This window comes from Schistocerca serialis, chromosome 2 (genome assembly GCF_023864345.2).
Source record: "Schistocerca serialis cubense isolate TAMUIC-IGC-003099 chromosome 2, iqSchSeri2.2, whole genome shotgun sequence".
In the NCBI taxonomy this organism is placed as follows: Eukaryota; Metazoa; Arthropoda; class Insecta; order Orthoptera; family Acrididae; genus Schistocerca; species Schistocerca serialis.
Genome location: NC_064639.1, coordinates 261647600 through 261791778, shown reverse-complemented (window position 1 = coordinate 261791778; position 144179 = coordinate 261647600).

Below are 144179 nucleotides of genomic sequence, written 5' to 3'. Positions count from 1 at the left end.
ACCGAAGGAGGCAACGGCAGTGTGAGAGAAAGAGAGAGACACTGTGGCAGTGGATCGTAGCTAACACTGACAGAACAGTGCTAGGAAAGGAGTGAAAGAGAGTTCCAGAGGGGCGGAGCTGGAATAAAGAGAAAGAGAAAGTGGATGAAGGTGAAAGCCAGTGATAATAAGAGAGACAATATATGACAATGACAGCAAGAAAGAGTTAGTAAAAGTGAGGAGAGACAACAGCAGTACGAAGGAAGGAATGAGATGTTAGCTGTAAGAGAGGTCAGGAGAGAGACATTGATAATGAGAGGAGACTGTAGTAGTAGGGCAGAACGGGACTGTGTCTGCGGCACAGGAAACTGTTACAGAGAGACTCAAAGAGATAATGGATGAGCGAAGAAAGATAACTAGGAGTGGACAGATATGAGCGACCTACAGCGATGGACTGGTGCGTGTGATTGAGTTAGAGTGTTAGGGGAGCTTGTGGAATGTTGAGGTGAGTAGAATGTTAAAAAAAAAAAAAAAAAAAAAAAAAAAAAGAAGGAGGAAGAAGTTCGCATGCCAAAATTTTTGGCAAAATATTAAATGTACTGTGGAAAGTAGAGTGAGGCAATTGGTATCATACTTTTCAGTCACAGTCATTTAAATAAACAGAAACATATTCGAATTTTTTATGCTCTGATAGGAGCGTTTTTCCACTGGTAGAAAAATGCTCAGGATTACAGAACTGTACATTCACTTCGACTGTGAGAATTCAGTACTGTGTGAAGCTGCCACGTGCTGTAATAAGAGCCTCTACAACTCTCTCCCTGAAATTATACAGGGGCTTGATTCGGTGCTGGAGTACACAGTGCCATGCTGTTTGTTGCGTGTCTATGAAGATCGAAAGTGGTTGCAGGAATTGCTGGGGGAGCAGAAACAGCAATTAACATACCGACCACATCCGTGAGATGTTCGATGGGGGCATGTCAGGCGAACGTGCAGGTGAGAAAAACACTGAATGTCTGGGCACACAAAAGAGAGAGCTTCTGGGCCTACAACCGTGCCCCCTCGCTGTAAGCTTAATCATTTATTATGTGTACACTGTTCTAAACATACTCCAACTTCAGAGAGGCTGGGATCATTCCTCCTGTCGTAGTTTCGCACATAGTACTGCATTTCTCCAGGTGTTAAATGTGTCATTATATTTCGCTTACTTTGTGACTCTAGTATCTATTAAAGTTGTCATCAGTTCCCGTTTGACATCCATTGGTGACTTACAGACTGCTTTAGATTTTTATGTGCATTACAGATCAGTGACAGGTACGCGTGTTGCTGTTTTACGCTTCATCTGCCAGCGAACTACATTCCACTAAACCGTGGTCATAGTCATTTCTAGTTCATAATTTCTTCACCTTGCTACATACAGGGTGATAGGGGTATAAGTGGAGACATCTCTACTGATGACTAAAGACAGTGTACTGAACAACTTTACAGCAGCGTTTACTTCATTTTCAGACTAATTATTGTAGCTATTACATTCAGTACGATTTTAGGTTGGTTAGTCCCTCTAAGAATGCATGGGACAAGCAAGCCATTAATGTGTATTTTCATTTGGGCAGCAGGTCAGGTATTGAAGTGTGAATGCGTGGACGTAAAACGGATGGTCTATACTGTCAGACGTAGTCCACTCCATGTCGCAGTTACGACCGTGTAAAGAACATCAGACAGTAAATTATGTGATGTGTCTCTGGAAAGACTATTAGACAAAGAGAAAAAACAACAGACAGACATAAGTTGGGTGTATATTAAGGTACCAATATCACAATATCTGTGCCTATATCCCTAACATTCAGTATATTGCAGACATTCATTTCCTGTTCATTATAGTCATAATCACATCTTCCATTTCAGTCTGTTCCTTAATTCTCCTGTTGAATTTCAACGTGCATCTCTTCGTTTTCACTAAGGAGTACTGCCTTCTTGAACAGTTTTCCCTTTAAAATTCAGTGCTTCACTATCATTAGCCAGAAACAGCAAATCCCCGGTTACAAGTTTTGCTTTTCAGACACAACAGAAGTTTAGTATTTAAAACATTACATCGTTGACCAGAAACATTCTACGACTATTTCAATCTTCGGTTTATTTCTTTTTCGCTGTACATCGACGAAAAAATTTCGACCACCGTTAAAAATAAAAAATCGACAACTGGGTCTCCGATTTCTTCTACTTTTTTTTCGAAGGGTTGTTGTACCTCATTTTAGTCTTATCATATCTGAACTTCAATCATATATTGAAATTACTTCTGCTAGTTTCTTCCGTTTACTGCCAGAAAATTAACAATGTAAGGGGCAAACAGTACAAGTCGTCACCGAAACTCAGGAGGTTCAGACATTTTCTATTAACACATATCCCTTCTTCGCTGTCTCACTTTAGTACCGAATAAGGTGACGCTTTATACAAGACACGGTTTTCCTATTTTGGAGGACAATGTCTCAAAGTCTCATCCAGACATATAGAGTAGGACTTCGGTAGTTTCCCTACATACTTCAGTTATAAAAAAACACATCCAATTTCCTTTAGCATCCGCCCCCCTGAATTTGAGCTTCCTCTATGATCTCATCGTCGAGGATGGATAATCGGATAATCCCTAATAACCCTTCTTTCCTACTCATTTTAATTACCTGATTATAACCACTAGGGTTACGTATAATAATTTTGGTGATATCTGGCGTTCCCCAAGGTAGTGTTATAGGCCCTTTGCTGTTCCTTATCTATATAAAGGATTTGGGAGACAATCTGAGCAGCCGTCTTAGGCTGTTTGCAGATGACGCTATCGTTTATCGACTAATAGTCAGAATAGGATCAAAACAAACTGCAAAACCATTTAGAAAAGATACCTGAATGGTGCGAAAAGTGGCATTTGACCCTAAATAACGAAAAGTGTGAGGTCATCCACATGAGAGCTAAAAGGAATTCCTTAAACTTCGGTTACACGACAAATCAGTCTAATCTAAAAGTCGTAAATTCAACTAAACACCTAGGTTTTACAGTTACGAACAACTTAAATTGGAAGGAACACATAGAATATTGTTGTGGGGAAGGCTAACCAAAGACTGCGTTTTATTGGCAGGACACTCAGAAAATGTAAAAGTTGTACTGAGGAGACTGGCTACACTACGCTTGTCCGTCCTCTTCTAGAATACTGCTGCGCTGTGTGGGATCCTTAACAGATAGGATTGACGGAATACATCGAAAAGGTTCCAAGAAGGGCAGCACGTTTTGTATTACCGCGAAATATGGGAGAGAGTGTCACACAAATGATATAGGATTTGGGATGGACATCATTAAAAGAAAGCGTTTTTCGTTGCGACGTAATCTTCTCACGAAATTTCAATCACCAACTTCCTCCTCCGAATGCGAAAATATTTTGTTGACACCGGCAGAAACGATCACCACGATAAAATAAGGGAAATCAGAGCTCGTACGGAAAGATATAGGTGTTCGTTCTTTCCGCGCGCTATACGAGATTGGAATAAAGAGAATGTGAATTTGGTTCGAAGAACCCTCTGCCGGGCACTTAAATGTGATTTGCAGAGTATCCATGTAGGTGTAGATGTAGATGTGGATCTTCATAACAGTCTCAGGCCGGCCGCGGTGGCCGTGCGGTTCTAGGCGCTCCAGTCCGGAGCCGCGCTGTTGCTACGGTCGCAGGCTCGAATCCTGCCTCGGACATGGGTGTATGTGATGTCCTTAGGTTAGTTAGGTTTAAGTAGTTCTAAGTTCTAGTGGACTGATGACCACAGCAGTTGAGTCCCATAGTGCTCAGAGCCATTTGAACCATTTTTTTGAACAGTCTCAGTTTTGAATACTTTACAATCTATACAAAATCTAGTATAAGCTGTTGCATGTGTCCACATACATCAGCATAATATCATTAGCACACCAGAGAGAGTGTTAGCTACGCTTCAGCAGTCACCATGCTGATACCACGTAGCGACACCTCTAGCCTCGTCAATAAACTAATTTCTACAAGGAAGAGAGTCGACAAGTTTCTCCAGGTATACATTTGAAGACCCCAATTACTGTTTGATCCCGTAGAGCTTACCGAATTACAGAGCTGCTGACTGCTGCATTTCAACCGCTGATGTAAATAGTTCCTGACCTTTCCTATGGGATTAAGACTGGGAGATTTAGCGCGGCAATCGAGATGCGATAAAGTCACAAACCAGGAACGTACGTGTTCACGGTTATTTTCATCTCGGAAGACATTCCCGTCTGGAGCATCCTTATTACGAAGGTGTAGAAGAAAAGCGCAACACTTGGTCACTGACAATTTTGAAATAAACATCCTGGTTCATGTTCACGGATACTTGAAAGACTGTGGCTAAGTCATGCTATACAAAAAGTTCCCAAACCACCACTGAACCACGTCGTACCTTAAATGTATTCTACACGAACCAGAAATTAAACGCCTCAGTGGACAATCAGTGCACTGGACGCGTTACACTATTTGGAAAAAAGAAAAAAACCTCACATAATTCTGCCAATCAGATGCATGCTAATTTATGTGTTTGCTTACCTTAGCCGAACGAAGAAGCACGGCTATGTGTAACGCTGTGAGCAATGACCTTTTCATAGGTATCTGGTTCCAAATGCCCATTGCATGCAGTTATTTTATAATTTTCGCTCGAAAATTTAGTGTGATGGACCTGCATTTATTTATAGCAGCGGATTCTGTCGAATTTCAAACAAACAGTCATTTTTGGGGTTGGAAGCTGTCTCCAGTACCTGTCGGTTACGACAATTTTACGACCAGTCATCTTGGGCAGTGTTACACCGCAGCAAGCGGTACCTCATTCCATCTTTACTGATACTCGAACTAATAAGGTAACTTTATTCACAGTGTGGTCACAGGCACGTCCGAACATGGTACTTCCTTTCAGCAATTCTGTCACCTCCGCACGTCGACCCATTTTACTGTGCTTGTTATAGACACCCGACTGGCGCTTGAGCGCTGCTTCACTGCTATGACTTACGTCCACGTGGAGGTTTACTTGGCCACCTGAGCACCTTCTACCAATTCGCCAGTTCTGCTCCATCTACAACGCTGCAGACCGACCAATATTCTCTTTTTAAAGGCGTGAGTAGTGTTTTCTACGGCGGACCTTAGCTTCTGTCAAACTTACATATCGTTACAGCATTTGCTTGTGAAGGTCACGCAGAGGGTCGTTGTTTGTGGTGGTCTTGTATATTGTTCCTATTTCAGCTAGGAACACGGGGTAAAAAGTTTTTGGTTTAGATCGGACCAGTGGCCACTTGTACAGCCATTCAAATATCTGTCTTACTGTAGTTATAGTGTATTCAGCAAGGCAGCTACATTACAGTACATTAATTAAGGTTTGTTTGACGAACTGGAGCTGGTGCCCAGGAAACCTGTGCAAATATATTAACTCCTTCTGCAAAGGATGTTAATTGGGCTGAAATTAATGCTTAGCTAATGTTACCATTCGTATGTGCGTCCTTGGGGTTGTACAAACAAATACATGCAAAAAAAAAAAACTTTGTCCTGGGAGATTTGTGAAGTGCCCTACTTCTGAACTTTAAATCGTTTCAAACCTTGCACTGAGGTAGAGGAATACATAAATTCGAAATTTTTTTTCATGCAATAATCTTTAACTGTTGTTTAAATACGGTGATTTAAAGTCGAGCTAAATGAGCACGGAAAATACATTCTTAGGTGAACTGAATCAGCGCAAAGCGTTAAATGTGTATTAAATACATAGAACGCACCTTCTTATGACAGTTGAAAACTCAGTTTCAAAAATGTAACTTCATTCGGATTTTACGCGCAAAACTTCGTTTTCGTGAGATTTTTACGCACGGCCGTTCTATGTTTCAAATTTGTGCTAATCGGCTCATATTTTGTATGGCGGTAGGCAAACACCTTAAAACTTGGTCTGTTGATACGATATAAGAGATATAGCTCGAAAGTAGTCAACAAAAATCTAGATCGGTTCCCAAGCTACGGCGGTCTAATTTCAAAATGAAGGTGCGCTAAAAGTTGGGAATAAGAATAAAAAAGCTCCTGTTGTAGCACAAAAAAAGAGGAGAATGTATTCTGGGTATAGTGATGTAAAGGAAGGGAACTAGCTTTACGACTTGTCTGCGAGTTTCGAAGACATTTAAATCAAAACATCTTGACATTTTTGTGCTTTTTGACTTGTCGCTCCCATGCACGTAATGTAATGCGTCGTCTCAAGTAAAGTAACATGACACATGGTGTCATTCTCTTCCTCCCCCCCCCCCCCAACCCCCACCCTCCTCACCCCAAGAAAAAATCCATACCTAGACATACTACCGTCCCAGAAAAACTTGTACCTGGTAGATGTATGCCCTTCAGCCGCATGATATTATATATTGGTTATTACGGATGGTGAATCCTCTCTGTTTTAGACACAGGATCCGGGACTTTAGCCTAAAATTGCGAGATGCAGGTGTACCACCATTGGGTTGATCGTAGCCTCCTGGAAGAAGGCGTCCATGGAGTAAGCGTGGGGTGGGCGTGAATTATAAAGTCGAAAGACGATTCAACCGTGGAAACTTTGACATTAGAGCTCGATAATCGGTTGGAGGGTCTCATCGCCTGCACAGCCGTCATATCTAGCATATGTACGTGATATCATCGAATATCGTGACGGACTAACGTCCCTACTCAATCCGTGTCGCTGCAAGCCTGAGACGTACCCGGTCGTCTTCATACTGTACTACTACCTTGACGATTACCAGGCGTCAGACACTCTCTCACTCGTCGGCGAACAGAAATAAAAATCATTAATCAAGGTTCCTTTACAAGTTATGCAATATCATCGGAGTTTAGGTTTCAAAAATGGTTCAAATGGCTCTGAGCACCATGGGACTTAACAGCTGTGGTCATCAGTCCCCTAGAACTTAGAACTACTTAAACTTAACTAACCTAAGGACATCACACACATCCATGCCCGAGGCAGGATTCGAACCTGCGGCCGTAGCAGTCGCACGGCTCCGGACTGCGCGCCTAGAACCGCGAGACCACCGCGGCCGGCGGAGTTTAGGTTTCAACATAAAATCGCACAGGAGGTCTGCGACCATTATGTGAACAATGAGAACGTCTTTTATATGGCTTTATATAGTCGCTAATACCAAAAGTTCGCTTATTGTTAATAATTTACTTACTTGCTTGCTTGTTTGTTCGCCCGTAGCCCATGACATTAATATCAGATAAGTCATCTGGGGTCAATGTAAAGATCGTAATCATGTAACATGATACTCTAAGTCCTTTTATCTGCTGGTCTGCTGATGTGATATGCCTCTAATGCATTAACAAATGAAATCTAAGCATTAACTAGGATTTCCTTATAGACCAAATAATAGGGTTAAACGACGTTATCAGTATTAACAATGTGCAGCTTCAGCGATTTGTAATTTATATACGGATAAAAACCGAGAAATTAAATCACAGTTTCCTTTCCCTGTAATGGTCCGGTGACGGTCACCATAAACATCACACTGAAACGGAGCAACTAAATTCGTTTCGTTAAGTGCTCCAGGCGCCTAAGTAAGCAGGCAGTGCGTAGTCATTCAGCTATTCCACTCTGCCACAGCAACACTAAGCTGAAAGAGCAAACCGCGTTGGGGAAGCAGCGTTGACTTACAAAAAAAGAGAGAATACAGTATGTCAAGATGTTTTGATTTAAATGTCTTTGAAGCTGCCAAGTAACTAGGAAACCTAGTTCCCTTCTTTTACATCCCTAACTTTGTAAAAGGCATATTCGCCTTTTGTGTGCTATAATAGGAGCATTTTTCATTCTCGTTTTACTACAAGTGAGTAACATATCATTCTTAGTATCTATGAATCATTATTTACTAGCGAATTATATTGTACGTTACTTAGTCTGAGCCTTTCATTCCGAGACGGAAATCCGTACTCTTGCGTTATACATTTTCTGGCCTAAGGCGTGCCGTCGGCAGGCCCTCCTGAGAATTTCGTGACCGCCCAGTGCTGACCATTTGTCACAGGTCGCCGCCAGCTGCAGCCTACACGCCGCCCCCTCACGCCCAGGCCTGACAGGCACTTCCACTTATCTGCCCCCCCCGGCTATCTTCCTGACTCACCAGCTGTCAACACAGCGCGTCCCCCTAGAGACGCTTTTCGGTTATGTCCTTATTTTACGCTACGTGTTACTTTTCCCGTAATTTTAAAATTGTCTTCAATACTATCTTTCCCGGCCGTTGTGACCGAGCGGTTCTAGGCGCTTCAGTCTCGAGCCGCGCGACCGCTACGGTCGCAGGTTCGAATCCTGCCTCGGGCATGGATGTGCGTGAGGTCCTTAGGTTAGTTAGGTTTAAGGAGTTCTAAGTTCTAGGGGACTGATGACCTCAGATGTTAAGTCCCATAGTGCTCAGAGCCATTTTTTGAATACTATCTTTATCGCTACACATTATCCCCCCTGGCCACTTCAGAGTAAAGATTCTTGGTGTGGTAACGGAGGACGTCATCGATTGTAGCTTGTCTTGCAGATTCTATTCCAGCCGGAAACCGCAGAAACTTCTCATGGTTCACGCGTCTACGACGACAGCCTCAAGTGTTGCGTCACATTCGAATAAGTGCTGAAAATGGCACGATGGGACTTAACTTCTGAGGTCATCAGTCCCCTAGAACTTAGAGCTACTTAAACCTAACCAACCTAAGGACATCACACACATCCATGCTCGAGGCAGGATTCGAACCTGCTACCGTAGCGGTCGCGCTGTTCCAGACTGTAGCGCCTAGAACCGCTCGACGCTGAAAAAGGGACGGTACGAACTTGTCGTCAGCGATTTGGTTCACAATGACAGAGGTTCAGGGTATGACTAGCACTTGAACATACGTAAGTCGTAACTCTAAATCATTTTCTCGTAAATCTACGTTGATCGTTTTGGGCGTTCATGTATACTTTGTAGTGTGACTAGTTTTCCAATTACGGTTTGAAGGCAAGCCCTTCATTTTAGAAGCGGGAGTTTCTGGATCAATACTCAGTACCGGTATTTTTTCTCATTCATACATTATTCTAACAAAAGGTTTATTATGGATGTGCAATTGATAGACATTCAATTATCCATGTATTATTTCATTATCTTTACCATGAGAAAACTTGAAAAGAATTGTTTTTTGTAAGAAGATCGGAAATAGAAATAAAAGATGCACTAGAACATTCAATCAGATAATCGTAGTCGTTTTATTTATATTCTTTTACCGGCATTTGTACCAACTTCAGCGGGGAACTGTACGATCAGGATGATACTAGTCTTAGGAACATGGAAAACGATAAATATTGCGACATCTAGCACATACAAGTGAACGCCGAGTTCTTGCATGTGCATCATCTATTTCAGTGTGTCTGTTGTAAAACAAACGTGGTTTACAATCATAAACCGTTCTCGAACATGAGACAAGTTCGTGATGTACCATGCATATCCAAGCATACCACCGAAATATTGTTGCAGAGAACTAGTGGTGTACGACTGATTTTTCAGAAGTTATCTTTCTTGTCGTTGAAGTACGCGCCATTTTGAAGCCGTTTCGTAAGGTTCTAAAATGGTTCAAATGGCTCTGAGCACTATGGGACTCAACTGCTGTGGTCATAAGTCCCCTAGGACTTAGAACTACTTAAACCTAACTAACCTAAGGACAGCACACAACACCCAGCCATCACGAGGCAGAGAAAATCCCTGACCCCGCCGGGAATCGAACCCGGGAACCCGGGCGTGGGAAGCGAGAACGCTACCGCACGACCACGAGATGCGGGCCCGTAAGGTTCTCCAACGACCTGTAAAATAGACGTTGGAACGCTGCACCGGCGGAACTCAATTTGGAAGAATTACCTTAATACTGTACGTCGACAGACTCTTGTTTATCCTGGAACGTCTCAACCCACAAACCCGGGTTAGCTTGCCCTCCCTCAGAAACGAGGAACAAAAGAAGTTGTTCTCTCACGTACAGCTTCAAGGCCTCAGTTGCGCGTTTTCTGGGCTTTGGAGCTGTTCTTGTAAAGTCAGTACACATCGAATTATTTTTTTCACCCTTGGTTCAAATGAGGCAGTGGTCGCTTGCAAGCATTTCCTCAAGATAAAGATTACGAAATTAAAAATGAAAAATTAACTGCATGAATTAATCAACAAATTTCTACAGTCATAATAAATATGTTGTTAAAGTTATGTGTGAAAGAAGTAAAAAGTACTCGCAACGAGTTTCGGTTCAAAAAGTTCACGATTATTTAACGGAGCGCTTATTCGCTAGGCTGTGGACTCTTTGAATACATCGACGATGCAGTGTTTAACCACGCCCAAAATTTTCAAACTCAGTTGGGTGCAAAACGCTTGAAAGTTGTTGAAGTGCTAGTCGTCCAACACACATCAAGACAATATGAATGAAATCGCTGCGAGGAAGTTGGCAAGATCCGCTTGTGAGTAAGGAAACGACGGCATGGAATGAGGAAGGGAACTTCAACAGAAGGAAAGTGACGTTCACTGACAGTTAGAGAGTCTGTCGGTAATTCAACAATAGGAACCATTGAAAATACAATCACGAGCCAAGTAATAATGACTACCGCCCACACCGACAGTGAATGCCACCTGGTGATGATGCACGAACGTGCGAGATACGTGAAGTATGAGGTGCATTCAAGTTCTACGGCCTCCGATTTTTTTTCTAATTAACTACTCACCCGAAATCGATGAAACTGGCGTTACTTCTCTACGTAATCGTTCTGCAGATGTACGGATTTTTCACAACGCTGACGCCATGATTCCATGGTAGCGGCCAAATCTTCTTTAGGAGTCTGTTTTGACCACTGGAAAATCGCTGAGGCAATAGCAGCATGGCTGGTGAATGCGTGGCCACGGAGAGTGTCTTTCATTGTTAGAAAAAGCCAAAAGTCACTAGGAGCTAGGTCAGGTGAGTTGGGAGCATGAGGAATCACTTCAAACTTGTTATCACGAAGAAACTGTTGCGTAACGTTAGCTGGATGTGCGGGTGCGTTGTCTTGGTGAAACAGCACACGCGCAGCTCTTCCCGGACGTTTTTGTTGCAGTGCAGGAAGGAATTTGTTCTTCAAAACATTTTTGTAGGATGCACCTGTTACCGTAGTGCCCTTTGGAACGCAATGGGTAAGGAGTACGCCCTCGCTGACCCAGAACATTGACACCATCATTTTTTCAGCACTGGCGGTTACCCGAAATTTTTTTGGTGGCGGTGAATCTGTGTGCTTCCATTGAGCTGACTGGCGCTTTGTTTCTGGATTAAAAAATGGCATCCACGCCTCATCCATTGTCACAACCGACGAAAAGAAAGTCCCATTCATGCTGTCGTTGCGCGTCAACATTGCTTGGCAACATGCCACACGGGCAGCCATGTGGCCGACTGTCAGCATTCGTGGCACCCACCTGCATGACACTTTTCGCATTTTCAGGTCGTCATGCGGGATTGTGTGCACTGAACCCACATAAATGCCAACTCTGGAGGCAATCTGATCAACAGTCATTCGGCGATCCCCCAAAACAATTCTCTCCACTTTCTCGATCATGTCGTCAGACTGGCTTGTGCGAGCCCGAGGTTCTTTCGGTTTGTTGTCACACGATGTTCTCCCTTCATTAAACTGTCGCACACACGAACGCACTTTCGACACATCCATAACTCCATCACCACATGTCTCCTTCAACTGTCGATGAATTTCAATAGGTTTCACACCACGCAAATTCAGAACACGAATGATTGCATGCTGTTCAAGTAAGGAAAACGTCGCCATTTTAAGTATTTAAAACAGCTCTCATTCTCGCCGCTCATGGTAAAATTCCATTTGCCGTGCGGTGCTGCCATCTCTGGGACGTATTTACAATGAACGCGGCCTCATCTTAAAACAATGCGCATGTTTCTATCTCTTTCCAGTCCGGAGAAAAAAAATCGGAGGCCTTAGAACTTGAATGCACCTCCTATATAAGCAGAGCAAAGAGAATGGGAAATCATCTCAGCGGTGTTACGAGCCGGAAACAGGAAAATCTTCTGACATAAGCCGCTTCTGTCAAGGGCATATTGTTGCGACATGATACCTCTGGAAAGATTATCTCGCATGCGATGAAGCTGGTCGGCTGTCATGTACTACTGTCGTGAACATCTATGGAAAGTAACTTAAGAACAGTGTAATCACGAGAAGACGACAAAATGTTGTACGTCCACCTCTCATCACAGAATGTAGAGATCGGAGGTCTGCCGGATCTGTAAAGCAGGGCAGGCGGAGATTTGTGGTGGATCAGACGGCATACAACGCTGATGCTGGAATAAATGTTTCAGAGTACAACGTTCACCGTACATTGGTGAACATCGGGCTCCTAGAAGATGACCTGTTCGTGTTCCCGTGTTGACCCAAAGAAGACGTCAATTACGGTTCCCGTGGGCACACTGTCATCATGGCTGGGCCGCGCATCAATGGAAATGCCTAGTGTAGTCAAATGAATCGCAATTCCTTTTATACCAGACCGATGGTCGTGTCTCCAAACCCCGTCATTCATGAGAACGATTCCTCGGGACACGCACTGCGCCACTGACGCAGGGTCAGTGAAATATGTGTTCCTCCTCCGTACAGACCTCGGAAGGCCCAACGGTAGCGACAGACCGTCGTATCATCCTCTGCCGGCAGCCGTCACTAGATGCGGATATGGAGTGGCATAAGGTCAGCATACGGTTCACTTGGCCGTTGTCAGTTTTCGCCACCCAAGCTGCTACTTCTCAAACAAGTAGCTCCTCAGTTTGCCACACAAGGGCTCAGTGTTCCCGCTTGCCAAAATCGCTCGGCAAATACGGATGGTCACCATCAAAGTGCTAGTCAAGGGTTTATTTTCGGTGATCTGACGGAAACCGGTGCTACCACAGCTTCAAGGCCGTTGGCGATTCAGTATTATGTTGTGAAGGATATTGACCTGGGATCCCATGGGAACTACGGTAGTAACCAAATATATGATAGCTATGCATTGCGTGAACAGTAATGCGTACCACTTCATCCGTTCATCCTAGAACTCTTTCCCCACGGGGATAGTGTCTTCCAGACTAATAGTTCGTGTCACAAGGCCAGAATCGTGGTACAGTGTTTGTGAAGCACGGTAGCAACTCACTATGATCTCTTGGTCACCAAAATCAACTGATCTGACCTCGATGGACAACATCTGGGCCGCTATCTGGCATGAGCTCCACCTCCACAAACCACTGGCCTATTATTCACGGGAACTGCGTGACCTGTTCGTAGACAACTGATGGCACACACATACGGAAACCGACAAAGTACTTGCCAAAACCGTGCTATCCGTAACTACCGTTGTATTGCGTTCTAAAGGTGGACCAAACCGCTATTAAGCGTGGAATCTCAATGTTTTTGCTCATCACTGCATTTTTACAAGTTTTACACCACAGCTCGTGAGTATTTGAAAACCACCTGAGCTGCCGATGAATAAAGCGTTATTTATTACCAATTTTGATTTTATGATAATCTACAGGTGCCATAAAGCTATTTACTTCGTTATTTCCTTGACGTTATATATATATATATATATATATGTGGTGTTACGGCCAAACTTTCAGGAAACATTCCTCACACACAAAGAAAGAAAGTATGTTATGTGGACATGTATCCGGAAACTCTTACTTTCCATGCTAGAGCTCATTTTATTACTGCTCTTCAAATCACATTAATCATGGAATGGAAACACACAGCAACAGAACGTACCAGCGTGACGTCAAACACTTTGTTCCAGAAAATGTTCAAAATGTCCTCCGTTAGCGAGGATAACTTGCATCAACCCTCCGTCGCATGGAGCCCCTGATGCATTGATGCAGCCCTTGGGAATGGCGTATTGTATCACAGCCGTCCATAATACGAGCACGAAGAGTCTCTACGTTTGGTATCGGGGTTGCGTAGACAAGAGCTTTCAAATGCCCCCCATAAATGAAAGTCAAGAGGGTTGAGGTCAGGAGAGCGTGGAGGCCATGGAATTGGTCCGCTTCTACCAATCCATCGATCACTGAATCTGTTGTTGAGAAGCGTACGAACACTTCGACTGAAATGTGCAGGAGCTCCATCGTGCATGAACCACATGTTGAGTCGTACTTGTAAAAGCACATGTTCTAGCAGCACAGGTAGAGTATCCCGTATGAAATCATGATAACGTGCTCCACTGAGCGTAGGTAGAAGAACATGGGGCCCAATCAAGACAACATAGCCTAATCAAACGTTCACAGCAAATCTGTGTTGATGACGTGATTGCACAATTGAGTGCGGATTCTCGTCAGCCCACACATGTTGATTGTGAAAATTTACAATTTGATCACGTTGGAATGAAGCCTCATCCGTAAAGAGAACATTTGCACTGAAATGAGGATTGACACATTGTTGGATGAACCATTCGCAGAAGTGTACCCGTGGAGGCCAATCAGCTGCTGATAGTGCCTGAACACGCTGTACATGGTACGGAAACAACTGGTTCTCCCGTAGCCCTCTCTATACAGTGACGTGGTCAACGTTACCTTGTACAGCAGCAACTTCTCTGACGCTGAAATTAGGGTTATCGTCAACTGCACGAAGAATTGTTGCCTCGTCCGTTGCAGGTGTCCTCGTCGTTCTAGGTCTTCCCCCGTCGCGAGTCATAGGCTGGAATGTTCCGTGCTCCTTAAAACGCCGATCAATTGCTTCGAACGTCTTCCTGTCGGGACACCTTTGTTCTGGAAATCTGTCTCGATACAAACGTACCGTGCCACGGCTATTGCCCCGTGCTAATCCATACATCAAATGGGCATCTGCCAACTCCGCATTTGTAAACATTGCACTGACTGCAAAACCACGTTCGTGATGAACACTAACCTGTTGATGCTACGTACTGATGTGCTTGGTGCTAGTACTGTAGAGCAATGAGTCGCATGTCAACACAAGCACCGAAGTCAACTTTACCTTCCTTCAATTGGGCCAACTGGCGGTGAATCGAAGAAGTACAGTACATACTGACGAAACTAAAATGAGCTCTAACATGGAAATTCAACGTTTCTGGACACATGTCCACATAATATCTTTTCTTTATTTGTGTCTGAGGAATGTTTCGTGCAAGTTTGGCCGTACCTTTTTGTAACACCCTATATATATATATATATATATATATATATATATATATATATATATACACTTCACATACAAATTTGCGAATATATATATATATATATATACATAATTATAATTATCGAAGAAGCACCTCAGCCGACCAGCCACATAACACCCGCCCACCCTTTCACTCTCTAAGTTGGTGTATGGTAGAACTGAAGCTTTTGGGGACAATGCATGTGTCAGTACATGAATAAGTGAATATTCTCGTCCCGTTACCACCACTGCTCTCCCATCCACTGTGCTTGATAGTGATGGACAGTGAGTTCCTAGCACTTCATAAAGAACCATTCACTAAGGGTGTCGATGCATGTTGGAACTATACCAAGAACTTTTGTTATGCTTTGTGACAAATGATAATTCATGATCAGTGTTATCCTACGCTTCATGAATCTTCTGGAAATTTATGGCATACTAATAATACATATAATTTCTCTCACATCCATGCTGTCTGAAATCTGAAAGTAGGCCTTTAATTATTTCTATTTTCCATTGGTTATAACGTCACCTTCTTTCCTCCAAAATGCCTTTCGAGTGTTTGGATTATGTTCATCCTAGGTACACATTGTGCTTTTTTTTCGTTTTTGAGTTATCAGTCTTCTGAATGGTTTAATGTGGTCCGGCAAGAATTTCTCTCCTTTGCCATCCTCTTCATCTCAGAGTAGCACTCCTCATGTATTCGAGCCTCCGTCTTCTTCTACAGTTGTCCCCTCTACTGCACCTCTTGTACCATGTAAGTCATTCTTAACTGGCCCCTTCTTCTTGTCAGTGATTTCTATATATTCCTTTCCTCGTCGATTCTCCGGAGAAATTCCTCAGTGCATTTATGGAAAAAGATGGGGTGCCATTGCACCCCACTATCTGCAAAATCAGGTCATGCTGCCAAAATATTTGACAGCAATACTGTGTCCTTTTTTTATACGTCGAAATGCCCTTATCATATCTGCAATTCTGTGGATTTTGTAAAACGCGTCTAGAACTTCAGGATGAAAGAGATATCCCGGTGAGTTTTTACGTTGTTTCGTTATTCGTCAGGGTGCCCCTGAGAAAGTCACTAGCGCTTGACGAGAAGACCTGACATCCACATATTTTCTGTTTAGTGGAGAGCACTATGAACAAACGTGCGGAGCCGCAATGGGCAGCGTACCCTCGTCTGAGGTCGCAAATTTGTATGTGAAGTACTTTGAGAGAAAGCCCTGGCTTTATCCAAATAGAAGCACAAGTGTTTTTTTCCGTTATGCGCGTGACACGCCAGTCATCTGGCCACATGGAATAGGCTAACTGGTTCACTTCCTTACATATCTGAACTCCATAAACCCCAACAGCAAATTCACTACGCAGACCAAAGCAGAGGTAAGATTACCATTACATTGTCAATGGAAGAGGGGGTTGTGACACCCTGGGGGAAGGTGTGGAACGGTAGAAAACGCGCACTGACCTGTATTTGCATGAAGACAACTACCACAACCCTTCGCAGAATAATGAGGTACTAAAAACTCTAGTACACAGGGCGCGCACTAGTTGAAACAGCTCAGAACTGTATTGCGAAATAACAGTTACGCAGAATAGCGCTCTTCGCTCCAACACAACAGTAAAACCTGTGGAGACGAACGAAGTCATAGAGGAAGAGGAAGCCACTGCCTTTATATCGTACACAGGCGCACTATCAGCAAAATTCGGACGCGTATTGAAGACGCACAGAACAAAACCTTTTTCCTGTCCAATGAAACACAAGAATTACTGGGAAGCGTTGAAGATGATTTCGGTAGCGGAAGGCATACCAGATCCCGCGTCAGTGTGAAAGACTATTGCAGAGAGCAGCAGAGTTAAACTCGACTGACGTATTCCAACAAACTAGTGGTCGCAGAGTACTGTTTGTCCAAGGATCACGCGATGGAACACGAACGTAGCACAATCCTGGCACAGACTTCCAAATAGTGGGACAGCGTCGTTAGGGAGGTCATAGAAATTCGTACCAGGGACGATCTCATTAACCGATATTGCGGCTATAATCTTAGCAAGTCTTGGGAACGAGCAGTGAGTATAGTCAGGAAGGCTATCAGCAAACGAAACGATGTGGCCATCAGGGCAGACAGAGCACTTACATCAACCTACCACAGACACCGACATCTACGCCGGTGGCCTCAGAGACACTAGCGTTCCTAGTGTGAGGCCGCCGTCGTGGACGTCGGTGAGAACTGCTCACAGGTCGACGCGATATAAGTCGGCTACGCGCCCTCAGGAGCTCAGTCCATTAGCGCACCTGATGATGGCGACGTTACTGATCGCCGAATTATTTTGCCCATTGGACATTATGAACCGGCAGTAAGCCCGTGAACTATTCGATCAAGAAATACACCGGAAGAACCTGAAGGATCACGCTTCATTCTAGGTCTTCCAGTCTTATTGTGTCGTCTTATTTCTTGTACGTTTTGTATATTACCCAGCTTTCCCTATAACGTACCTCTATTTTTCTCAGAAGGTCGAACATCTAACGCTATTTTATGTTCTCGAACTTTTTTTTCCAGGTCGACAGACCTAATGAACGTATCTTGATTTTTCTTTTATCTTGCTTTCATTATCAACCGCAACGTTAGAACTAGCTCACAGGTACGTTCACCTTTCCTAAAGACAAACTGATCGTCATCTAACAAATTCTCAATTTTTTTTCCAAACACAGTATATTATTCTTGTCAGCAACCTGCATCCAATTCCTGCACTTGTCGGTTAATGCTGACTTAGGAATTGTGTGAATGACGTTTATCTGAAAGTCTGGTGGTATATCGCCAGTCTCAGACCTTCAACACACCAACATGAGTAGTCGCTGTGTTGCAACTTCACACACAGATTTTAGAAATCCAATGGAATGTTATCTGTGTTTCCTGCCGTAGCTGTTTTAAACTCTGATTCCACTACCGGATCCCCAATCTCTTCCCTCTAGGCTCCTGTTTCTTCTTCCATCGTGACATCCGACAAGTCCACCTCCTCATAGAGGTACTCTTTCCATGTGTCCGTTCTCTCCACTGCATTTAACAGTATAAATATCATTGTTCTCTCAATGTTATCCTCCATCGCTTTTAATTTCACTGAAGTTTGCTTTGGCTTTTCTATATGCGGAGCCAGTCCTTCCGACAATCTTTGTTTACAGTTTCTTCACATTGTTCGTGCAGCCAATTCGATTTAGCTTCCCTGCACGTACTACTTTTTTTCATTGCTAACTGTCTTTTATTTCTGTATTCCTGAATTTTCGTGCACAGTTCTGCACTTCCATTTTCCATCGATAAACTGAAGTATTTATCCTGTTGCCCATGGATTCCTCGATGTTACCTTCCTTGTATTTATGTTTTTCTTTCCAAAAACGAGTACCCATTTTAGAGATATCCATTCCTCTTGAAAGGAACTGCCTACTGAGCTATTCATTATAGCAGCACCTATAGTGTCAGAGAACTTCAAGCGTTTCTCTTCATTCCTAATTATTTCCCTGTCTCACTTCTTTCCGCATGGATTCTAACTGACTAGTTTCTTAAACTTCATCCTACTCTTTATCATTGTAAATTGTGATCTCACCTTACATTTGTCTTGGGTGTATGTTACATTACAGGACCATATTTTGGAATCTCTGCCTGACCGTGATGTAATCTTACTGATATCTTCCCGTACCTCCTGGCCTTTTTCAAGGATACCTAGTCTCTCCCTACATTCATTCCTAGTACCAAACCCATTTTCTCCCGTAACCTTTTCTTCTGCTCCTTCCCCAACAACCGCATTCCAGTCCTCGACGACTTTTAGATTTTCATCTCCTGGTCTGACCAATATCCTCATATACTTTCTCTACATCTTCAGGTTGCGATGTCGGCAGATGTATCTGAACTATTGTTGTCTGTGTTGGTTTGCTATCGATTCTGATGAGAACAACAATATCACTGAACTGTTCGCAATAATTTACTCTCCTATTTACAACGAATCCTAATACCGTTATACATTTTTCCGCTGCTGTTGTTGTCACTATATACTCTAACAACATACTCATCTGACAAGAAACCTTCTTCCCATTTCACTTCGCTAACCTCCATGTAGATAAAGTTTAACATTTCTTTTCAGATTTTCTACCTTCCCTACCAAGTTAAAACTGCTGACATTCAACGCCCCGGCTCGTAGAGCGTTGACCTTTCGTTGATTAACCAATCTTTTTTGGGGGGTCGCCTCCCCTGTTGGCAGTACCCTCAAGGAGATCTAACTGGAGGGAACAGTGTGGAATCTTTTGCTAAGGGAGAGATGATCATGATACTTCATCAACAATCGACCATACGTCCTATGCGTACGCATTATGTGTCTTTAATGCAGGGGGTTCCATTGCCTTCTGCATTTCATTCCATGGAACACTGTGGATTCTTCCTCCCTTTGGGGCAGTTCACAACCCGGAGGGGAAGAGAGTGCCCTGAATCTCAGACCGCTCCTCCCCCTCCTTGACAAGGCCGTCGACAGAATGAGAGGCACATCTTATGCGGGCCGCTGCTGTTGTTGTCACTATATACTCTAACAACATACTCATCTGACAAGAAACCTTCTTCCCATTTCACTTCGCTAACCTCCATGTAGATAAAGTTTAACATTTCTTTTCAGATTTTCTACCTTCCCTACCAAGTTAAAACTGCTGACATTCAACGCCCCGGCTCGTAGAGCGTTGACCTTTCGTTGATTAACCAATCTTTTTTGGGGAGTCGCCTCCCCTGTTGGCAGTACCCTCAAGGAGATCTAACTGGAGGGAACAGTGTGGAATCTTTTGCTAAGGGAGAGATGATCATGATACTTCATCAACAATCGACCATACGTCCTATGCGTACGCATTATGTGTCTTTAATGCAGGGGGTTCCATTGCCTTCTGCATTTCATTCCATGGAACACTGTGGATTCTTCCTCCCTTTGGGGCAGTTCACAACCCGGAGGGGAAGAGAGTGCCCTGAATCTCAGACCGCTCCTCCCCCTCCTTGACAAGGCCGTCGACAGAATGAGAGGCACATCTTATGCGGGCCGCCATTGTTGATGATCTTCAATCAAAATTTAAGCAGTAATAGGATTGGAACCCAGGCCTGAGGACGTCACATTACTCGTCAAAGCCGCAACTCCCAGAGGACGGAGAAGCATAAATTACAATAAATATCATCTTATTTATTGTGCCAATTCTGTGGTTTAAACATAACCTATCCGATGGACATGTAGTGTTTCATACACCTCCTTTCAGTCTGACCAAACTTAATTTGTCCAGACCACATGAAAAGCTCGGACCAGTCATCAGTGAATAGCAAATCACCGGGATCTCCGGTGTTCTGAATACTTCCGTACATAGAGTTTGCCGAGTTCGTATAGCAGGTAGAACCCCTTCTTGAGGAGCAACTTTCTCCACCTAATTTGTGTCACACTGTGCCAAGTAATCCATAAACAGTATACAGCAGACATAAGTATAACATGAATCCGAGTGGAACAACATTTAAGCACCGTTTGGAAGCTCATCAAATGTAGATTCAGCCTTCGGCTGAAATGTTGAGGAAAATTTGTGTCAGGCTTTAGCTGAACGGTTGAAGAGAATTTGTCATTCTTTTTCCGACTCATATCAGCGGAAGTGATAGATACCAGATATTACTGAAAATTTTAATACTGAATTTGAATGTAGACAAGCATTAAGGGATTTAAATGGCTCAAAAATGATAGTGCCCTTCCAATCCCATCAAATACACAATATTTTAATACACTATAATACCTAAAAATATTATCCGGATCTCAGCTCGAATCCTGTGAACAGTTATACACACAGGCAAGAAGAACAAACACTCCTGGAAATTGAAATAAGAACACCGTGAATTCATTGTCCCAGGAAGGGGAAACTTTATTGACACATTCCTGGGGTCAGATACATCACATGATCACACTGACAGAACCACAGGCACATAGACACAGGCAACAGAGCATGCACAATGTCGGCACTAGTACAGTGTATATCCACCTTTCGCAGCAATGCAGGCTGCTATTCTCCCATGGAGACGATCGTAGAGATGCTGGATGTAGTCCTGTGGAACGGCTTGCCATGCCATTTCCACCTGGCGCCTCAGTTGGACCAGCGTTCGTGCTGGACGTGCAGACCGCGTGAGACGACGCTTCATCCAGTCCCAAACATGCTCAATGGGGGACAGATCCCGAGATCTTGCTGGCCAGGGTAGTTGACTTACACCTTCTAGAGCACGTTGGGTGGCACGGGATACATGCGGACGTGCATTGTCCTGTTGGAACAGCAAGTTCCCTTGCCGGTCTAGGAATGGTAGAACGATGGTTCGATGACGGTTTGGATGTACCGTGCACTATTCAGTGTCCCCTCGACGATCACCAGTGGTGTACGGCCAGTGTAGGAGATCGCTCCCCACACCATGATGCCGGGTGTTGGCTCTGTGTGCCTCGGTCGTATGCAGTCCTGATTGTGGCGCTCACCTGCACGGCGCCAAACACGCATACGACCATCATTGGCACCAAGGCAGAAGCGACTCTCATCGCTGAAGACGACACGTCTCAATTCGTCCCTCCATTCACGCCTGTCGCGACACCACTCGAGGCGGGCTGCACGATGTTGGGGCGTGAGCGGAAGACGGCCTAACGGTGTGCGGGACCGTAGCCCAGCTTCATGGAGACGGTTGCGAATGGTCCTCGCCGATACCCCAGGAGCAACAGTGTCCCTAATTTGCTGGGAAGTGGCGGTGCGGTCCCCTACGGCACTGCGTAGGATCCTACGGTCTTGGCGTGCATCCGTGCGTCGCTGCGGTCCGGTCCCAGGTCGACGGGCACGTGCACCTTCCGCCGACCACTGGCGACAACATCGATGTACTGTGGAGACCTCACGCCCCACGTGTTGAGCAATTCGGCGGTACGTCCACCCGGCCTCCCGCATGCCCACTATACGCCCTCGCTCAAAGTCCGTCAACTGCACATACGGTTCACGTCCACGCTGTCGCGGCATGCTACCAGTGTTAAAGACTGCGATGGAGCTCAGTATGCCACGGCAAACTGGCTGACACTGACGGCGGCGGTGCACAAATGCTGCGCAGCTAGCGCCATTCGACGGCCAACACCGCGGTTCCTGGTGTGTCCGCTGTGCCGTGCGTGTGATCATTGCTTGTACAGCCCTCTCGCAGTGTCCGGAGCAAGTATGGTGGGTCTGACACACCGGTGTCAATGTGTTCTTTTTTCCATTTCCAGGAGTGTATTTAATTTAAGAGAACGGAAACTTACGACCAAGTATCGCAACTCCTGCAATCCAGACTTCCCTCTAACAACACAAGCTACGTAGGTCTGCCTAATCGTCGGGCGAAGCGAGTGCTACAGGTAAATCTAGCGGACTGCAGCAGAGGTCTCTACCAAAGCGGAACTGGCTTTCATGTCACGGGTCACGTGAAACAAGCACTACGGAGATTAGTATCACTGCGCAAGACACGATATCACCACGACAGAGCTTACGCCTACTGGGCGTAGCCCCATGCGGGACTGTCACAGGCTATTGATACTGTACAACGATCTCTTGAAGTTACGGTGTGAGGATAAATACTTGTTTTTGGAAATATAAAGTTGAGATTTCAGTAGTTTCTGCTTAGAAGTATATGTGTCGGATACTTGGCTGGGAGTATCACACCTGTTTACACAGACATCAACGGCCTGTCTGTGTTTCTTGATTACTTACTCCATGGCGAAGAAGTGTGCCTACAAGTTTTGAAACGTTTTTAATAGGGAAAGTTATTAAGAAAGGTGTTACATTTTGACTCTCATTTCTGTTGTTGTTCTGATACGAGCTCTCCTATAAAATGAAGAGAAGTTGGTGATGGCAAGTAGTTACGATTTAGACTATTACTTTAATCCATTCTACGGTCCTGCTGATGTTCGTAATGGATGCGTGGAGATCCAGCTTGTTGTCTGGATCGGCACAGCCCTCACAATTGGCTGGAAAAATGGAGCGTGCAGTTCTGCTGCATCGCCCTCAGTGTCCCTAGGAGCCATAATTTGTAGGTAGTGTTCAGCAGCCAGTGTTGTTGACCACAGGCGAATACTATGAGGCGTACCTTTGCTGTTTTGAGCCACACGATAGCGGATGAATTTTCGAAAACGTCGCTAAGGAGTAGTCCAGGTTGGCAGGCAATTTTCAGTAGCGCCGTGACGTGGCAGTATGTGCACAGTCTAAGCTTGAAACGGTTGATAGACTGAACAGGGCACAGAAACTGCACTGTCCTGTTTTCAATTAGAGACGCATCGCTAGGAGCCATAATTTGTAGGTAGTGTTCAGCAGCCAGTGTTGTTGACCACAGGCGAATACTATGAGGCGTACTTTTGCTGTTTTGAGCCACACGATAGCGGATGAATTTTCGAAAACGTCGCAAAGGAGTAGTCCCGGTTGGCAGGCAATTTTCAGTAGCGCCGTGACGTGGCAGTATGTGCACAGTCTAAGCTTGAAACGGTTGATAGACTGAACAGGGCACAGAAACTGCACTGTCCTGTTTTCAATTAGAGACGCATCGCAGTTTACTGAACAACACTGAAAAAGCTGTTACATCGATTTGCTATGGTTAAAGTGCACTAAGGACGCCGTTACCTTCTAAAAGTGCATAAAATTCAAAAGAAGATGGGGTCGAAGTCATCTGAACATAGAAAACAGGACTGAATTCAACATCCAATGAAGAAAGGATCACAAAGACGCAAAAGGCATACGGTATTAGAGGAGTCTTTGCCAATGCTACGTTAAGACACGTTAGCATGACATCCAGATGAAAGGCATTGCACGTCTAAGAAGCAAGAGTAATTAAGGCAAGAACGGAAATCAAAGAGATAAAAAAAACAAGAGAGGAAGATACTGAGAAAGAGCTGTGTACTGATTGCTATGAACTGTTTCAGAAAGAGTGGATCTTCATAATTCCGACAAAAGAACTGCTCTAAAAAACAGAGACGTTTACAGGCAATATCAGGAAAAGCACAGCAGTGTTCTATGGTTACATACATACGATCAACGAAGACGCGTTGACCATAAAAATTTTTAACATAGGGACATTGAAAACAGTGATAACCAACTGTGTGAATGAAACCTCAAGAAACTAAACATCTCCACAGAATTCAGAGAGGAAAAGTATTGAAAGAAAATCAGCAAACAGAAATTTAACTATATATGACGGTAGTATCTGTTCCCGAAAGAACAGTTACCGTGGATGACCATGCAGCTTTGCTAGAAATGAAATGATAATTAAATGGACACCCTAGCTGCAAACAGGCGTTGATATACTTCATTGGGGACATGTTGAAAATGTGTGCCGCGACCGGGACTCGAACCCGGGATGGATAGAGCGTCTGCCATGTAAGCAGGAGATCCCGGGTTCGAGTCCCGGTCGGTGCACACATTTTCAACATGTCCCCAATGAGTTACATCAACGTCTGTTTGCAGCTAGGGTGTCCATATAATTATCATTTCAAAACAGAAATTTCACCAAACGCCAAAGGCGGTAAAAAATGGAAAGCGAAAGAAGTGGACACAAGAGAGGAAGACGAAACAAAGTGGATATATAGAGATTTTTAGTAAGAAAGACGAAACAGAGCAAAAGCCATGAAAATTGTGTGGAATTATCGATAAAGGTGGAATTATCGATAAAGTACGCAGCACTACCGAAATCTTTTCACGTACTCATTCGAACAAAACGACTAACATGAAACGAGAGATATAACAATCAAAAAGGAATTACACCTCTTATTTGTTTTTGATTGCAAGCGTCGTTGACACCATCGTTATCTCCATTTGTAAAATTGCTGGAGTGCAATTATACTTTCCCATTAGCCACTAACGCATATTAAGTGATGCTTCAATAATTCCGTAAGTGCTTCTCTCGGGAGCAGTGTGTACATACACGGCTTCAGTTAAGTGGGTTACAAGATGATATCGGCTAGTTAGTGAATTATTGACAACGTCCGTCCACGTTCGCACTGCCAATCACGGTTGATAGCACCTCCGAACTACGCCACAACGTTCACATCATCGATTCATGGGATATTAATCAAATCATATGTAGTGAAATCTTATCTGGAATCTGCATGTGAAGCGAAGTCACAAAGTGCAGTGTACTTGTACACTTTCAGTAATGTACTCAGTAGTAAAGCCGCTTTATGAAAAGGGAGAAAGGGGTAATGTAGAGAACTTTAGACCTATTTCTACGCCGTCAGTGGTTGCTAAAGTGATTGAAAAGGCAACTGATAATTTCATATCACATAAATTGCTGTCAGATGCACAGTTCAGCTTTAGAAGTGGTTTAACAACTGAAAATGCTATAGTGTCTTTTCTCTGTGAGTTACTGGATGGATTAAACAAAAGGTTTCGAACGTTAGGCATCCTTTTTGATGTAACTAAGGCGTTTGATTGTGTTGAACACAAAATATTGCTCCAGAAGTTGGACCATTGTGGAACACAGGGAGTAGCTCACAATTGGTTCACTTCTTACTTTAACAACAGACAGCAAGACGTCATTATTCGTAATAATGAGAAAGGCTGGGGTGTGGACTGCGAATGGGGCACAGTGAAATAGAGGAAGGGAGGGGGTGCCTCAGGGAGCAATGTTGGGACCATTCCTGTTCCATAAATACATAAATGATATGCCCTCTAGTTTTACAGGTGATTCTAAAATATTGCTGTTTGCTGATGACACTAGCTTGGAAAGAAAGGATGTTGTGTGCAACACTGGCTCTGTTTCAAATAGTGCAAATCATGACATAAATTAATGGCTTGTAGAAAATAAACTCAGACTAAATCACAGTGAGACTCGGTTTTTACCGTTTCTAACATACACTTTAGCAAAACCCGACGTTTTAATTTCGCAGTCTGGGCATGTGATTCATGAAACTAAACAGTTCATATTTGTAGCGGTTCAGATAGATAGTAAACTGTCGTGGAAATCCCACATTCAGGTTCTTGTTGAACGACTTAATACTGCCACTTTTACTACTCGAACGGTATCTGAAGTAAGTGATCGTTCGACATGAAAATTAGTCCATTTTTCTTATTTTCATCCGCTTATGTCTTACGGTATTTTACTTTGGGCTAACTCTTCCCATTCTCGAAGGATATTTTTGGCTCAGAAACGGGCAGTTCGGGCAATAAGGGGCGTGAAGTTCGCGAACCTCTTGTCGACTCCTGTTCACTAGTCTGGGTACTCTGACATTGGCCTCTCAATACATATATTCCTTACTGTCATTTCTTGTGAACAATATTAGCTTATTCCGAAGAATAAGGAGCTTTAGTCAGTTAATACTCGGCAGAAATCCCATCTGCATTTGGATCGCACTTTCTTGACTCTTGTGCAGATAGGTGTGCAGTATCCTGCTGCATTCATTTTCAATAAGCTACCAAAAGAATTTAAAAATCTCAGAAGTAATCCACACGCTTTCAAATCGCAACTGCAGAGTTTATTCATGGGTCACTCCTTCTGTTCGGTCGACTTCTTTGAAAAATTAAGCTGATTCCGTTGTTACGTAGTTAACTGCCTTTGCTTAAACTTGTGGCTTCTCTTTCTTGGGTTCATAAACATTTTATTTTATCTGTTATTACTTTTATATTATGATTTCATGCACTGACACATCAGTGATAAAACCATTGGTAAAATTACATGACCCACGCATCCTGAAAACGGAAGAAGCAAACACACTCTCATAGCCGGTCGCTGTGTCCGAGTGATACTAGGTGCTTAAGTCCGGAACCGCGTGACTGCTACGGTCGCAGGTTCGAATCCTGCCTCGGGCATGGATGTGTGTGATGTCCTTAGGTTAGTAAGATTTAAGTAGTTCAAAGTTCTAGGGGACTGATGACCTCAGAAACATGGAACCTTTCAAAACATATGCCATTCATTTGTGTGTAAAAACCAAACTGGATTTGTCAAACACGCATACAAACTATCTGGTCTGCCTTACGTGAGGATGTCTGCGTGCAAACTGACTAATTTTACAAACCAAAGTGTTAGGTAAAGAAGACTGCTGGATGACGCTACCATACTGTGTTCACCAAACTCTTATGTCTTGTAATACAGAAGTATTGATACAATTCATTAATATTATAGTGTTAACTGTCAAATAATTTTCTATTATATCTGTTACATGAGCCACTTAATTTTTAACAGCTATACATCAGATGCTAGGAGTTTGGTGAATATTATCAACGCAAGGTGGAGTGAATGTATAATGATGTACATGCAGCGTGTGAGAGCTCATTGTACAATAAAACGAATTACAATAGATGCATAATTTGATATACAAAAATGCATAAGAAAAAAGGTCTAATCAGTTTGCAGGAAATCTAAACAAATACATAACGTAAAATCACAACGTTACAGGCAATATGCGAGGACATGTACTTAGATATGTACAAATCTTGCAGGGAAAATACAAGTGCGAAATAAATATAAAAATAAAAAGCATGTGTAACGACAGGAAAAAAAAGAATAGGCACTTAATATACATAATCATTCGAGCTAATGATAGATAGCGAAAAATTGCCATTTGCGCCATATCCTTAACTCCCTCACAAAACTTTTTTTCTAGGTAAATGAGCTAATGTGATTTAAGATGGCGACTATTGATCACCAATAAATTGCTCTCAGAGTAAAGAAATTAAATTTTAGCCTACAGTATTCACCTTAGCACCGAAAAACTACTACAATGTTGTAAGCCGATAAACAGCGTTGTCGGCCGAATACTTCCGACATACGAAGTCACTCTATGTCTTCCATCGGCCTTGTCAAACAGGACGGAAGACCGGAGAAAGGTATCGGAGCACTCTCCTGTCCTAGGGTGGGAAACTGCTCCTAAAGGCACCAACAATGGACAACGACATGAGGATGCATTAAAGACACATAACGTGTACCCACTGGACATGTGGCCTGTTGTTGAAAAACATTCCAGAATAGCCCCCCATTTGGATCTCCGGGCGAGGACTGACAAGGGGAGGTGACCATGAGAAAAAGGTTGAGTAACCAACGAAAGCATAACGTTCTACGAGTCGGAGCATGAAATGTCAGAAGATTGAATGTGGTAGGGAATCTAGAAAATCTGAAAAGGGATATCCAAGGACTCAGTCTAGATATAGTAGGTGCCAGTGGAGTGAAATGGAAAGAAGGCAAGGGTTTCTGCTCGGAAAAGTATAAGAAAATATCAACAGCAGCAGAAAATAGTAAATGGGAATAGGACTCGTTATGAACAGGAAGACTGGACAGTGAGTGTGGTATTGTGAACAGTTCACTGAAAGTGTTGTCCTTATCAGATCAATAGCCACCCAACACCGGCAACGATAGTCCAGGTATATATGCTGACGTCGCAAGACGAAGATGAAGAGATAAAGTATATGAGTATACTGTACTGGTAAATCAATACGTAAAGGGAGATGAAAAGATAATGGTTATAGGGGGTTTGAATGTGGATGTAAGGAAAGACTAAAGAAAAAGGTTACGGGAGATTACTGGATTGGTACTTGGAATAATAGAGGAGAAAGATTAATTAGGTTCTGCAACAAATTTCAGCTATCAATAGCGATTATTCTGTTAACACCCAAAGGAAGAGGTATTCTTGGAAAAGGCCGGTGATACAGCAATATTTAAGTTAGATTACATCATGGTCTAGCAGAGATTCCGAAATCAGATACTGGATTATAACGCGTACCCTGGAGCAGATACAGATTCAGGTCACAATATAGTGGTAATGAAGAGTAGACTGAAGTTTAAGACATTGGTCCGGAAGAATCGATATGCGAAGAAATGGCATACGGAAGTGTTAAGGATTTACGAGTTACGCCAGAAGTTCTCTAAGGCTATAGATACAGCAATAAGAAATATCTCAGGAGGCAGTACAGTGGAAGAGGATTGGACATCTCTAAAAATGTAAGTCAGAGAAATTGGAAAGAAAAAAACACACATACAAGAAGATAACTGCGAAGAAACCATGGGTAACAGAAGAAATACTTCGCCTCATCAATGAAAGAAGGAAGTACAAAAATGTTCCGAGAAATTCAGGAATACAGAAATACAAGTCTCTGAGGAATGCTATAAATAAGAAGTGTAGGAAAGCCTAAACGAATGGCTGCAGGAAAAATGCGAAGAAATCGAAAAAGAAATGGTTGTCGGGAGAACAGCCTTAGCTTATAGGAAAGTCAAAACAACCTTCGGTGAAATTAAAAGCAAGTGGAAAGATTACATTGATGGCCTCTATGAGGGGGAAGATTTGTCTGATGTTATAGAAGAAGAAACAGAAGTCGATTTAGTGGAAACAGGGTATCCAGCATTAGAATTAGAAATTAAAAGAGCTTAGGCAGAAGGGGTAGATAATATTCCATCAGAATTTCTAAAATTGTTGAGGCAAGTGGTACCAAAATGACTATTCACGTTGGTGTGTAGAATATATGAATCTGGAGACATACTATCTAACTTTCGGAATAATATCATCCACACAATTCTGATGACTGCGTGAGCTGAAGAGTGTGAGACTTATCGCAAAATCAGTTTAACAACTCGTGCATCCAAGTTGCTGACAAGGATAATAAACATAAGAATGGAAAAGAAAAATGAAGATGTGGTAGATGACAATCAGTTCGGCTTTAGGAAAGGTAAAGGCACCAGAGATGCAATTCTGACGTTGCGGTTGACAATAGAACATAGACCAAAGGAAAATACAGATACGTTCATAGGATTTGTCGACCTCGAAGAAGCCGTTGAAAATGTAAAATGATTCAAGGTGTCCGAAATTCTGAAAAAAGCACGGGTAAGCCACTGGGAGAGATGTGAAAAGTAGTATATTTACAAGAGCCAAGAGGGAATAATAAGAATGGAAGACCAAGTATGAAGTGCTCGAAATAAAAAGGATGTGAGACAGGTATGTAGTATTTCGCCCTACTGGTCAATGAAGAACGCTACTGAAGCAATAATGGAAATAAAAGAAAGTTTCAGGATTACGATTAAAATACAAGGTGAAAGTATATCAATCATACTATTCGCTGATGGCATTGCTGTCCGGTGTGAAAGTGAAGAAGAATTACATGGTATTCTGAATGGAGTGAACAGTCTAATGAGTACAGAATATGGAATGAGAGTAAATCGAAGAAAGAGGAAAGTAATGAGAAGCAGCTGAAATGTGAACAACGAGAAACATTACACTGGGATTGACGTTCCCGAAGTAGATGATATTAAGGAATTCTACTGCCTAGGGAGCGAAATAACCATTGACAGACACAGAAAGGAGGACATGAAAAGCAAACTAGCACTGGCAAAAGGGGTTTTTCTGACCAAAAGGCATCTACTAGTGTCAAACAGAAGCCTTAATTGAGGAAGAAATCTGTGAAAATTTACGTTTTGAATACAGCACTGTATGGTAGTGAAACATTGACTGTCGGAAAACCGGAACAGAAGAGAATCGAGGCATTTGAGTTGTGGTGCTATAGACGAATGTTGAAAATTAGGCAGACTGGTAAGGTAAGGGATGAGGAGGTTCTGCGCAAAATCAGAGAGCATAGGAATATGAGGAAAACACTGAGAAGCAGAAGGCACAGGATGATAGGACATCTGTTAAGACATCAGGGAATGATTTCCATGGTACCAGAGGGAGCTGTAGAGGGCAAAGCGGCAGAGGAAGACAAAGATTGGAATATACATGCAAGAAGTAACCGAGGCTGGAGGTTGCAGTTGCTACTGTAAGATGAAGACGTTGACACAGGAGAGGAAATCATGGCAGGCCGCACCAGACCAGATAGAGGACTGATGACAAAAAAAAAGTTGTGCAATACTACGATGTAGTAGTACAGCTGAAAATCTTGCAGTGTTATATATCAACATTCAACTTGCGATAGAATCAGTATTGTACAATAAAATCAAGCTATCAGATATCAGCTTTTAGTTAACATGATGTGTACGAATCATATTTTCTTGATTAGTTTGTAAGACAATAACGAGGTTATTAATTACATGAGACAGTACAACACTTATTAAATTAAATTTATTTGGTTTCTTACTTCTTGCAGCTCCTAAGGCATACTATTACTATACCTTCTTGTTGCACAGTACTTTTCTATACTGATAGTTTGCTTTCGTTGTACATTACTGGTAGCATACTAAGTTGAATGTTGTTATATAATACCGCTAGACTTTCAACTGTACTCTCACGTCGTGCTGTGGCATACAACTTTATGAGTATTTCAACATTTGCGCTTGACGTTAGGTGTTAGTATAACGCAATACACTGACTTTTTACTCGTTTATCTATGACAGAAAATTAGTGGCTTTTAAAACTCGTCCTCTTAAACGAAATTAGAACATTTGGCTGAGAAAAACCAACTCAGTGATGAGATCAAGATTTGGCGCAGATGTTAATATTTCACTATTTATCAGGTGTTCGGATGATAATGTACAGGGTGATTCGAAAAGAATACCACAACTTTAGGATTTTAAAACTCTGCAACGACAAAAGGCAGAGCTAAGCACTATCTGTCGGCGAATTAAGGGAGCTACAAAGTTTCATTTAGTTGTACATTTGTTCGCTTGAGGCGCTGTTGACTAGGCGTCAGCGTCAGTTGATGCTAAGATGGCGACCGCTCAACAGAAAGCTTTTTGTGTTATTGAGTTCGGCAGAAGTGAATGTCTGTATATGGGGCACTGACAATCCACGGGAAACAACTCAGTATGAACGTGACTCGTCTAAGGTGAACGTTTACTGTGCCATTTCAGCCAATAAAGTTTTTGGTCCCCTTTTCTTCGAAGGTGCTACTGTAACTGGACTACAGTATCTGGAGATGTTAGAGAATTGGCTGTTCCCTCAGCTCGAACAAGAAGCACAACAATTCATATTTCAGCAGGATGGTGCGCCACCACATTGGCACTTATCTGTCCGTAACTACCTGAACGTCAACTACCCAAGGCGATGGATCGGCCGCCAGGCAGCCCGTGACAGTGCACTTCATCACTGGCCTCCAAGAAGCCCTGATCTTACCCCCTGCGATTTTTTCTTATGGGGGTATGTTAAGGATATGGTGTTTCGGCCACCTCTCCCAGCCACCATTGATGATTTGAAACGAGAAATAACAGCAGCTATCCAAACTGTTACGCCTGATATGCTACAGAAAGTGTGGAACGAGTTGGAGTATCGGGTTGATATTGCTCGAGTGTCTGGAGGGGGCCATATTAAACATCTCTGAACTTGTTTTTGAGTGAAAAAAAAACCTTTTTAAATACTCTTCGTAATGATGTATAACAGAAGGTTATATTATGTTTCTTTCGTTAAATACACATTTTTAAAGTTGTGGTATTCTTTTTGAATCACCCTGTATATTATGTGCACATTCATCTGTTTTATTCTTAATCTTATTACATTTTTGTATTTATTACCACTGATACTTGTTACTGCAAGGCTGTTACATAACTAAATACGCATCTAGAAATTTTAAAAGTAATTTTGTAATTTTACTATATGCAATGGTCTCGATCTCCAGCATACTGATTATATCATTCCTCATATGCACTTGTTGGTACTAAATTCCGCACCTTATGTAATTCTTTTTGTTGTACAACTAAATGTTTACATATTGCATTGACGTCATTATACACTGACGTGTCGTGCACTGATAACATTTACCAAACTCCGGGGATCTCATATATATCTGTCGGTAAGTAACTACGTCATGTAATACATATAATAGAAAATTATTTTCGGTTTAATACTATATTCTGTTAACGAACTGTGTCAATACTTCAATATGACATAACAAATGATTTTCATAACCGCCATGTGATACTGCCATCTAGCTGTCTTCTTTACCTAATACTTCGGTCTGACACCTAGTTTGCCCTCATACTTCATTATATAAGGTAGAACAGATATGTTGTATCCATCTTTGACAAATCCAGTATGGATTTTACACACAAAAGTATTTCGTATATTTTGATGAGTTCTTGCTTTCGCTTTTTCATTTTCAAGTAATTGTACCAATGGTTTTTCACTGAGTGATTCCTTCTTCCTTTTTTACTATGTACATTTTTTGTAACTGCACCAGTATTTCTTAACTGATATTTTTTTCATGTAAGTCTCCTCCAGAGACTTTAAAACTGCGTATACTGGACGCGTAAGGAAGAATAAAATTAAGAAATACCGTGGTTAAGACTAATATAAGGTTCTGAGTGCATTTAAAATGGCTGCAACCCCTTATAGAACACTTCACGCTATTTGCAGTCATCATAACGCAACAAACGATTGTCGATCACTCGACCTTGGTTTAATCGACTTAATACAAAATACACACATCCGCATTTACATCTGTGGATCTTTTTCTCGTTGTTTTTGAAAAGCGCTGCTTCCTAGGCCATAAATAATGGAACGCCTACCTGACGTGGGCGTTTTGATACTAATTGCAATTGAAAGTGGCATGTAAGATTGAAGTAGGGGACTCGTGAAAAATGCAATAAGGAAATATACTTACACATCATGTAACTACAGCCCAGGTAATACAATGTCTCCATGCTTCATTTGGGCAGAAATACTCTGCTCTGGAGTGGGTCTCATGAAGTGAAGAGAAGTCGAGGAACATCCACCCAGTCACAGGTTAAATAGAACAAGTTGGCGGGGGGCTTTTTAGTCTGGATTTCCGAATAAGGTCAGCTACAGGTTGTAATGGGCAGTACACAAGACGTAGTCGCAGGTTAATTACCGGTACTCTTGATCTGATTCAGTTACGTATTTTTGTTAACAGCATTGAATTAACTCTGCACCCGGATCTAGGTGAATTTGTTTGCTGAAACTTGAAGGTGATTTATGTTCTTCTAGTTCATGCCACTTGAAGGAATGTGCCCTCCCATTTTCTTGCTTTCTCTAAAGCACTATATCAAACGACATGTTGCTTCAAAGAAATAACGTTTTTATTTAAAGTTGTTCTCAATACTCATGTGAGTTTGGTAACTGACAGCTTTCTTTGAGCTTGCGCCATATTTGTGTTACATACCAATATGTTTATCAGCGTTTAATGACGATGTAACTGTCACATGGAGATGAGTCCATTGAACAATTTCTTGGTTTAAAATAGTCGGGACAAGTCTCATTCACTCAAATTTTGTCAGGGCATTCAAGGTTTCACCCTTAAGTCATGATTTTGTATTTTCTGTGATGGAACTGATTTACTCAAAAGAGCTGGGACTTGGTGAAACGGTGTTCCCATAGTCACACTGCACAGGACACCCTACGGTTTCTTTCGACTGATTCCAAGCAAAGAAATGAGTCGAAAATTTTGATACCATTTCCAGCATATTGTGGAAATAGAAGGAAGATCTTAGGTTAAGGTCTCGTCTGTGACGATGTATAATTAACTGAGCCATGGTGTCTGCAATGTCTGAAGGTATCTCGAAACCGGCACCCAGCCGTATTACAAGAGGAAGACGTTCGTCAAGCAGGTCTGCTAAAACCCAACCATCCAACAATATCAACGATCAACAACCTCGAGCAAAGATCTTAGTGGCCTCAAACCAGAGAGACATCACACGACATATCGGGTTAGTGGCGCCAGGGATTCGAAAGTCGACGCCAGCAGCCCTGGGATCTAGCCATGACAGTCAGGAAAACCATAGGACAGCGAATTCATTTCAACTAAGTTTCTGTAGTTTTCAAGCTTCACTCTGAAGACTTGCTTGGGTAGTTTTACGATCAGACTGCTTTCAGTTCTGGTCATTGATGAAAACGCATACACATCTATAGGGCTACCTATAAGGGGTGTTCAAAAATAAACTAGTCGGAGGCATAATTACAGAAACCAGTAACTATGTGTTAGAAATATTGACCCTGGCTGAAGAGACACTTGTCGTCCTACGGTACTCAAGGCGGTGAATGGCTGCCTCATAAAATTCGAAGGGCTGCGATGTTAACCAGTTCCGCACGTATAACTGGGCGAGTGCAGGAAAGGTTATGTTGACGTTCTTCTCTGGCCCCTTCTGATTCACTTCCTGCAGCACGGGATAACAGTGAACGCCCAGCGTTACTCGCAAACCTTGAACACCCTTCGCCAAGCGATCAAATCAAAACGACCATGCAGTCTCATCCGTGGGGTCATTCTGCTCCACGACAGTGCAAAGCCTCATACGGCAAACAGTCACGGCACTCCTGCGGAATTTCAAATGGGAGGTTCTCGGCCATCCTCCATACAGTCCGGACCTCTCTCCCTGTGATTATGCCATTTTTGGTCCCCTTAAAAAGGTTCTGAGGGGCAAACGATTCACCTCAGACGACGTCGTCCAGCTGTACGTGCGGAACTAGTTACCATCGCAACCACGGGAATTTTATGAGACAGCCATTCTCCGCCTTGTGTCACAGTGGAAGAAGTGCCTCAACAGCCAGGGTCAATACTTCTAACACGAAGGTACTGGTATCTACATATGTCTCCGGCTCTTTTCTTTTTGAACGCCCCGTATACAAGACACAAAGGAATTACAGATATTAGCTGCCTGTGAGCATTGATTTATATCAGTGGGCAAGGTGTAAATTCATCGCAGATCAGAATCCGAACCCAGGTCTCTGCTTACAAGGCAGAAGGGCTGTCAGATTTACTGTACTTTCTGCAATCAGGGCCTGACGAACATCATTGTTATACACTGCGGCGTAATTAAAAGAATCAGACTGCGACACTTTACACAGAACTGATAAAGTAATTGTTGCAAATTGTCAATGGTTTCAGATATTTCAATGTGCTCTTTTACATAGTAAACTGAATTAACTATAATTCTTGTTTAATTTAGTACTTAACGATTTCTCTATTTTTGGATGGGCTACGATGTCAGATTACAGGCTCAATTGTAATGTCATAAACAAGTACTGTAGCAGAGCCAACGGGAAAGTGAAAGAAGGAACCACTGCGACGAGTGTAGCCCAGGAGCTTCGTACTGCCCACAGCATTCTTTCAAGTGTGTGTGGAGCGTTACAAACTTCAGCCACTGCTGCCAGGAGCAGAGGTGGTGGCCAGCTACGGCCTACTATAGCAGCATGACCACCAGATTGTGCGATAACCATGAAGGGAGACACATCGAACATCGGTCGCATTTGCTACCACGTTCACCAGTACCGCAAGGCACACAACTCGTTTTCCACAGTTACACGGCGACTTCATGAGAGTGAACCCTTGGCCCAACGATTAGAATGTTGTGTTCCGTTGACACCTGCATCTTGAATGCACCGTTTGCAATGATGGCAAGAGCGCTGAGAGCTGACCAAGGATGAGTGCTGGTCGCGTGCTGTTCTCGGATGAGAGCAGATCCAGTCTGAGAAGAGATTCTGGGCTTACACTTCTATGGCGAGAGACGGGAGCAGATAAAGCACCGAGAAACATTGTCGAACGTGACCGTTTTAGTGACCCAGATGTTATGGTTTGGAAAGGCATAATTTTGAATTGGCCTACTGACCTCCAAATCTTTGAACGCGCTACCTGTCAACATTGTTGTGACACAGTACTTCATCACGATGGGCGCCTTTTCTGGAGTGCTTTCGGCTCTGACTTCATTTTTACGAGTGTCAATACCCGACATCATCGAAGAGCGGAGGTGGAGGAGCGGCGTATGGACTGACCTGCCCGTTCCCCCGACTCAAATCGCATCAAGTACATGTGGGATGCGTTGGGATGAGGTATTGCAGGATGTCCACATGTTTCAATCACCGTCCAGGAGTGTCAACCGCGATAGTGGTGGAATGGATCGCCCCACCACGACATCTCGTAACGGTTCTAGTGGCCAGCATGGGTGCAGGTTGCAGAGTATGCATTGCTGACCGTGGTGATTACACACTCTATTAAAAACCATGTTCCGCCTTTTATAATGTCCAGGGAACCATAATGAACCTCGGTGGCTGTATAAAAGTATCAGTCCCTTTCGTGTCTTTGCGTATTTCTTTCAGTTACCTTGTCTAGTAAGGTCATCCGAAGAACAGTATCAGTTGCAAAGCGATTTAGAAAAAATCGCTGTATGGTGTGTCAGGTGGCAGTTGACGCTAAATAACGAAAAGTGTGAGATGATCCACATGAGTTCCAAAAGAAATCCGTTGGAATTCGATTACTCGATAAATAGTACATATCTCAAGACTGTCAATTCAACTAAGTACCTGGGTGTTGAAATCACGAACAACTTCAGTTGGAAACATCACATAGATAATATTGTGGGAAGGGCGAGCCAAAGGTTGCGTTTCATTGGCAGGACACTTAGAAGATGCAACAAGTCCACTAAAGAGACAGCTTACACAACACTCGTTCCTCTTGTTAGAATATTGCTGCGCGGTGTGGGATCCTTACCAGGTGGGACTGACGGAGGACATCGAAGGGGTGCAAAAAAGGGCAGCTCGTTTTGTATTACCACGTAATAGGGGAGAGAGTGTGGCAGATATGATACGTCAGGTTGGGATGGAGGTCATTAAAGCAAAGACGTTTTTCGTCGCGGTGAGATCTATTTACGAAATTTCAGTCACCAACTTTCTCTTTCGAGTGCGAAAATATTTTGTTGAGCCCAACCTACATAGGTAGGAATGATCATCAAAATAAAATAAGAGAAATCAGTGCTCGAACAGAAAGGTTTAGGCGTTCGTTTTTCCCGCGCGCTGTTTGGGAGTGGAATGGTAGAGAGATAGTATGATTGTGGTTCGTTGAACCCTCTGCCAAGCACTTAAATGTGAATTGCAGAGTAGTCATGTAGATGTAGATGTAGATGTATTCTATTGCCGCAATTCTTTATATGTAAGCCCACGTTTCATCAAGCTGTGTCAGTTTGGAGTCACAATGATGAAAGATCTACTTTCGTACTTAAGTTTTAGACACAAGCGTGTAACGAGAAAAATGTAATATCCGCAGCAGGCAAAGAATAACTGTGACACTAAAACCAGACCGCAACGAGATATGAAACAGTCCATTCGTGGCTCTGACGTCGCGTAAATTTGTACTACTAAAATCGGTAAACACTTAGAATATAAACCGTAAAGTTGAAACATAGCTGTGGTGTCTTTTATGTGGCATGGAAGGTGAAATTACTAAACACTGTCTCAAAAGTCAAAAGCGCAAGCTGCTATAAGAGCAGTTACTCACTGAACACAAAGGAACAACACATGCAAAGAATGAAAAATGTTATTATTAATATTTTATGAGGAGTGCTTATAAAGTATGTGCAATAAAGAGAGAGCAAATTGATATTCGAGTAGTTACGTTAGTACACAGCGGGTGCTGGCATTTCACAACGGAATGTAACGGCTCCTGTGGATATAACATTCTGTCCATAGCACCTCTTTCAGAAATGACAGTTAAGAAGCGTTGTAGTTACAAGGAACATTTAATATTCCGAATAGTGGGATGTAGAATTCACAGAATTCATTGACGCATTTCGCTTTTGCAATTTGAAATGATTCTCAGACATATAACGGTGCTTTGTATACTGTGTGCTATTCACGGCTTCCCTGGCTGTCTGACTTCATTAACTCCTCTGGTAGCACAGCGCTTATAAACGCACAACCTTTTAAGGCTTTCGTTGACGGTGGTATGCATTTCTCTCCGTTTCCAGTCGTTTTATCTCTTGGCTCTCTATACATAAAAAGTATACTAGCTGATTACTTCGCGCAAAGCTCTTACACCATAGAAGTAATTACCTTGTACCTCATAAACATGTGAATGCTATAAGAGGATTGGCCGATCTTTCTCCTAACGTAAAACTCTAACCGCCTTTTCACCCTGTTGAGACGCTGAAAAACATAATCACGTATTCATTCAAACAACTTCCTTTGACAATGTCAGTGAGGAAAATTATCTTTCCTTTTCATGAACATTAATTGGGATATTTCTGAACGCTAAGTGAAGTTAATTCGCAGTTACACTTTCACGTATATTCAGCAAGATTTACGATGTATGTTGACGAGCTTCGTAAATTTATTTTGTATTAATGGGACTAGCAAGAAATTTCTAATGGGGGCAATAAATACCCACTCTATCTTCGCTGTTTTACGTAACTAGCCTAACCTCCCAATTACTAATTTGTATGAGCACTATCTAAGCAGACAGAATGTTACTAAAGTGAGTCCTTTCTACTGGCTGCACACTGTTTATAACGACGCCTTTTCCATTTTGTTACAAGCAAGAGAAAGTCAGGCAGTACGCATGCAATCCCGCCAGCGCTTTATTAGCATTCTTTAATTTTTACTGGCGACTTCCTGTTCTACAGAAACAAACTGCTCGTTTATGTGCTAAGCAACGGTCCTCAACTGATCTCACTTTTCGTGTCGTGTCGTGTTTGTATATGCTATAGAAGTAGTATTTGTAATACTGGCCGGAATTATGCAGTCCTTCCGAATATTTTATACTCCTGCTATCTGGCGGAAAAAACATAATATACTGTCATTGCTGCACTTCTCTTAGAGGGATCTGCAACTGTCCGTACACAGAAACGCTACGAACCTCAATACGAACAAATACATAATCGCCACGTGGAAAGCCTTAATAAGAAGTAATGGACTATAAACGCGGAATGAATTCTAAAATTAGGAAAATAGGATATTTCATACAACTTCTGGCTCTAGACAAATTCAAACGTAATATTTATAGAAAACTGAGGCTTACATATACCTGCCGAAAAAAGTGTCACCGATTTCAAATAATCCAGTTGAAAGTTAAAAATTTGTTTAATGTGGGGTTCGTTCACTGTTGTGGGTATCAGTTACGTAGGACACCTTTCAGCCCTTTTAATGATTACGCAGCGTGCAGTGGTATTTGCGGATACCTTTCCCGAAAAATAAAATACAGTACCGTAAAGAACAACGTTCTGAGTACCACTTGTAAAAATATTAATTTTGTCTTCGGACAATAGAAAAGATTGGCAGACTTATGTGACTACAAACTACGACATTTGCACACCAAAATGTCTCGTGAGTAACACGATGATGCTTCCCTTCTAGAGAAAATACAAATCTATCGGCATGTCTGTTTTGAAGAGCGCGCCGCAGCGCGTAGTGTGAAGCCCGCCAGTAGGTCAGTCTGGGTCAGTCTCTCGTACCCAGTTTGCTAGTTTGTCTCACGTTCGCATTTGTTAGGCAGTTAGTGTCTGTCTGTCGTTCGGATCAACCTTTAAGGCCGGCAAAATGAGAGTCTTTCCACTCCGCCAGTAAGAGAACTCAGCGAGTGGTCGCCCGGTCGGGGCTTAGTTCCTGCATCTGAGTCTGCGTTTTAGTCCGGAAGTCTGCTCGAGTTTGCTCAGGCAATGCTCATTGGCGGTTGGATCGATCGGTTGGTCGGTCGCGCAGAGACGCAAGGTGACTTGTCCGTCTTGAGCGTCGGCGCATGTGAGGTCGCCACGTGAGTCCAGTGGGCCGCGGCGTATAGCGAGGGGTAGTGACTTCGTGGTCGACACGGGAGCAACAGGAGTCACCCACGACATCAGTCTGGCCGGTGCGAGCTGCGACGCCGTGAGACGGGAGTTTGGCGTGCCTTCCTGCGTCCGTTGAAGCGGCTGGCAGCGGACGGTTCGGGAGAGCGATTTGGGGGTGCTGCGCCAGGTCTTCTCGAGAAATCGCAGTTTGTTAGAAGTTAAGTGATTAGTGATAGCCGGCCGCGGTGGTCTAGCGGTTCTGGCGCTGCAGTTCGGAACCGCGGGACTGCTACGGTCGCAGGTTCGAATACTGCCTCGGGCATGGGTGTGTGTGATGTCCTTAGGTTAGTTAGGTTTAAGTAGTTCTAAGTTCTGGGGGACTTATGACCTAAGATGTTGAGTCCCATAGTGCTCAGAGCCATTTGAACCATTTTATTAGTGATATGTTGTTTGATTTACTCTTGTTAAATTCTACTTGTTTTCTTGGTGAGGTCACCAGCCGTTTTGCTTTGGGGTCGTCTCACCATTCTTATCCGTTTGCCCACCCGCATAAGGTGGTTGTTTATAAATTGGGTGGTCCGTTTTTCCTTGTGGAGTAGGGGCGGGTTAGAGCAAACCTGCGGATCGGGTTGTTCGGTAATCTCCCTATCAATCTACCGTACGTTAGTAGCTGCCTTTGTCATGTTTGTCGGATTTGGTGTGTTAACGAATCTATTTCTTGGAGTGTAACGGCCTAATACCTAAAATATGTTTTGATCTTTGGAAACTTTGATATTATTGCCTATGATCTTGAGAGGCGGTATCTGTGCTGTAGAGCATCTTAACTATTGTTTGGCCAACCTTGTAGAATTTTATACAAGATTGCATTTCATGGGCTTTTATTTAGATGATCATTTTAGTATATAAAGTTGCCACCCTTTCACCGTAAGACTTTTCTTGGAAGTTAAAATCAAGTTGCATCTCCTGTGGCAAAGTTAATATTTTAATTGTTAGTGTTTTGTACCATTACCATCTCTCCTACGGGGCTGCATAGCTTGTGTGCTTGTGCAAATTGTTAAAACTCTTAATTTAATGTTATCTGATGTGTTGCAGATTTGCACCAGTGTAGTCTTTCAGAGGCTGCTGTGAGCGGTCGTAACTACGGCCGTGTCAAAATGGAGGAGCAAGGTTCTCTGCCCGAAAGCTCATACAGTCAAAACTTGTTTCTTTCTGCCTCTGAATAAATTGTCACTTTTATATTTAGAGGGTGCTTTATAATTATAATTTTAAATCTGTTTCTTTTCAAAACAATGCTTTTAGGCACTACTAAAGTGAATAATATTCCCATTTGCTAAAAGGAATTTGGTTATGATTTCATCAGTTACTTCCTGGTAACTACTTCCCTGCTTACATAGTGTGATTAAATGTGTTAATGATCTTGATGAATCGCTAGTAAATAAAATAAATTCTTAAGAATATTCTCTGAAAATAAATCACGGTTCAGTCTCCTTGTGTGTGATTCACTGTTCAGAACAACCGAGCAACGACAGTACAGAGCGCCTTTGTCATGTTCAGGGTTAATGTAAATGACTGATGAAGTACTCTAGAGGTGGCAGAGACACAGAATCTTTCATATAGCAACGCACAACGTAAACACATCGATAAAACTGTAATGAGAGTGGAGACACCGACGAAATATCTGATCATTGTCTCCAGAGCAACCAGTCCAGTAGTTTGACAGTGTAGTGCCAAAAACTCAAACCTAAATGTCATTATAGAAGGGAGGAGGAAGGACGATTCTGTTACATGACAGGAGACGCTGATGAAAGTCAGCTGACTTGCAATTTGTAAGAGCCTAAAATGACTCGTATTCTGGAAGACTGTAAAATTCCAGAACGTTTCAGTTACACAGTTAACCTCTAAATATTTGTTACAGGTTTTCAGTTTGTTCCTTCTTGCACTAGTTCAGCATATATCGATCTGTAATCGCGTTTCATAGTGAAAATGTGCCTCCCAACCCCCACGTCACTCAAAGCAGAAAACAAAATAGAAAAAAAAAAAGAAAGCCGCGCTGTTAGAGGTGCCATGTCACTGACTACGCGGCTCCTCCCGCCGGAGGTTCGAGTCCTCTCTCGAGCATGGGTGTGAGTGTTGTTCGTAGCACAAGTTATTTTAAGCAGTGTGTAAGTCTAGGGACCGATGACCTGAGCAGTTTGGCCTCTTAGAAATTCACACACATTTGAACATTTTTTTGAAGAAAAGAAACAAATAAAACCGGTAATATTTCCTTAGATCAAGGTACGTTATTGTCGACTTTCACTGTACATCTACATCTACGTGATTACTCTGCAATGCACACTTCAAGTGTCTGGCAGGGGCTTCATAGAACTGCTTTCTATCGCTGTCTCGATCGTTCCACTCTCAAAAAGCACCTGAGAAATGAACACCTAAATCATTCCATGCGGTTTATCTCAATATAGGTGAGAGTCTTAAATATATTTACATTCGGAGAAAAATTTGGTGAAACAGACTACATGAAAAGATTTCACTGCAATGAAAAACTTCTTTGTTTTAATGATAGGTGCCCCAGTTCGCTTATCATATCCGTGATACTCTCACCCGTATTTTGCGATAATACAAAGTGAATACGCTTCTTTGAACTTTCTCGATGCCCTCTGTCAGTACCATCTGGTAACAATCAGAGGAAGAAAAGCGTAGTGTAGATACCCTCTTTAGTACATTTGTTGTGTCTTCTAGGTGTTCTGCTAATAAAAGGTATTCTTTGGTTCCTCTTGTAACCGGACATCCTCCTCTAGCGCTACTTTTCCTCAACATTAGTTGTCGATACCAGTATTGTTCTACGAATTTTGGACATGTCATTATTATCTCATACACTTTTCTGAAAACTCTCATATAATTTTATACACTATGTGTTATATTTCAAGCTACAATTTACGAAAAGGAATTGCTATATTTTCGATGCCGCAATCGGTAAGTACTAACTCTGAATGCAAAGTGCAATTTATTTTCTTAGAAACGTTTGGAATTACAAATTATTTGACACACTTAAAATTTCTGTTATGAATTACACAATATGTTTAATATGTTTATATCTGGATTAATTCACGAAATAATAATCGAAATTAATTAAAAATCATTTGCCAAGAAAAATTGTAAATCCTTTGGAATTGGTTATTACCGCAGAGTGTAGCAGTAGTAACCATGCCTCTGATGTCATAGGACGTATTTTTTGTATTTTGGGCGAACAATGTAATTTCGGCCTTGTTAATGTGAAAATTAAAATACTTTATGATATACTAAAATGTGACAAAATATATTAACTTAAAAACAAAAATTTTGCAACAACAGTCTTCAAATTTATTTATATCAGTTCAAACTTGTGGACCTAAAATATGAGATATTCAGCTTCAAGAATCAGACCCCTAGCCAAAAAGAACTGGAGCCAACTCTACACAAAAGCTAAGTAAACTAGACAGTATATTGTAATCATCACTCCACTCAAATTTTGCGTAAATGACTTCGCTTATTGGGGACGATAGCTTGAATTATGAAGGAGAGGTGTGATTACACTCTTCGGCAGAACGTTTTTGTTGTTTTTATCGTAATCCCTAGGTATTTAGTTGCATTTACTGCATTTTAATTTGTGTTATTCATTGTACAACCGAAATATAACGCTACTTTTTGTATTATTTAGGTGGAGGACCTCACTCTTTCTATTGCTTAGGAATTGTTACTTTTCAACCCATGCGAATATATTGTCTAAATCATTTCGTAATTCATTTTTATTTTCTGAGTGCTTTAATAGTTGATAAACGACAGCATCTTCTGCAAACAGTCTTAGAAGAGCTGCTTCCATTGTCTCAGAAATCATTTATATAAATTCAGACCAGCGGAGGACCTATAACACTTACTTGGAAAACACCAAATACGACATCAGTTTCACGAGATGAGTTCCAGGTAATTATTACTGACTGTGTCGTTTCTCACAGAAGATTGCGTATGCAGTTGCACAGCTGGATGATGCTGCATAGTAACGCAATATGATCAGAAGCCGATTGCCAGAAAACATGTCATAACCCTTCTCGACTTCTAGACGTCATGAACCTGAGATCCCAGTTTAGCTCAATGAAAATGGTATTTTCTAAATCCGTGCTGTTTACACATCATTAGTTTGTTTTCTTCAACATATTTCACCGTGTTGGAAGACAGTAAACATTCAAAAATCCTGCTGCAAATCGATTTCAGTGATAATGTTCTATAATTCAGCTGATTACTTCTATATCCTTTCTTGTACATTGCTTTAACCTGTGCAGGTGCTCATCAGTCTTGTAGCGAGCTGCTGTATATGAATACTAAAATGGAACTATTCTATCAGCTTACTCCAAAGGAAACTGAATTTTTATTCAGTCTCGAACAGAAGACAAACATGTACTTGTGGTGTCTTTGAATGGTGCTTTGCCTAGATCAGTCTTTTCATATTTCTGACACAACCTGTCGTACATCATTCTCCCCATATTTAATATACTATCTTTTACAATTAACAAAAAACTCTAAGCAAACTCAGAGTCATTGCATTCCACAGTAAGACATATCCAAAGTATTTTGCTGAATATCATGTGCTTACACCGAACATTAATTATGAGAAATTCGAAGGGAGACGAGACTCAAGTATTTCTTGGAATTAGCATCACGAGAGCTCTCGATTCTGCTACATTTGCTCATAAAAAGGTTACAAAAAACCTGAATAGTTCACAGAAGAATGCACAACATAATGGTACCGAGCTAGATCGAACGATACTGGAGGCCATGTGTAAATTACTGATGTTCGTTTTCTCAACGACCGATCCTTTAGTTTGGTCGAGTTTCAGAACTCATAGCCATTTGCTGGAAGCGAGGATGGAGCACAATTCTGTTGCGAAGAGCGGCCGCGGTAAGGCACTGGATTCAAATTCAGAAAGAACAAGTCTCATATGCCCGCCCGACTCTCCAGGTGGCTTCCCTCAGCCGCTTAAGGTAATTACTGGACTGGTTCCTTGAAAAATATCGAGGCTGATTTTATTTCCTATCCTTTCATAAGCCAAGGATGTTCTCCATCTGTACTGACCTCATTGTCTGTGATACATTAAAACCTGATCCTCACTCTTGCATGTTGACTGGTGAAATCCACACTGACGATCTCTGTGTAAGGCATGAGACAGTCTTGTAACATACCCCGATATTCAGGCCTTGGAATAGTCTTTTCTATTAACAGAAAGGGGCTCGGTTCGCAACACTGTGTAACTACACATATGACATAGATTTAATTAGTGTTGCTACACGAAAGTCCGGGGATGTTCTTTGAGTCAGGTTCGCAGTCTGAAGCTGAACATTGTCACTTAAATAAAAATGTAGCTACAAGGCTAAACAGCAACTTCTAACGAACAAGAAATTTCATATGCTGTTCCATTCGTGCAGAAAACAGAAATCGAGATACTTTATTCCTCAGCGCAGGCTTTTAGCAATTGCAAACAACAATGTGTTAGCTTTAATTATTTTTGTAGTAGCTTCCAACAGCCGTGATCGGAGGAGGAGCCGTCTATACCAACAAGCCTGCCCTTCGTTATTCGGTTTCGCATTGTCATACGATTCAAATAAGCCTATTTAATCTGTGAAACAGATACAATAGGATCTGTTAATGACGGAGCCGCTACAACCTCGGCGGCGTCTTTATAGCAAGCTGCATTAACCCATGACTCCCAAAGACCTGTGTGTAGCCGGCTGCTGTGGCCTAGCGGTTCTAGGCGCTTCAGTCCGGAACCGCACTGCTGCTACGGTCACAGGTTCGAATGCTGCCTCGGGCATGGTTGTGTGTGATGTTCTTCGGTTAGTTAGGTCTAAGTAGTTCTAAATCTAGGAGACTGATGACCTCAGATGTTAAGTCCCATAGTGCTTAAAGCCATTTTGAACCTGTGTGTAGATTAAACTAGGCGCGGAATGTTCTCTTCAACTGATACCCATGTATGGGCAGCAACACAATGCTGGCTGTTCTTTCTAACTAGCAACTTTGAGGGTATGAGGAATTACAGATGAGCAGAGTGAGCCAAATATTAGTAGGCCAGATACTGAGAATATTGACCAGAAGTTCCTTTTCATTGACCGAAGGATAGCGGCTTCCAGTCTGCTAGACAGGATATGGTTCAAGTGGCTGCACTTATCTGTGGACAAAGTGGCAAAGGCAATAAACCCGAACATCACGTCAGCGTCGATCAATATCTAGTGAATACGTGTGAGGCGACTATATTGTGTTAAAAGCTGACAGCCGGTATCGAGCTGCCATAATAGGAGCACAAACTGACCCTTTTGTTCCTTCATTAGAAGAAGATATCGATACGAAGCACAGATATGGTCTAACGACATTAGTACCCGGGCTGCTCATGAGATTCGCGGTAGGGAAACACACTCGATGGGCTAAGAGAGTCACCCAAATGTAATCGCGAGAGGCGCTCAGTAAGTAATGCAACAAACTCTTTTTATCATTGTTGACTGAGAAAATGCGGAATCTGTAGCTGATATTCTGGAATATTCCCACTTTAGCCCCTATAGTTTCATGGACTTCCGATAGGAAGCATTGCTATACGTAGCCTTCAAAATTGTATTTGTAACGGAGCTGCGTGCGAAGCAGAGAGCTATCACTGAGTTGCATGTCTCTGAAACCCCTCTTAGATATTCAGAGGAACTTGCATAGTGTCTATTGAGAACTGGTGGTGACCAAAACCATGGTGAGTATTTGGTTGAGACGACAACGTCCTGCAGACCTGTCCGATATCTCGTGTATCGGCCGGGCTCACACAGCTGTGTCCCTACATCGTTTGAACGTTCAGACACTTTCTTTCTAGATGATCAACGGATCACAATTAAGCAACTCGCTGCTCAACTGGAAGTCGCTGTTGGTAGTGCTAGATGGGGTACTCGAAGATGCATGCCTGCTGCGTTACTCGCTGCCTAACACAAGACCATAAAGACCATAAAGAGCAACGAAGAACCATGTGTTTGGAATTCCTTGCGCGTTACGGGGCTAATCGTGACAATTTTTGTCGAGCATTAAAGGCGATGAAACGTGGACTAATCACTTCGAAACGAAACCAAACAACAATCCATGGTGTACGGAGTGGAAGAAACGTCGAAGCCACACGTTAAAAACCACACCCTCAGCCGGTAAAGACCTGGCGACGATCGTCTGTGTCTTTGGAGGGTTCGATGTTCTCCTTCATGCTCAAACGGTCTGCTTCGAAGTGCACTGCACTCCCCTCAGAAAATATATGAAACGAATTGCCATATAGACGCAAACGAACTTCTCGTTCTCCATGATAACGCAAGGCCTCACGTAAGACTGCGCACCTGAGAGGAGTTTACAAAACTTCGTTGGACTGTACTTCCTCACCTATCCTGCAGCCCTGGTTCCACATCTTCCGACTTCCATCTGCTTGGCCCAATAAAGAATGCACTCCGCGGTAAGCAGTACGTGGTTGATGTGGAGGTCATTGAGGGAAGAATACTTTGACTGCGACGTCGACCAGTAGAGTGGTACCTTGGGGGCATACAGGCCCCCCTGGTAAGGTGGCGTAAGGCCGTTGCACTGAACGGATATTATGTTGAAAAACAGCATTTTGTAGCCAAAAGCGTGGGGAGTAATTCGGTGTAATGGAATCCTCAATAAAACCAACCTGCTTTCGCGTAAAAAAAGTGTGGCATTTCCTACCGAATGCTCCACGTATATGCTACCGCATTCTAACGGACAGATCTTCCGATTACTCGTATGAAGGTGCTTTTCACGCTCCATGTCTATCGCTTACAAGCTTGCTGTGCTGTTCACATTTGCTTTGTTCACGTTATTACGTATTAAGCAGACTACAGCTTAGTACGTGGTTTCGGACTGCATAAGATTCGCAACTTGGACAACGAAGTTCCTTGTAGATTCCATTAAGTATAGTCCAGGACCTACACATGATTGCAGTTTTTCTGCAGCCAAGAGTGACTTGCACTACAAACTGTTCTTTCATGTATCGAGAAGGACAGTCTTCCATTTACAGGAGATTATTCTCCAAGCCTTAGGCTCACTCTGCACCACTGGTCCTGTTAATAACTGTCCGTTGTCCATCAGCAGTGGTTAGTTCAGGTGTTCTGCACTAAAAGTGTCAACGTCAGGAAGATTCTGTGCTGAAATCAGTTTTGGAATACGTCTTTTCAGTAGTCAAAACAGTCCTGTCCATTGTTCTTCTGCATCCTTTGTTTCAAGCATGCTGGTCCAGCAGCGTCATGAGAGAGATGCTGTGGAATTTCAAGGGTGTTGACATGTGCCGAGCGTCTGTGAGTCCGTCCATGAGGCGCTATCGAATATTGCAGTTCGTGTTACACTCTCCCCGGTGATTTTCTTTCTATTCTCACTTAGGTACTCACTTGTAACTCGTCACAAACGTCCAAAATTTACTGATTTTGTACATTTTACTACACCAATCGTAAAGTAACATTTTGTTATATTTACAGCTTTAAAGGTATTTTAGAATCTGTGAAACTCAACCTGTTGCATACAAACCGAAAATAAGTAAATTTATTTACAAAGCAGAGGCACAGTGGATGTGTAGTCTTTAAAATATACATGATAAACAATGGGCGAAAGCTAAAAATCTTAGCACGAGTGGCGTTGGTGGAAGAAATGGTAGCAGGTCATAAATAAGGAAGCATTAACAGAAATAAATTTCAGAAGACGTAGTCGGAAACGGTGTCCATATATTTCCCATTTACATATAACGCTCATGTCAGCACAAAATATAGGAATAATTCGTCCAGTTGTTAAGTGCTGAATGTAAAACAGCGTTGATTAACTACGTATTACGACGAAGCAGTTGCTAAAAGTAGTAGCAATAATGTAAAATTCAGAAGGTACAAAGAAAAAAAAAGAGCTCTGTCCAAAAGAGTTTTATCTTCCTCTTACAAATCTGAGAAGGTTGCGATGCCTAAAATGGAGTATGTTAAGAATAATTATTATCTAGACTGTAGACTTTATAGTTTGTAGGCTGTCAGGCAAATCCAACACCTTCCATGGATACCCTGACATGACAGCAAATCCGGCAGTATGTCACATAGCTCCGAATAAATCCTGACATTAAATTAACCAAAGTAATACGATCAACGAGTGAGCAAATGGAATACCACAGACTAACACAAGAACGCCTAAATGCATGTCATACCTTCCCACCGTGAAACAGACGCAGTTCCGAGGGGAGAAACAAGAACAGAAGCCGAGCGCTGAACTGTGTTAAGCTAGAAGGTCCTACGATAAGGGACAGACACCCACGTCGCCAGCCGACCGCCAAGACCACCCTCAGACCATGTTAAAAGATAGAGCCCTCCAGAAGAACAGTATAGATCTTACGATAACACTAAAAGGGCCACACCAGCTGCACGTTTTAGCGTGAGACTATACGCGTCTCTGTTACGTAGCAAACATTAAAAACATTGCCCCACCACGTAAAGTATAACGTTTCTCATTGGATAGACAGAATTTTTGTAGGTGGAGCTTAAGGTTAACATTGAGCCCCTGATTGGTCAGCTAAAAACACAGCTAGATAGCTTTTCTTAAACCAACTTCGGTAAATTGCAGTAAGGAGAAGTTAATGAGAGTTGCTTCCGAGACGGCGAGGTGTGTGGAGCTGCGCCGCCCGCCGCCCCCTGACGCTGACTAACCACCGACTAACCACCGACACTCAGAACTGCAGAAGTCTCATCTGTTACACCACCTTTTTACGTAATACTAGTGTTGATCGTCAATTAAAGCCCATTGTATTCACATCTGCTACTTGAAGTTAAAATCTGAAACACGATGATTTTTCTGTTATATAATTATTGAGAAGCCACATCAGCCACTGTAATTTACGACAAGTTAGATAGGTAATTAAAGATAACTAAGGGTCACTGTAGACCATTTTTGATAGTTTTCTCTTTTATGAAATTTAATTTAAACGTAGATTATAGATGTGATATGGCATAGGTCATCCTTCGATCCATTGTAGAACTTGGAAACCCATTCAGGTAATATTCGTTCTCATTTTTGTTGAACGCAGTTGGTTTTTATCATCCTGTATTAAAATATTTCCTTTTATCAATAGTGCAATTTATAAACAATGTTTTGTGAGTAGAATAAAAATTCCAATGGTAAACTTAACTACTTTCTCGACGTTATTTTACCAGCTAACTAAAATAGGAAAGCCTTGAACCCCTTCCGCTAAATTTAGTTAATATTAATATTCTTTTACAGGGAGTGCAGTGGAGCTGACGCTGAAATCATTAAGTATTTGATTATATCATCGCTAGTCTCACTCAACTCTTCTGAACTCTATATGTCATGTGTGGTCTGGCGTCTCCTTACCAGCAACAGGTCCACACTAGTCAATTCCCTAAAAAACCCGCTTAGAGCGTCGTTGCGCGAAAGTGGTAGGGAGACACGACTTAGAACAAACAGACACCACGCAGAATGTTAGAGTCCAAATGGACGTCAAGGTCTCTAGTCTCTAAAGGTCAAAGCTACGTCATTTTATAAAACTACGTTACTTTGCGAACATCAGCTTCTGCTGATATCTTCTCTTGATTCAGTGCCTTTCGGTTGAAAATTTTTTCATCAAACGAACCTTAGGATCAGTTTGTGAATAACAATTTACGACTAAGACGGATAAGGACGGCACCATTGAAGACTGGCATTTTCAATGCTTATGAATGTACATAAAAAATTGTTTTCGGGAAATACGACAAAATTTCATTCTCACTTTTTGCGATAAAAATGAATCCACGTTAAAGAGCAAATAAATAGGAAAAAAGGAAACAAATGGGGAATATAAACAAGTTTATCGCCTGCAGTCTGGTCAATTAAAAAATGAAATTGGAATGCAAAGTAGTTTTTGATGCAGCTGCAGTGAATACAAATGATATTACAGTTGAATTTTTTAGAGACTGAAACTTGTACGTTTGAAATATCATTGAAATTACGTAACTGATAGTAGTCTGAAGCAGAGTTGTTCGAGTGGAAATGGCATGTGAACGTGTATTTTATCTCGTCGCTTATGCGCTTTGCCCTATACTGAACTTTTCTGACTGCGAGAATGTAAATTTAATTTAGTTGCGAGAAAGTAAACTGTCAATAACAATAACCCAAACCAAAACTGCATGAATTTACGTAACAGAAAAACTGGATCTGATGCAACACTATTGATTTATAATTGGTCTGGTGATAAAAAACAAAACTTGATCAATTTGATAAGAATGGTCTCTGTGCTTAATATATGCTATCCTTGAAATAACAAAATTTCTTACCTTTATCTCCGCAATTGTAACGCTGTTCGCATTGCTCTCTGTTAGTACTTTAAACTGTATAGTTAACAAACAACTATTGTGTGAAGATGTTGGCCGGCCGAAGTGGCCGTGCGGTTAAAGGCGCTGCAGTCTGGAACCGCAAGACCGCTACGGTCGCAGGTTCGAATCCTGCCTCGGGCTTAGATGTATGTGATGTCCTTAGGTTAGTTAGGTTTAAGTAGTTCTAAGTTCTAGAGGACTGATGACCTCAGATGTTAAGTCCCACAGTGCTCAGAGCCATTTGAACCATTTGTGAGTGCTATACATCGTCTCAGTCATCACTTTTGAATATGAGCATTGCTTCAGTAACAAAATAACTTTCTTTATGTTAATCATTTCCAACTTCTGTTGAGATTCCTGTTACAGTTATCAAACATCATTGTATGTTGCACATAAAAAAATCATTACAGCCGTAGCGAGTAAGTATATATTCAGTACACATCAGATAACATGTCTGTACGTATGAGTCCTCCATACATCTCTCGATCTAAAGTTACTCTAACACATTACCCATAACACCTTGAATCAGCGATCGCTGTTGAGCAGCGACGCTAATACACAATCGATATTACATTTGATCATCTCTGGTTCAATATAACATTTTCTTACAAAACTTGAATTAATTTGCCCTATGTATACGCATCTCAAGTGAAATGTCTTGGCATCATATAAAACGTAATAGTTCTAGCTGCGCGACACATAATTAAAACTACGTAATCAAACACGCTGTCCAGTGACCTTACTTCACTATCCATATATGCCATAAATCCATTAGGTACACTAATAAAACGGCTATTCAATAGGCACTTGTGATGGAACCAAGCATTTACGATTAGTTAACGTTAGATGTTTATCATAACACTAAGCTATTTCATGGAAAAACGTTTGTACAGATGCTTGCAACCGAGAAATGTATTAAAAAAATTAACATAGTAATGGCATCCTAGTCTATAAATATCTGGCAGACGATATTTACTACAGATTTCAATAGTGGAGATTTTTTCTTTTGAGACTGATCAAATTCATCTTCCGTTCAAACATTAATAATCATAAATCTAACCAGTATATTATGACAACGAAAGGTGTCACTCAATATGTCAGTTATAGATCGGTAAAATCCTTGTCGCAGATCCATTATAAAACCTGTCACTGACAACTCGATACACACAATAAATCAGGCTCTAAAGGAGAGTTTATGCGGGCAGTCACAATGGAAGCTAATATACTGGAATACTCCTACGCCCATAAAACATACCAATGCGTAATAAAAATGACGTCTGGGTATTACGCATCAAACTTTTCGTCACACGTTACAGCATTCTGGAAAGTAATACGTCACTTTCGTATTGCCGTAAATTAAAGTACAAATCTGAAATTTTCTGCCTTGCTTCATGTCTGCAGAGAAAAGTATCACTTACATCCGCAGTTAATGAAACATCTTTGCTGTCTACTTCCAATAATTGATAAAGTCAAGATATTAGGTACCAAATTAAGATTCACTGCCACGTCCAAGATAGTATTATCTCATTAAATAGCTATTTCACGCGTTTAGGGGAACTGGTGCTTACAGTAATGTCGCTGTACCTCTAGCAGCGTGTTTTAGTTATTGTAATAGGCTCACCTTCTCATTCACTCATTTACACACACACTAAAACACTTACATTCACACATTCCTTCATATTTTGATCTGGGATGTAATGTTCTACATATAAAAATATGTCCAAGAGTCCCATTTTGACCAAGGTTTGCGGGAGGTTTCAATTAGGAATAAGGCTGGTTCCGGGTCGTATAAGGTGCGCCACAATTCTAAAATGTATAATAATACTAACCAAAGGAAGATACAAATTTATTATTAACACAGAAATACACGTAAAAGATGCTCAAAGTGGTTTCCACACTGTTCTAAGAAACATTCTTCTTCTCAACACTGATTTTAAAATTTTAATACAAATCTTCAGCAACTGTAGGTTCTGAAATTTTGATTGTATTTTTTCCTTCACATACTCAATGTCACGACTATTGACGGAATAAAACCAGTTTTTAGGGTCCTTGCCTCAATCAGTAAAAGCAGAAGGTTTATAGAATCTCTTTCTTATCGGTCCGTCTGTTTGTCTGTCTATCTGTCTGTCCGACGGTTAAGAACCCTTTTTCTCAGGAACGGTTTGGCGTATCAAGTTCACATTTATATCATATACTAAGGATAACGGTTTTTTGGGGATGTAAGAATTATAAGTTCTTTTGTCGATGCAATCAAAAAATATGGCCATTTTTGTCACATTTGATATTCGCTAACTCATTCATCAAAACCTATAGAATACATCCCGTTGACCTAGCAGCATGATATTCGGCAGTTAGCAAGGTTCCACGGTACAAGTAAAGAAAGAGAAACAGCTAGTTTTTCAATTGTATCGCGCGAAGAAAAACATATTTGTTCATTATGTAATGTGACTGTCTGTCAGTCCGTCTTCTAAGACCCGTTTTTGTCAGGAAAGGGTAGACGTATCAAGTTGAAACTTATGTCGAACAGTAAGATCTACGGGCAGCTTGAGGTGTAAAAAATTTAAGCTTCGGCGTCGATGCACTTAAACGACGTAGCCATTTATGTCAAATATTTTGATAAATTGCGAGTGTCGATAGCGATAACAGGTAAAATCGTCAAAATCATCGATTCCCGAGATGAATAAATCATCTAGCTACGTTATTAAATCTGTACGGAATCTTCGGTGCGCGAGTCAAATTCACACTTATCCCAACGTTTTTTGTGCCAGACTGAAAAACGGTTGTTTGTGTTACGTGAGGATCGTGGTGCCGTTCAGTAATACCCTGTCCGCCAGTCCATTCATCCAAGTTATCATGTTTTTATTCGCCAACGATTACTCCATAATGTGGGGGTGCGCATTCTTGTTGCCATACTAGCTCTTCCTCAACCGGCTGCAGATATTCAAAAATTGGACAATTTTCTAGTTCTGACAACTCTTCTTGAAGTATAACAAAGTAATTTACAGAAGCGACTTCACCCTTAATAAAGCCGGGTAAGTGCGAAACGGACTTGCGCACATAATATTCAATAAGAATTTAATTATGCATGTAGATAGCCTATCTTTCTCGGTAATCGATAATTTTCGCAATTGCTACCTGCTATCGGTATCGATAGTGGCAAGATATCAAACTACGTGACAAACATGTTTGTTGTTTTTGATTGATTTACGTGTCCGAGGGACATGATTCGACATGAAGTTACATTTGGTATGTCCACTCGTTCCGAGAAAATAATGTCTTAGCAGATGGACAGAGGGACAGTCTCAAACCGTAACAAGAAATGTATTTTTTCATGTGATCTGATTACAAATGATCATTTTTTGTATATTTTTCTTTTACTTGTATACTGTTAAATCTTGCTTCTTCCCAAATTTCATGAATCTAGGTAAACAGGAGATACGCTACAGGTTTGATGAGTTAGTTAGCCAATGACAAGATGTGTGACATAAATGGCCCTATCTTTCGATTATATTGACTTGCAGGCTTAAAGTTTGTGTACCGCCAAGGGATGATAGGCCTTAGTGTGTGACACAAATTTCAACTTGATACGTCTACCCATTTGGAGGGGTCTTAACGGACAAACAGTGTGACTGACGGATTAAAAATAACAAGAAAAGATTTTTTGGGGTGATATTTTTACAAATTACCAATTCTCAGATTTTGTGCATTTTTGGGGTGATATTTTTACAAATTGACAATTCTCAGATTTTGTGCATTATTTTTACTGTGAAATCTTACCTTCTGCCAAATGTCATGTTTATAGGTCGATGTGAAATATCCTAAAGGTTTTGATGAGTGAGTTCGGCAGTATCAAAATGTGAGACATAAAAAGGGTATCTTCTGATTGTATCCACTTAGAAGCTTAAACTTTTTACACCGCCAAGTGACGATAGACCTTAGTAAGTGACATAAATTTTAACTGGATACGCCTAACTACTCCAGAGAAAAAGGAGTCGTAACAGAGGGTCAACAAAAGGGTCCAGTAAGGGCTGCGTTTTTATCGATCGATGGACGGAACCCAAATATATAAGTCCCGATTACCCACCGCAGTAGACACAATTTGTCTTGCCATTCTGTCATTCACCTTGAAAGTCACTTTGTCACTCCGAAGAAGGATTTTGTAAAATTTGGGATCATGTTTTTGTCGGGTTGTGTACAACTCGCATAATTCCATCCACCTGTCCAAATCATCATCAGACCAGCCAGTCCTTCGCAGGGTTATTCTTGCTACTCCTTCGGCGCCTATCTTTCAGGTTTAGCGACGAATGCACAAGACATTTCGCGACAACATGGAGATTCTCCTCCATAGTAATAGACTTGGGCCTAACTGAAAAACAAACCTCCGCTACTGTCACAGTTTATTCGGATATTAAATTGCGATTACTTTTTGGAGATGGAAGTAGGATGTTTCATAAACATAGCTGTACCTACCGTTATGTTTCCACCATGTTTGCATAAAAATGCATATTGTTATGTAATTTACTTCCTATTCATTGTTTTTCAGATAACAAGCAACATAACCTGAAACTGCTAGTCATAGGTGAATTATGGGTGCTACGCATTAGTCATATTCATAAATGAGTATCACTGTGCTGGGCAAAACGAAGTCTATGGATTGCTAGTGACAAGTGACTTACGTGCATACCTGCATACCAATCCATTCGGGAACCCCTCTGTCTCACGCTGTGGTCACTATTGTTTGCCTGAAGACGATCGAATTCCATAACGAGTGGACAGAAAATAACTGTCCCATATTTGGGAACAGTCTCAGATGGTCCGTTGCTCATGAAATGAGCGGAAACTTCGCATTGTCGGCTGGAACGAGGTCCTAGTGGACGTTATGTAATATCAAATGTGTATTTGAATCGTGTGTGACTGTGGTTGGTACAGCGTTTGTGTTGTTATGGGTGAAGTGAAGGGAGAGAGTAAAACCCAGCACAAACACATAGCCTACTCACCAATAGCATGGAGGGGACTACCGATCATAGCGCTCCTTTCCGACGTCTGGATCATCGTCAACAGTGTCACAAAGCCTCGTTCCATGATACAGTGCATATGGGTTAGGAGTCTAATCCAGCATATGGAAGAAAGTGTCTTTATCGAGAACTGTATGCCATCACCTCCCCTCCCCTTCCCGTCCAAGTAGCAGTAAAAATTTATTTCACCACCGGGAATCGAACCAGGTACCTCCGTTCGAGCACTCTGCACAAGCCTGCGTTTGTGGAGGAGGAAATGAACAATAAAATAAGAATGTAGAAAAAAATTATGTGCTATCGGCGTGGCCAGTTACACGGCAAAGTATGACTAACAAATAATTGATACTATTCTAGTAGACACACTAACACTCAATACACACAATTGACGTTGAATTTTTTATCTATATTTCAAATCAACTAAGTAATTCAGAAGAGCGATACGAACACAAAAAGTTTGTAAAATTCCAATATATGATGGCACAGGATACCGTACGTTAAAGATAATATTAATTTCTGCAGCCATTATCTCCAGTGGAAATATGAGTAATGTTTACCATGTAGATAAGAGAGATTCCCACTTTCGCAACCGGATGATTTTTTCTAACCAAACATGCTTTGTCTATTTATGTTAGGAATTATCAGTGGTATATAATATAAAGAAAGTTATTTAGCTGTATATGTGTTGTTGGTAGTTCTGTAACGATTCTTGGCTGTTCATTTAAATTATCTAACTATTTAATATCGTGCGGTCCTGATTTATCACAATCATTTGTCTGCCATTTTCATCCATCTCAGAGTTACTGCGTAGAGACCAGATGCACACAGTATCGATATTTCACTGATAGGACACTTTCAACTGTTTCACTGGACATAACCCATCGCGTTGCAGTAAGCAATGCAAGGTGAGCAAAGTAAAGCTCTGCACTCTAATGCAGATGCGCCAACCGGAACCGAACGATCGCCGCATCATCCTCTGCCAATGGCATCGTTCGGATGCAGTATACTGAGACATAGAGTTACCACACCGCTCTCGCGGCGGATGTCACCTTTCATGCCCTTCGAGCCGCAACTTCCCATTCACTACTCAAGTTTGAACTTGGTACGGACGTTAGAAGGTCTGGAAATGGAAATGATGAGACTCAACCCTAATTTTGTTGGGGCCTGTGAAGTAAAACGGAAAGACGGTAACGATTTCTGGTCAGGAGAGTATATGGTAATATCAACAGTAGTAGAAAATGGTATAATGGGTATAGGATTCGTTATCAATAGGAAGGGAGGGCAGAGAATGAGCTAATATGAACAGCTCAGTGATAGCGTTGTTCTGATCAGATTCTACAGCAAACTAACATCGACAATGATATTTTAGGTATACATGACAACGTTGCCAGAAGCAGATAAAAAGAGAGAGAGAAAGTGTAATTCAGTAATGCAAAGGAAGATGAAAATCTAATAGTTATGGGTCATCAAAGGATCGTGAGAACCTACGATCGCATACGAAAATACCGAACGTGGCCCAGTATGTAGAAGGACTTTGAGGACTGTATTAGAAAATGCCCCAGTTGTCAGAAAAGCAAAATAACACAGAATAAGACAAAAATGCCTTTGGTTATAACACCAACGCCACAAGGGGTATTTGATCGGTGTGATATTGACACAGTCGGCCCATTAACAGTAACCTAGAAAAACAACAGGTATATACTGACAATTCAAGACGAGCTAACGAAGTTCATTGGAGGTGAACCCACAGAAATACAGGACGCAGGAAAGAAAAAAATTTTAGGTTTGGAATGGCTTCAGTAATACTCTGTGATAACGGCAGCAACTTCTTGAGTGACACGCTAAAGAGAGTGTACAAACTGTTAAGGATAGACAGCGTACAAACTTCTTGTTACCATCTGCAGTCGAACGGCGCTTTGGAAAGGTCGCACCACACCATAACAGAATTCCTAAGCACTATATCAACAAACATCAAACAGAATGGGACGACTGGCTTTAATTCCCTGTCTCCTTGTTCAATACCACACCCGATAGTGCAACCAATTATACACCCCATTAGTTGTTTTTTGTAGAGAATGCAACATACCTGGAACATTGCAAAGAGATCCTACAGGTTTTACATATAATTACGATGATTATGTTCTTGAATTAAGAGAGAAAATGAGGCAAATATGCCAATACGCAAGGGGTCATAACAAACAGTGTAAACTGAAAAGTAAGGAGTATTATGATAGAACGAAGAACCCAATAGCCTTCAAAACAGGTGATCAGGTACTATTTCACGATGGAAGTGTCAGAAGAGGTAGCAGTCGTAAGCTAGAAACCCAGTGGCGTATTCCCTTCACTGTACTAAGGACAAAAGGACCGAATGTAGTCATCCGTTTAAGAAGAAACAATTTTTTTGACAGTACATACCAACAGATTGAAGGAATTCTCCTAAAACCGGATTTTCTTGAAATCACAGATGAGGAAACTGACGGGAGTGTTGTACGGGGTGAGCTGTATCGCCGTCGTGTACACCCTCGGACACTATCAAGATTTTAGTGTGGAAAAGTTTCCCTCGTCCCCAGGCTTCTATTATGATAGCAATGACAAGGTACGGATCTACAGTGTGAAGTGGAAAATCGTGAGTTATATTCAATACGGAGATCCCCTAGCTAAAGCTGATGAAACAGAGAGATTTGCACATTTATCTATAAGTTATTGTAAACAGAAATTACGCTTGAGCTGATCTGACGAGCATTTTCTTAGTTTTGGGGAAACTTTCCCGATCCTTTGTGAAAAACGAACCTTGGTCTCAACACCGTAACCGTGGACCCACGTCTCATCAGTAGATAACATGGTCATGACTCATGAGCCGTGGGAGGAAATCAGCGACAGCAAGGTGTATTCCAAGATGCTGTCTCAGGATTTCAAGTCATGACCCAATTGAAATGTTTCATTCTTCTTAAATGTCTTGGACTGTCAGTCTTCTATTGGTACACACAATTTTGTTGACGTTCGTGACTCGAGAGTCGTCGGTAGACGTCGAGTGGTGTCCTGAACGAGGGTCATCTTTAACTTCTGTCCGGACAGTTTCAAACAGTGTGAACCATTCGTAATACCGAGTACGGCTTAAGTACTCATCACCGTAGGCTTCCTGCATTGTTTGGGGTGTCTCTATAAAGGTTTCTAGAGTTTCACGCAAAATATAATACAGACGGGTTTGAGCCGCGGTAAAAATTGCTGTTTTGAAGAGCGCGCCGCAGCGGGTAGTGTGAAGCAGTCGCCTTCCGTTTCTGGCGGTGGCGCCGCTGTGGCAACCGCAGCTTTGGTGCCTCCCTCTGGTGGGAAAGGGGAAAGGTTGACTGTTCACGTGCGTTGAAGGGGCGCTATGAGCTCGCCAGTCGGTCAGTTTGGGGTCAGTCTGGGTCAGTCTCTCGTCCCCAACTTGCTAGCCTGTCTCTCGTTCGCTGTTGTGAAGCAATTAGTGACTATCTATCGACCAGAGTGCTAGTATGTCTTTCGTTCGGATCAACTTTTAAGGCCGGCAAAATGAGTCTTTCCACTCCGCCGGTAAGATATCTCAGCGAGTGGTCGCTCGTTCGGGGTTTAGTTCCTGCATCTGAGACTGCGCGTTAGGCCGCCAGTCTGCTCGAGTTTGCTCAGGCAGTGGTCAAGGCGATAGGATCGATCGGTTGGTCGGTCACCCACTGAGACACAAGATGAGACGTCTTGAGTGTCGGCGCATGTGAGGTCGCCACGTGAGTCCAGTGGGCCGCGCCGTATAGAGAGGGGTAGTGGTCTCGCGGGCGACACGAGAGGAACAGGAGTCAACCCACGACATCAATCTGGCCGGTGCGAGCTGCGACTCCGTGAGACGGGAGATCGGCGCACCTTCCTGCGTCCGTTGAAGCGGATAGCAGCGGAGGGTTCGCGAGAGCGATTTGGGGGTGCTGCGCCTGGTCCTCTCGAGAAATCGCACTTTATTAGAAGTGATTGGTGATATGTTCTGCGATTTACTCTTGCTAAATTCTGCATGTTTTCTTGGCCAGTCTCTCGTCCCCAGCTGCTCGTCTGTCTCTTGTCCGCATTTGTTAGGCAATTAGTGTCCGTCTGTGGTTCGGAGCTGCCTCTGTCATGTTTGTCGGATTTGGTGTGTTAACGAATTTATTGCTTGGAGTGTTTTTTTTTTTTTTTTGGTCATCAGTCTACTGACTGGTTTGATGCGGCCCTTTCCTGTGCTAACCTCTTCAACTCAGATTAGCACTTGCAACCTACGTCCTCAATTATTTGCTTCACTTATTCCAATCTCTGTCTTCCTCTACAGTTTTTACCCTCTATAGCTCCCTCTAGTACCATGGAAGTCATTCCCTCATGTCTTAGCAGATGTCCTATCATCCTGTCCCTTCTCCTTATCAGTGTTTTCCACATATTCCTTTCCTCTCCGATTCTGCGTAGAACCTCCTCATTCCTTACCTTATCAGTCCACCTAATTTTCAACATTCTTCTATAGAAGTGGAGTGTAAAGGCCTAATACCTGAAATATGTTTTGACCTTGCCTATAATCTTGAGAGGCGGTATCTGTGTACTGCAGAGCAGCTTAACTTGTTTGGCCAACCGTGTAGAATTTTATACAAGATTGCATTTCATGGGCTTTTATTTAGATGATCAATTTAGTATATAAAGTTGCCACCCTTTCACCGTAAGACTTTTCTTAGAAGTTAAAATCAAGTTGCACCTTCGCTGGCAAAGTTAATATTTTAATTGTTGATGTTTTGTACCATTTCCATCTATCCTACGGGGCTGAATAGCTTGTGTGCTTGTGTAAATTGTTAAAACTTTTAGCTTAAAGTAATCTGTTGTGTTGCAGATTCGCACCAGTGTAGTCTTTCAGAGACTGTTGTGAGCGGTCGTAACAACGGCCGTGTCAAAACGGAGCGGCAAGGTTCTCTGCCCGAAAGCTATACAGTCAAAACTTGTTTCTTTCTGCCTGTGAATAAATTGTAACTTGATATTTAGAGGGTGCTTTCTGATTATAATTTGGAATTTGATTCTTTAAAAAAATGCTTTTAGGCGCTATTTAAATGAATAAATTAATTTTGTTAAAAGGAATTGGTTTTTGATTTCATCAGTTACTCCATGGCAACTACTTTCACGCTTACATAGGGTGATTAAATGCGTTAATGTTCTTGATAAATCGCTACTAAATAGAAAAATTCTCAGGAAAATAAATTCTTGGGAATATTCTTTGAAAGTAAATCCACGGTTCAGGGTTGCTTCTCTAAACCTGCCACATCGAAAATCGCGAACTGTGTGACACAACGCTTATTCAGTACAGCACTGAACAAGAAATAACAAACATACAACAATGAAACTAGCAGCAGTTAGGCATTAAACACAAGGGTGTGCAGGGATGAAAACTGCATCTCGCTCCAACACACAACTGGCGCGAAATTAGAAATGTTCTGGAATTTTTTGAACATACCTGGTATACAGGAACCAAGAGTGAACAATAAGACTTCCAGGCAAAGAACGACGTCTCTGCGTTTAAATCTACACATCGAAGAAGCAATGGCATAAACAAAACGAAAGTTCAAGAGTGAGATTCAAATTCAGTGTGGAAGGATATGAATGACAAAGTTCGCTAACGACATTGCATTTGAAGAAGAATACAGAATTTGTTGGACGTAATGACCAGTCTGATTAGTACAGAATAAGGTCGAGAAATAAACCGGAGGAAGACAAGCTAAAGAGATGTAGCAGAAATGATAATAGACAGAAACTCAGCATCAAAACTGGGCATCACGAGGCATACGAATTTAAGGATTTCTGCTACGTTTTTAGTGAAATTATCATGACGAACGAAGCAATGACGACATAGAAAAGAGAGTACCTGAGACAATAAGGGCATTCCTGGCCAAGAGAATGTACTGATATAAAAAACTGGGCTTAATTTGTGGAACTTATTGCTGGGAATGTAAGTTTCTCCCAAGGCGTAAGAAACATGCCGGATACGCGAATTCTCTCCAACACAATTATTCTCTATTATAAAACCTTTATTATAATCTCACTTTTTTGAAGATCTGGTTCAAAGGTTCTCAGCTCTATAATAGGCTAATAATTCAAACTCCACCCCAACAGAATGTGGAATGAAAATGTTGCTCAGTATATATCGAACAAACCATCGACGTCCACCTTTGACAATACCGAACAACTAGACACACACATACACACACACACACACACAAACACACACACACACACACACACACACACACACACACACACACACACACACAGAGAGAGAGAGAGAGAGAGAGAGAGAGAGAGAAGACTTACAGGTAACTGACTGGGAAAATAATATGCAGTGAACAGTCTGAAAACAGTTTTACTCCGAAGTTTCCTAACAAGCTTTTAGAGAGGTTTTCTTTAAAAATATCGGGAACGGGAAAATTGCTCTCAGTGTTCCCAACTCTTCGTTAGGCGATGGTTAAAATTATCCGAACTCACAATGATCCCCAGTTTCTGCAGTTTTATTCAAATGCCAACTGAGATTGTTGGAAGGCTTCGCTTACGTGCCAAACTCCTAGAACGGTAATTCCCTCAATAATGTTTCCGGTTGGGAGCTCCCTCACCGTACTCTCACCTCGTTGGGTAACGCATGAAAAACTGCAGCTCTAAAATGGACACACTTCCCTTCTATATTCAATTCCTCTGACATTTTGAGGCCCTGTTTGGAGTTTTCCACGTTAATGTCTTACAGTAATTCATAAAAATTTTCGCACTGCGTTAGTATCACAGGGATATATTCCGTAACGTCAAAATTATATTGGATAACTTATTTCCTACACTTAAATAGAAAGCTTGCATCCTCGTTAACTTCATATTACATGTAATAAATTTCAAACTAAAAAGCAGCAATCTGACATTCATCAGAGATTGGGGAAATGTTAATGTCGTAATTACCTCATCCACGGAAATACTGGAATATTACTTTTGACAGTGCTCGGACAAAGTGTTCATAGTGCTTAGTTTCTCGGTGTATTTCAGGAGAACTTCCTTTAATGTTAAGAAACCAATGATAAGGAAGTCACCAATTATACAGTCGGTTCGTACGCAAGTGGAAAATAAGTGTGACGCGAAGCAATATTACCTTGTAAATCACAGAATCAAATTAACCCAAAATAATATTTTGACGAAAGCAATTCACAGCCTCATCTCGGTACAGTGCCAGCTTTTTAAAGAGGCGAAAATTTGGAGGCAGTGCCGTCGAGCATCCGTGCTCCAGGTTGCTCCCTTGTTATACTTGCCAAGAGTATTGCAAAGCAGCCCAGGTAACCTTCCCAAAATAACCCATACATTCCCAATGAGGAACAGGTCTGTAAGTTGCGTTGTTCAAGCAGCTTGGCAATCATCTCTCCCCTCCTGTGGGAAAACGTGAAGACTGCGTACCTGGGTATCCGCTAAAGGAGCGACAAGATAATGGACTGAATAACTATGAAGGTGTTTTCTAAGCTGGTCTGTGTTTCCTCAGTAAACGCTCAAATATCATGGTTATTTTAAGCTTCTACTTTACACACTACCGTGTCAGGAAATGATGGTAAATATCACTGCCTGATATACTCAGGTCGTTACCACAACTGAGTGAGGGGCGGAAGGCACCATACTCTCGTTCTGGTGGTATTGGTTTAAAATCCACAAAAGGTTATTTAGATATACTCATTTCCTTCCATATCCTATACCAATAATTTCGTCGTCAATGGGAAGTTAAATCTTGTTTTTCCTTTCTTATACGTCATCTACATGTATACCCCGCGAGCCATTGTTCAAAGGATAGAGAAGAATAGATGGTACTAATACTATTGGTACCTTTTTTGCTCCGTTAGCGTATTGGTCGAGGGAGAAATTGCTGTCTATATGTCTCTGCACATGCCCTGATATCTCTTATATAAATCTCATGATCTCTATACGAGTATACAGGTTCTTAGAATCTGCACAAGAGGAACACTAGAAAACTAATTTCCCTTTTTTCGCAGGATTCCCAGCTAAGTTCGTTAAGCATTTCTGCTAAATTTTTGTAGGAAAATACCGATCAGTTATCACCTTGGCATTGACTTCCTGTTAGGCACGCTTACTACACAACACACTGTCATTATACTTTTACATATGGATGCATTTTTAGAAACTTTCCAACATATCTAAGTCTTCCATTTGCTCTTCATTGTAATGTTCTTACGTGATCGCTCCATGAAAAATCGTTACTTAACAGGATTTGTCGTACTGTCGATGTTCCCCATTGATCTCCTTCCAGTTTACTTGCAAGGAAAAATCACTGATTACGGTTCAGGGTATGCCTTATCACTAAACCAATACGTATTTTTCAACCCTTCATTTACATCTTCCAGTACGCTATCTGACATGGGCTGCAGGACGATGCGATACGGGAGAGAGCCTCACGATCGCTGCCTTGCCTGCAACTCAAATCTCAGAATAATTTTCTGATAGTCAACAGAAGTGCTGCACTGTTGCTTCGTTGATCAGTAAATAAGAAGGCACCACCTGATAAAGTAATCGCTTTATCTAAAGCGTTTCGGGTAGAACCCGCCATCAGATTGTTTGCAAACCCGAGGTGCATAACAAATAACAGGAAAAACACATATTAAAAGAACATGCAGGAGTATGAAACTGCAAGTATCGTCAAAATTAAACATTTGAAATACATACCAAGAAACATATTAGTGATTAGATGTATGAAGACAGCTTGTAACAAATAAAACTGTCATGGCAGACTAACTGACTAGCTACGACTCAACAACCTAAAAGACAATTTAAGCCACCAGAGGTCGGTGGTCAGTATAATAGTAGCGCCATGCAGCAACAAAAGCAGATTTTTTTTCTTTTGTGATAAGAAGTGTAATACACATGAAACATTTACAAAATTTTATGAATTGTTAATAGTAAATTCAACGAATAACAGAAATTACGGTCATATAAAAAATATTATCAACAAGAAAAGACGTACTTGTAAACTGACAAATGAAGGGAAAAAAAAATTCAAATCAGTTAAAATGCCATATGAGTTACGTAAATTCAAACGTTCATACAAAAGTAAGAGTATAAAACAAGTCAAAGAAAACAGTTAAAAGGCTAAATAAAATACGATTAATAAAAGCAATCATGAAATAAGGCAAGGACTCAAACCCGTGCACGATTAGATGGCGATAAAAATTGCAGTGAAGTTGTTACGAATGCGTCCTCTATATTCCTTTCTATTCCTATTGTTTCTTATTATCACATTACGTACTTTTTTTTAAGAAGTGTTACTTGCACGATCTCCCTTGCCTAACTTTGCGAGAGTTTGAGGCCTTGCCCTATCTTACTCTTATTACTTCCATTCCATTGTATCCTTTTATATTTAAGGAAAATCCACATCTGTCACTACGTGGGGCAACTTTTCCTACATCACCGCCCTCTTGTGGCTTCAGTTGTCTTCGTGGTAAATGCTGTGCAGCTAGTCAGTTAGTCTGCCGTGACAGCTTTATTTGTATCTGCTACCTTCGTACATCTGATCTTCAAGATTTTCTTGCGTGTGTTTCAGCTAATAAAATTTGACGATATTTGTAATTCATACTCTTGTATGTGATTCATACAATTACATTTTTTGTTATTAGCTATTTATTTTTGGTTTGCAGGCAGTCTGATGAAGGGTTCTACCCAAAAGGCATCAAATAGAGTCATTGGTTTATCAGCTGGTGTCTCCTTATTTAGTGATCAATACAACAATTGTGCTGCACTCCTGTTGATTTGCTAGATTGTCGTATTGTTCCTGCATGACTTCATATTCCAGTTGCAAGATTTTCTAAAAGTCCTTCTAACTTTTTAGTGCTACATTATTTCTAAACTATGTTGTGGTCAACGTGGGATCACATACAGTTGCTCGTTCTTGTTACGATTCAAGCGTGAATTTACTGGGAGAACCTGAACTCAACCGAAAAACTTTCAGAAGCGGCTCAAGGACACCCTCTGATTATTTTGGTACAAGGAACCAGCAGTCTTCGGCGGCCTTTCTCACAGTTATTGAATTTCGCTTGGTTTCTTGCCCCAGTTAGTGTTGTATCTGTATTGCATCCATAACAGAGCGCAACAGTGCAAATGCAGATGATACGCGCCATGCGTCATGTTGCTTCCTTTTCCTCACGAAACCTTACATTATAACTGTGCTGCCATCTTTAACTCGTTTCCGTCGAGTTTGCATTAAATGCTGCTCTGTTCTGTTCATGGTTTTGCTTTCCGGCAGTGCTGGTTGTGTGTTGTCGTACACAACAGTACTACATATGGATTTACTGATGAAGAGCTGGGTGATGTACACTCTGACTATGGGTTCTCTGAATGCAGTGGAAGAACGACCGGACAGTGTACTGACATGAGTATCTCTCTTCACCTCTGCAAAAATACTGCACTCGACAATCATTTGACCGTTTTAATTGTATTAAAGCCGTGGTCTCCCTATACGGTTATTACCTACTACACCTCCCTCCATCACTAACTTAACTATCATGATGTGTCGCATCACCCAACCCGACTCTTCTGACCTTCAGCATTCGTCTGTAGCGCCACATTTCAAATGATTCTATTCTCTTCTTGTCTGTACTGTTTATCATCCATATTTCACTTCTGTGCAATACTACACTCCGGACAAACATTTTCCTGAAAGACTTCCTAAAATGTAAAATTGTATCCGACAGCAACACGCTCTACTCTTCAGAAGATCTTTTCCTCCTGTTGCCAATCTACGTTTTAAATGTTCCTTACATACATTAACCATAAATAACAAAATTTAGCTATTCGTTTTAGCATCTCATTCCCTAAATTAATTTTCCAGTGTCACAAGTCAGCTAAATTACACCCCATTACTCACGTTTCACATTAAGTTATGTTCACATTATATCATATTATCAGTATACAATCCACTGTATTCAGCTGGCCTTGCAATCCTTTAATTAATGACACTGTCATAGACGAACCTTCAAAGCTTTTTATCGCATTTCCTAAACTTTTTTTAACTTTTTCCTAGGTATTTTTTTACTGACTGCTCCATGCACAAATTGACTAACATTGGCGATAGGCTATAATCCTATCTGACTTCCCTCTCATCTACTGCCTTCGTTTAAGCTTATTCATCCATTAAACTGATGTTTCTGAATCGGACAAAAAACATTCTAGTATTTCAAGTAGGCATTTATTTATAGCCGCTGTGAGTTCTGGTTTCTCTCGCTCAGTTCGGAGTTGCTACACCATCCATAGTCCACTGTTTCGTGTTGTTATCCATTCCTCCCTTTGCAAGTATTTACACTTTTCATTTTGCACTGTCAACATGAATTTGCGACAAATGAAAATTGTGTCTTCACTTGGAAACGTGTCTTCCCTTGGAAACTTACAGACGTCTCAACGAGTTAATTTGCCAAGCAGTAAATTTTCCTTACACTATATGTGTTAAAGTTTGCTTGAAACAATCAGCAGAAATTCTGGCCGAGGCACAAAGAGTTCCCAATTTTTTTCCGATACTCCTGGAGTTGAGTCTTCTACGTGCAGTTAGATTTCATTTCTCTCTGCGTTGTATCTTGCGATTATGGGTCTCTAGCCGCGAGAAAGGCAACGCCAAATTTATGGCTCTCTTAGGGCGCAGAGGTGATACAGTTTCCAATATCCTTCTTTGAAAAATGTCGTCTGTTTCTTCCTTGCTAGAAGACGAATGCGAGGAATTTCTGGATATCAGCGCCAGAACACGATACAGAAGTGTACCAAGCAAAATTACTTCTTTCCTACAATTCAATTCGTTAACTGTGATAAATACGGTGTTGCTAATACGTTTACAGTCTGTCTGGAAACTGCAAAGGCAATACGTACTAGCTTAGTAACTTCGATGGGCTCAACAAATGATAGGTAAAGTAAATTGCGTAAAAGATATTGCATGTTTGATCATCTCCATTTTTTTCATAGTGGGTAATAGTGTACATTTTTAGTTCCTACAGTTATTTAAATTTTACGTAAGCGGAGCTAGTGGTAAGCTTTCTACGCGAGGATAACACGAATCTCCATATAGCGCCAACCTTCCCTCCTTACACGAAGAAACTAGAAAAAAGGTACGCTTTATAATGACAGGCCAAGTAACTTTTACGGAACGCTGCAATATACTTGAAAGTGACACAGACACATTATACTGTTTTTCCTGATAATCACCAAGTCTGTGAAAAAACAGTCAGAAAGTTCTATCAACCGTTCAGTTAATAGACGATAGGAATACACTCCTTGGTCATGTAGGCATTCGAGAACCATTTTGTGAATATCCTCATCGTTGCAACACTTCTTTTCCAAAGACGTTGTTTCAACTTGCCAAAAAGATGAAAATCGTATGATACAAGATCTGCACCCTCCTACCAGCATCATTCGCGTCTGCGTAGTCTTGATAAATTTTTGGCACCATTTCACTACGGCTTGACATGACAGAACATTTGTTTCATAGAGTGCCGGAATTTCACGACGGCTCTGTGTCCTATTTAGACACCCTGTCCACAAGAACTGAATTGCCCTGCTTACTGCCATTCTGGAGAAGCTACGTTTCCAGACGACGCCCAATTTCACTTCCACACTCTGAGCGAGGTGGCGCAGTGGTTAGACACTGGACTCGCATTCGGGAGGACGACGGTTCAATCCTGCGTCCGGCCATCCTGATTTAGCTTTTCCGTGATTTCCCTAAATCGCTCCAGGCAAATGCCGGGATGGTTCCTTTCAAAGGGCACGGCCGACTTCCTTCCCCGTCCTTCCCTAATCCGTTGAGACCGATGACCTCGATGTCTGGTCTCCTTCCCCAAACCAACCAACCAACCACACTCTGATGCTCCTGTTATCCGTACCACAGCAGAACTGCGTCTCAAAAAACCTGGCATTTGTACTAATCTTAGTTTGTTTGTTTGTTACATGTTCCATTGATTATTTGGACGACTCCTTTATCGAAATGGTGTGGAAAGAGTCACTTTGAAGGATATGTGAACATGATTACCGTTAATATTAATGAACTCACTTATTTCTAGTCATGCAACTACACTTAAAACAATATTTTTTTCTGGCTACCTGTTTCTAAGTAGAAATCCATCACTATAATAGAAGAAATTGCCCAGAAGAAGCGATTTTAAATTGTATTTAAGATTTTCTTCACTATCTGTTAGACACTGGGAAAAGGATCCTAAATTTTTATTGCTGCATACTAAACTCCACTCTGAGCCACAGACAGCTTTAAAGATGGGTCATAAAGGTCTCTTTTTCCTCTAGTGTTTTAGGATTGTACATCATCTTCTCAAATTGTGATGGATTATTTATGACGAATTTCACTAGCGAATATATGTATTGTGACAGCACAGTTGCAACGACTAGCTCATGGAAGAGGTGCCTGCGTCACGTCCATGGGTGGATACCACGTATTATTCTTACTGCCAGTTTTTGTGCAGTCAGTACTTTCTTTCTATATAATGAGTTGCCTCAGAAAATTATCGTGAGCGACATTATTGAGTGGACATATGCTAAACTGTCAGGAGGTTGATACGTTTGTTTCCAGGATTAGTAATTATACGAAAAGCAAATGCAGCTGAACTTAATTGTTCGAGAATCTCAGTAATATGCTTCTCCCAGTTCACGTTTTCATCAATAGGTACACTCAAAAGTCGAGATTGCAATAATCACGACAATGCCATCAGTAAAGCATGACACCATTGAAGTTTGACTGATAGTCAACTAAATTACAGTTCCAGTTACATGACGTTGCAACAGTGACAGGATACCTTTTTTCTCGCAAGCGAACGGCTATTCAACACGTATATTACGCGACGCATTGAGCACTCAGTACCAGTCGAAACGACACTTGCACCGGAATGTGTTTAAGATCTGTTGCTGACTCGAAATGTGCGTTTAACAAGTTTTATAAGTCGATATTATTAATTACACCAAGAGAATGACATTTTAACGTAGCTAGAAAATTGCACGAACTGCTCCATTACATTAAAAATTGGAAAATTCTTAGGAAAGTCATCAGAGCACTGAAACGTACGCATTTTGAAAAATGGAGGTCATCCAGCAACAAGGCAAGAACCATCCGAATCTACCAAGGAAAGGAAAGGATAAACTAATAAAAACGACTCTTATAGCAACATTTTTTTCGGTACCAGAACAGACAGATGTGAACATTTCCTTCGTAGATAGTTTACTGTTTCCATCAGAAGTACTTTAAATTAGTTTTAATAAAATTCAACTACATTCAATTTTCAAAACTTGTTTCAGCACTATAAACTCTAAAAAAAATGTGTTAAGAAGACGATAATATCAGTAATGAAATAACCAAATGATGTTGAGATTAACTTTGCAATATGTGAAGCTACTTATGTGATGACGAAGCTTTTCATAGAGGTAATATCTAAGATGTATTCTATCGTCAACCCAAGCCCATCTCTCAAATGTCCGTATTTTCACACGTTTTTGAAGAAATTGTGTACACTGTACTTTATAAAAATGCATGGAGAATCCATATTAGTAAAATGATATTTTAATTTCAAAATGAGCTGTCAGGTAATCGTATTACAATTTTCTACTCCCTATCGATCATAATTATCACATGGTATAGACAATGATACCTTCATACAAAAACTAAAGCAACAATAAACACAGAAGTCACCCACCTGTATGACGTTATGCTAAGTCGATCTCCCAGCTAATGAAGGAATTAGACATTGTTGTACCAAACGGTTTCACTTTACGCCCATTTCTTTCTTTTTTTTTCTGTTTGTCTACATTAGGTTCACACTGCCTGGAGATTGAGAGCTGCCTCAAAGACGTGTGTCGAGTCACATTATTATTTTATTTCAGTGTTCGTTGATGTATACATATTAGAAGAAATTTAAATTGAAAAAAGAAGGGCTACAAAATGTTTATAAGAGTTTCTTTTTTTTTATACGTGAGCGACAAGCAAATAAGTGGGAGCTGACGGTAGTTTTCCACGATGCATAAACAGTTTACGTTTTTAGATGTAATCTTCCCGCAGTCGAGGGATGTGCAGCAGCTGTGATAAGTCTTCTAACGACGCAAAAGTAAAAGAAAATACTATACCAGCATGTGATGAATGTTCAGTCTATGTGGAGTGTTTGTATCGAATTGTTGTATATCCCACGCTCAAATTAATTTCACTTTTAGTTTACATTGTATACCGTGTTGTCTGTGGTTAATAATCCGTTGTGAATTCGTTGTCAAGAAACGTATCATAGTGCTGATTATTTTTTGCAAAAAAGATAACATTGTGAGTAATTCTGACGAAGATCTATCACGAATATTGAAATTAGAATTAAATAATCTGAAAAGGTAAAGTACAGTTACCAGGTATTACGAAAAGTGCAATATCACTAATATTTTTTCAAAATCAAATATTCCGATAAACCGAAATTTTCACCGATAGATGGGCTTTTAATCGAACGGAGGATATCAGTATCTGTTCTGGCTTAAAAAGAGATAATATATACTTATTAATTAATAACAGTAATAATGTCAAAACAACATGTTTAAATACAAGCATACTAGAAATTAGATAGCCTGACTACTGAGAGAAGCGGTACATTGCAGAGAGCTGTGTCGTAGAAGATTTGGTTGCTACGGTAACTTTATCAACAGCGTTATTGATACCCAGAATTATAAGCGATCAGTCTGATATTCAGTAGATTTAGTGCCCATAGTTTGACCTCAAGAGCAATAAGGAACTTTTCTAGATCATATTAAATTCATCGAATGGCAGTGATATAACGGGACTATCCTAGTGGAGTGTCAACTGCGTTTGTAAAACAATACGGATACTACTTTCGATGGCGCATAGTTATTACGCAACTTTCCCACACCTGGGAGGTTGTAGCACAGCAAGATAATTATTTGTGTAGGTATAAATAGTAGAAGCAGTCTTCTCACTGGAGAGATAGCTACTGAAATATTGGGAATAGTAACAGATGATTGAAGGAAAATGGAAAATCTGTAAATTTTGACGAGACGTAGTACACAAAATCCTGCATTTCCGATAGAATTTCTCAGGGATGACATATCTCAGGGACACACGATATGTAAATAGTGTTACGTTTTTGTGACTACCTATAGATTACAACCTGAACTGGAGAACGCACAGTCTAGAATCAAGGTAGCGTCTTAGTTCAGCTACATTTGCAGTACACATGCTTTCAGCGACAGATCATTTAAAAATGAGCACCCAAATCATTCTATATATTTCCCTTTAATAATATCTTACGTAATTGGGTTCGTGGAAGCTCAAAACATAGAATAATTACCTTCAAACTACAAAGGTGGGAAACAAGTAACGTAAAATGTGTTAGCCGAAGAACGTCCTGCAGATGCTTTTCCACACCAGTCTGTAGTTTGCTAACAGTTTCACAATACTTTGCGTTTAGCAACATCTACCTTTTCTTAAAAAGTAAGAAAACCATGATTATAATAGTACGGCCCGAAGGAAATTCTACGTTCCAAAGGCTTCACATTGATAGAGAAAGGAGTCACATAGGAGGACACACACAAGTAGTCACAACCTACCAGATAACATTAAATGTCTTGTGTTGAAATTTATGTTGGAATGAAAGAATTTGTAATAAACAACTGTTACCGAATTGAAAAGTGACTTCAGATTAATGTTTTAGGTTATAATACAATAAGTCTTAAAGACATAATAAATAATACACTGAAAGCGCCAAAGAAACTGGTATAGGCATGCGGATTCGAATATAGAGATATGTGAACAGGCAGCTGTATAAGACAAGTGTCGAGCGCAGTTGTTGGATCGGACATTAGTGATAACGCCCCGTCGACAACGAGGCCATTAGAGATGGAGCCCAAGCTCAGATTAGGGAAGGAAATCTGCCGTACCCTTTTAAAGGAACCGTCCAGGCATTTGCCTGAAACGATTTAGGGAAATCACGGAAAACCTAAATCAGGATGGCCGTGTCACGCGAAACCTGATGAACAACTGCTGGTACTCTCTGGCAGAAAAGTGCCTGAATGGTAGCATTGGTGTACTGTTTAACGCAACAGCAGGACAAGTCCTCCTAACGGTACGAATGCACACCACAGAGTCTGCGATGCATACGTCATACCGCTCTCGAAATAGTATTCCTTACACACTCTGTAACACAGTGCAAGTCTCATGGGCAATGGCTAAGTCATAATGTGATATCCATTCTTTTATGGGTGCTTGTACAATGAGATACAAAAACCTTTCTCCTAAGTTTAGACTGTAAGCACTGCTTATGTGTGCCTAGCTAAAGAAGTCAACCAAAGCCACGAAGACTCAAGTGATATCTTGTATGAGGAAATTTTTCTGCGATTTTTATTTAGCACTTAATGTTTTCAGTATATGCTTTGTAAAAGGCTACAAGTACGATTCTCTCAAGCGTAGCTGCCCACGAAAAACCACGTGAGACAGCAGTGCTGCTGGGACTCACCGTGTGAAGTGAGCGTTAATGTCTGCTCTCAGACTGGTGGAGTGGATGGGATGCGCACTCACCGAACCGCGACAAAGTACTTGGCGCATTTACTTTTTGCTACACAAGCAGCAAATGAGATCTGCGTAATGCCCTTCAGCTGTCACGCCTCCTCTGTTAGTAACGCTTCAAGAAACTTCCGAGAAATTCTGCGCCGTCCCATAAGCTGCTGCTGTTGCGCAACGCTGGGACAAAAGGGCGCCCGAAACGAACTGCAGCGTCTCTGCCCGACGGTGGACTGTGTTGTCCTTTTGTCGCAACGACGTGCACGTACCTAAACAAGTCCACTTTTCCGTAGCTCACCTGGTTGAGGACAATGATATAGTTTTAGATCAAATATTTGTGAGTGTGTTTATTATTCTTATTTTTTAAATGGCTACCAAGTAAGAGAGCCATAAAGGATTTTAGGCGAAACATTTGTTTGTTTGTTTGTCTATAGTTTCACTTTTTTATGTCGCTACAACTATTCAGAATATAAAATTGGTTTCTTCAGTTTGGAAATATAGCAATGTTTCTGTATCTACCGGGTAATCAAAAAGTCAGTATAAATTTGAAAACTGAATAAATCACGGAATAATGTAGATAGAGAGGTACAAATCGACATACATGCTTGGAATGACATGGGGTTTTATTAGAACCTAAAAATACAAACGTTCAAAAAATGTCCGACAGATGGCGCTTCATCTGATCATAATAGCAATAACTAGCATAGAAAAGTAAGACAAAGCAAAGACAATGTTCTTTACAGGAAATGCTCAATACGTCCACCATAATTCCTAAACAATAGCTGTAGTCGAGGAATAATGTTGTGAACAGCACTGTAAAGCATGTCCGGAGTTATGGTGAGGCATTGGCGTCGGATGTTGTCTTTCAGCATCCCTAGAGATGTCGGTCGATCACGATACACTTGCGATTTCAGGTAACCCCAAAGCCAATAATCGCACGGACTGAGGCCAATTATGGCACGGACTGAGGCCTGGGGCCTGGGAGGCCAAGCAGGACGAAAGTGGCGGCTGAGCACACGATCATCACCACACGACGCGCGCAAGAGAGATCTTTCACGCATCTATAAATATGAGCTGTTTTTTTGCTCTAATAAAACCCCATGTCATTCCAAGCATGTGTGTCAATTTGTACCTCTCTATCTACATTATACCGTGGTTTATTAAGTTTTCAAATTTATACTGACTTTTCGATCATCCGGTATTCGCTGTCCTCTACATAAAAACACCAGACAGCTTTATATATCTTCGAAAACTAGTGTTCTAAAATATGTGTCTACGGTTAATTTGTGTATCTTATACTTCAAAGGTGAGCCAATTTTCGATACGTCGATAGTAGGGGAACAATGTTTGCTTCAGCACAGTTGGCATTGTTGCCAAATTTATTCAACATAGATGCTCTCCCTGGATGGTACCCCACCTTCTCTCTGTGGTGGTAGATGTGGCACTATCCCACTGCTTACATCACCACCCCTCTCCTCCCCCCACCCCAACCACTTCCTTTTCCATCCTCCACTTCCCCTTCGATCCACCATTTATGAACTGATGGGAAACGGACAGTCTATACTGAGCTGCTGCAGAGGGAAGATAGGTGCTGTCTTCAGAACTGTGTCCATTTATTTATATGCGTATCATCCAGCGTGAAGAATTTCCTACATTTTTGCAGGAAAACCAAACTGACAATTACCCTACAGCCTTGCTGTTTGAAGTTCAAATAAATACAACTATTTAAAATTAAAGGACGATAGAAAAAAGCTCTCATGAAAAAACAGTGGTCCACAAGTAATGAAATAGTAAACTCGAACAAAAATTGTAATCTTATGTACGCATCGAAAAACGCTTTGTAACTCATTGCATATAACAGTAAACTTCAAAGTACAGATAGAAAAACGTCTGAAAAACTATGGCGAAGAAAACACCTTTTCTAATAACACACTTCTTGCTACAGACGTAAGAACTTTTTTGTGCAGGTAACAAAACACACGTCAAAGAACACCAATGAATTTGTCACACAGTAAAACCAGATATCACGAGAAAGAACTCGATGAAGATTAATTTATTTACACAGTGCTAAAACACAATAGTGAAACAAATACATAAACTGCTGTACACCTAGAAAACAGCATGTCCTGAAAGAAACACTTACCACTCGTAAATTGGCATATTGTAAAAAACAATGGTTAAATAACGATAACAAGTTTCCTCTTATCCAATACACGGAGCAGCTGCCACCTGCGAACCTAAACAAATCATGCATCGCCACTGCCAGACTCCCCAAGCGCCTGCTGCCATGGCGTCTGCCATTCAGCCGATAGTGCTGGACAACTGGCACACCACCTGTCGCTACTATCTGAACCAGTAAGGGGTTATTGTATCACAGTGCCTACTCAAGCCTTGAGCAGTCTGTAGCGGAAACTCCTCCATGTAAGTACATCTTTCCGATTTTTTAACAGTGTTGTACTAGACTTTCATGTGTGTGTGTGTGTGTGTGTGTGTGTGGGTGTGTGTGTGTGTGTGTGTGTAAGAGTGTTCTTGTGCATGTGTACAGTGTAAATAGTTCCTTTAAAGAGTTTAATGCTTAAGCTTTACCTTCTACCAACCATCCAGTGTGATTAGTTTTTAGTTTAGATATACCCCAGTCCATATAGGAAATATTCTCAACCAGTGCTACTGTGTCCTGGAAAACTGCAAAAATATTCCCAACCAGTGTTAGTGAAAACTGTAAGTATTCTCAACCAATGCTACAATTGGGTGGACTGTAAAAAGGTTCTTCTAGTCTAACTTATTAGTAATAACATGTAAATTTGAAGTTATTTCTGCACTTAAAATATTAGAATCTTATTGTAGTTATTAGCATCACTGCACTGAAATATTAGCCGCAAACTGTTTCTCAAGAATCGGTTTGTACCTGAAGAACTAAGTTGTAATTTTGAGAACTGAATAAACGAAAATTTCGTCACATATGTCCTTGTTGCTGCCATTTACAGAAAAACTATGCCAACTGTACATGTATGAAGCATGTGCAAGGCACAAATGATATTAGTTTTACACATGAGTGTTGTTAAGGATGTGGAGTTTAAGATGAAGAATAACAGGAGTATGACCGCACGAGGACTCTGGTACAGACGTCGAGATACTGGGACAGCGTTGTTAGAGAGGCCATCGAAATTCGCACCAATGACGACCTCATAAACCGTGACTGTGGCTATAATCTTAGCAAGGCTTGGGAACCAGCGATCGGGTTAATCAAGAGTAACTCGAGCAAACGTATAGTTGTGACGACCACGGCGGACAGAGCCATCACACCGACGTCATCTCAGACGCCGTCGCAATCTGTTCCACCGCGCGACCGTGGCGCGGGGCGCCGACGGCGGAGGGAGCGCGCCGCGGGCGGAGGGTATTTAAATCGGCCGCCGCCGCGACCGAACCCAGTTCCCTCTGACCAGCCATAGCGTACGGATCTCCGTGCCGGCACGTTCACAGGAGCTCAGTTCACCTGATGATGGCGACATGTATGATCACCGAAATATTGTGCCCGTTGGACACTATAGACCGGCAGCATACCCGTGGATATTTTGATTATCAAATACGCCGGGAGAAACTCAAGAATCACAAGATGTATGTAATGTTTCCATGGTTCGCCTGTCGTTCACGATGGAGGGTTCTTGTGCTGCCTTTTCATAAGCAGTTTGATGCATTGTTTTCTTACTGTACACAGACATACATTTTGTTTTTAGACTGTGACTTTGAGACCTTTGTCAGGTGCTAAACGGACATTAACATGTTTCGACACATTGACTCTCACAGAAAGCTAGACATTGCATGGTTTAAGGTAAGCTGCTCCCACAACACATGGAGTGGTGGAAATAAAAGACAGAAGCAGTGTTTCTTATTGATAATAATGTGGAACACAAAGTAACATGTTGAAACTGGAAGAGGTGGCAGCATTGTGGAGCTTTACCAAACCGCTCTCAGAAGGTGATGACCTCTATATTTCATCTCATGATCCACAGTGACGAGGTAGCTGATGTCTCGGTGTTCCATTATTCGAAGAGATCAGGAGGACTGATTGCTGATATTGCACCCACATAAATGATCACTGTTTAGGTGTCATAGGTGTTGGTCATCGTGACCTCCAAATCTTTGGACTCGGCAGCTTTCATATTTATGGCTTATATTTATGGCTTAGAACGTATAAGTGCATGTGGAAGAGGATGTATCCTGCAAGTCTTAAACCCATAGAGCACCATCAGTTGTCATTCGCACCAGTAAGGGAATGGAATGGTTTTCATGCACACAGGCTCGTATATAAGTGTGTACAAGTACCCTCATTTTTGTCATATTTTCCTCAGTCTTATATGCTTTTCCCTCACTTTTTGCAATTTTACCAGTTTGTCTATGATGCCAATGCATTTTAGCCAAATTTTTATGACTTACAATGCCTAGCCAAATGTGGAACCAGTGAGGTACTCTGCAGGACCTAAAGCGATTGAGCATGGGTAGTATGCACCATCAGTTATCAGTCACACGGGTGGAGGAATGGAATAATTTTCATACATCGAGCGAAAATGCACATACACTCATTTTTCTTGCGTTAAACTCATTATTACGTATTTTTCATTAAGTTTCTCAATTTCACCAGGTTTCCCCTAATTTCAATGCGTTTTACTCGATTGTTCGAGTTCCAAACCACTGCTTTCACGCCAATAAAACATCTCATCCCATCGATTCTGTGGTGCTCTCAGACAAAGACACTGCAGCATGGTTCTCAAATTCTATATCATTGCTAAACCACCTCCTTTTTACAAATGTATATGTGACTGAAATAATACAGTGAGCAATATCCCTCATGCAATCTGGTGCACATCAAAACGTTTTGCATGTGTCTGATCCTAAATATGTGTGTATGCTGGAATGTCAGACATCATCCCAAATGTGCTCTTGCTTGCAGACCTGTAGCGGCAAAGTCAACGGCTTCCTTGGAACGTTGCGGCATTTAATTGTCACTCAGGACTACCGACAATTGAGTGTTCAACCCCAGAATCCTTTAACACAGTCTACATTACTAGAACGCTTTGCATCTTTCAGGATGTAGCCACTTCTATGGCTTACATAGCAGAAAAATATGTGTGGGAGATCTTGGAACCACAGCAGTTGTGTTCAAATGCTAAGTAGTATTACTCATGGATATGGGAGATATGACAGTTTTATCTTGACACCATATTTCTAAAATGCATTTTCCTTCCACTATCAAGATGTACACACATCAAAAAAAGCTTATCATCGACCCAGTTGCCAGAACTCCTGAAGACAGACATTGACTGTGGATATTGTATCACATACACAGTCCCTTTGACTGTTCAGATATGTCACCAAACCTGCTCAAACATGTAAACAACCATGCATGAACAGGCCCTATTAGACGGAGGGGGTCCGACAGCCGATCAGTTCCAGTCACTCCACCAGGAAGGAGGTACACGGCTCGTGTTGTCTGTAGTTCAGCCATGCCTAGACGGTCAGTGCCGCGGTTCGATAGCGTCCGAATTGTTACTTTGTGCCTGGAAGGGCTCTCAACAAGGGAAGTGTTCAGGCATCTCGGAGTGAACCAAAGCGATGTTTTTCGGACATGGAGGAGATACAGAGAGACAGGAACTGTCGATGACATGCATCGCTCAAGCCTCCCAAGGGCTACCACTGCAGTGGATGACCGCTACCTATGGATTGTGGCGCTGGGGATCCCTGACAGCAACGCCACCATGTTGAATAACACTTTTCATGCAACCACAGGACGTCGTGTTACGACTCAAACTGTGCGTAATAGGCTGCATGATACGCAACTTCACTCCCGACGTCCATGGCGAGGTCCATCTTTGCTACCACGACACCACGCAGCGTGGTACAGATGGGCCCAGCATCATGCCGAATGGGCCACTCAGGATTGGCATCACGTTACCTTTGTAACGACCCCTTAGAAAAATTATAGATTACTGTGCTGGTAAACCTGTTACGTTATTTGATTTTCAAACAGCTGAGCAAAACTGAACGTGCTCAGACATTTCTCTCTTTACTTATACTGATCATCAATAAACTGACACACAATATTTTTAGCACAACGCAATCTGCCTTTCAATAATCCCTACAAAAGAATGGCCCTGACTAACAATAACCTATACCTTTCATGAATCACTTACCTCACAAAAATCTTCGTTACTCGAACTACTGCAATACAGCGAACGCCAATATTGCCAGCTAAATAAAAGATTCCAACTACAGATGGTGCTAACTTCTGATCGGCATAGTCAGCAAATGAAAGATTTTGATAGAGAACAAACAAAGTATTTACCTTAATAGTGTTCAAAAGTCAGTTCATGACATCCAGTCTTACAAATTCCGTTTTTCTGACGGACACACGTCAAGATCGTCCGCTCTCAAAACTCTGCCATCTCTTCCAACATCCACCACTGCTGGCGTCTCACCTCCAACTGCAGAACGCAACGCGCTGTTCACATTCAGCTGCCCAACACCACACTAGCGAATACTCCAACAATGCCAACCAGCCACAGACTGCACACAGCACAGTCAGTGATTTTCATACAGAGCGCTACGTGGCGTTACCAACATAAAAACCTAAACAGCCTACTTACATCTTCACCGATGAGTGTCGCATATGCCTTCAACAAGGCAATCGTCGGAGACGTGTTTGGGGCAATCTGGTCAGGCTGAACGCCTTAGAGACACTGTCCAGCTAGTGCAACAAGGTGGATGTTCCCTGATGTATTCGGGTGGCATTATGTGGGTCCGACGTACGCCGCTGGTGGTCATGGAAGGCGCCGTAACTGCTGTACGATACGCGAATGCCATCCTCCGACCGATAGCGCTACCACATCAGCCTTTGGCGAGGCATTTGTCTTCATGGACTACAATTCGCGCCCCTCCCCTCCCCCGCCCCACCCCCATCGTGCACATCTTGTCAATGACTTCCTTCAGGATAACGACATCGCCTGACTACAGTGGCCAGTATGTTCTCCAGACATGAACCCCGTCGAACATGCCTGGGTTAGACTGAAAAGGGCTGTTTATGGACGACTTGACCCACCAACCATTCTGAAAGATCTACGCCGAATTTCCATTGAGGGTTTGGACAATCTGGACCAACAGTGCCTTGATGAACTTGTGGATAGTGTGCCATGACGAATACAGGCATGCATCAGTGCTAGCGGGTATTAGATGTACTGGTGTGTACAGCAGTCTGCACCACCACCTCTGAAGGTCTCGCTGTATGGTGGTCCAACGTGCAATGTGAGGTTTTCATTAGCAGTAAAAAGGACGGATATGATGTTTATGTTGATCTCTAGTAAAATTTTCGGTGCAGGTTCCGGAACTCTCGGAACCGAGGCGATGGAAAACTTTTTTGATGTGATTATATGTGCATCATCACCCTCAGAACACGCAACTGTCCTGATTTCAGCCAGTTCTCCAATATGTGGACAGTTTCCACTGCTGTTTTCTGTGAATACTAATGCCCTTTCTGCCTTCCCCTCCTCCCCTCCCCTTCCAGTCATAACCAGATTTCCCCATATTTGATGTTTAAAGTCATATACACACTCTTTTCACACATGTGCAATTGTCCCTCCTTTTTCCAGCCACTGCTGTCTTCACTATATATTAAAGTTAGTTTTCGTTTCATGACTCTGATGTCATGTAGCTCCGGTTTTCGTTTTCGTACACATACCGCATTAACTGTACTTAGAGGAGTAATAACTCTGACCACAAATTGGAGGATCATTTATAATAATTGGGCTGGAATCGCTGCTCTTTGCAGTATATCTGACGTTTCCGAATTTTTTCTCGATGAAACACTGATTTTGGAGAAGTTCTGTGATACGGTGAATCGGTGATTTAGAGAAGCTCATCTTGTAACAATATGAATGACAAGAAGGAGAATGAATGATAGACTTGCTTATTGTTAGTTTGTGACAGATGTCAAATTTGACACTACCTCGCTCTAGCCGTAACTGCAGATACAAGTAATTGAGAATATTGTTGCCATTCATTAGCTCGTGAGCGAAGATCATCTGAGGGTGTAGCGAATTAAAATCTTGAACTAGCCCCGGGACCTCATCCATAAAAATATATAATATAACAACATTCTAAATGATTATCAAAAACATCGACAATGAAGGCAGCCAGGCTACTACCCACTGCCTTTGTGTTGTCTGTAAAACTGATCATTGAATGAAAATTAATTACATGAAGTGATTAATTTAAGGAGTGAAATGGTTCGTGACTTCGTCTGCATTGAGCTGATGTTTCCCTCGGAGAACGTTTTTGATAAAGGTAAAAGTCACATTCAAGGGAATATTCCTGTATAGATTTTTAATCTCTAAAGACAAAAGAACGGAGACGAACGGAAAGGTTTTGACACACAGTACCTTAACCAGTTCATCTCTGTTACCAATTACAAAATTTTATTCAAAAACAACGTTGAAAAAATGCAGTAAATATTTAGAAATCTGTTCTTTGGGTTTCCTATCCCTTTAGATATTGGGCGACTCGAGTAGCTTGTTCTATGTGTCTTCACTTGCACACGTATCATAGTAGCCTTAGAGCTTGGGGAGTTTCGTCTTTGCGTCAACATCAGGGCTTATAATATTTGATACAGTCATTTCTGAGAGTGCCTTACTCCAAATTTTGACAAAATGAATTACGAACAGTACCAGTTTCTGTACATACAGATACATCTTTCTGCATGAAAAAGGTTATATTTCAGATTTTGTGATTGTGTTTTTGCGATTTATTTACAGCGGCGTCAATTTGAAAGGGCTTTACTCCTTGACTAATGACCTTTCAATGATTATCAGGTTTGTTTGCCATTTGTCAAATTTAGCGCACTCTCGTTACGTTTCGATTCTCGTAGTTTAAGTCATGTGCTTAACGATACTGCTAAATGGTATGCATAAAATGTAGAATAATGAGTCTGTAATGTATGTATTCCTTGAACGCACTACCAAGAAAGGAGGAAATGAAGTGAGCTCCTTTCGACATGATTGTATAAAATAATATGTACCAGGTAACGTCAAATTGTTTTCTGATGGTTATGTTATGCGAAATAAGAATCACTGTAAGTGAGGCGTTGACGGCTCGCAGTCGATTCAGTGTGCCTTGATTTCAGAAATTATTCACTGGCGCTACTGCTGACAGCGCGAATCGGTTGTAGCTCGTCGCTGGTTATCTCTGGCTGAGCGAGTCCTAAAGTAGGCCTTCAACAGAGTTGGTTGAAAGTAAGAGCAAGAGAGCAAGGCAGGGAGTGACAGTGGACTAGAAGGCATCAAGGGCCGAGCTTCGGAGGTAGTGGGTCAGTCGGCCGATAGCTCTGTTCATGTCAAGACCTGGCGTAACCTGTGACGTTGACATTGTGCTGAATATGGCGTCCATCTCTCCGCACCTGCTGATTTGTCCGGCGTTGATATTCCATGCTGTGTGGGACTGGGTGCTGGGAGCTGCACTGGATATTTTCAATGATTATCAATTACCTGTCACATCATGCGTTTATGTCCTACTTAGTGTTCTGAGGCTCGTGGTCGGTTTTTCAGCGGCTGGTGGCCGAGGGAGCTTGCTGCTGTTACGCATCAGCTTGGTGTTTATTGGCTGCTTTTGAGTTGCATCCGCGATTGCCTTATCAACTGGTTCGCGCTACCTGTTGATAAGTTTTACGTTGAGTAGTGGCCGTATTACCTAAGGTTCTGATCTATGCGACATTACCTAAGGTTGTACTGATTGTTGTTCATCTGCTTTGAAATATGCTTGTATTGCTCATGTTATGTTTTCGGTTCAAAAAATTGTTCAAATGGCTCTAAGCTCTACGGATTTAACATCTGAGGCCATCAGTCCCCTAGACTTAGAACTACTTAAACCTAACTAACGTAAGGACATCACCCACATCCATGCCCGAGGCAGGATTCGAACCTGCGACCGTAGCAGCAGCGCGGTTCCGGAATGAAGCGCCTAGAACCGCTCGGTCTCAAAAGCCGGCTATGAATTCGGGGTAGCTAAGTTTTTCTAAACTTGGTTAAGAACAAAGTACTGTCTTGAATGTTATCTTAAACGAATATTTCCAAATCTTTTAACCATAATTACTGATTTGAGCCTACATCGTAATTGTACGACATCTTAAACTCACCACTATAATAGAAACTGAAGATATCTACAACTTTTCTAAGTGATGCCCAACATACTAAAGAAAAAGACAGTTGTCGAGCGAATCAAAATGTAGACATCTTCCAAAATACAAGAAAGTTAAGTTTCAATCATGTCCCTTTATGTATTTTGGACAGGCAGGTGTTATGGCTTTAAAATACATAGACGGATTACAGAAGACATAATTCGGTTTTATGTTTCTGAATGTGTCTGTTGTTTTTCAGTTTGGAAAGGTTTCCACTGCACCAAAAGCTTTTAACAGGAACGAAGTGCAGGATCTTCAACGCTTACTTGATTATATTCTGAATTAATATAGGTATTTCTATGATGATTTGATGAAATGGCCTGTATGTAACACTGCTACTGCTACAGATGACGATCAACAAAACTCTTTTGTATGTACTTTGATTACAGGTACAATACTGTGAAAATATATGAGAAAGAAAAGAAACAACATTACTAAAAACGTAGCTTGACCATGCTTATGAGTTACTTCTTCAGAAAATAGGCATTATTCCAAGACTCTGGACGTACTTTTCTTAAAGAGATTGGAAAACCTAGCAAATATAGTAATGGCAAAACATGCATTTTATTCTGTACTTTAAAAATGGGAAAGTCCAGCTTGTTACATTCTATATACTCACCTACAGAATGTTTTCCTTCCTTCGTTCCTGAAAAGTTAAGATTTTGGGAAAAAGTTCTTTCAAAAACGCCCACCTTTGGGTAGTCCTCGAGAAAAGTTTTGAACTCTTTAGCATGTGCCTCACCTGGGTCAAAGTATATTCGTTGAACGTTTTTGTCCCCCAAAAAGGCGAGTGTTTTAGCCATGTAGTCTTCTTTATAAAGAAAAGCTGGCGTATTACCTTATCAGCATGAATTATCATTGCGTCATCTGATCTCAGAATACCATTGATGGTATTGAGTGCAAGATATTCTCTATTTTTAGGACTGTTGGAGTAGCCTTTTGGATTAAGGACGGATTTTGGTTTACGACACTATTTCTTACCTAATAGCAAAACTATTCTCAGTTGTAGAGAGGGCTACACAGCCTGTAACTTTGCCTCATACTACCCTCGTGCCCCCGTTTTTAATGTACCTATGCCCCACAGTGTTATTTTACACCTCTAAGTTAAACCGAAGCTGCCCCATAAGGGAGGAAAGTACCATTGCCAAACTATAGATAAAACAATTTGCAAACAAGACTGGCTTATTTCAAGAAATTCATAACTAGTTACTGCACCAGACGCCCAACATGAAACAATTTTTCTTAATACAAGATGTTCCTGGAACCGCTGGAATGCCTCACGAGATATCTGGCAATGAATCATGGGTGTTGGTTATGATCCTGAAACAAAACAGCGAACTTCACAATAGACGGCGCCATTCCCCCCGCTGCCAAAAAAAGAAGTACTCAAAGTTCGCTGCAACATCAAATCGCTGCTAATGTTTGCTGCAGTTTTCAGCAGATTAAGGGAAGATGTTAGACGTAAACGGCCTGAGAGATGGGATAACAAAGACTAGTATCACGAAAATGCCCCTCCATGCACTTCGCTCATCGTGTGGATGTAAGGGAAAAATTCCTCGCAAAAAAAAAAAAAAAAAAAGTGATGACAACTGTCTTCTTCCCACCCTGCCTTCCTTGCGATTTATTCCTCTTCCAGAAAATTACAATGAAATGTGGCGTTTTGACTCCACTGTAGATATTCAAACAGAATTGCAACTACTTACGATCCAGCCATCAGATTGATTACATATTTCTAGATTTCCACAAGACTTTTAACACCATTCCCAACAAGCGACTGCTAATAAATTGCGTGACTATGGAGTATCGTTTCAGTTGTGGACTGGATTCTAGATTTTCTGTCAGGAAGGTCACAGTTGATAGCAACTGACGGGACGTCAGCTAGTGAAACCCAAGTGATATCTGAGGTTCCTGAAGAAATTAATTTTGACGAGATATCTACATAGTGCGGAAAATGGCAGTTCATCTTAATAACACTTATTTAAATAAAGAAACATTTTACAAGGGCGAACAAAAAGTTTCTGTTCAAAGTCCGTACATTTCAGAATCAATATGCTAATCGCGCAAAAACGCCGTGGTCATTGAGGGGATCTTCCCACCGATTATCTAGGTAGCAATACGCGTTTGGTAAAACAAAGTATCCTGCTGCGGGAAGAAGTCCATAACTACCCGCCGCGCGGGGTATCCGCACGGTCTAGGGCTTCTTATCACGGTTCGCGTGGCTACCCCCGTCGGACGTTCGAGTCCTCCCTCGGGCATGGTTGCTTGTCTTGTCCTTAGCGTAAGTTGGTTGAAGTTAGATTATGTAGTGGTTTAGCTTACGAACCGATGACCTCAGCATTTTGGTCCCATCATTCCACAAATTTCCAATTTCCATAAATACCCACAGCACATCCTCATTCAACAGGTATCGCCGACCCTCCAAGGCCTTTCTTAAGAGGCCGAAGGCGTGATAATCGCATGGGGAGAGATCAGGATTATAGGATGGGTTCTCGGGTGTATTCCACTTGAATTGTCCTAACTTCTGCGTTACATTTGCGATACGAGGGCGTGCGTCTCTGTAGAGCAGCAGCACTCAAGTCAGTGCAGCATTCCATAACTGTGGTTTTCGACAGACATGCTACACCATACACATTCTTGATTATCCAGTAGATGTCTAATGGTGATTGTCCTTTGGCAGCCAATAAAAGAAGAACAATACGTCGCTTCTGTATCGGCCGGAGTGGCCGAGCGGTTCTAGGCGCTTCAGTCTGGAACCGCGCGACCGCTACGGTAGCCGGTTCGAATCCTGCTCTGGGCATGGATGTGTGTGATGTCCTTAGGTTAGTAAGGTTTAAGTAGTTCTAAGTTCTAGGGGACTGATGACTTCTGATGGTAAGTCCCATAGTGCTCAGAGCCATTCGTCGCTTCTGTTTGGACACATTTGGTAATAACGTCGGCATAGTTCTTGTTTCCGCATTTACCGCACGGTAGTCAGAAAGACATGAATGCCTCATTGACCCATTTCCTACGTGTCGGTGCTTATACATCAGCTTCGGAGTCGAGCTACGTTGCATCCTGTCAACTGTAATTATGCCGTCAACTGGAAACTATCTGAACTCCCCCCATAACATTACACCTTTCTTAAACTGGACTAAGACTATAAAACAATTTCTCCTAGCCCGATAGAGATTCTCAACCCCCTACAGATACTTCTGAAAATTGGTGCTCTTGAGCTTTTAACAGCTCTGACAGTACATGTAAAATTCAAAGTGACAAATGTGGGGGTGCATACATTAGATAATTGATGCGTGAATGATTCATCAAAGACGCTAACAATTTATTGCAGTGGTAAGGAATTGAGTTGTTGTGTTTTTTTCTCACCGACAGCTACAGTCTAAGCTCCTTACTATTAACTGTTACATGTGTCAAACGTCTTTTGTTCTAAATTATTCTTGTAATAGCCATTAAAATTTCAGAAGCACAAATTTTCAGGACTATCTGTATGGGATTAGGAAGCTGTAGGAGGCCAAGACAATTTATTTTACACTTTTCATCCCACTTTAAACACGTCTTGCTTAAGAAGGTTTTTTATTCAAATAACGACTTTCCTCTTTTCAGTCTAGTATCTGTTAAATATTTTCAATCTATTTGCAATATTTTGATGAGATTACAATAGGGACGTGTGGTAAATTTCAGATATATTTCATTTTATTTTCACTTGAGCCAAGCAATATGTTGCTTCTTCTTATTTATATCTCGCAAAAAGGTCCTGAAAGTAAAAAATTGAGAGAATCTAGCTCACATGTAGCCTTACTAGCTATCATTCTTACCACTAAACATTTACAAATGGAAAAGATAAATGAGGTAACAAAGCAGTGGTACACAAAGTACCCCAGGCTATACACGAGATAAGAAAGCGAGTTAATATTATGTTATCATGTGGTTCTGAGCTATGTTGAACGTTTCCAGTCTATAACCCATTAAGAAGTTATTTTAAAATCGATTGGAAAATTTGTACCGGACAGAAAAACAGATGGGAAAACACCCTACACTCAGTCGCACACTGCATCGCCATCGCACCGGAGATCAATGTAATGTCGACATGCAAGATCTCTGCCCCAGTTTGTGACCTCATCTTCACTACTCAACATTATCGTGAAGGAACAGCGATCGTGAACTTTCAGACGAACATGTACTTAATTAAAGTTGAACATCGTGCTTCAAGAGAAGAAAACGTGATGTATTGCTAGTCAGGAACAGTTGTCCAGTACTCCTGTGCCAAAGAGGTGTTTCAAAGTTAAGTAATTTTTTTATTCATTCATATAAGAAAAGTGAACAAATATTTCATCTTTTTTAGTTAAAAATCATCCCTCTCCCGGAGCACTCAAACAACGCACTTTTGTGGCAGGTCTACTGTAGTTCCGTCTGCTCACAACAGCACTGTCATCCCGTTCTGAGCTGTGTTGAAAGTTTCAAATCTCTAGCTCTTCGTTTGAAATAAATTGCAAAATTTTTGTCAAACACACAAACATCCAAGAAAATTACGTAATAAAACATGTTACAAGTGTGGCCGCGCGGTTTAAGGCGTCATCTCACGGAATGCGCGCCCCCTGCCGCCAGAGGTTCGAGTCTTCCCCCTGGCATGGGTGTGTGTGTTGTTTTTAGCGTAAGTTAATTTAAGTAGTGTGTAAGTCTACGATGACCTAAGCAGTTTGATCTCTTAGGAATTCACATACATCTGAACTTTTTTTTTTTCAACTAAATATCTAGTGGATTACAATTAGAGGTATCAGAAATTGGAACAATGACAAAGAAAATATTGTCAGGAAGGCAAATCACAGCTCACATTGTATTCACAGAACACATAGAAGATCCAACAGATCTAGTAAGAAGACTGTCTACACTATGCTTCAACGTACTCTTCTGGAATATTGCTGCACGGTATACGATTCATACTACACAGAATTGGTGGATACTGAAAAATTCAGAGAAAGGCTGCGTGTTGTCTACTATCGCAATATAGGGGAGCGGGTGATACGTATATGACAAGCGAGCGGGTTGAAGTCATAGGCCCAAAACTATCTAGCATTAGGTGAATGATGGATATTTGCTGGGTTTATTAATGTTTTGAAGTTAATTCCTCTGTTTCGCCTACTTTATCGGTTTTTTTAAATAAAATTTCAGCATGAAAATATACAAGTGGCAGATGTACTACATCTAGTAGATATCACGAAGAAGATGTGAATAAACGCTGACGAAATAATAAATGAGAGTTAGTAGGCCTACGTATCGCTCTTCCTCAAAAATTACAGTAAGAACGTAGGGTCAAATGTTCGTATCTTCAAATATTTACTGTTAAAAAACTGAAAATCTGTTGCGACATTGTTAATTGTCTGAAAAAAATGCACTGGGTAGTTATTGAGCTCTTATTAGAACTGGTGACAGTGTTTGCAGCTTTGGATGTCTACATTCACACAGTACGTCCATACTTCTTAATCTTTCTCCTTGTTAGCACCCCAACAGGTACTTGAAAATGAACAACTTTGAAAATATGACTCCATCACTTATGATAAGGGGAGCTTAGCAGCTGCCTTCGGACTCCCTTATTTGGCATCTTCAAGTACACTCAGTTTGTGACCATAATCAAAAACATGCTTGTTGAAGACAACTCTTTTTCCGTTGATTATTTTCGCTTTGATTACAATGATTCCTAGGTAGTGTAGAGACACAAAGAAGGGGATTATGATTCTGTAATCATACGAGACTGTTCAGGTTGCAAATGAGCACAGTGGCCAATTGTGAATAATCTCGCTAACAAATGCGTAAAAGAAAACCGCGCTTTTCAACTGTCTCAATGCCATTTTATGAAGACGTTAGGTAACATTTTATAGTACGCAGTCTGCACTTTATGCTAAGTTACCGACGTAGAAATAACAAAATATCCGTGTCACACAGAGCTGAAGTTTCAATTTCTCCTGTAAATCGTCTTTAGGTCACCACATCGGGCTACGCCGTTTTTTCTCTTCTTCTTGGTTTTAGTATTTGAATTTTAAATGTGTCACCGTTTTCCTTGTTCCCTTACACCACAAGAGAGACGTCTTTCGGGGTGAGACATCAGTGTCGGAAGAAGCTGTGTTAATATACTGTCGCACCATACGTCCAGTGATTTTTATAAATTCTGTCTTGCGAAGGCCGAGACTGCTCCTCAGTGAGGTCACAGCCTGTGTCAACCACTCACCCTAACCACCCCCCCCCCGCCCCCCCTCCCAACTCAAACAATGACTTTCTTTACATTACTTAATTCTTGTTTGGCATCATCTATCATCTAACCATATTTCTTGAGTGTACGTTGGGCGACACCTGATGAATTTTTAGTACTACCCACTTCGGCGAGAAATATGAAGTTAACAGCATTTGTTGATTAGAAATAATGTTCATGAATGTGACATACTGCAGTCTGACGGATGAATTACTGTAGTACAGTTGATAGTGTATTTTGCAGTCAGTAAAAAATCGAATGACTGTGTAAGCGTACGTCCCGCTCTTACACTTACATATCCTGTGGTGACTACAACTGTTTTGCTGAGTGTTGCCCTCTGGTGATCTACTTTCAGTTCGGACGATGACTATACCAAGTTGGTTACACGCAAGTTTCAGTCGAACATTGTCATAATGACAGTGCTTTCGAAGGGTACTGTTTGTGTCAGCGATAAAATTTGTAATAAAGGAAATGTTGAATTCATATCCTGTACAATACTCGTTAGATGTAAGGGTACAATACTCCTACAACTCTGTGTGTGATGTGGTGGAATGTAATGGAGGTATGTGTTTTTACTTCCAAGATAATGATCTAGTGTTGACCACTGTTAATCTGATAGTGGGCACAGTTAACAAAATTATAAGTACGTTGTTCTGGAATTTAGCTAGGGAACACAAATGTCCAGACACAAATACGCCCTTTATTATTCATGTCTGCACACATTATGTAAATGATGTTCAAAATGTTCAAATGTGCGTGAACTCTTATGGGACTTAACTGCTAAGGTCATCAGTCCCTAAGCTTACACACTACTTAACCTAAATTATCCTAAAGACAAACACACACACCTATGCCCGAGGGAGGACTCGAACCTCCGCCGGGACCAGCCGCACAGTCCATGACTGCAGCGCCTGAGACCGCTCGGCTAATCCCGCGCGGCATGTAAATGATGGCCGGTTTCATTTTGTGCGTTCATTTTCAGATCTTTCATCACAGAACGTGATCGCTTATAGAAAAAGCATTCCACTGCTTCACAAGTATGATAGAGGGGAGTCAGTGTGTCAGTGTCGCACAATGCTAGGTCACCTACATAACAAAGAATTAAAAAAAAAAAAAAAACGTCGGTGGATGTTTCTACATGGCGAATGGTGAATTTTCAATATTAACGAAGAAACATATGATATGCCACAACGGAAGATAGCAGAACTGATGACCTCCAAGTACAATTTTAGAGGTTTTTCATACGCTTTTCCCTCTAAAGATGGTAACAGATAAAAAACAGATGCAAGCAAGGTCGGCGAAAGAGGTAGCAGCAAACCTTTGCTTGGTGTGTGAAATTCTATAAAGGCTTTATGAATACGAGATCGGCAAGCCGTTCTGGGAAAAAAAAGAAAAACACACTACTGTCTTCATGCTGCTTTAATTCATAACAGATATTCTTTGAAATTTAAAGATAAATATCTGTATCGACAGTGTTATACTGTCAGCTGAAAGTAAATCCGGAACATATGGAACGCGGTAAGGTTTCACGTGTACGACCGAACGTACAGAATAGCAAGATAAACCTTTAACACATGTCTGTTGCGAAATGTTGGAAACCTGTTCTGGATTTCGAGCTGCAGTTTTACACTTAGAAATACAGACATCACCGCTGAACAGCCATTTTGTTATCAATTTATGAGCCGGCCGGAGTGGCCGTGCGGTTCTAGGCGCTACAGTCTGGAACCGAGCGACCGCTATGGTCGCAGGTTCGAATCCTGCCTCGGGCATGGATGTGAGTGATGTCCTTAGGTTCGTTAGGTTTAATTATTGCTAAGTTCTAGGCGACTGATGACCTCAGAAGTTAAGTCGCATAGTGCTCAGAGCCATTTGAACCATCAGCTTCTGAACATTACTTTTTGCTAGAATACAGGATTTCGAGAAGTGTTCACGAAAATTTTCTCGGAGTTACGTCATTGAACCAGCGAGGATGTAAGTCTCCGCTGTAAGAATCCTTTCATTTATTATATGCACCATATGGTACTTGAATAATTTAGACAATGACGGAAAGACACTCAATGAAGCAAACATCAACAGCCGAAGATGCGACTGTTAATCAAGAACGTCACGTGATAGGAACGTCGGGCGACAGGGAAACAGTAAAGTCACTTTGTGTTGCTGACGGAGTGGCCCGCTTTTATTTCGGACATACTGCATCTAGTTGTTAAACTGAACTGGCATGCAATGAAAAGAACATATGAAGTCACTGGTTGGAAAAGGAAGGGAAGTTCCGCTGCTCGGACCTCAGACGGGTAAAACCCGACCGATCGACTGCCGTATCGTCCACAAATAATGGTGTCACTCGGAAGTAGTGTGCACGAGCATGGCGTCTGCACACCGCTCTTCCGACCTTTGTCGGCTTCGCAGATGTTGGAGCCGACACGTATCATTGAAGCAGCTCTTCAGTAGACGTCAGGAGGCTGAGTGCGTTCCATTTCAGACCTCCCACTGAGGAAAATCACCTGGCAGCACCGTTAACTGAGCCCTGATCCGTCGTATAGCAGTTAGCCACGCTGACCACACAGCTAAGGAGACGCACTGTTGATAGAAAGAGAGAAACGTATATTTACAATGGGTGGAAGGAGGAAGAAGGAAATTACTGTGAATATGTCACGAAAACTGCATGAGAGACTCGTTTGCAAATTCACAAGTACGGTTTCAGTGTTGGGAACCTTACTAAATATTGTAGTGAATTGAGAAGTATGTACACTGCTGGCCACCGTAAATGCAACACCCTGAAGGAAGCATCCGAATCAAGTGAAATTTACACCATGGGTTTGCAGCGATGAGATATGCAACTGATTAGAATTTCAGCGCAGACGCACATCACGCGCGCCTGTGGCGCCACCTCATAGCGCCATTTAAGGCTTGGCGATTTCGACGAGTGTACGTTCGGCACGTGTGTTTACCTTGTGGTTGTTTCACAAGACGATCAGTTATGCCTCGTAGACAACAGCGAACATCGTTTGATCAAGTATCCGAGTTCTACAGAGGAAGGATAGTGGCTTACCGAGATTGTGGATTATCATACAGATAAATCGCTAGTCGTGTTGGACGAAACCAAACAACTGTAATGCGGATATGTGACCGTTGGATGCAGGAGGGTACGACGGACTGACGTGGTCGATCGCATTCACCTCGGTGCACCATTGCACGTGCTGATAGGCAAATTGTGCGCATGGCAGTGACGGATCGCTCAGTGACATTCCGAACCATAGCACAGCACATTGCGTCTGTAACGCATCATCCAGTGTCTGTGCGTACCATTCGACGCCGTTTACAGCAGAGTGGTCTGTCCGCAAGACGTCCATTGCTTCGTCTACCATTGACGCAGAACCACAGACGTCTCCGTCGCCAATGGTGTGATGACAGACGGATGTGGACAGCAGAATGGAATGACGTTGTCTTTACTGACGAGGCACGCTTCTGTCTGCAGCACCACGATGGTCGGATTCGAGTGTGGAGACACCGTGGAGAGAGGATGCTGGACAGCTGCATTATGCACCGCCACACTGGTCTTGCACCGGGTATTATGGTATGGGGCGGTATTGGATATTACTCTCGCACGCCTCTAGTACGCATTGCCGGTACTTTAAATAGCCGGCGCTACATATCCGAGGTGCTCGAGCCAGTTGTCCTTCCTTACCTTCAGGGCTCGGCCACAGCCATTTTTCAACAGGATGAGGCGCGACCACACGTGGCACGCATTGTCCAAAGGTTCTTCGTCAATAACCAGATTGAAGTGCTTCCCTGGCCGGCTCGCTCTCCGGATCTTTCGCCGATAGAAAACATGTGGTCCATGGTTGCTCAACGAGTGACCCAGATTACATCCCCACTGCCACACCAGATGATCTTTGGCAACGTGTGGAAGCTGCTTGGGCTGCTGTACCCCAGGAACACATCCAACGTCTCTTTGACTCAATGCCGAGACGTGTGGCAGCGGTGATCTCCAACAATGGCGGCTACTCTGGCTACTGATTCTGGCAGGAACCACATGTCACAGACGTCTGTAAACGTAATCGTTTGATACTTGGTCAACATGTTATCAACAAAATAAATTTTGTTGTGCTACCTCTTGTCTTTCTTGGTGTTGCATTTACGGTGGCCAGCAGTGTAATTACATAGCATGCAAATTACCAATCAGATCTCATCAACCTGGACGTCTGAAACTTTACGAATGAGGAATTTTTGACCTCTCACAAAAAATACCATGCAGATTATTAATGAGATGGGAGCCAATAATTGACATTAATAATGAAGTGAAATCAAAAAGCGAAACATTGTGAGGTTAAGGGACTTCTAAGCGAATGGAACCGATTGTTAGATGACTAAAAGATGAAATACACTAAAGAGCCAAAGAAACTGATCCACCTGCCTAATATCGTGTAGGGCCTCGTCGACCACGCAGAAGTGCCGCAGAACGACGTGGCATGATCTCGACTAATGTCTGAAGTAGTACTGAAGGAAATTAAACCATTAATCCTGCAGTGCTGTTCACAAATACGTTCTTACGTACTTTTTGCTAGAATGAAGGGATGCAAATCTCTTCTGAACTGCGCTTTGAATGGTCTCATAGACGTGTTCAATAATGTTCATCTCTGGGGAGTTTCGTGGCCAGCGGAAGTGTTTAAACTCAGAAGAGTGTTCTTGTAGCAACCCTGTAGCCGATCTGGACGTGTGGGTGCTCCATTGTCCTGCTGGAATTGCCCAAGTCCATCGGAATGCACATTGGGCATTAATAGATGCAGGTAATCAGACAGGATGGTTACGTACGTGTCACCTGTCAGATTCGTATCAGGATCCCATATCACTCCAACTGCACACGCGCCACACCATTACGAAGTCTCCACCAACTTGAACAGTACCCAGATGAAAAGCTGGGTCCATGGTTTCATGAGGTTGTCTCCATACCCGTACACGTCCACCCGCTCGATACAATTTGAAGTGAGATTCATCCGATCAGGCAACATGTTCCCAGTCATCCACAGTACAGTGTCGGTGTTGACGGGACCAGGCAAGGCCTAAAGCTTTGTGTCGTGCAGTCATCATGGGAACACGAATCAGCCTTCAGCTCGGAAGGTCCGTACCGATGGTGTATCGTTAAATGGTTCGCACGCTGACACTCGTTGATGGCTCAGCACTGAAAACAGCAGCAATTTGCGGAAGGGTTGCGCTCGTGTCACGTTGAACGATTCTCTTCAGTCGTCGTAAATACCGTTCTTGCAGGATCTTTTTCCCGCTGCAACGATGTCGGAGATTAGACGTTTTATCGGATTCCTGATATTCATGGCACACTCGTGAAATGGTCGTACGGAAAAACCCCCACTACATCGCTACCTCGGAGATGCCGTGTCCGATCACTTCTGCGCCGACTATAACGCCACGTTCAGATTCACTTAAATTTTGATAGCCCGCCATTGCAGCAGCAGTAACCGTTCTAACAATTGCTCCAAACGCTTATTGTCTCATATAGGTGCTGCCGACTGCAGAGCCACATTCTGCCTGTTTACATATTTCTACATTTGAATATGCGTGCCTATAGCAGTTTCTTTGCCGCTACAGTGTATTGGGTTTTATGGCAGTACAATTTCTACATAAAATCACAAATCCCAGGGACTTTTTGAATGGGCGTGGACACGACAGTTCTTAAGACGAATGAGGGCGGAATGATTCATCTCACCATTCTTCACAGTCTTTGTCATGTGATGATGACGGCCGTAGGCGCTGGGTTGGGATGGTGCGTCACCTCGGACCTGTGCAGCCCGATTCGGTCCCACTCCACGGTATCCCACGTCTGTGCAGCTAGATCCCAGAACGGTCTTGCCAGTTTTGCCGTAGTCAAAACAACGTTATCGCGGTGTCCAGCGGCAGATGTTGCCGATGGATGGAAGAGCTCCCATGTCTAATTGCCTTCGCGCTGTCTCATCCATCTCTCAGCTCAACGACTCTTCGAAATTTTGCTGCTCTCGACGTTGTCTTTGGCGGATTCAGTTTCCAATTCCTCCCAATGTCCGATCGCAGTTTGAAGGTCAGGCCTCCCAGTACGATTCTCTTTCATGAGTGGGCTAGAGTGTGACTTGGGAACTGTCATCTTTCCCACGATTTCACTATCAAAGCTGTTCCCAACGTTGTCGCACATTGCTTCGGTGTTCTTACGCATTCCTAAGTTTCTGTGAATGCAGCCACACAACACTTTTTTCTAACGTTTCTCTCTGCATGGGGGTTGGACAGTCTCATGTTTGTGTTGCACTTAAGTATCTTCCGCCATTCTTGATTTATAAGCAACGTTCTTCTTTCAGGCAGACGTTCATACGCTTCCGTGCCTACAGTCTCGACGCTTTTGCAGTGCAAGGTCCGTCCCAGTGGCTGCAGGAATCCACTAGTTTCCGCTACGCTTCTCATTGTCCATCAAATGATTCGCAAGGGGCGAAGGTACCCTCCTATGGTTGCAGAATAATTCCGGTATCCAAGTCTCGAGCACTCGCTGCTTACGGTCCAGCTCTCTTCTCATCCTGGTCTGCTAGCGCTTTGAATTGGCAAAAACGGCCCACAGCGGAAGTATCACAGTATTACTCTAATAAGAATGTCATGTATCAAGAGAGCTCGTACAAAGTGTAAAAAGATGCTCAAGCTGCCAGAATCATAATATGTCGCAGGAGTTCGCACCAAAGTGTATCTTACACGCAAAAGGTCTTTAAATGTGATTTCCCTAAAGCTAGCGGACGTTATTCTCGTGAAACACCTTCGAGTAAAATTGAGAAAACTGATATCTCACGTCGTCTGACCAAAACTTTTACTTCCATCATGCACTTAATCAGTGATCATGGACAGAGGTAACTGATGTCAGTGTGCATATAGCAGCATAAAGGAAATTATTTGTTCCTGGCACCATTCAGGACTCTAATGAAACAGGCACTAGCTAATATTGATAAGAAGTATCGAGCGCCGTGTGCTGCGCAGGGCTTTTGAAGTATATCAGTCGTTTCTCCCATGTGTGGTCAGGCTCATTTTTCTCTGGTGTTTCGGCAGGTATTTTCGATTTCGTTTTTGCACTGTGCAGCTGGCTGGCGTCATCTCAAACTCTAATCGTCTTTCGTCCGACGCTCAGTGCAAGCAGAAATCGTAGGTTTGTTGCCCAATGCAAACAAAACTATTTTTTAAATCGATTATTACGCCTCCATTCGATAGAGCGCTCAAGACTGAGTCTAGTCTGATATCTGTTTTATCGATACGTATTAACAGCGACAGTAAGAGAAGAAGAAGAATAAACAGCAAACCAGCAGCGACTCTGTAACGCTGCATGCTTGGCGGTAGCAGTCAGCAGGGCCTACTCTTCAAGTTGAACTGTTCCTGTAGATACACACCGTGTAGTGTAACGACGTAAGTTTTTTAATATAACTGATTTTCTTTGGACATATGACCATGTGCAGACTTCGTCACCTACGTCAGTTACAACCCACTTCAAAATGATTTATATTCTTTTTAAATTGTCATAGATTGGTTCTTGAACGAAACTGTAAAACATCAGTTGAGTCGTATGCAAAGAATTACATCACTTGGGCCAATTTGATTTTCGTAAACTTTTTCGATTTAAATTTCGTTTGTTTCTCCTCAGAAATTATATTGACACACATTATATTGATTTAATCGATATCAGAATCACACATTAAATAAACCTTTGAGATTCAAAGTTTCGATGAACGCTGTCAGAATCAACAATCTTGTCAAATATATTATTATTCCGTTCACATAAATCTTCATAAATAATCTTCAAGACACGTGTTTCAACTTTAGTAGCATACACTATTTTATTAGCTTCCTACACATACAGATGTGAACTTGACCGTTGGCAAAATAGGACTGACTTTTAATAAGATTAAGCTCTATATGACGTCACTGTTGTACAAAAAGAGTACAAAAATTCATTTTTAATTTTTAGAAGCACGACGCAACAACTCGGTTCCAGGATCTTCTGTTGCTCCTTGGCTGTCGACCCGCGACGTATAGCGGCCAGCAATTTCCTCTCTGGTCGCGGCAACGAAGATGCTGTCTCCGTTCGTTGCGCCGCCCTCTCCGTACATGAAACACATAAAAAAAATACAAAACTTTTAGATAATTCACAGCTATTACAAATATTAAGAAAAATACATAAACAAAACTAAATTAAACTTATAGTCACCTGCAAACTGGGCTGACATTGGTGGATGGGTGACGCTTAATTTCGTCCCACTACAACCGATACAACAAATATCGCACCAGTCTAAACTGTGGCCACTCTACAGAATGGCCACGTAAAATGCCGTTCTAAAAATAAGTTTGTTGGTAACGGGATACAAACCAAAGCTTTCCGCCGAAATTGGCGTTGTATGAAGGACGTGATTAGCACAATTTGTCTGGGCGGACTCCAGATACACAAAGCAAAAAAGAAATGGCAAGCATGTGCTGAAACATCGGAGAAAAAGTGCTTGGCCACACCTAGGAGAGACACCTTCTATAATGCAATCTCCGATGGTATTGAGTCTGTACATTGAGTAAGCTGTGAAAGAAAGCAAAGAGGAATTAGGAAAGGGAATCAACATTCAGGGAGAAGAAATTAAAACGTGAAAGTTAGATTGTAATAAGAGGTGAGCGGAATGGATATCTTAAAAAGAGGAACATCTTAAAAAGAGGATCATTAACGAAACGAAAATAGGAGTATGGGAATGTAGTCGAATTCAATCAGGCAGCACAGAGACAATTACTAGAAGAAATCAGAAATTAAAGTATTGGATTTTTTTGCTATTTGGGTAGGAAAGTGAGTAACTGTGGCCGCCGTAGAGAAGGTATAAAACGCATAATTGTAATAGGAAGTAAAGCGTTTCTGGAGACGTTTACCAATTTAAACGTTAGGAACCTTTTCCTGAAGCTATTTCTTTTAAGTGTAGCCCTGAATGGAAGTTATAGATGAACGATAACAAATTCGGATGTATGCTCTCTACAGCTCCCTCTAGTACCATGGAAGTTTCTGCATGATGTCTTAATTGATGTCCTACCATACTATTACTTCTCCTTGTGAGTGTTTTCCGTATCTTATTCTCCTTGCCGATTCAATAGAGAAGTTCCTCTTTTCTTATTTTATCAGTCCACTTAATTTTTAACATTTGTCTGTAGCACAACAACTCAAATGCTTAGATTCTCTTCTCCTCCAGTTTTCCCACAGTCCTTGTTTCACTACCATACAATACTGTCTTCCTCAAAGTAAGATCTACATTTGATACTAGTAGACTTCTGTTGGCCAGGAAAGAGAACTTCAAGTGCATCTCGTCATTCCCTAGCACTTCCATGTCTCACTTCTTTTAATATTGATTCTTCTTGACTAGTCTCTTAAGCTTCAGCCAACTCTTCATCACTACTAAATTGTAATGAGTCCATATCTGCTCCTGCGTACACCTTACAATCCAGTATCTCATTTCGGAATCTCTGTCTGACCAATATGTCGTCTGACTGAAATATTCTCGTATCACCCAGCCTTTTTCAAGTGTACCTCCTCCACTTGTGATTCCTGAACAGAGTATTCGCTGTTACTAGCTGAAATTTATTGCAGGACTCAATTAGTCCATCTCGCTTCTACTGCCAAGCCCATATTCTCCCGTAACCTTTTCTTCTACTCCTTCCCCTACAACTCCAATTCTCCATGACTGTTAGATTTTCATCTCCCTTTACGTATTGAATTAATATTCAGCATCCTCATATATTTTCTCTATCTCTTCAGCATGCGATGTCGGAATGTATACCTGAATTTTTATAGTCGGTTTACTTTCGGTTCTGATAAAAAGAACCGTATCACTGAACTGTTCACAGTGACATATTCTCTGCCCTGTTTTCCTGCTCATAATCAATCCTACTTCCGTTATACCATTTTCTCATGCAGCTGATATTACCCGATACTCACCTGACTAGAAGTCCTTGGCTTCTTTCCATTTCACTTCACTCACCCCGATTGTATCTAGACTGAGTTTTGCGTTGTACTTTTCAGGTTTTCTAGCTTCCATACCAAGTTCAAACTTCTGACATTCCACGCCCCGACTCGTAGAAAGTTCTCCTTTCGTGGCTTATTCAATGTCTTTTTTTTTTTTCATGGTTACCTTCCCTTGGCAGTACCTTCAAGGAGATCTGAATGGGGGACTAGTCCGGAATCATTTGCCAATGGAGAGATCATCGTGACACTTTCTCAGTTACAGGCCATGTGCCCTGTGGATACACATTATGTGTCTTTAATGCAGTGGTTTCCATTGCCTTCTGGAACTTCATGCCGTTGATAACTACTGATTCATTCCCCTTTAAGGCAGTTTCCCACCCAAAGGGCGAGAGAGTTACCTGAGAACCTCTGTTCGCGCCTCCTTCCTCTTTGAAAAGGCCGTTGGCAGAATGAGGGAGACTTTTCATTCAGGAAGTCCTTGGCCCCAATGATGACTTTCATTCAAAATTTAAACTGTGGTGTGATTCGAGCCCACGGCTGAGAACATTTTGATTACCTGTCAAAGACAGCACTCTTCCACCACGGGCGCACTATCTCAGCAGCAACAGAATTTAAGATCATGTGCTTGGATGGGAGGGGGTGAAGGGAGGAAGGAGTTCAGGAGGAGGCAGGCTTGACTGCAACAGGTAGAATCAAATGAATTTTGGTCGAAGCACGGGGGGTGCTCAGTAAGTAACGCAAAACACTTCTTTTTTATTTACCAATTTCAGCTGAAGACATTCGGAATTTCTTGTGGGACATCGTGTAATACTCCCGCTTCATGAAGTTTCAGTAGGTGGCGGGGCCATACGAAACCTTCAGAATGACGTCTGTAGCGGAGGTGCGTCCCAAGCAGAGAGCTTCGTTTGACGTTCTTTTGGTTGAATACTATAGCACCGGAAATATTGAGTGGGGCTTGAAGAATGTCTGCGAGGCCTGGCAACGAACAAAAGAACGGTGGGTCGTTAGGTGAGGCGTGTCTCATCACCCCAACGAGGTCGCGCAGTCGTATCCGACATCCAGCGTGCCGTCCCGTTACATACAGCTGTGACATCTGCAAAGTCGCAAAGTGTGATCGACGCGTTTCAATCAAACACCTCGCTGCTCAGCTGGACGTCACTGTTGGTATTCCTGACACACTCGTCCACATCTTGGAGTACTCAAAGGTATGCCCCCGCTGGGTCCTCGCCACCAAACACGGTGAAATAAAGAACAACGAAGGACCTTTTGTGCGGTATTGCTTGCGAGTTACGAGGCTGATCGTGATAATTTTGTTTCGAAGAACGTCACAGGCGATGAACCATGGGTTAATAACTTTGAGCCAGAAACTAAATGGCATTCCATGGAGTGGCAGCTCTCCTCTCCTCGAAAGGAAAAGTTCAAACACGCACCCTCAGCCGTTAACATCATAGCAACCGTCTTCTGGGACTCTGAAGGGTTCATTCTGTTTGATGTCCTCCTGATAGTGCAAAGATCAATTCTGAATTGTATTGTGCAACCCTCAGGAAACATAAACAAATGCCTACGACGCCACAAAAGTACAGATGAACTTCTCCTTCTCCAAGACAACGTACTGCCTCACACAAGTCTGCGCACCCGATAGGAGCTCATAAAGAAGGTCCCAAGATCGAGTCTCGGTCCGGCACACAGTTTTAATCTGCCAGGAAGTTTTACATCAGCGCACACTCTGCTCCAGAGTGAAAATTTCATTCTGGAATCATAAAATTTCATTAGACTATTCATTCTCATCCACAAAACGGCACGGATCTCGCATCTTCAGAGCTCCTTCTATTTGTCCCGTCGAGGGATACACTCTGCATGAAGCAGTACGTCGATAATGGGAATGTTATTTGTGTTGCAAGACGTTGGCTCCGACATCAAACAGTAGATCGGTACCTCGCGGGCATACAAGCCCTTCAGGCAAGGTGGTATGAGGCCGTAGAGATAAAGGACGATTCTGTTGAAAAATAGGGTTTTGTAGCCAAATGGTATGGTTTATAGGAATCGTGAACAAAACAAACCGAAAATAATTTTTTTTTGTGTTATTTACTGAAAGTCGCTCGTAGATATGCAGTCATGAAGAGGCTTGCACAGAATAGACTAGCTCAGAGAATTGCATGAAATAGCCTGCAGATTTCAGAATACACTAACAAGTACACTACTGGCCATTAAAATTGCTACACCAAGAAGAAATGCAGATGATAAACGGGTATTCATTGGTCAAGTATATTGTACTAGAACTGACATGTGATTACATTTTCTCGCAATTTGGGTGCATATCTCCTGAGAAATCAGTACCCAGAAAAACCAACTCTGGCCTTAATAACGGCCTTGATACTACTGGGCATTGAGTCAAACAGAGCTTGGATGTCGTGTACAAGTACAGCTGCCCATGCAGCTTCAACACGATACCACAGTTCATCAAGAGTAGTGACTGGCGTATTGCGACGAGCCAGTTGCTCGGCCACCATTGACCAGACGTTTTCAATTGGTGAGAGATCTGGAGAATGTGCTGGCCAGGGCAGCAGTCGAACATTTTCTGTATCCAGAAAGGCCTGTACAGGATCTGCAACATGCGGTCGTGCATTATTTCGCAGGAATCGAATGAAGCATAGAGCTACGGGTCGCAACACATCTGAAATGTAAGGTCCACTGTTCAAAGTGCCGTCAGTGCTAACGTGACCGAGACGTGTAACCAGTGGGACCCCATACCATCACGCTGGGTGATACGCCAGTTTGAAAATAACGAATACACGCTTCCAATGTGCGTCCACCGCGATGTCACCAAATACGGATGCGACCATCATGATGCTCTAAAAAGAACCTGGATTCATCCGAAAAAATGACATTTTGTCATTCGTGCACCCAGGTTCGTCGTTGAGTACACCATCGCAGGCGCTCCTGTCTGTGATGCAGCGTCAAGGGTAACCGCAGCCATGGTTTCCGAGCTGATATTCCATGCTGCTGCAAACGTCGTCGAACTGTTCGTGCAGATGGTTGTTGTCTTGCAAACGTCCTCAACTGTTGACTCAGGGATCGAGACGCGGCTGCACGATCCGTTACAGAGATTCGGATAAGATGCGTGTCATCTCTGCTAGTGATATAATGCCGTTGGGATCCAGCACAGCGTTCAGTAATACCCTCCTGAACCCACCGATTCCATATTCTGCTAACAATCATTGGATCTCGACCAACGCGAGCAGCAATGTCGCGATACTATACACCGCAATCACGATAGGCTACAATCCGACCTATATCAAAGTCAGGCAACGCCGCTCAACTGCTGTTTGTGCATGAGAAATCGGTTGGAAACTTTCCTCATGTCGGCACGTTGTAGGTGTCGCCACCGGCGCCAACTTTGTGTGAATGCTCTGGAAAGCTAATCATTTGCATATCACAGCATCATCTTCCTGTCGATTAAATTTCGCGTCTGCAGCACGCCATCTTCGTGGTGTAGCAATTTTAATGGCCGGTAGTGTATGTAGTATTCAGTGGATGGTGGCATTGACAGTGTTTCCTAAGGTCTTTTTCAACGACTGACCTCGGTTTGTTTGGCATTGTGAAGTGAAAATGAGCACACGAGTCGATCGTAGCGGCGCGAATCCTGTTGCTGGGCCTCGTCGCTACAGAGGCTACAGAGGCTACAGGTGCTCCGCTGTAAAAGGACCCAGCTCGCGCCCGCGACTGCACGCAGTGCGCTGCACGGCCGTCAGGGAGCGTGCTTGCCACCATTAGCGCACGAAAAAGTTCGCCCCCAGCCTGCGCAGGCCGGCGCAGCTCGCTCGTTACGTAGCCTGTGTTTGGCGTTTTGCCACAGGCGCCGCTAATTGCACAGGTCAGCACGGGTCACCTACTAATTTGGCTACCGCCCGTGGAAACCTCTGGCTGCAGGAAAAAAAAAAAAAAATCGCACATCTGTGCCGGCGCACTCCGCCAACGTTACTGGGTTGCGGCTGGAAAATTATTCTCTGCTACACTTTCTTCGCAAAAGCCCCATTCCACGTTTACCCTGCCACACGACAAAGGAATAGAGTTAAAGAGAACTACACCTGCGTCTCGATGAACTCTAGTACAAATATTTATGCTTCAGTCCACCAATGCATACGTCCACTGTAAGAACACAATACACCCTATCGAAAATACAACGTCTCGGTCTTTCGAACCACATATAAAACTGCCCCTATTCAAATGGCCAGTCCTGACAGTCTCCCTTTGAGCTGCAGAGATTTGTGAATAACAGCTGAAAAAGAGATAAAATACAAACCAGAGCTATTTGGAAAGTGAAAGACCATCGGTTGCGATTTGGATGCCACTGCGAAATTTGAAACTGCTTTATTTGCAACAGTTAGCTACACCTTCCAGCTGCTTCTGTACACAGTCACCCCTCCGACTTAGACATATCTCGTAGTGTTGTACCAACATTCCAATACCCTCGTCATTGAAGGCGGCCTCCTGTACATTCTGACAATTTTCCATGCTAAACTGCAACTCTTTGTCTGTGTCAATATGTTGTTTTCATAGTCAGCGGTTCATCTGAGCAGAAATAAAATGCAGAAGGAGTCAAGTTGCGCTGTACAGTGGGTGATTAAACACTTCCGATCGGAAGTGCTCCTTGAGCGTCCTCGTTGCCCCTACAGTCTTCGACCGAGAACCGTCACGAAGAAGAAAATGCATGACAGATAAGTTATGTGGGGTTGCATGAATTCAGGCGCAATCTCTCGGCGCGAGAACCCGTACTTCGTGGGAAACACTACCTTCATGGTATTCTTAACCGCTCATTGTGCGCTCGTAATTGAGATGAGCGACATAACGATATCTACAGGTATACCAGAGACACTATCCACCACATGTGTGCAAAGATTCATCGGATTTTCACTGTTGCTCCATTTTGTGAGCGATCGTCCCTTATTTTCCGAATAGCCCTCGTACTCACCTAGCCATTATATCGAATACAGTGAGGAAGTGCCAGAATCCTTCATGCATATCTAGAACGAATGGACAAGAGCTGAACCTCGTCTCCAGAATGTTGGAACATCAGATCCGCAGAATATCAAGAACAGTCACTAATAGTAACGCAAGTGACAGATACCATTTACTATTGAATATTACCTACCCTGTTTGTTTTCTCATGACCAATTCATAAAAGTCGTAATGTGCAATGTCAAAAATTAAATACGTCAGCAATACATGAATGCTATGCCTTCATTTATTCTACACTCTTTAAACCACGTCTGGTGCGTGGTGTAGAGTACTTTTTGTAGCACTATCCTTTCCATACTTACCTGTTTCAGTCAGTGAAGGGGAAGAACAACCGTTGGTAAGGCCCTCTACAAATCATATCCCTCTAATCTTGCCTCTATCGCCGTTTGCCGAAAAGCAAGTAGATAAAAGCATTATTTCAGCTGTCTCTTTTAAGAACGTATGATGTCGTTATTTTAATAGTAAGCTACTTTGTGGTGTACAATACAGTCCTTGCGATGTCCACCACTGGTGTTGTCTGAGAATCTCCTTCATGCTTTTGAGCTTACTAAGGAAACCTGTGACGAAACGCTCTGCTCGTATTTGGATCTCTTCTGTTTCACCCTAAAGTCCTATGCCTATTCAAAAAATGGTTCAAATGGCTCTGAGCACTATGGGACTTAACATCGGAGGTCATCAGTCCCCTAGAACATAGAAATACTTAAACCTAACTAACCTAAGGACATCACACACATCCATGCCCGAGGTAGGATTCGAACCTGCGACCGTAGCGGTCGCGCGGTTACAGACTGAAGCGCCTAGAACCGCTCGGCTACACCGGCCGGCCCTATGCTTATTGTTGTGCAATATAAGGGACGGAAGTTTATTTATTTATGGAGAGTTCAGAGTTTTAGAGTGGTTAATCTTCGAACAGATGTTTCATCTTACATTATATTCTCCTATAAAGTATTTGTTTGAAGCTGAGCATGTTGTTTGTGGAAGTGTCTAGCTGACAAATTAACACTCGTGGTCAGTATTCTCGTGCTGCCGATTGCCATTCACCTAACCTCATCTACTTTCCATTTCTCTTTTATGGAGAGTCACAGTGTTTGAGTTTCCTGTTTTATAAACATTTACAACTTATTTATGGATGTGTTTTGATGGTAAGTTAGTACTCGTGGTCGGCTCCTCCGTTTGAGGATTGCTGTTCACCTAACCTCATAATCATTCATGTTTTGTTTTGTAAAGTTTTTAGAGCGACTGAATACTTCTGTATCCTCCTGGTTTAGGACTGTGAATATGTTCTGTGGTAGTTAATTTTGGAACTTTTCTTTTTGTGATACAGTTGTATAGAGGTGGTGGTGCCTCTGCAGTTCATTTTGTGTACCAAGTCCATTGTACGTTTGCAAGTCACATCTTTAGTTGGCAAACTACGGTCGTCTTAATGCATGTTCAGCCGAGTCTGTGGCTCGTAAACTGTATCACGTTCATATTTCGTACTGCACACAATGTCAGTACTCCCATAGGTGCACCACAATAATTTTAACAGAGATTATAGAGTATTTACCGTTCGGTTGCTTTAACACGACGATTAAGTTCGTACTTGAACTGGATCAGGAAAATTATTTATTCTGATAACAAATGAGTCGTCACCAATGTTGACTGGTAGCCAATGCTAAATAGAAACTTATAAATCACAGCAGGTTTGTCAGCATCGTCGATAAGGTGCCGGCTGCATGGTCTGGATCAGCAACGATTATAATTATAAACAGATAGCTATTGAGGCCTCACTTTGGCCACACGTTTCTAAGCGCCTTGTTAGAGGTTGCTTCCTATCAGCTGAAGGCTATGCTACTTTTCTACTTGACGTCCCGAGCAAGAGTGGACGAGAGCTCGCTAGAAACTTGATACAAGCCGCGGAGCGGCGCTAGCGGCGCTGGTCGCGACTCGCGGGTCCAACGATACTAATACGGACCGCGGTCGATATCTGCAACACCTAACAAGTGTGGTATCGAACGTTGATACCAAGCTATTGATTTAGAAAATACATGACACCAATTTTGAACGATCAGGAGACTGACAGTGCTAGAAATAGCATGAGAAAAATGTATACACAGCAAACCTTGTCCGAACCTAACGGAATGGGAGATTGCATTGATGACGTATTGCGGTATGTGACGGAGGAATTTATGAAACCAAGTGTCAAAGAATGTTGCGCAAGATCTGAAAATCAAATTAACTAAGTAAGCTCCCATTCAGGTGAAAATAACTGGACAAATCATGGGAGTCTGGACTGAAAACAGTAGACTCCGAAAAGTACTCAACAACTCCGGTACTTCTAGGGCACTTTAAACAGTTACAGTCTGAGAATAGTAGACTCTGGCGAATTTGAAGATCCTTCTCGTACATGCTTGGCACTAGCTGCAAGTTAAGGGAAAAGCTCTAAGAAAGAGGCTATAGCAGAAAAATGCTGTTTTTATCAGGTCAAATGACAATCTTGATGCCAAGGCAATCAAGGACAAAGTCACTCTACAGTCAACTTCAAACGTGACAGGCTACGAATCTACATCTACATCCATACTCCACAAGCCACCTGACGGTGTGTGGCGGAGGGTACCTTGAGTACCTCTATCGGTTCTCCCTTCTATTCCATTCTCGTATTGTTCGTGGAAAGAAGGATTGTCGGTATGCCTCTGTGTGGGCTCTAATCTCTCTGATTTTATCCTCATGGCCTCTTCGCGAGATATACGTAGGAGGGAGCAATATACTGCTTGACTCTTCGGTGAAGGTATGTTCTCGAAACTTTGACAAAAGCCCGTACCGAGTTACTGAGCGTCTCTCCTGCAGAGTCTTCCACTGGAGTTTATCTATCATCTCCGTAACGCTTTCGCGATTACTAAATGATCCTGTAACGAAGCGCGCTGCTCTCCGTTGGATCTTCTCTATATCTTCTATGAACCCTATCTGGTACGGATCCCACACTGCTGAGCAGTATTCAAGCAGTGGGCGAACAAGCGTACTGTAACCTACTTCCTTTGTTTTCGGATTGCATTTCCTTAGGATTCTTCCAATGAATCTCAGTCTGGCATCTGCTTTACCGACGATCAACATTATATGATCATTCCATTTTAAATCACTCCTAATGCGTACTCCCAGATAATTTATGGTATTAACTGCTTCCAGTTGCTGACCTGCTATTTTGTAGCTAAATGATAAAGGATCTATCTTTCTGTGTATTCGCAGCACATTACACTTGTCTACATTGAGATTCAATTGCCATTCCCTGCACCATGCGTCAATTCGCTGCAGATCCTCCTGCATTTCAGTACAATTTTCCATTGTTACAACCTCTCGATACACCACAGCATCATCCGCAAAAAGCCTCAGTGAACTTCCGATGTCATCCACAAGGTCATTTATGTATATTGTGAATAGCAACGGTCCTATGACACTCCCCTGCGGCACACCTGAAATCACTCTTACTTCGGAAGACTTCTCTCCATTGAGAATGACATGCTGCGTCCTGTTATCTAGGAACTCCTCAATCCAATCACACAATTGGTCTGATAGTCCATATGCTCTTACTTTGTTCATTAAACGACTGTGGGGAGCTGTATCGAACGCCTTGCGGAAGTCAAGAAACACGGCATCTACCTGTGAACCCGTGTCTATGGCCCTCTGAGTCTCGTGGACGAATAGCGCGAGCTGGGTTTCACATGACCGTCTTTTTCGAAACCCATGCTGATTCCTACAGAGTAGATTTCGAGTCTCCAGAAAAGTCATTATACTCAAACACAATACGTGTTCCAAAATTCTACAACTGATCGACGAATGAGACCAGTTACAATGATGAGCAACTTGGGCGTAATGGAGACAGTGTCACAAAAGAATCAAGAGAAGTTGATGGAGAAGGTAAATCATATTCCCACAAAAAAAGTCAACCTCCTTGAAACAAAGGACCACTGGTCATACTTCATGATATGACCAGTGATCTACCTGATGAAAATTTTTTACGTGAAATTTTTGAACTCAGTCCTTTATTGTATTTAAACAGCGTTTCAAGACGAATATACAAGTGGTTCGCAAGAGGGCTGGAAACAAAGCAGGTTGCAAGAAATGTCGTGTAAGCGAGCCCACGACTTAGAAATATCCTGCTGAGAAAGTAAAGCAGGTAAACCAAAACCTGACTGACAGTGACGCGGGGAGGGAATTACAAACATAAACTACCTGTTATGTTATTTTACAATGCCAAATAACTTCAAGAATGGAGGAAACTGAAGGAAGGTATATGGTAATAAACAGTGAGCACAACAGCTCTTAGAAACTAGGTTCTCAAAAACAAATGTCACCAAAAATCATCTGAATCAAATGGTTAAAATGGCTCTGAGCACTATGGGACTTAACGTCGGAGGTCATCAGTCCCCTAGAACTTAGAACTACTTAAACCTGACTAACCGAAGGACATCACACACATCGATGCCCGAGGCAGGATTCGAACCTGCGACCATAGTAGCAGCGCGGTTCCGGACCGAAGCGCCTAGAACCGCTCGGCCACAGCGGCCGGCGTAATTTGATGACAAGTTGCTTCTGAGGTACGGTGTCAAAGCCTCTTGGAACTTTACAAATATAGAATTAATTTGAAATCCCTTGTTGATGGCACTCACCATTTCATGTGAGAAAGAACTAGTTACGTTTCACAAGAACAATCTTTTCTATGCCCGTGTTGACTATGTGTCAGTAGAGCGTTCTTTTCGATGTAGTTCATAATGTTCCAACACAATATATGTTCCAAAATCCTGCTGCATATCGACGCTAATGATATGGACCTGTACTTTAGTGGTTCACTGCTACTGATTTTTTGGGTATTGATATTACGTGTGCAGCTTTCCAGTCTTTGGGTAGGATCTTTCGTCTAACGAGCGATGGTGTATAGTTGTTGACTATGGAGCTATTGCATCAGCATACTCTGAAAGGAACTTAATTGGTGTACTCGTACAGCTGGCACCAGAAGACTTGCTTTCATTAAATGATTTAAGTTCCTTCATTACTCCAAGGCTATTACCTCTAAGGTACTTATGATGGGAGCCGTTCTTGATTCGAATTCAGAAATATTTTTATCATCTGCTTTGGTGAAGGAATTTCGAGAGGCTGTTTTTAGTAACTCCGGTTTAGCAGCAATGCCATCCATAGTCTTTCCATTGGTATCGCGCAGTGGTTTTATTGATTGTGTCTTGCCACTAACCTACTTTACATACGACCAGAATCTCTGAGGTTTTTGCCAGGTTTCCGGACAAAGTTTCGATGTGCAAATTATTGTAAGCATCTTGCATTGAAGCCCGTAGTATATTTCGAGCTTCTGGGAAAGATCGCCAGTTTTTGGGTGTCTTCACAGTCATAAACAGAAAAGCAGAGAACTTCGATTTTTTAAAATGTTTTTCCCATTATGGGAAATTTTTTTTTAGTAAGAAGCAGTCAACTCCAGTTAATTTAATAAAACTGCAGCGTAGTTGTTTGAATTTACAGTTTGATTAAATAACAGCCAGTGTGGCTTACTTTCCGTTTATTGCAGATAGCAAGTAGACAAGCATTTTCTTTCAGACAAATAATGCGCGCGTTCTACTTATACAGTTAAATATTCACTCTGTGATTTAGAAATTAAATAAGCTGTTCCCTCTGTCTGCTTCCACGAAAATCGCATTGTTAACCACTATTTTCACTGTATTTATTTTCCTTTTGTTATTTCTTGATCTACCATTTTCATACTTTCGCATTACTCTGCTTCCGATGCTGTCATTCATTATCTCTTTTTATACAGGGTGGGGCAAATAAAAGTCGCCCGAACGAGTTGATACAATTCAACTCACATATAACCACTCCCCATGACGCGCACACCCGGTGTATGCGCACCACGTGCTCCACACCAGTTCCGAGCGTAGTGCGGGCTTTGTTAGTATGAGTGGAGCGGTGCAAAGGGGACGATGGGATGGTACTCACAGTGGAGTAGCTGGTGTTCGTTGTGAAACGTTGCGTGACAACAAAGCCTTAGAAACCGTGTGATCAATTGTTTACTGAAAAGTGTAATGGTGTCAAAGAGCCAGCAAAGAGTGCCTTGCTACGCTTAATCCGAAAATGGCGTCAGACAGGATCTGTTTCGAGCAAGTCAAAAAAACATCCCGAAAAGTGCTAGCACACCAGAAAATGTGGCTGCATTTAACCAGAGAATGCTTCAGAATCCTACCAATTCCACACGACTCCTGTCGCAAGAGACCGGTATATCACGTCGATCATGCGTACGACTACTCCACCTGGACCTGCACATGTATCCCTACCAAGCGTACGTTGTTCACGCATTGAAACCATCTGACGTTCTTCTGCGACTCGAGTTTAGTGATTGGCCGTTCGTTGAGATAACAATGAATGTCTTCGACATGGATTTGTTCTTCATGTCTCATGAAGCCTCGTATCATCTGAGTGGTCACATCAACTCAAAGAATTACAAGTTCTGATCTTCGAAGAATCCGCAAAATTACATGATCAAATGGATGGGGTTTGGTGAGCGGTACCTGCACACCGCATTATTGATCTCATCTTCTTTCATCAGACGGTGACTTCGGCGAGTTACATTGCCAACATCTTGAAACCATTTGTGGCAGCCTCAATTGAGGAGGAAATGACCAGAGTTACTTCCAACAGGATGGAGCGACTACCCATACAGTCGGCCAAGCCTCTGAGCACGTTTACGAAGTCTTCAAGCCTGACGGAATTGTTGGCAGAGGTCAGTCTGCTCGCGCCCGTAACTGGTCACCCAGGTCAACTGATCGGTCAGTGTGCGATTATTTTGTATGGGAAGTCCTCAAGTCTAAGGCGTATGGCAAAAACACACATAGTCTTCAAGAACAGTAACAGAATATTTCGGATGAAACTGCATCATTTCCAGCAGTCCAGCTTCGATCCGCCTTCAGCAACGAGCTAACCAGGGCCCACAAGTGCCAAGAGCTGAATGAGTGTCACATTCAACATCTGCTATAGTCGTGCGAGGAGTGTATTTTATGTCCGCCCTCGGTGGCTGAGTGGTCAGCGCGACAGAATGACAATTCTAAGGACACGGGTTCGATTCCCGGCTGCGTCGGAGATTTTCTCAGCTCAGGGACTGGGTGTTGTGTTGTCCTAATCATCATCATTTCTTCACCATCGACACGCAAGTCGCCGAAGTGGCGCCAAATCGAAAGACTTGCACCTGCCGAAGGGCCTACCCAACGGGAGGTCCTAGTCACACGACAATTACATTTTTACTGTATTTCCTTTCCTCTACTGTGTTTCTCTGTACCCTGGATGTCTGTTCTCCGAGCCCTGTACAAGCATATTTAGGTGCAAACTGTTTTAGGTACAAACTGTTAGATATTTTAATCTTGGTATTAAAAATGTTCTGGACAGAAATTACCAGTGGTAGCACAGAATGTTTGTTTTCATAGGAACGATACAGCTATTATTTTATACATTTAGAGAATTGCCGATAGCCTACATTATGGTGATGGCTCTGGCTCTGAGCACTATGGGACTCAACTGCTGAGGTCATTAGTCCCCTAGAACTTAGAACTAGTTAAACCTAACTAACCTAAGGACATCACAAACACCCATGCCCGAGGCAGGATTCGAACCTGCGACCGTAGCGGTCTTGCGGTTCCAGACTGCAGCGCCTTTAACCGCACGGCCACTTCGGCCGGCCCATTATGGTGATGAATCCACCCCAGTCCCTATTGAAACTGAGGACATGTGGATATTATTCGTGCCTTATCTGATCATTGTAGCACTTTCACGTATCCCGCACTCTAGAAACAAGTCATCCTCCTAGTGAGCTTAGACTCTGGACGAAACTGAATCTGGATTGACATACTAAGCAATCCACTTGCTTTTAACAGGCAACAGGTCGATAGATCGCCACACCTGCAGATGCACGAATAGTTCGTAGAAGCATATAAGGCGTGTGGGACGGAGACTTTTTATTAAAGAAGCGTGCCAATATGGTGTCTCTCGCTAGAACGTTACAACAAGCGCAGTGGTAAAACAGGGATTCGAATTCGGTAGGACGGAGGTTGGAACCCCGTCTTAAGCAGGCTCATTTAGGTTCTCCACAGGTTCTCTAAATCTCAAAAGAAAAATTCCGGGATGTTTAGTTTGGAAACGCAACGTTTCTTGCCCATCTATTTCCAGTCCGAGCTAGTACTACGTGTCAGATGTCTCGGACCGTGACTGGACGCGAAACCCTTATATTTGTCTCTTCTTTTGACAGAATACACGGACAACTCTACCGTCTGCCGACCCTTAACGGGCTCCAGAGTTGGTTAACTTATTTTCTCGGAATAACGTCTTTGTCTGTTCGACTTCTCTAGTATTACTTCGCCTTTGTCGTAGTTATACAAGTTATCCGAATTCCTACAACTAAGACACAATACTTCGGTTCGGAAGATCTTGAAACTAACCGTTGTCTTAACACAAGAACTGAAATGTTGGAACCAAAGAACTGAAAAATAACTTCATGATTTCTAGGCATTTTCGGATAAACCGATGTCATAAGGGTACCTGGCCCAAAATACTGAGTGGTAAATATTTAACTTTCAGCTGCATAACGTAAATTTGGAAGGAAATAGAGAAGTTGATCTCAGCAAAGGAAAATCTGGAAAGCCTATAGATTTTTAGTACGAGGGATGTTTGGAAAGTAAGGTCCAACCACTGTGAAAATAAAAAATAAAAATGTCTTAAATGCGAAAGTTAGCTACGGCTCCCAGCTACTTTTCTTCATAGTCAACGCTCCCACTTGCACATTTGTCGTGTAAGTAGGCTGTTTAGGTTTTTTTATTGGTAACGCCACCTCTGTATGAAAATCACTGGCTGTGTATGTAAGTAGGCTGTTTAGGTTTTTTTATTGGTAACGCCACCTCTGTATGAAAATCACCGGCTGTGCTGTGTGCAGTCTGTGGCTGCTTTGCATTGTTGTAATACTCGCCATTGTAGTGTTGGGCAGCGGCAGCTGGATGTGTACAGCGCGTAGCGTTGCGCAGTTGGAGGTGAGCCGCCAGCAGTGGTGGATGTGGGGAGAGAGATGGCGGAGTTTTGAAATTTGTCATGAACAGCTATATTTATATATGATGATATCAAGGTAAATACATTATTGTTTGTTCTCTATTAATATCTTTAATTTGGTAACTATCCCTATCAGTAGTTAGTGCCTTCCATAGTTTGAATCTTTTAATTAGCTGGCAGTAGTGGCGCTCGCTGTATTGCAGTAGCTTGAGCAGCGAAGATTTTTGTGAGGTAAGTGTTTTGTGAAAGGTATAGTTTAATGTTAGTCAGGGCCATTCTTTTGTAGGGAATTTTGAAAGTCAGATTGCGTTGCGCTAACAAAATATTGTGTGTCAGTTTAAGCACAGGCTTGTATAGTTGTTCAAAAGGGGACGTTTCAGTCGTAACGTTGTACCAACTTCCCAATACCCTCGTCATAGGAGGCAGCCACCTGTGTTTTCCGCTAGTTCCCTACTCTGGTCTGTAGCTCGTCGTCTGTGCCAACGGTTCATCTGAGCAGATATAAAACTCAGGGATAGCCAATCATGAGCTGTATCTTTAGTGAACAAACGCTTCCCATCGAAAGTGCTGCAGGAGCATCTCGATTTCTCCTGCAGAGGGCGGCCAAGGATTGTCATGAAGAAGGAAGCGAATGACAGTTATGTTTCGTGGGCTGCCTGACATCAGGCGAAATTTATCACCAGGCCTTCATACTTAGCGGTGCACACTATTTTCAAAGAATCTTTACGTCCTCACTGTGCGCTCAGATCTGAAAATAGCGACGTCACACGACCGACGGGCACACTAGAGACACTGTCCAACACATCTGTGCAAAGCTTCATCGGATTTTCACTGTGTTTTCCGTCTCACTTCCAGTCGGACCTTATTTTCCGAACAGCCCTCGTATGAAGAGGTTGGTCTTCTACACAAAGATTCATGAAATGACTATGTATCTATCATCGGTGAGATCTGAAGTAGCATAGAAATATGAGACTTCGCCTGCAAAAGTACTAATGTGCAAGGTTCGAGCGGTTTTCGACGAATTTATTGAGAGGTGTGCTCTGAAAAATGGAATTGCATGCGGAGCTCCATACATTAGCCAAGTTCTACAGAGACACGTACTGGAAAGCTGAAATATTACGTAAAACAAAAGGTTAGTGTGTTGCCTTCTTGGAAAACAGTGAAGTGATATACTGCGTACTTATGAAATGAGTTGATGTGAATAGCAGACGTGTTGCAGATTGAGTTGTAGTATGCTGTCTCAGTACCCAAATAATACGACCATGTTACAAAATCTGTTTCTGCTGTATTGTAGCTTAATCTATGAGTCTTGTATCTAACTCCCGCAGTCTGAAAATATTAAAAGTCCTCTTTCTTGTTTGTCGGCGTGAACCTCAATGTGTGCCGTTGCCATCAATACAGTCTAGTTTAAGGCTCTAAATATAGGACTTCAAAAAATTTCATCAGACTTTTCGACGAATCAAGAGAGGAATATGGGGGAATTTTAATCTATGCTTAGGACTACGTAGTTTGTATTTCCATAAGAACCATCGGGTTTTTCAAGGGCATGTATTTTAAATATAAAATAAATAAGAGGAGCCCCATAACTTAGTTTATTTTACAAGTAGTATTTTGTTGGCAGACTTACATCACAAAAACTAAGCTCCGTCCGAACAAGCCTTGAAGGCCCAACGATAACGGCCGACAGTCGTGTCATCCTCAGCCCACAGGCGTCACTAGGTGCGGATATGGAGGGGCATGTGGTCAGCACTCAGCTCGCCCGACCGTTATCAGTTTTCGAGACCGGAGTCACTACATCACCATCAATTAGCTCCTCAATTGGCCTCACTATGGCTGAGAGCACGCCGCTTGCCAACAGCGCCCGGCAGACTGGTCGGTCACCCATCCAAGTGCTAGCCAAGTCCGAAAGCGCTTAACTTCTGCGATCTGGAAACTTACATCATATGTTATTAAAATCACAGCAGGAGTTGGAAATGTCGTCCAGCCATTTCTATTCACTCGTCGACGCGTTTCACCACGTTCCTGGCTACTCTTGATAGCTTTACACTATTTAGTGGGTGGGTTTCGTAAAGTTTGTCTTCATTTCCTCCTGGTATGTCAATTTCTCCTGTAAACAGTATGTGAAGTAGACATACTGAAAGAAGTCTGGACTGCTAGGAACCGGAAACCGTGGTGGCCCCTATACCGTCGAAATTATTCTTTCACCTAAAAAATCTTGTGTCTAGTAGAGAGGGCTGGATGACAAGTGGCGCCGTCTTGTTGCAACCAGCAGCCACGCTCATCGTCTTGCAGCAAGGCTATGAATGGTTAGATAATGTCGTGGCGGTTGACAACCACAAAAAATAAAGGTGCTATGCTTAGTCGCCTTCAAACCACACACCATAAGCCAATTTTTTTGTAGTTGTAGGGGAGAGCTCGTGTGCGGGTTGTCGGTACCCCAGGTTCGGTACTTCTGGCTGTTAACGTACCCACCAAGATGAAAAACACCAGTTGTGAAAAACACTTGATCTAAAATGCCGATCTCGCTTCTAATGAGAATCTTGATCTATTGACAGCAGTGAACCCTCCATAAATAAACAGCTGTATAAAATGTACCACTCAGCCAACCGCCTGGTAAAAGTTACAATGAACTCACATGACAACTTTAAAAGTTTCAGGAACGGTTCTATCGTCAAATGACATGTTGTTCCATGAGTCACGAATAAAGGGAATAATAGAAAAGACAGACAGTTATCACAGAATAATAAAATCATAGTTGCGTAGTAGGTCCATGAACCATGGACCTTGCTGTTGGTGGGGAGGCTTCCGTGCCTCAGTGATACAGATAGCCGTACCGTAGGTGCAACCACAACGGAGGGGTATCTGTTGAGAGGCCAGACAAACGTGTGGTTCCTGAAGAGGGGTAGCAGCCTTTTCAGTAGTTGCGGGGGCAACAGTCTGGATGATTGACTGATCTGGCCTTGTAACATTAACCAAAACGGCCTTGCTGTGCTGGTACTGCGAACGGCTGAAAGCAAGGGGAAACTACAGCCGTAATTTTTCCCAAGGGCATGCAGCTTTACTGTATGATTAAATGATAATGGCGTCCTCTTGGGTAAAATATTCCGGAGGTAAAATAGTCCCCCATTCGGATCTCAGGGCGGGGACTACTCAAGAGAGCGTCGTTATCAAGAGAAAGGAAACGCGTTCTACGGATCGGAGCGTGGAATGTCAGATCCCTTAATCGAGCAGGTAGGTTAGTAAATTTAAAAAGGGAAATGGATAGGTTAAAGTTAGATATAGTGGGAATTAGTGAAGTTCGGTGGCAGGAGGAACAAGACTTCTGGTCAGGTGACTACAGGGTTATAAACACAAAATCAAATAGGGGTAATGCAGGAGTAGGTTTAATAATGAATAGGAAAATAGGAATGCGGGTAAGCTACTACAAACAGCATAGTGAACGCATTATTGTGGCCAAGATAGATACGAAGCCCACACCTACTACAGTAGTACAAGTTTATATGCCAACTAGCTCTGCAGATGACGACGAAATTGAAGAAATGTATGATGAAATAAAAGAAATTATTCAAATAGTGAAGGGAGACGAAAATTTAGTAGTCATGGGTGACTGGAATTCGAGTGTAGGAAAAGGGAGAGAAGGAATCGTAGTAGGTGAATATGGATTGGGGCTAAGAAGTGAAAGAGGAAACCGCCTGGTAGAATTTTGCACAGAGCACAACATAATCATAGCTAACACTTGGTTTAAGAAACATGAAAGAAGGTTGTATACATGGAAGAGCCCTGGAGATACTAAAAGGTATCAGATAGATTATATAATGGTAAGACAGAGATTTAAGAACCAGGTTTTAAATTGTAAGACATTTCCAGGGGCAGATGTGGACTCTGACTACAATCTATTGGTTATGACCTGTAGATTAAAACTGAAGAAACTGCAAAAAGGTGGGAATTTAAGGAGATGGGACCTGGATAAACTGAAACAACCAGAGGTTGTACAGAGTTTCAGGGAGAGCATAAGGGAACAATTGACAGGAATGGGGGAAAGAAATACAGTAGAAGAAGAATGGATAGCTTTGGGGGATGAAGTAATGAAGGCAGCAGAGGACCAAGTAGGTAAAAAGACGAGTGCTAGTAGAAATCCTTGGGTAACCGAAGAAATATTGAATTTAATTGATGAAAGGAGAAAATATAAAAGTGCAGTAAATGAAGCGGGCAAAAAGGAATACAAACGTCTCAAAAATGAGATCGACAGGAAGTGCAAAATGGCTAAGCAGGGATGGCTAGAGGGCAAATGTAAGGATGTAGAGGCTTGTCTCACTAGGGGTAAGATAGATACTGCCTACAGGAAAATTAACGAGACCTTTGGAGATTAGAGAACGACTTGTATGAATATCAAGAACTCAGATGGAAACCCAGTTCTAAGCAAAGAAGGGAAAGCAGAAAGGTGGAAGGAGTATATAGAGGGTCTATACAAGGGCGATGTACTTGAGGACAATATTATGGAAATGGAAGAGGATGTAGATGAAGATGAAATGGGAGATACGATACTGCGTGAAGAGTTTGACAGAGCACTGAAAGACCTGAGTCGAAACAAGGCCCTGGGAGTAGACAACATTCCATTGGAACTACTGACGGCCTTGGGAGAGCCACTCCTGACAAAACTCTACCATCTGGTGAGCAAGATGTATGAAACAGGCGAAATACCCTCAGACTTCAAGAAGAATATAATAATTCCAATCCCAAAGAAAGCAGCTGTTGACAGATGTGAAAATCACCGAACAATCAGTTTAATAAGCCACAGCTGCAAAATACTAACACGAATTCTTTAGAGACGAATGGAAAAACTAGTAGAAGCCGACCTCGGGGAAGATCAGTTTGGATTCCGTAGAAACACTGGAACACGTGAGGCAATACTGACCTTACGACTTATCTTAGAAGGAAGATTAAGGAAAGCAAACCTACGTTTCTAGCATTTGTAGACTTAGAGAAAGCTTTTGACAGTGTTGACTGGAATACTCTCTTTCAAATTCTAAAGGTGGCAGGGGTAAAATACAGGGAGCGAAAGGCTATTTACAATTTGTACAGAAACCAGATGGCTGTTATAAGAGTTGAGGGACATGAAAGGGAAGCAGTGGTTGGGAATGGAGTAAGACAGGGTTGTAGCCTCTCCCTGATGTTATTCAATCTGTATATTGAGCAAGCAGTAATGGAAACAAAAGAAAAATTCGGAGTAAGTATTAAAATCCATGGAGAAGAAATAAAAACTTTGAGGTTCGCCGATGACATTGTAATTCTGTCAGAGACAGCAAAGGACTTGGAAGAGCAGTTGAACGGAATGGACAGTGTCTTGAAAGGGGGATATAAGATGAACATCAACAAAAGCAAAACGAGGATAATGGAATGTAGTCGAATTAAGTCGGATGATACTGAGGGAATTAGATTAGGAAATGAGACACTTAAAGTAGTAAAGGAGTTTTGCTATTTGGGGAGCAAAATAACTGATGATGGTCGAATTAGAGAGGATATAAAATGTAGACTGGCAATGGCAAGGAAAGCGTTTCTGAAGAAGAGAAATTTGTTAACATCGAGTATAGATTTAAGTGTCAGGAAGTCATTTCTGAAAGTATTTGTATGGAGTGTAGCCGTGTATGGAAGTGAAACATGGACGATAAATAGTTTGGACAAGAAGAGAATAGAAGCTTTCGAAATGTGCTGCTACAGAAGAATGCTGAAGATTAGATGGGTAGATCACATAACTAATGAGGAAGTATTGAATAGGGTTGGGGAGAAGAGAAGTTTGTGGCACAACTTGACCAGAAGAAGAGATCGGTTGGTAGGACACGTTCTGAGGCATCAAGGGATCACCAATTTAGTATTGGAGGGCAGCGTGGAGGGTAAAAATCGTAGAGGGAGACCAAGAGATGAATACACTAAGCAGATTCAGAAGGATGTAGGTTGCAGTAGGTACTGGGAGATGAAGAGGCTTGCACAGGATAGAGTAGCATGGAGAGCTGCATCAAACCAGTCTCAGGACTGAAGACCACAACAACACAACAATTGCAAGCGGCGGCACAAGTGTGCTTGCTTGTCCGTGAGTGAGTGTGTGCGTGCGTGCGTGTGTCTGTGTGTGAATGGTGCGTGTGTGTCTCTTTTACTGACGAAGGCCGTGGCCGAAAGCTATACTAGTATGTGAGTGTCTCTTAACTGTGCTGTCTGCAATTTGTGGTGTCTTCACTTGTGCAGCCGCTTGCAACTATGCTTGTATTATTCTGTGATAACTGTCTGTCTTTTTTATTATGACCTGTAGTCTTCACTCATGCAACAAGAAACATGTCATTTGACGAAAGCAATGTTCCTGAAAATTTAAAAGTAGTCATGTAAATTCATTGTAGCCTTTAAAATTCTGATGAAGATAGTCTTAGAGCTACCGAAACCTGGTTAATGTGTTTTTAAAAAAGTTGTGGGCAACCGGTCGGCTGAGTACTACATTTTATATAATTGCATAAATGTTTGCTGAGCGCACAGCTACAAAATGTCTAAAACATCATGAAATAATCAGCATTATTCAGCTCCAAAAAAACTTGCTTGCGGTACGGATAGCATGTCAGAATTTTCTCCCTGCAGTGTGAACTCAACCAGTGAAATGTTCTTTTCCTTGCTTAATCCATTCATGGGGAGATGTTGTAACTGCTACTTTAATTAATATCCTGACTTACCTGCATCGATGAAACATACGTTTGTCTAACACGTTTCTTGCCTAACACTGAACCCATTTGACGAAATTTCTTATCTAGTTTCTCTATAACACTTTTCACTGTTGCTTGCATTTCAGATTTTTCCGTAAACTTGCGCCGACACACATCATGAAATTTAATCACAAAATTAGTTCCATTTACGAACACGCGTTCTTCAATAGCTAAGCGCACTTCAACAAACAGCAAGGCACTATTACACAACCTCGTGCAAAAGCCAGTGGTCAACAGTGACTGACATAACTCGAGTTTGCAGGCAATAAACAGGTCTCCCTTTCCAGCACCAGTCGTACCAACAATATAAATATTATTTCATTCATCAGACACAAGTATGTGCATTTCAACAACAAATACATTTAGTACAAATTACTGAAAGATGGAGCCTCTATTAAATTGAACACACTGCACATTCAGAAACAACTTCTTGGTAGCTCCTACAGTTTTCAGAATCAGACTTTTCATTTTCTTTCATAAACGTTCGAAGTCCTCTTCACTGGACGTAAGACAAAACATTTCAGACGATTGTCAAAAGCGTCCCATACTTCTGCGAGCGTGATTGGAGTTACTACAACCACTGCTATTGCTATGCAGCAACGCATTTGACCGAAGTTGCTGGAAGCGGAGACACGTAGACGGACAGTCTCACAAACAGAAAAAAAAATCTTCTGTGAGATTATGCGACCTCGGAGGAAATCGCAGTGTGAGACCCATACCTCTCTTACGCCGTTGGGGTTGATGTACAGTGCCGCGACGACCATCGTGCCCCACATATATAACTGAACAGCAACTGCTGTGATGGAGAACGCTGAGCACTTTTTTTATTATTTTTTTCCCCTCTCGACTCGTCGCTCAATGAGGAACGAACGAGCGAGCTATCTAGCTGCACCATATAGACCTCTAACGGCAACCGCATGAAATGACAAAATACAGCCGGTGCCAACGTAAATTCCAGTTTCTACAGGAGACCTCCACCGGCTTAGCACCGCTGGCATTAAGCGTCTGCGGCCAGACGGCTTGTACCCTGCAGAGACGATCTATTCTTTTTTTGTGTGTCATCAGTCTTCTGACAGCAGCACCGCAACCTACGTCCTCAATTATTTGCTGGATGTATTCCCATCTCTGTCTTCTTCTACAGTGTTTGCCCTCTACAGCTGCCTCTAGTACCGTGGAAGTCATTATCTCATGTCTTAACAGATGTCCTATCATCCAGTCTCTTCTCCTTATCAATGTTTTCCACATAATCCTTTCATCTCAGATTCTGCGCAGAATGTCCTCATTGCTTACCTTTTTCAGTCCACCTAATTGTCAACATTCGTCTACAGTACCACATCTCAAATGTTCGATTCTCTTCCGTTCCGGTTTTCCCACAGACCATGTTTCACTATCATACAATGCTGTGCTCCAGAAGTACATTCTCAGAAATTAAGGCCTATTTTTGATACTGGTAGACTTCTCTTCGCCAGGAATGCCCTTTTTGCCATTGCTAGTCTACTTTTGATATCCTCGTTGCTCCGTCCGTCATTGGTTATTTTACTGCCTAGGTAGCAGAATTCCTCATCTTCATCTACTTCGTGGCCATCAATCCGGATGTTGAGTTTGTCGCATTAATACTCTTTCACCTTGAATTTGAATTCCATTCCTGAGCCTTACTTTTATTTCGATCATTGCTCCTGCGATGTACAGATTGAACAGTAGGGACGAAAGACTATATTTTTGTCTTGCATCTTTTTTAATACGAGCACTGCGTTCTTAGTCGCCCACTCTTGTTATTCCCTCTTGGCTCTTGTACATATTACCCGATTCTCTCTATAGCTTACCCCTATTTTTCTCAGAATTTCGATCTAGCACTATTTTACATTGTCGAACGCTTTTTCCAGGCTGACAACTCCTATGAAACTGTCTTGACTTTTCTTTAGTCTTGCTCTCATTATCAACCGCAACGTCAGAATTGCCTCTTTGGTGCCTTTACCTTCCTTAAAGCCAAGCTGATGGTAATATAGCACTTCCTCAGTTTTCTGTTCCATTCTTCTATATATTATTCTTGTCAGCAACTTGGATGCGTGAGCTCTTATGCTGATTGTGGGATAATTCTCGCACTTTTCAGCTCTTAGAGTCTTCAGAATTGTGTGGATTATATTTTTCCGAAAGTCAGATGATTTGTCGCCAGACTTATACGGTCTACACACCAACGTGAATAGTCGTTTTGTTGCCACTTCACTCAGTGATTTTAGTGATTCTGATAGAATGTTATCTATCCGTCTTGCCTTATTTGATCTTAAGTCCTCCAAAGTCCTTTTAAATTCTAATTCGAACACTGGATTCTTTTTTTCTTCTAGATCGACTGCTGTTTTCTCTTCTGTCACACAAGCAAATCTTCTCCTGATAAAGGCTTTCAGTATATTATTTCCACCTAGCCGCTCTATCTTCTTCATTTAACATTGGATTTCACCATGAAATCTTAATGTTACCTCCCTTGCTTTTAATGTCACCGAATCACCGAAGGTTGGTTTGACTTTCCTGTATGCTGAGTCTGTCATTTCTTTTTGGATTTCTTCACATTTTTCATACAGCCATTTCGTCTTAGCTTCCCTATACTTCCTATTTATTTCATTCCTCAGCGACTTGTATTTCTGTATTTCTGAGTTTTCCGGAACATTTTTATACTTCCTCGTTTCACTGATCAGCAGAAGTGTTTCTTCTGTTACCCATGGTTTCTTCGCAGCTATCTTGTTTGTACCTATGTTCTTATTTCCAGCATTTATGATTATCCTTTTGAGAGATGTCTATACCTCTTCAAATGTACTGCGTCCTAAACTTTCTTTATTGCTGTATCTACATCCTTAGAGAATTTGAAAGGCATCTCGTCATTCCTTAGTACTTCCGTATTCCACTTCTTTGCGTGTTGATTCTTCCTGACAAGTGTCTTAAACTTCAGCCTACTGTTCATCAATACTATATTGTGATCTGAGTCTATATCCGTTCCTGGGTGCCGGCCGCAGTGGTCTAGCGGTTAAGGCGCTCAGTTCGGAACCGCGCGACTGCTACGGTCGCAGGTTCGAATCCTGCCTCGGGCATGGATGTGTGTGATGTCCTTAGGTTAGTTGGGCTTAAGTAGTTCTAAGTTCTAGGGGACTGATGACCACAGATGTTAAGTCCCATAGTGCTCAGAGCCATTTGAACCATTTGAACCATTTGATCGTTCCTGGGTACGTCTCATAATCCAGTATCTGATTTTGTAATCTCTGACTGACAATGATGTAATCTTACTGAAATCTCCCCGTATCACCCGGCCTTTTCCAAATATACCTCCTCCTCTTGTGATTCTTGAATAGAGTATTCGCTATTACTAGGTGTTCTGCTGTATACATTCAAGTCGTTGTTTAACATCGTTACCAAACATCTCGGAAAGTAGCTGACCGACTTGTTTCAATTTTTTTACCCGATACTCTAACAACCGTTCTGATTGACATAGGCTACATATCCGTGAATATATGTGGCACACGAATATGTATACACTAACAAAGGGGAAAAGCTGTTGAAAAAAATCTCGATGAGTACTTGACCGATTTACTTCAAATTCTTACACGATACCCTAATGAACATATGCACAAACATAGGCATATAAATTTTAATATAAATCATATGTAAATATATGTAACGTATAAGGTGGAAACATTGATACCTAAGATCTCTAAAACATCTTGGCTGATTTACTTCAAAATTTTCCTCGATACTCTAATAAACACTCAGACGCACAAGGACTATATATTTTTTATCTTTGTAGTACATAAATATATATATTTAATAAACGACTGACGTTCAATAAGTAATATGACACATTTTTTCTGAAATCAGGTAAGTGTTATTCAGGATTACAATTCACAATTTTATTCTCCACCACAGCACCATTCTGTTTTTTCAGCACACACCCCATTCAGCGTGACCACCTTACGCCACCTCACTGGGCGTGCATGTCCGCATCGTACCGCTCTACCGATCGACTTTGGAGCCAGAGTCTTATTGGATCAACTTACTGCTTCCCACGGCCTTGGGCCTTCACTGGATAAAACAGATGGAAGTCGAATGGTGCGAGATCGTGGCTGTAGGGTGGATGAGGGAGGAGTGTCCAATGAAGTTTTGTGAGGTCCTCTCGGTTGTGCCTACTTGTGTGAGGTCTTTGGTCGTCATGAAGAAGGAGAACTTAGTTTGGATTTTCGTCGCGACGTATAGACTGCAGAAGTCACAGTATGGGGCGTCCAGCAGGCACGTTGGAGATCGGACAGGTATGAACGACGTGATTGCAATGATGACAGACGCCTCGCTCAACGAGGTGCCGTGCTTTCGTTCACTGGCACGTCTGCGTAGATATTCCGCAGGCGACCATGAATACCTGCGATGCTCTGGTTTTCCGCCAAAAGAAACTGGATGACAGCGATCTGCTTTGAGCGTACCTACGTTAAAGATGGCATTTTCAAAACCACCCCACCAAGAAGAACTTACTGGAACTATAGGGGATGTACCACAACAAATTCCGCATTTTCTCATCCGAAATTTCCCGAGAAAAGAAAATTTGTCTCATTGATCATTAAACACCTCCCGTAGAAAGTGGAAACGTTGTTATCACAAATTCCGAAGAATACTTGCCCGATTTACTTTAAATTTTTGCCGAATACTCTAATGAACATTCAGAAAGATATATACACCACACATTTTTACTATAATACTAATGTATATGTTAATGGGAAACGTTGCTGCCAAAAATGTCAGTTTTAGCTAGGATAGCAGGGCATATAAAGCACTAAAGAAATAGTTCCTCCCATACATATTCTTTCACATTATATATATTTTTAAACAAAAATGGTATAGGCGACAATGTGCTGTTTTTTTCTGTATCGCAGTTGGTTTTAACAGAAAACAGGAAAGTTGTATGTATGGTTTATTAGCTTATGAACGGAGGACTACAACAGAATCCCAACTGTCCGAAACTTTGTAGTCCTACCATTTCACAGACGAAAATTGTGCTATACATTGCCACTGAAGCTACCATCCTTAGAAATGGAGCAGCAGAAGAAGTGTCTATCAAATCCCATTTACCAATGATCTCATCTAGTTTACCCATTCATTTTAAGCTAGTTCACTCCCCAATCAAGTTTCCTTTGCAATAACGACAAACGAGGCGCAAGGTCGGAGGGAAAAGTAAAAGGACAGTGAGGGGAAGGTATGGACATGGAGAGGAGAGAAGGGGGAATGATGGATGTAGAGAGAAGGGAAGACGGGATGGTCACAGAGAGGGAAGAGCTGGTGGTGCACTGACAAAGGAGGGGGTTGAGGGGATGAGCAAAGAGAGGCGGAAGGGTGAGACAGGCAGAGTGAAGGGGGTCGGGATTTTATGACGTATATCTAATTCCCATACATTAGCAATTGACAAGTTCACATACGGAGACGTTCCTCGTGAATCAGTCCATCTATTACTGAAAACCGTATCTACTACTATTATCTTTTTCGTAACCACTACTGCCACTTTCCACCTTTCATTTCGCTCCCTTCTCCGATACCTCCAGCTTGTCTTTCACATTTAGCCCACAGACGCTTGAGTCAGTCACGACCTTGGACACATCTGTAAATATGTCTTCCCCCGCGAAATCCAGCTTTTGTCCCTCTTCCGGCCAGCAGGTAGACGGAGCGCGCTCGGTCCTACAGGCGGCCACAATGGGACGGACCGGTCCCGGCGGCGGGCTCTTTGTGGCCCACGCGAACGCTCAGTCGCTAACGGCTCACTTCGACGAGTTCTGTGACCTGTTCTGCCAATCGCTGTTCCATATTATCCTCGTCTCTGAAACTTGGTTGAAACCAAACATATCTCCCGACGCTATCCGAATCACTGGTTACTCTCTCCTAAGGGCAGATCGTGAAACACGACGCGGGGGTGGTGTGGGTGCCTATGTTCGCTCTGATCTGAGACCTACTATACTATGCACATCGGATGCAAAGGGCGAAGAAGAAGCAGAGTTCTTGTTTTTCGAAATAAATACATCACATCAGAAACTGCTAATTGGAGTAATCTATAAACCTCCAAACGTCGGTGCAATGTCCTCCTTTCAGTCTGCCCTGTCCTCGCTCGTGACACTGTATGAACACATAATCATTATGGGCGACACAAACATCGACTTACAGTTAAAATCTCCCTCTGCAGAAAAACTAAGGAGACTGTTCCACTCCAATGATATGAGTTTAACACCGCTGGACCCAACTCATCACACGCCACACAGCCATACACTCATAGATATAATAGCAACAAAGCGACCAGATAAAATAATTCGCGCCAATCAGACATCCGCTCCAGGACTCTCTGCTCATGACGTGATATTCTTAAATTACTCAGTACATACTACCAAAGAAAAATCTCACCTGGTAACCTACAGAAACCTAAAAAATGTTAACCATGACGCCCTTCAAAAGGATTGCTCAGACATCCCTTGGCATGATATAAGCAATGAACCGACTTTAGACGGAAAAATTCGGGAATTATGTCGCAAAATTATTGCACTGTATGATAAACATGCTCCTCAACGCACTGTCAAGGTAAAGAGAGCTCCCGCTCCGTGGCTCACCACTGCATTACGCCAGTTAATGAATAAACGTGATGCTGCACATAGGGCCTTCAAGTGTAACCCAACTCCCGAGGGGTACGAAGCTTATAGGAAACTCCGAAATAGAACCAAGCATAGCGTGAGGAATGCCAAAATCAGACATGCCCGCTCTGTCGTATGCGGCATATCAAAACCTGCTGCACTGTGGAAAAAGCTGCGCAGTTTCGGTATAGGGAAGCGAAGATCTGACGCTGTTTATCAAGCGTCTGCAGAAGAATTAAACGATTTCTTCTCAACAGCTGTAAACTGCCACGCAGCGACAAATTACCAGCCCCAAGATATCAGTCTCTCGAGAGACAAGTTTTTCCTAAAACATGTCACTACCGGCACAGTACACAAGGCAATTATGAGAATCTCTTCCGAGGCAGTAGGAAATGATGGAGTGAGCATTGGCATGATTAAGAACGTCGTAAACACTATTACTCCAGTTATCACAGACATCTTCAACCTGTCTCTTGTCAGTAGTACATATCCTACTGAGTGGAAGCAAAGTTTAATTCAATCTATACACAAGACTGACAACCCTAAGTCGCCAGGTGACTACAGGCCGATCAGCATACTTCCTGCAATATCTAAAGCCCTAGAATACATCGTCCATGAACAGCTTCGCTTGGGAGGGGAAACACTGGTGGGTGCTTTGAAACGATTAATTTCTACCATCTGGGAAGCAGAAGTTATTCCTGAGGAATGGAAGGGAGCAATCATATGTCCCATATTCAAGAAGGGAGATGCTACTCATGTATCCAACTACCGAGGGATTTCGTTACTTGAAATTGGCTACAAAGTTTTTACAACACTGCTACTAAACCGCATGAAACCACTGGCTGAAGGAATTGTAGGGACCTATCAATGTGGGTTCGTTGCTGGACGATCGACAATTGATCACATATTTACTCTGAGGCAGTTGATAGAAAAATTCTACGAATTCAATAAGGATCTACACCTCATCTTCATCGATTTTCGACAAGCTTATGACAGCATTGACCGCGCCACGTTATGGGAAACGTTAGAGGAACTTGGCATCCCATCAAAATACATCCGCTTAATTGCTGCTTGCTACTCTCAGTCTACGGCCCAAGTGCGGTTTGGTAATCAACTATCACCATCATTCAGTATACAAAATGGATTGAGACAAGGAGATCCATTGGCGCCAATATTATTCAATTTGGCCCTGGAAAAAGTAAGCCGTGACACTTGTCGAACCAGAGAGATGGAGATGGTGGGAGCAGACACAATCTTGGCATTTGCTGATGATGTTGTGATCCTTGGCGACACTCTAGAGCAAATACGCAGGGATACTTCCCGATTCCTCCACAATGCAGAGAAAATTGGGCTGGTGGTGAACGAGGAAAAAACTAAATATCTTGTTGTATCACGCCGCCGAGATCTCCCTCCTTCCATTGATGTCGACAGGCATACCTTCGAACGAGTTGAAGAGTTCAAGTACCTGGGCTCCATACTAACAAATAGAAGTGAAGTAACGAAAGAAGTACAGCAACGTATAACAAATGCTAATCGCATGTTCTTTAGCCTGAACAATCTTTTCAGATCTCGGCTGATATCGCAGAAGAACAAGATCCACCTATACACGACACTGGTGAGACCAGTACTTTTATACGGCTGTGAAACTTGGGCAACATCAGCAACAGCAGAAGAAGCAATATGTGCATTTGAAAGGAAGGTACTTCGGAAGATATATGGACCCATCTACAATGCCATGGAAGGTAAATGGGAACGAAGAGAAAAAGAAGATTTATACCAGCGGTATGGAAAGCCACACATTGGACGAATATTGGCGCAGAAGAGACTCCAATGGTTTGGCCACATCCTACGGGCAGACGGATCCCTTCCAAACAGAGTCCTCCACTCTCAACCCACAGGAAAACGCCCTAGAGGACGCCCAAGAACTCGATGGAAGGATAGGATAACAACGATCCTGAAAGAAGTGGAACCAGCAGCCGTGGAGGAGGACGCCAACGACCGGATGAGATGGACTGCCATCTGCAACAGCTCCCTCCTCTCGTGTAATTGACAGACACTGCGTGTGTGTTTTTTTGTTTTTTTGTTTCTGTAATGTATCCCTCTTGCCTTTTAAACCTTTGATTGAATGCCCTGTTTATTTTTTCGTTTTTCTTTAAGCTGTAATGTACATATGTAACTTTTACTACTGTATAGAGTACTTTTGTAAGTCTTTTTGTCTTTACTTTTCCTTTTGTTTCTTCTTGCTGTAGGCCTTAAAGGCCCGATAAGGCAATAAATGATGATGATGATGATGATGAACAGCTGACAGATTACCTCAAAACTCATAACTTCCACGACAGATATCAGTCAGGCTTTCGAAAGCACCATAGTACAGCAACTGCATTAATCAAAGTAACTGATGACATTAAACATGCTATGGACAGACGTGAAGCTACCATCCTAACACTGCTTGACTTTAGCAAGGCTTTTGATACAGTTGACTTTGATATATTACTAATTAAAATGAAGCAGCTGAATTTCTCAAACAGCGCAATACACTGGTTCGACAGTTACCTCAAAAACAGAAGTCAACAAGACATTTGTGGGTCGGAAAAGTCATCGTGGAAAAACGTGCACTCTGGAGTTCCCCAAGGCTCCGTCCTTGGTCCATTATTCTTCTCACTGTACATTAATGATATTTCTTCAGTGATTCACTCCTGCAACTACCATCTATATGCCGACGACATCCAACTGTACATAAGAACATTGCTGACGCAGTAGCGAGTATGAACGCAGATCTTTGCTCTGTTTCTCGAGGGGCACAGAACCTAGGTCTGAAACTAAACCCCAAGAAATCCCAGGTCATACTTATATCTCATCCAAAGTTAATCAGTCGGTACTTTCGCGAAACAGTCCCTCAAATACTCCTCAATGGTACCCAACTTCCATACCAAAAAACAGTAAAAGACCTTGGAATAATCTTGGATGAACACCTAAACTGGGAAGAACAAACAGTCACAGCTTGCCGGAAATCGCTCTCCTCCCTACATGCAATTCAAAAATTTAGAAAAATATTTCCAACCCATGTTAAACAAAAATTAGTCCAAACACTAGTCTTGCCTAATCTTTACTACTGTGATGTAGTTCAACACGGCACAAATAGTGAAAATTCGAGATGCCTCGAGCTAGTGATGAATGCTTGCGTTAGATACGTATGCAACATACGGTTGTATGATCATATCAGTCCTTCATACTCCCAGCTAGGTTGGATACGCCCACATAAGGCACGCGATCTCCGCACGATGTGCTTACTTCATCGATTTCTTAGCCACTGGTGCCCCCAATACTTATCTTCTCACATTAAACACCTATCATCATTCCACAACCGCAAGACCAGATCGGATACGTCTAGCATCTTGGCTGTACCTTTACATAACACAAAATCTTTCTCAGTGTCATTCTCCATCTCAGCCATACGACTATGGAACGCGCTCCCCTGCGGTCTGCGTCTTATCCAGAACCACTCAACATTCAAGAGGGAACTCAAGACTTACATATTAGGGACGGTATATCCACCAATGTTGTGCCCCTCTCATCTTTTTCTTTCTCCTCTCCATCATAGCTTCGAATTTTACCATTCTATTTCTCTTCCTCTAACCTATCTACCTCTTCTATATCTCTTTCACCCCATTCCATCGTCTTATGTCTCTGCTTGATGAGAATAACTCACAAGCTGCAAGAATATAACGAGAAAATTCCCAACTAGCAATAGGACTGACATTCATAAAAGAAAAATATGTTTACTTTCATATACATAGTCATTATTATTATTATTATTATTATTATTATTATTATTATTATCATTATTATTCTTGATTGATATAATTTATTTTTTGATTGTTATAATTATCATTGTACTACTTTTATAATCTCTATTTTTTCTTTAACATTAATACTGTATAACATGTCATATGTCCTTAATGTTCTGTAGAAACTGAAATTTGTTGAACCTGAGTATGCCTGATTAGGTGTAAGAGAGGGCCTGAAGGCCCTAATCTTGCCAGGTAAAATAATCGCATAAATAAATAAATAAATATCAAAATCCCTACAGTAGTTTCTGAGAATAGTCTTCATACCGAGACAAAAGAACGCTACCGGGGATTTTTGTAATCCGTGTAGGTGGTATAAGCGCGTATGCTAAATTCATCACAAACTTATATCTTTACTCATGTAGAAGCTATAGCCATGTGAATCACTGAATCGTTCTGAAACACGCTGTGTTTTGCGCCACAATGTAACTGCATGTGCTACAAATTAGTAACAAACCTACAACGCTCATGTATGCATTTCCACAATAGCAGTTTATTAGCTTTTTGTCTGCTGTTGTTTCATTGTACAGCCTATATTTTTCATCTTGACTAAGAGGCCTCCTTACCCTTGTGGCCACTTTCTGGGATACCCTGCGGCTGTGCAAGTGAGAAGGACTTCTGAGGTTTTAGTGCTGATATAATAATGGTATGTATTTACCCTGTCTAAAATCGTAGTAGCTACTAGTGCACCTTATACAGTTCAAGATAAATACGTACTCTCTATATGCCTCCCTGAAGTTTCGTATCAGTGTGTCACAATTTAGTTTATAATATCATATTACCCTGAAGACGACAATCGCTGCACACACATTAGTTTTCTTTCCACAGAATTACGAGGCGAATATATCAGTTCTTGTATTGGATGGTATCAGGATGGCAAGCGTCAAGGAATCTGGATAGTTGCGAGTATGATCCCATCTGGAATGAAAGAAGGCAGCGGCAGACATATGCTCTAATACAAAAGTTTATAGACTATTGCGTACCATATACGATACGTATTTAGATTGACTTTGCTCCGCGTCAGCCTTTTTAGGTTCTAGAATACCTGTATTAAATGAATGGTCACGTTGAAACATTTTGGCATCGGCCTCATACAGGTTTTTTAGTGGGGGCCAATACTTTTCGTAGAAACGACTACCGACATAGATGGCTTACAGTTTGTAGTAACCTTCCATGTGTTTGTAACATAATACGTTATCAAGAGACACCAGCAGAAGCCAGTCCTTGGAAACTAAGGGCTCCCAAACGCGCAATTCTGAATTTCTTAATATGTTCCTACCCCACAAGGAATTTCTTCTGAGCAGCATTCTCATTAGTAATCCTCTATATGTGGACATAAACACGATAAACAAACACTTATGAGCCAGAACGTTATTACCACCGACCTACTATCAGTATCAACCCGTCCTGGGGATAGCAGCGTCACCTGGCAAGGAATGACGTCTATTCAGACGAACGCACGGCGCATATAGTAGCAGTAAACGTTCTGACCGTATGTTGAATGAGGAAGGCGCGCGGTCTATACGAGGGCAAACTGTGTAGGCTCCGAGACTCGGAACGAGCATTTCAGAAACTGCACACGACTTGTAGGGCGCTCGAGGGGTGTTATGATAATGTCTTCAGCACATGTCGAAATCAAGGTGAAACCGCGTCCAGATGTCGTGGGATTGGGCAGCCATTCTTCAGATGTCGGACGTTGTAGGTTGGGCAGACTGGTACTACAGGACAGGCGGCAAACTGTGGACGAACTAAAATTAGACTTTAATACTGGGCAGAGCACAAGTGCTTCTGAAGACAGCGTTCTGACCGCTCCTAACGATGGGGTTCCGCAGCCCGTGCTATAGCCGCGTCACCTAGCAAGGCACCTCCGCGCAAAGGGGCGCAGCGCAAAAGGAAGTGTGGGGAGATGAGAACTGCGTATGCGCGGCAGCAGGGGGTGAGCAAACAAGTCCACGTTGCCGAACTACATTGCTGCAGACGAGTATCGTTTACTTACGGTACATTGTATTATACGTTCAAATCTATGAGGGGAATAGTAAGTATTAAAACGAGATTCGGTCAGTCGTCATGAGAGAAATATTAATTCACGTCTTCACGACGTTGCGTCCACTGGTCCACAGATTTACTTTGCGTGACGTCGGGAGGCGAGAACAGCTGACACAGTTTTGTAAAGATGTGAAGTACAAATTTTCTCAAAATGACAAGGTAATTGAAACAGCTTGCAGTAATTACCATTTATGGCGATTTGAATTGCATTGTAAGTAAAAATTTAATACACAACAAAATGAACTTCAAGCACAAATAGAAATCATTATATTTGCTTGACAACTGCTTCTGCTCAATATAATTTTCAAAAATGTGTGTGTGTGTGTGTGTGTGTGTGTGTGTGTGTGTGTGTGTGTGTAGATGTGTTTGACTGTAGTTAAGTGGAATCGCTGCATGTAAAAAAGAATTGGTGCTAGAAAAGATTAATGTAAACGACTATCATAAAAATGGTCAGCAAGCTGTCACTTTTTCGTTGTTAACAGGCATTATGAGTGTAAACAAACACGTTCGATATTACAGTGAGAGACAGCATTTATAATCCATTGAAAAAGCAAACAATTAGCCATTATCTGTGAATAACTCCAGGGAATCTGACCTATAACGTCGAAAACCACCGGTATCTCGACAAGTAACATTTACTGCCATTTTAGGGCCTTATCCAGTTCGTTCATGGTGGTAGAAGCTTAGCTTCTCCTTGGGCAATATGTTAAACATTGTAGTCTGCATAATTAAAAGGACACAAAGTCCTAATCAAAATTACTACGAGGTTATTATTATTATGAATGCAATTGATATGTTGAGAAACAAATTTCTTAAACCATGAGTCTTTAAAACTAAGAAATATTATTACTGTCTTCCGAAGTCTACAGCGTAATACCATCGTCACTTCTATTTGCGTCTGTTTCCGAACAATCTCACGCCCGGGTTCCGGGTTCGATTCCCGGCGGGGTCAGGGATTTTCTCAACCTCGTGATGACTGGCTGTTGTGTGATGTCCTTAGGTTAGTTAGGTTTAAGTAGTTCCAAGTTCTAGGAGACTGATGACCATAGATGTTAAGTCCCATAGTGCTCAGAGCCATTTGAACCATTTTGAACCGAACAATCTGATTGTAAATTTATGGTGATAGGTTCAAGGCATGTATCTATCATCACTTACCTGTCAAATTCTTCTCTCTGAAGGTTTGCAGCACACCACACAGACTGTGCCCACACTACAGGTGGGATGTTGTCTGTTAACTTATTGTGTATTGCCTCATGCACAAGCTATTTACTGTATGTTATCTTGAATGTTTTCTTTTTTTTCGCCCACATCGCCTTAAAACACTTTGACGAAATTAATTCCATGGGGCTACAGTGAGAGTGATACGTGGGTAAACGCGAAACTGTGTGATCCCATGCACGTGCAAGGAAGTCAAGTTTGTACGTTCTGTCACATGACTTGTATAAACTAACTAGCTGCAGGACATCAGCACGAGTCTGGGTTATACGGAGCTTAATAGTTTTATTTTTAAGCCGGGGAAAAATATTCGCTTTTTCTGATGTTTGTACTAGATGTTTTCTCTGTAACGATTGAACTATAACTGGCAATGACCGACTTCGGAGCGAGGTATTGTAACACTACGCTACTGCGCACGATACTTATTAAAGCCTGTACTATGGTAAGTTGACGGGCTTCACCTTATAATAAAGGATTTTGGTATATATGTTGACCGCGTGTACCTGAATGGAGGCAAAATCAGACTTTCACCCACTCAGTAACAACAATGATACGTCAAGCAAGTCTGAAGTGCAACTACACGTCAGGACGGACAAGAAACAACACAGCATATGCTACCAAATTGTTAATAATACGGTCGCCAGCCTAATTAGGCATTAACTGAGTTTCTTCCCAGTACAAGTTGAAGTACGTTCATACAAAACCTCACGTAATAATACTGCATAATATGGTAAATTTTGGAACCAGAAAAATCTACTGAACTAATAATTTCACTTTCTGTACTAATATGGACAAGCCAAAAATACACAACAATACACTATAATGTTTACTACAAATTTCGTACTGTCTATTGATCTAATTAAAATCGGTCATAGGTTACCCTAGAAATAGCACTTTCGAAACACGCATACAATGTCAATTTTGAAAAGGGTAAAACACTAATAAATTTTGGTTTTATATTGACTTAAACTTTGCTGGTCAAATCAGTTCAGTTCACTTCAGAATTCAAATGAATAGAAAAGAAAAAGGGGGGGGGGTTAAACTGTTATGGTCACTGTATTGAAATTTTGATTATTAAAAGTATTAAGCATTCAAGATTTCCAATATATGAGTTATTACTCTTTTTAGCTTATTTCCTGCTCATTTAACTACCATTTTATCTGCCTCAAATAATTAAACTTCATTACTAAACCAATTTCAACATTATCTTCCAACTTTGTCAGACCTATGTTCCTTACTTGTATATTCATTAACAATAAAGTTCCTTAAACATCATTCTAGCATAGATAGGTCTGCAGGTAATTCTTATTAACATAAACTTTATATCTTCATTTCGGGACACTCGATTTGCACAACATGTGGATAGGACCCTATCTAGGTTAGTGATGAGGATAATTAAATGATAGGACAATTCTTGTAAAAGTTAAGTTGTTATTGAACAGTCAGGAACAAAAGTAACACTGGTCCACACGAATACAGTACTAAATGTTTCAACCTGTTCGTGTCGATGCGGCGGTTGGCGGGCGGCGAGATGGCGAGGCGCACAGCACACATACAATCACAGCTATGGCTCTTGATGTATCGGCACTTTGCTTCTTCTTAGCGTCGCAATCCTTTTCCATTTAGTGCCTATGGAATATAGCCATGCTGTATAGTCGTTGGAAACAGCACATCCGAGGCTCAATGAAATCACGTTTTCCAGGAGAGCCTCCTCGATCCAGAGCGTGTTTCTCAGACCGATGCCCAACTCCGGCTACTACTGCTGAGCCCGTTATGCTGTGCCGCGCCCGTGTGCATTTTCCCGCGCTCGCCTGCCATCCACCTTTTACCGCTCCCCTACAGACAGGGTATTCACCCGAGGTTTTGCATTCTACATATCCTAATACATTGCCTCCGTATGGACCAGACTCACAAGTACAACTTTAACATCTTGCAATAGTTTCAATGTTTCTTACATTTCAATTTTGTTATAATATTGCTTGCAATTTGACATAAGCACTAATATTCACATCGAAAGTTGTTTATTGTTTCCTCAACACAATGACATGAAAAGAAAAGAAATGAAATCAGAATATCGATTACACTAATTTATCGAAAATCAGAAGAAAAAATTATTATATGTACATTAGTATAGCGTTGGTGTTGTTACAGTATGACAAGAATTGTGAACCACGTCACGAAACCGACAGCGTTCATTGCCGAATAGTAACCACTGCTGTTTTTCTTACACGTATATACAAGTTTATTCTCAGAAATAAAACCAGAAGAAGAATCAGCATGTAGAATAATTATCCGAAAACCTATCAGTATGAGAATTTTAAAACCGCCGGTATCATCACTCAGCGTCTTGTCACGGCCCGCGCGGCTTCCCCCGTTGGAGGTTCGAGTCCGCCGTCGGACATGGGAGTGTGTGTCGTCCTTAGCGTAAGTTAGTTTAAGTTAGATTAGGTAGTGTGTAAGTCCAGTTTTTTACCATCACCATTTTCCAGCAATCTTCTTGGAATGCTTCTAACGGACCCATGTTTCATCAGGGTTATAGACTGTTGAACTGCCCCCTTCTCGTGTATCGTGAATCTTTATATGGGATGTAGTTCGTGCTGCACCTATGTCACTTCTCTGAACTAAAAAGTCTCTTCTTAACATATCTCGAATCAACGTCTTTTAAAGTTCTTTACCTTGACGAAGCCCATACCAATGAAGCCTGTAAATCGTTTATTTGTATGTCGGGCATTCATCAGTCACATGGAGCGCTTTAAAACATCGTTGTTAAAACCGCCCATTTGTGTTACAGCTTCCTCGCGATTTCGATGCTTTCCAGGTGACACGAAAGCAACTGTTTCTACAGTTCCTACAGCTCTGACACTTTCGTTTACAATTCTCTTTACAGTCCTCTTGCTAACTCCACATCGTTCTGGAGTCCGTTCTTGTGTTTTCCAATGTTAACAGTAGGAGGCCTGTTTTTAAATTCGAGTTTCAAAAAGCTATAAATGCCGTGAATAATCCGCCTCGCCTGCTTGTGAAGCACTTCACATTTGTTGCCGTCACCTGACTTCTTTTAATCGCACTTAATCATTTACAAGATACAAATCCACAGCTATATTTCTGCAAGGAGAATAAGGAAACAAAAAAGTTGATAGTAGAATTAATAATTTGGTTATCGCGGAGTATGGCAAGAGTGCAGCATGTAGGAGAGAGATTTTGCTCTCTAACTGTAAATTTCTTCTAGCCGCTAGGACAGAGAATGAATATTATTGTCCACCAGTGGTTAGTGCAGTGGGATGCGCAGAACGGCTGAAAATTGGGCCGCCTTCTTACATGACGCACAGCACAACATCCGCAACTTTGACTGGAATTGGCACATGACCATCGCCACAGGACGTCGGTGCAGTGGTAGAGCGTTGCATGGTCTGATGAATCCCGATACCTTCTGCATCATGCCAATGGGTGGCGCGAATATGTCGTCTTCCAGAGGAACATATCCTTGATACCTGTACTGTGGGAAGGAGACAAGTTGGTGGCGGCTCCATTATGCTCTGGGTAATATACACGGGGCATCCATGGGTACAGTGGAGCTCGTGGAAGGCACCGTGACGGCCAAGGAATCGCGTACACTGGTTGGAAACCACGTACACCCCTTCATGGAGATCACGTTGCCGACGGCACTGCCATGTTTCAACTAAATAATGCTCTATGTCACAAGGCCAGGAGTGTGATGGCGTGGTTTGACGAATACAGTGGCGACTCCCAATTGACGTGCCGCCCCCGAACTCGCCAGATCTGAACACTATCGAACACATCTAGGATCTGTCTGAACGTGGTGTCAGAGCTCATCGCTAACCTCTCTGGGATTTACGGGAATTAGTTGAACTGTGTGTGCAGATGTGGTGACAATTCCTTCCAGCGACCTGACAAGCCTTATTTTCTTCATTCCACGGAGCATCGTGGCTGTTATCCGTGCCGTAGGTGGAGATATCGATTATTAGGTAGGTGGTCCCAATGTTCCGACTGATCAGTGTAGATACATCCTTGCCAGAATTATATTTCTGCTCACTCGATCGTAACAGCTGTGTACAGCAATAAGCAATAGAATAATAAAAAGAAAGTGCTTCTGCCCCAGGATGAAGAGAAGAGCTCGAGAGTTTAGTGCGACACGGTACCTGGATATCGTCACATCCTATACCGGCCGGGTGCAGGGTGAGCAAACGTTGCCGGATATCAGTGCAATAGACCGCGAGCAGACAGTCTCATGCTTCAAACATGTCATCTCCATGGTCATTCAGGCACAGTAGTTTACCAGCTGCTGTTCCAGGCGTTGATACTATACTAGACATACTGTACGGTCACTGAAGCCCTTCCTCACTGTAACACAGACCGAATTAGAGCATGCGTTTGAACCCATTTACTACAACTCAATGGAGAATAAAGTAATGTCCAAAATGTATCGTTTCTAGGCTAGAAATGTTTTTGTTAGCAGTACGCCATCTTCAGACACAATACGTTTTCCTCCAGTTTGTTCGAAACTACCGCCTTTCCAAGAGATTTTGGGCGTTACATCTGCTATAGTCTATCACCAATCAAGAAATCAATGACATGTTAGTTTTGTTCGGAAAAACATTTCAGAGGAGATAAACAAAACTAATCTACATCTACATGCACATTCCGCAAGCCAGCCCTGTTAAAATAATGAATGGTTCGCGGGAAACTGATTGCTGGTAAGCTTCTATGTGGGGTGGAATCTCTCTCACTTTATCTTCATGGTCTGTTCGTGAAATGTACCTCTCGGGAAGCAATGCATTGGTGGACTCTTCCAAGGACACTAATAATAAACCGCACGATGAGGCAGAAAGACTGTCTTGCAGTGCCTGCGATTGGAGTTTGCTAATCATCTCCGTAACGCTCTCTTGCTTACTAAACGGACCCTGACGAAACGCTTTTCTCGTCTTTCGACCTTCTCTATTCTTCTCATCAGTTCTATCTGGTAGGGTCCCAGACTGTCGAGCAATTCCAGGTATTGTTCGAACGAATGCGTCGTAAGCTTCTATGTTGATGGGCTGTATTCCCTAAGGATTCTTGCAATGAATCCGTCACATGCCTTAATTTTGTTTGGTGGTCGCATTTCGGGTTGCTCCGTACGCACAAATGGTTCAAATGGCTCTGAGTACTATGGGACTTAACATCTGAAGTCATCAGTCCCCTAGAACTTAGAACTACTTAAACGTAACTAACCTAAGGACATCACACACGTCCATGCCCGAGGCAGGATTCGAACCTGCGACCGTAGCGGTCGCGCGGTTCAGACTGTAGTGCCTAGAACCGCTCGGCCACTTCGGTCGGCTCTGTACGCACACTCATAGACATTATGTGGAACTGACAGCTTCCAGAGACTGTTCTGCAATCGTGTATACATGCCGAAAATATTATTTCTGTCTATGCATTCACAATACGTTAAGTTTGTTTACGTTGAGAATCAATCTCTACTCCCTGCACCAAGTGTTGATCCTCTGACGTCTTCCTGCGTTTGGTTACAGCTTTCTAGCGTTACGGCTTCTCCACTAACAACAGAGCCATCCACGAAAGGCCTCATGGAACATCCGATTATCTGCTTGGTCAAGTAAAATGTTATTACTGAGTACCTTTGGCCATTTTCTGCACAGGTGAAAAACTTACATACCTCGCTGCTGAGCGCTCTAAAACAGCCAACGCAAACGTATACACACTTAAAACTTGCACATTTTCACATGTTTACAGCAGCCCCATGTTTTCAAATGACACACTTCAGTTAGTGATTATGGGATGTATTAAAAAACATAGCACCTGTTATTATAATTTTCATGAAAAATGAAATAAAAAGTAATAAAATTTATAGTTGTGTCAGTTAAAGATTTTTTATTAGTTATTTAGTTTCCTATCTAGATTGCACACATGTTTCTTAATGGTGACTGATTTCGAACAGGTCCGTTGATTTTCGAGCCATTACCTGCGTCTTTGTCATTTGAGTCTAAAATAATTCCAGTTCATTATTAGTGTATGGTAATCGATTGTGCCAAGGAGAAACATTTCGGATGCATATTATAGGAATAGATCAGAACGTTTATGTACTATACTGGAATTATTTTCCAGTCACATGGTAAAGATACAGGCAATGGTTCCTAAAAACTTCCTCATTCGAAACTAGTCACTATTCACGAATATATATGTACCAGTGTCATGGAACGAAATAAACAATAAAATATAGTTGCTTGTTCTTTACGCCAGCGCAGAGTTGCAGTGGCACATAAAGAGGGTTTTCTTTTTGTAATGCGTATATTGTATAATATACAAGACTAACCATGATTGTTAGCACATTGTATGACTCAGTTTTGTTACTTCTGTTGGTCAGTACATAATTTATACACCTGAACATCTTATAAAGCACGGTAATGCAGACATTTCTAATGTATGTAAACAAATGAAGTGACATGAGTATGCAATGGAGGAAGAAAAAGTGACTGAATTGGTGGGGAAGAGAGGATCGGTGTTGTAGGATACGGTACGGCTGACACACTGGGTGGCAGCAGGACAAGGCGTAGGGAGAGAGTACAAGTGATATTAAGAAAAGAGTTTATTACGTGTGGATGAGAAAAAAGGGAATCTTGTTTATTGATCCTTTTTAGGCTGTTGTACTGAGACAGCCTTTCCTAAATACACCATGTGATCTGTTATCCTATAGTTACTGCCTGTCCATTTAGCTGCCTATGAATATGTAGGGTCTCTGTTATTGTTTACTGTTCAAGAGTAAAATCAGAATTTCACATTTTGAAGATTATTCAAGTTCCACAGGTAACAGGATGCAAATGGCGGAAAGAACAACTGCTTAGTAATCAGGGATGGATATATATTGAAATCCATGTCTGAGCCATTCTTGATATTCCTTTTCGGTTTATCATAAAGATTTTTAACAGAAAATAAGAAAGAAATCTCTAAATTTTCCTAACAGTGTTGGTTCTAGACAGTAAGCAAGCTGTTATCTTGAAATTTAAAAGAAACAATCATAATTGATCACAAAAATATCTTTTAACTATTTTATCTTATTGGTAACCGCTTTCAATATTGATCATCATCAAACCGTTACATTTGTCCTCAGACTGTGTGCTGATACCCGAGTAAAGCAGGAATATATGTCAAGAGGCCCATTCGACGAATGCATTCGTAAAGCATTCCACTAGGTGTCTCTAAACGCCACCTAAGGATACATATAACGGTCTTATAACGATAAAAATTGAAAATTGTTGCCACTAAAATTAAATAACTGAAAAAAATTGTGATGAAGACTGATTATTTCTTTTAAATTTGATATCGAAATTGTATGTTTGTTAAGTAATTTATATGAATTTCCCGATGTTGTAGCAGTGGAAATCATTTACCGTTGCATTGCACGGACTAATAATATGAAAACTGGCATGAAAATCAGAAATCAAAGTCTTCAACATTACTGCGCTATTACCTCTGTCTGACGCAATGAGTTATACCGTTGTCTGTTCTTTCCATTTTTAATCATCTAATTTTTTCCGTCTGTTCTGTTTCCTTTAAATGGAAGACTTATGAAGCTGTGATGGAGTAAGTTACATGGTGACTGCCTGTTGTCTTGCAAAGAAGTATTTAGAAAATCAAACCTGCCTGTTCTAAATACTAATTTAGTCTTGTTCTTCGACACCCATTAAGTCAGTGAGATATCTCTGGCAGCGTAATGGCTCCACGAACTTATTTTTCAAATGTAATTTTTCCTGAGCCGTGACTTCTAAAGTCCATTTATCTTCTCATAAGCTTCGTGTTAAAGTAGCCTCTCGCTTGAGCGTATTTTTGGAATTGCTAATAAATTAGTTCCTCTGAAAGTAATTATTCAGATGAATTTGTGACCCGTTCTCTCTTCTTAATTGCTCAACGGTTAATGAAACTCAGTACTTGACTTCCCTTGTTATTAAGTTCGAGGAAAACGAACCTTAAACCTAACCTTTCGCAGAAGTTAAACTCAGTTGCTGAAATATTATGTTTCGAATAAGAAAAATAGCTCGTTCAAACAGAGCGTGAGTGGCAGGGAATAAAAGTGAGGCACTATAAGAAGATGCACTATATTTTTCACAGTATAATGTGTGTATGTACAGTGAAAGCGCTTTCAAATAATTAGGCCACACAACTGTAGTTAGATATTCAATATTATTTATGTAGCAATTGCCGTTGCTGTTTAGACACTTTAATAAATCACGTCTGTACTTTTTATACCTTGTACCAACCTCTACATTTTTGTGTTTTTTTTTCTTTACCAGCTGTATTGTTGACAAATCACAGATACAATATGGAATAGTAGCTTTTACGTTTGTTCGAAAAATTGCTCTTCAAATTAATAATCAAATTAAACTACCCACGTCTTCTCTGCAGGAACATACTACTTGTCGCGAAATATGCGATGTGTCCACAAAGCAGATGTGCCAGTTTAGTAGCTGAAGGACTCATTTAAAAATTGTGAAACGGTTTACCAATTCTGCAATTCTACTGTTGCTCTCTGTCACGAATTTTTCACTCCATTATAGGCAAATCAATTTTTGATTGGAGTCTTCAGTATCTAGAGTGACAGGTCCGCGCAATACAAATTTTTTGC